We start from the raw sequence: 144179 nt of genomic DNA, 5'->3' as shown, positions 1-144179 counted from the left end.
CGAGGGCTCGGTTGCTACAGAGGTATTGCACCTCACCCAGAGGTGTGATATCTCACTCTCAGGTAAGGATGGAGTGTGGATCAGGACCCCGATACCTGCATGCATTACACCACATTGCCGTGGGGCAGGGCGACCAATATGCCCCTGAGATGGGCACGACAGTCCCTGTCCCTGGCTGGAGTGGGGGGAGAGAACACCGAGGAAGGGGAACCCTGTAGTGCAGGAGCAGGGAAAAAGCAGTTCCTGGGTGCATTGAGAAGGGAGTATGAAAGGTGGGCACCATCTTAGTTCAGTGCAGAGAAGTCTGAGCAGAAGTGACAGGGAGCAGGGGCTTTGCATGAGCTCTGCTCCGGAGGCGGGCCTAGTAACAGAGGCCCAGGCCTGGAAGAGGGAGAAGGAAGGAAGAGGAGCGGAGAAGGCTCCAGGAACGAGGAACGAAGGGATCCCAGGGGTGCGGACGGGCGAGTCGCCACCGCACGCCTGAATCCACCTGCGTGGAGGGGTCAGGCCAAAGGGGGAGACCGGTCCCCAAAACTAGTGGAGGCGGGAAACGACCCTCAGCTAGAAACCGGAGGCTGTGACATTTTATGTGGCGCAGCCCCTCGCTACACCCGCTAGGAAGGCACCACATAGAGGCCCGAGGCAGCTGGACAGAAGCGTTGGTAAGAAAGGCCAGACAAAGGACACACAAAGGGGGTCCTGTGAAGGGCTCCAAAGTTATCTGGGAGCCCCTCAGCTGGTGAGCACAGTACGATGTGGGCAGCCGTTACCTGCAGAAGTGGTCTAGATAATAATAACTGTGAGTAAAGGTCCTGGACTGCATCACTGACTCCATGTTGTTACTGCTGCTGCCCTGCACCATCACCCCCATCCTCCGCATACACTGCCCTGAGGCTATACTCCTCCCGTGGGGAGTTATACTACGCTCTGCTGCACCCACAACACCAGCCTCAGCGGTCTGCCCTGCAGCGGCGGTTCACTCTGACTGCAATCCACGGGTGGCGTAGTTGGACGTTTAAACATCAAAACCACATAAATAGTTCTGCCACTGGTTTGACCGCCCTGAGCCACGGAACTGGGTCACCGCCACGGAGACTACAACCACCAGCATCCACCAAAAAGGGTCGGGCTCCGGGTGTCCCAAGGCCCAGGGGGCGCGTCAGAACATTTTCATCACCTTTCATAATCACCAATGGGACAAGGCAGGGATGTCCTCTGTCCCCTCTCTTATACATCCTAGTGACGGAGCACCTGCTCTCATCAATTCGCCATAACCCCAATATTAGGTGGATTGAGGTGGGAGGCACCGAGTACAAGTGCTCTCTATTTGCTGATGATGTCCTAGTATATATCACTCAATCACATATATTCATCCCTGCTGTTATGGCTGAAATAGATCACTTTGTTACATGGTCAAATTTAAAATCAATGCAGCGAAGTCTGAGGCCCTCGATGTCTCCCTCCCCAAATCCATACAGGATTCCATCCAGTCCAACTTTCCCTTTGCCTGGCCCTCACAGGGTATCAAATACTTAGGAATTCGTATTCATAGAGACCTCTCCCGTCTATGTTATCTTAATTTTGGGCCCTTTATTGAACAACTCCATACAGACCACGGTTGGCAAGCTAGAACTGTAAGATTCACTACGTGAACCACTGGTGTTTTGTGGAAAAGCACATGTACACTGTGTTCCAAATTATTATGCAAAAAGTGTTTAGGAGTGATAAGGGAAGAATTTGTTTGTTTGTCAGTTAAACTCATTGATGGTGATGTGTGTCAGGGCTCTTTATATCACTGTAAGCAATTGCAGACACCTGTGCTAATTAGTTTGGCAGGTGTGTCCAATGAAAGACAAGACTACTTAAGAAGGCTGTCCCACATTATTAAGCAGCCTACATTTTCTGCCAAAATGGGAAAGAAAAAGGATGTGTCGGCTGCTGAGAAGCAACAAATTGTGGAGTGTTTAGGTCAAGGCATGACTACAATCAACATTGCCAAGACACTTCATCCTGATCATTGCACAATCAAGAAGTATGTAGCTGATTCACAGTACACACGTGTGCGTGCTGATAAGGGCAAATTGAGGACTCTTTCCTACAGGCAATTACGTCAGGTTAAGAGAGCAGCTGCAAAAAAGCCTTGTCATAGCAGCAGACAAGTTTTTGAAGCGGCTGGTGCCTCCAACGTCCCCCGAACAACAAGATGCAGGGTCCTTCTGAGGTTTGCAGCTGTGCGTAAGCCATCCTGTCGACCTCCTCTATCCACTGCACACAAGCAGAAACGGCTCCAGTGGGCCAAACAATACATGAAGACTGACTTCAAAACTGTTTTGTTCACGGATGAGTGCCGTGCAACGCTCGATGGTCCAGATGGATGGAGTGGAGGATGGCTGGTTGATGAACACCCCACGCAAACACGGCTACAGCGCCAACAAGGAGGAGGTGGAGTAATGTTTTGGGCTGGAATCATGGGGAGAGAGATTGTTGGCCCCTTTAGGATCCCTGAAGGGGTAAAGATGAACTCCATAATGTATGTGGAGTTTCTCAAACAGCACTTCCTGCCATGGTTCAAGAAGAAGAACCGTGTATTCCACAGCAAGATCATTTTCATGCATGATAATGCACCGTCTCATGCTGCACATAACACATCTGCATCTCTGGCTGATATGGGCATAAAAAGGGACAAACTTATGGTGTGACCCCCATGCTCCCCTGACCTCAACCCCATTCAGAACCTCTGGAGCATCATCAAAAGGAGTGTCTATGATGGCGGGAGGCAGTTCACATCTAAGCAACAGCTCTGGTAGGGTATTCTGTCCTCATGCAAAACAATTGAAGCAGAAACCATCCAAAACCTGACAAATTCAATGGACGAGAGAGTTCAGAAGCTCCTTTCGAACAAGGGGTCCTATGTGCAAATGTAACATCACCTAGAATAAAGTTTTGAGTTGAAAACTGTTTGATTTCAGTTTCTAATAACCTGCTAATGCTTATAATTTCAAAAATGACCATTTTTTGTTCTTTATTAAAATGAAAAGGTTGATCGAAGAGTGTTGGGGATCTAAGAGTGTGGCAACCCAGTAGTCAGGATTACTTCGAATTCTGACAATCTGAGGGTCATGTTGCAGGTAGTGCAGCAAGAAGGCACTCATGTGTCTTGCGCATCTAGGAGCCCCAAAATTATTTTCCGGGCTAGATGCAGCTAAAAATTATTATTAATTTTAAATCTGGTGGAGCTTAGTATAGATGGCCTAATAGAATCAGTACTGCACACTGCTACAAAGCCCAAATTATTTTCCAGCCAAGATACAGATAAACATGATTAGTAATTTTAAATCTGGTGGAGCTTAGTATAGATGGCCTAATAGAATCAGTACTGCACACTGCTACAAAGCCCAAATAATTTTCCAGCCAAGATACAGATAAACATGATTAGTAATTTTAAAACTGGTGGAGCTTAGTATAGATGGCCTAATAGAATCATTACTGCACACTGCTACAAAGCCCAAATTATTTTCCAGCCAAGATACAGATAAACATGATTAGTAATTTTAAATCTGGTGGAGCTTAGTATAGATGGCCTAATAGAATCAGTACTGCACACTGCTACAAAGCCCAAATAATTTTCCAGCCAAGATACAGATAAACATGATTAGTAATTTGAAAGCTTAAAACGGTTGGTGAGGTGATTTTAACCAATCATCAAACTTTTACTCTCCCCAGGATGACACAGGGGTAGAAAAGTCGTTTTGGATCCATGATTTGTTCATCTTTATGAACGTGAGTCTGTCTACATTATCAGTGGAGAGCCGCGTGCGCTTATCTGTCAGCACACCACCAGCAGCGCTGAACACACGTTCAAACAGAACGCTGGCTGCGGGGCATGACAAGATCTCCAAGGCGTAAGTGGCGAGCTCCGGCCATTTATCCAGATTGGAAGCCCAAAAAGAGCAAGGGTCCAGTGACACAGTCATGGCTTCAATGTTTACTTGGAGATACTCCTGTACCATCGTCTCTAGGCGTTGACTATGTGTCAGACTTCTTGTCTCCTGTGGCCTTGCAAAGGATGGGCTAAAAAAGTGGTGAAATGATTCCGCAAAATTGATGTTACCAGCAGATACTGTGTTTCTGTTACGGTTTGAGTGCTGAACACTCGACGGTCCCACGGTTGGCAAGTTGGAACTGTGAGAAAAGCACATGTAAGATTCTGCAACAGTCTCTGCTGATACTCCTGCATGCGTGCATCCCTTTCTATGGCAGGAATAATTTCTGCAAATTTACTTTTGTATCGGGGATCTAACAGTGTGGCAACCCAGTAGTCAGGATTATTTCTAATTCTCACAATTCGAGGGTCATGTTGCAGGTAGTGCAGCAAGAAGGCACTCATGTGTCTTGCACATCCAGGAGCACCAAGTCCCTGTTGTGTTGGTGGCGAGGTAACAATCATGCTTCCTTCCTCTGTCCTCTCCCCCCAACCTCGCACAACAGAAATGTGATCAAGGTCTCCCTCATCTGATGAGTCTTCCATCAGTTCGTCCTCCACTTCTTCCTGGGCTCCTGCACCTTCCTAGTTTGGCTGCTACCATGCGCCCTGGTAAAACCATCTCCCCCACCCTCACATGCCTGCCGCCTTGGTGCTGCCGACCGTCTGGACCTTGCAGATGTTAGCCCTTCCGCATACATCTCCTCCTCCTCTACTTCCTCCACCTCCTCTTGTGCCACCACCTGACTCTGAATTGTGTTTAACATGTGCTCCAGCATGTAAATCACCGGAATAGTCATGCTGATAATGGCATCGCCAGCACTAAACATCTTCGTCGCCATTTCAAAACTGTGCAGAAGGGTGCATAGGTCCCTGATCTGAGACCACTCCTCCAGCGTGATTTGCCCCACCTCTGGATCTCGTTGGCCCAGGCTATACGTCAGAACGTATTGCACCAGAGCTTGTCGGTGCTGCCACAGTTGCTGCAACATGTGCAGAGTTGAATTCCACCGGGTAGGCATATCGCATTTTAGCCGGTGAAGTGGCAGGCCCAACGACTTCTGTAGAGATGTAAGTCGCTGAGCTACGGGATGCGAACGGCGGAAGTGAGCACACAGCGACCATGCCCTCTGCAAAAGGCCATCTAGTCCGGGATAGTGGGCTAAAAATTGCTGGACAACCAGGTTCAACACGTGAGCCATACAAGGCACGTGTGTGACATTGCCCCGGCGAAGGGCCGCACCCAGGTTTGCAGCATTGTCGCACACGGCCTTCCCTGGTTTCAGGTCCAGTGGAGACAACCATTCATGAAATTGGTTCTCCAGAGCTGACCACAACTCCTCAGCTGTGTGACTCACATTTCCCAGACATTTCAAAGTAAAAACCGCCTGATGACGTTGAGCCCTACTGCCAGCATAGTAAGGAGGTGTGCAGGATCCCTTCTGCGCAGTTAGAAAGCTTGTGGCATGACCAGAAAGGCTTTGAGTGCAGGTGGAGGAGCGAGAGGAGGTTGAGGAGGCAGAAGCAGTGGAAGAACTTTAAGATAAAGAGGATTGACGCACAACTTGTGGGGACGGCAAGACTTGGACAGCAGCCCCTTGTCCTGCTGTCACCATAGTTACCCAGTGCCCAGTCAGCGACATGTAACGCCCCTGTCCATGCCTACTCGTCCAAGTGTCTGTGGTGAAATGCACCCTGTCACACACAGAGTTTCTCAAAGAAGCGGTGATGCTGTGTGCGACATGCTGGTGGAGCGCAGGCACACCTTTCTTTGAGAAGTAGTGCCGACTGGGCATCTGGTACTGGGGCACTGCGACGGACATAAGGTCTCGAAAATCCTCTGTGTCCACCAGGTGGAAAGGCAGCATTTCTGTAGCCAAAAGCTTGCAGATGGTGAATTTCAACCTCTTAGCTTTCTCATGGCTAGGAGGAAATGGTCTTTTACTTGTCCACATCTGAGGGACCGAGGGCTGGCTGTTGTGCTTAGACGGGGTTGATAAGGGTGTCCCCGGCAAACTGCCGGTCTGTGAGGAAGATGCAGGCGGACATGTTAGGTTGCCTTGATCCAAAGGTGGTGCTATCGATGTCAGACAGCGCTCAACACCAGCTGGTGTTACCACCTCCAAAGAAAATGATGACCTGCCAATCACGCTGGCTGTTGCGGGTAAAGAGGTGGCAGGTCTGCGTCCCAAAACAGGTGTGACTGCTGTCCCCCCAGTCACAGAGGATGAAGAGGCCGCGGATGCACAAGATGTGGCAGACGGTGGTTGGCCCGGCCGGCTAGGCCGCATTGTAGCACAGTGAGCTTCCCACTGCAACTTATGCTTCATGTCCATGTGCCGGTTCATGCATGAAGTACTCATACTATGTATTTTTTGGCCTCTACTTAGCTTTTGCTGACAAATGTTACAGATAACACGAGTTGGGTCATCTTTATCGATCTGAAAAAATGCCCAGGCTATGCAAGGCTTAGCACCCATGCGACCTGAAGAGCCACCACGACTTGTGGTCAGAGGCAGAGTTGTGTTTGAGGATGCAGTTGATGATGTGCTTCCAGTACTACGTCTCTGTCCAGGAAGGCGCAACCTGACCTCGTCGTCACTAGCATCCTCCTCCACCTCCTCTGCTGACCTCATCTCTTGGCTGACTGTGGGTTGACAGCAAGTGGGATCTCCAACCTAATCATCATCACCCTGTGTGTTATCACACCCGTGTCGTCCTCAGAGCCAACCTGTTCCTGCCCTGACAAAAAACTAAAGTTGTCGCTCCAATCAGGTATTTGAGTCTCATCATCGTCTTCCTCATTGTCTCCACCAACAGGAGTTACAGTTTGGGAATGAGGGTCTACATTATGGTCAGAACCTTCTGCGTCTGGTCCTGGATCCGACTCATAAAGATTCCGGGCATCAGTGCAGATCATTTCCTCGTCTGGATTCACAGAAGCTCTGGAGCCGACCTCAGATTCCCAGGCTATAGTATGAGTAAACAGCTCTGCAGACTCAACCATCTGTTCTACCCCATACTCAGATGGGCAGCTGGAGATTTGGGAGCTGTGAGGAAGCAAGTGCGATTGGGGTGACACCTCTGAGGACTGGAGTATTTGTGATGTTGAAGTTGAGGTGGAGGAGAGCCCACTTAAAGGAGCACTTGATATCCGTTGAAGCACCTGCTGTTTTTGTGCCTCATTTGGAATTTGTAGCGATTGGCGTGGCCGTAAGAAAGGGATCTTATCGCATTGTCCGCTAAAAGAAGTAGACATTTTAGTTTGGCTGGAAGATGGTCTTTCTTCTGCATATGTTACTGTTGCTTTAACACCTACCCCACGGAAACAACCTTTTTTCCCCTTCCCAACACGCCTATTCCCCTTTCCACCAGCAGCAGGCCTTTTTCCACTCATTTTGGTGGTTAACTAATTCACAACTCTGGAGTTGTTTGCACAAAGAAACAATGGATGGGAACCGAGCAGAGCTGAGTGGCCAAACTGTGGTATTAGGCCAAAAGTATCGGCTGGGTTAGATGCAGATAAAAATGATATTGAATTTGCAACCTGATGGAGGTCAGTATAGATGGACTAATAGAACAAATCCCACACACTGCTAGAAGCCCAAATATTTTTTCAGAGCTAGATGCAGAAAAAAATGATATTGAATTTGCAACCTGATGGAGGTCAGTATAGATGGACTAATAGAACAAGTCCCACATACTGCTAGAAGCCCAAATATTTTTTCAGAGCTAGATGCAGAAAAAAATTATATTCAATTTGCAACCTGATGGAGATCAGTATAGATGGACTAATAGAACAAGTCCAACACACTGCTAGAAGCCCAAATATTTTTTCAGAGCTAGATGCAGAAAAAAATTATATTCAATTTGCAACCTGATGGAGGTCAGTAGAGATGGACTAATAGACCAAGTCCCACACACTGCTAGAAGCCCAAATATTTTTTCAGAGCTAGATGCAGAAAAAAATTATATTCAATTTGCAACCTGATGGAGGTCAGTATAGATGGACTAATAGAACAAGTCCCACACACTGTTAGAAGCCCAAATATTTTTTCAGAGCTAGATGCAGAAAAAAATTATATTCAATTAGCAACCTGATGGAGGTCAGTATAGATGGACTAATAGAACAAGTCCCACACACTGCTAGAAGCCCAAATATTTTTTCAGAGCTAGATGCAGAAAAAAAATTATATTAAATTTGCAACCTGATGGAGGTCAGTATAGATGGACTAATAGAACAAGTCCCACACACTGCTAGAAGCCCAAATATTTTTTCAGAGCTAGATGCAGAAAAAAATATATTCAATTTGCAACCTGATGGAGGTCAGTATAGATGGACTAATAGAACAAGTCCCACACACTGCTAGAAGCCCAAATATTTTTTCAGAGCTAGATGCAGAAAAAAATTATATTCAATTTGCAACCTGGTGGAGGTTAGTATAGATGGACTAATAGAATGATGCTATGCCCAAAAGGTTTTACTTCACTAGGTACAGTAAAAAAATTGGTATTCTATACACAGATGGTGTAGCTTGCAACATAGATAGGCTACTCCACTGACTAACACACTCTGCAATAGGCCAAAAAGGATTAGCTTTGCTAGATTTAGCCAAATGCTGTGAAAAAAACTTGCACAGCACTGGCACAGACCTGCCTGTCAAAAACTGATAGGAACTGATGTAACTTAGTCCTGAAAAGGACTGCAATTACAATTAGTCTTTACTCCCAACCTATCTATTTAAGAGCACAGACCTGCCTGATAAAAGTCGTAGGAAATGCTGTAACCTAGTCCTTAAAAGGACTGCAATCACAACTCTTCCCTACTCCCAAGCTATCTGTAGATTTGTGCGAAAATTGGCTTGAAATTAACAAGGTATAGCGCACACAGCAACAGCGGTGCCGTCTAACACGCAGCTGCAGCAGTGAGAAAATGGTGGCGACGGGGAAAATGGCTGGGTCTTATAGGGCAAGGACATGTGACATACACTGCCAATGACACATGCCCTTGCTTGTGTGAAAAAAAGCACTTCGCTCCGTGTGTGCGCTGCTGATAGGCTGACAGATTGCACCTCCCCACTGTAAATGCGGGAAAGAGAAAAAAAAATGGAGATCTTCATTATTCCTGCAGAGATCCATCCCCTGCCCCTCCCTACGCCCCGCTGTACACTCAAACTGCGTATTAACATTAATTTTCATCATTACTGAGAAAAAATCCAGTTATGATTTTGGTGCACGAACAGTTATCGAACATAACCTCGAACAGCCGAATTTTTTTCAAATCATTCGTGTTCGCCGAACGGCTCGAACACCGCCCAAAACAGCTCGAATTTGAGATTGGCGAACAGTTCGAGTCGAACAACGCTCATCTCTAGCCAGGATCTCATCCCCCGTGAGGGCCATCTTCAGCTGGCGGAAGGACTCCTCATCCGGCTTGTCCCACTTGAAGGGTGGCTTTTGGCTTTTGGTCTTAGATTGTCCTATAAGGAGGTCCTGCATAGGGGCTGCCATCTTGGTGAACCCGGGGATGAACCTTCAGTAGTAGCCTACCAACCCGAGGAATTGCCTCACTTCTTTGATGTTAGAGGGGCTTGGCCAGCTCTTGATGGCTGTAACCTTGTCGGGGTCGGGGGCTACTCCCTCTGCACTCACCACGTGTCCTAGGTACTGTACCTTCGGTTTCAACAGGTGACACTTTGAGGGCTTCACCTTCAGGCCATAGCCTTCCAGGGCTTCGAACACCTCTGCCAGGTGTTTTAGATGGTCCTCGTAGGTCTTCGAATATACAATCACGTCGTCTAAGTAAAGTAGGACCGTCTCAAAGTTTTGGTGCCCTAGACAGCATTCCATCAGCCTCTGGAAGGTCCCGGGTGCGTTGCAGAGCCCGAATGGCATACAGTTAAATTCACTTAATCCCATCGGGGTGGTGAAGGCGGTCTTGTCCTTGTCAGCCTCTGCCACAGGAACCTACCAGTACCCGCTAGTAAGGGCCAAAGTAGAGAAGAGATTAGCTGATTTCAGTGCAGCCAAAGACTCCTCTATTCTAGGCAGTGGGTATGCGTCTTTATGGGTGATACGATTGACTTGTCTATAGTCCACGCACATTCTCATAGTACCGTCTTTCTTTTTTACCAGAACCAAGGGGGCTGCCCAGGGGCTACAGCTGTCTCTAATGACCCCGGCTTCTTTCATTTCTCTCAGCATGCCCTTTGCTTTCTGATAGTGTGCAGGGGGTACCGGTCTGTATCTCACTTTTATTGGTGGGTGGCTCCCCGTGGGAATGTGGTGTTCTACCCCTTTCACCCTGCCGAAGTCTAGCGGGTGCTTACTAAAGATTCTCTCGTACTCCTGAACCACCCGGTAGACTCCTTGTTTTTGGTGCAAGGGAGTGGAGTCAGCACCCACGTGGAGTTTCTGGCACCAGTCCTCCTTGGGTTTCTGGGAGCCATTACCCTCCGCCTGGGGAGATGGAGGCAAGGGTTCCACGGCCCTGACAGCATTGTGTTCAACAGTATACAATTTGGCTAGTGTAGCGTACCGGGGCAAGTGTACTTCCCTTTCCCCAATGTTTAAGATCCGGACGGGCACCCTTCCATGGTGGACATCAACCACCCCCCGGGCTGTCAAAATGGTGGGCCTGTTGTCTGAGTACACGGGTCCTACCATGTCTTGGTAGTCTCTCCCTCTTAACCCGATTGCAGTCCGACACCAGATCATCATTTCACTTTTGGGAGGCATGGCAATGGGGAACGGGTCGCTCATCCTCACGCTACCGATCTCACCACCAGACAGTTCTACCTGTTGCCGTCTCATCAGGGCTCTTATCTCTTTCTGGAGGACCCTCTGTTGGCTGGAGCTCGCATTCATCGTCACCTGCTGCAAAATTACAATTACTTCTGAAAGACAATTTTCAATCACGTTAGTTCCCAAGGTTATTTTAGGGTGACTTTCTCGACGGTCAATGTCCACAATGATCACTCCCTGTGCCGCAGTTCAACCTTACCAATCTTGATGGTCATCTCTCTGAACCCCACCTGCGGCACGGGTTGACCATTGCTGGCGATGATGCTCAAGTCATCGTCTGGATAACAGGTTATATCAGTGTCACTCCAGTACTGCTTGAAAAGTACATAGGGGATGGTAGTCACTGGGGACCCAGTGTCCAGCAGTGCACTCATGGGGATACGGCCCAGCACTACGGGTAAAACCGGGAGTCCCCCTACGTACTTATCATGCCAATTAGACGGGCCTGATGACCTTATGCCTGGGGGTTGGCCCTCTGCCCCAGGTCGGACCCATTTAAAGTACAGTACCTGGCTACGTGTCCCGGCTGGCTGCAACGGCGGCAAATCGGCTGTCCATCCTCAGTGTAACGGTCGGCGGTCCTCCCTCTGAACGACGGGATCCTCCTCCGTCGACGCCACGGGACATCCTCCGGACTGGAAGCCAGCTTGATTGGTCCTGTGTCACGCTGTCTCTGTATACTGGAGGTAGGGGTCCTAAGCTGACCCTAAGCTGGGGCCCTGACTAATCCCTCAACCTGGAGGTACTGTCAAAGGTACAGAGGTCCAGGCCGCCAGCGTAACCCCTACCTCCTGAGGATCCCTGCACCTAAGTAATCTAGTCCTGAGAAGGACCCCGATCACAACAAAAGTGGACAAGTAATAATATGCCCACACACAGTACTTAGACGAACGAGACAGTACAAGGGAAAAACCAAAACCACCTTGCATACAAAAACTACACAACTACAACAGAGGGAACACCAACGGGAAAGGAGATAAATGATAAAGCGAGGAAGGGAAAAAACACTCCAAATACACTTATCTCTGAAACTCCAAATACCACGATCCGCTCTGTTAGTCTGCATGAAATGCTTTCACCGACACTTCCCTAACAGACCGGCAGGCATATGAAGGAGTCCCACTACAGCAGCATTGATTGCAGCTGGGCGAGGCTGGACCTCGTCTAGCACAGAGAGAGAGAGAATTAACTCCCTCACTGCCGAAAAACACAAAGCACCAAAAAGTCAGCTGCGAGAAGTCAGGCTGTGTAATCGTGACGATCTTCGTGGCGACACACCCGTGACAGTACCCCCCCTTCTACGAGGGGCCTCCGGACCCTCAGGGCCAGGTTTATCGGGTGAGTCGTGTGGAAGGCCCGAACTAATCGGTCTGCGTTAATATCCGACGCAGGAACCCACATCCTCTCCTCAGAACCATACCCTTTCCAATGAACCAGGTACTGAAGGGACCGGCGATTAAAGCGTGAATCGATGACCCTCGATACCTGGAACTCCAAGTTACCCTTGACCACCACTGGAGGGGGAGGTAAAGGTGACGGTACCACCGGCGCCACATACCTCTTAAGCAACGATCTGTGGAACACGTTGTGAATTTTAAACGTAGGGGGGAGGTCAAGACGGAATGCCACCGGATTAATTATAGAACTGATCCTGTACGGCCCGATGAACCTGGGACCCAGTTTCCAGGAGGGAACCTTAAGTTTTATATTCCTGGTAGACAACCATACCCGATCGTTCACACTTAGGTCCGGACCATACACTCTCCTCCTATCAGCCATACGTTTGTATCGGTTCCCCATAGTATTCAGATTCTTCAGCACCCCTCTCCATACTGAAGCGAGTGATGAGGAAAATCGTTCCTCCTCAGGAACCCCCGAAGAGCCCACCCTACTGAAAGTACAAAACTGGGGGTGAAAACCATATGCCCCAAAAAACGGGGACTTACCAGTGGACTCGCTCCGCCTATTATTAAGAGCAAACTCTGCCAGAGGTAAGAAAGAAGCCCAGTCCTCCTGGTTCTCTGACACAAAACACCGGAGATATGTCTCCAAGCTCTGGTTCATACGTTCCGTCTGACCATTGGTCTGAGGATGAAAAGCCGATGAGAACGACAAATGCATCCCCCGCCGTGCACAAAACGCCTTCCAGAACTTGGACACAAACTGAGACCCCCGATCAGACACCACCTCGGAGGGTACCCCGTGAAGCCTCACAATCTCCCCAATGAACACCTGCGCAAGAGTTTTAGCATTAGGGAGAGCCGGAAGAGCGATAAAATGTGCCATCTTGCTGAACCTGTCCACTACAACGAGTATGACCGTTTTACCCGAAGACGGAGGGAGGTCCGTAATAAAGTCCATAGACAGATGAGTCCAAGGACGCTCCGGGATCTTCAAAGGTAAGAGGGCCCCAGACGGACGGGTATGTGAGGTCTTAGAGCGCGCACAAACCCCACAGGACGCGACAAAAGTTACCACCTCCTTATGTAAGTTAGGCCACCAAAACCGACGCGAGAGGAGATCCACAGTTGCTCTACTCCCCGGGTGTCCTGCAAAAACTGAGTTATGGTGTGCCTCGATCACCTTTTGTCGCAACTGATCTGGAACAAACAGTCTCCCCGGAGGTCCAACAGGGGCATCCCCCTGAGCCTCCAATACCTCCTCCTCCAGCTCAGAGCATACTGCCGAAACCACCACCCCCTCCTGAAGGATAGGAATCGGGTCGTCCGTATTCCCGGCCCCAGGGAAACTACGAGATAAGGCATCCGCCTTTACATTTTTTGACCCAGGACGATATGTAACAACAAAATTAAACCTGGTAAAAAACAATGACCACCTAGCTTGTCTGGGATTCAGACGTTTCGCGGACTCCAGATATAGCAGGTTCTTGTGATCGGTGATGACGGTGACCGGATGGACTGCCCCCTCCAAAAAATGGCGCCACTCCTCAAAAGCTAACTTAATGGCCAAGAGTTCCCTATTGCCGACATCGTAATTCCTCTCAGCGGACGACAATTTTTTAGAGAAAAAGGCGCACGGATGCCACTTACCAGGGGACGAACCTTGTGACAATACTGCTCCCACCCCTACCTCGGAAGCGTCTACCTCTACAATGAATGGCTGTGACGCATCAGGTTGAATGAGTATGGGTGCCGAGGCAAAACATTTTTTCAAGGAGGAGAATGCTTGACAAGCCTTGTCAGACCACCTAGAAAAATCCGTCCCCTTTTTAGTCATGTCTGTGAGAGGCTTAACCATGGACGAGAAATTACGAATTAACTTCCGGTAATAATTAGCAAACCCCAGGAAACGTTGTAGTGCCTTAAGATTCTCAGGCCGATCCCACTCAAGAACTGCCCGCACTTTCCCAGGGTCCATACGAAAACCGGACGCTGAAACCAGGAAGTCTAAAAACTGGAGTTCCTGTATGGCGAACACACACTTTTCCCATTTGGCATACAGTTTATTATCCCGCAAGATCTGTAACACCTGCCTAACGTGCTCCTGATGAGACACCAGATCCGGCGAGTAAATTAAGATATCATCCAGATATATGACAACAAACTGTCCCACCAGGCGGCGAAAAATGTCATTAACAAAGTGTTGGAACACCGCCGGGGCATTAGTCAGACCGAATGGCATGACAAGGTTCTCATAATGCCCCTCCGGAGTGTTAAACGCCGTCTTCCACTCATCCCCCTCCTTCATCCTAATCAGATTGTACGCCCCCCTGAGATCCAACTTAGAGAACCATTTGGCGCCCACGATCTGATTAAAGAGATCGGGAATAAGTGGGAGCGGATACGGATCTCGGACCGTAATCCGATTAAGTTCACGGAAATCCAGGCAAGGGCGTAGGCCTCCATCTTTCTTCTTAACAAAGAAGAACCCCGCAGCCACCGGTGAAGATGAAGGTCTAATATGCCCCTTAGCCAGACTTTCTGAAATATAATCCTTCATGGCCTGCCTCTCAGGACCAGAAAGGTTATACAACCTAGCTTTAGGTAACTTGGCCTCAGGGAGCAGTTTTACAGAACAGTCATACTCGCGATGAGGAGGTAGTTCCTGGCACCCTTTCTCCGAGAATACATCCTCAAAGTCCGCCAGAAATGGAGGTAAGACCCAAGGAGTAACCGCACCGATGACCGTGTTCATGCAGTTTTTATTACAGAATTTACTCCATTGGCTTATCTCTCTGGTTTGCCAATTAATAACCGGGTTATGCTTAGTTAACCAAGGAAGGCCCAACACTATAGGAGTGGGAAGACCCTCCAACACGTAGCAAGACAACAGTTCTTTATGTATCGCCCCCACTTGAAGTTTTACGTCATGCACAGCTTGCAAAAAACTTCCCTGACCAAGAGGCCTGGCATCGATCGAGAATATGGGGATGGGTTTAGCCAACTCACTCAATCGCATACCTTGAACCCGGGCAAACCGAGCGTCCACCAGATTAGCCCCGGCCCCACTATCCAGAAGAACAGATATCCTCTCAGTTCTCGTACCCACCACCACCTCCGCCGGTACGAGAAACTGAGACGAACCTAGGGACGAAATACCTACTCCCAGATTGCCGTCCACCACACAACCTGGGATCAACAGTTTTCCGACGACTCTTCACTCTGCAAGGGACGGGATGGACACCCCCCAATAAAATGTCCCTTTCTCCCGCAGAAGAAACACCTTCCTGTCTTATGGCGCACCACCGGTCCCCTCCCCCGAAATGATGTCCCTCCTAATTGCATAGGCTCCTCTGGACTGACCAGGGGAACCACCATATGAGGGGACCTTGTAGGAGGTGGAGTCATCACAGGGGGTAGAGTTATCCCGCACCTCTCCCGAAGCCGTCTGTCAACGCGAATAGCAAGGGCCATAGCGGCTTCCAGTGACGCGGGAGAGTCATACTGTGCCAACACATCCTGTAATTTGTCAGATAAACCTTGACAAAACTGGCTCCTAAGAGCCGGGTCATTCCACTGGGTGTCCGTGGCCCACCTACGGAACTCCGAACAGAATTCCTCCGCCGGACGATCTCCCTGCTGGATCCTACGTAACTTAGACTCAGCAAGGGAGATCCGATCTGGGTCATCATATACGAGTCCCAGAGCAGCAAAAAACCTATCCACTGACTGGAGAGCCGGGGAGCCCGGGGGAAGAGAGAACGCCCAAGATTGTGGGTCCCCTTGTAGGAGCGAGATGACAATTCCCACCCTTTGTTCTTCACTCCCCGATGACCGAGGCCGCAGCCGAAAGTACAACTTGCATGCCTCCCGGAAAACAAAAAACTTGTCCCGCCCCCCAGTGAACCTGTCAGGGAGAGCTACTTTAGGTTCTGGTCCGGCTTGCTCCTGAGGATACAAAACCTTGGACCTAACGTCCGCCAGCTCCATGGACAAACTCTGCAACTGCCGAGCTAGACCGGCTACTGGATCCATGGTAGCTGGAGAAAAACTAAGTGGTCGGTGAAAATGTCACGCTGTCTCTGTATACTGGAGGTAGGGGGCCTAAGCTGACCCTAAGCTGGGGCCCTGACTAATCCCTCAACCTGGAGGTACTGTCAAAGGTACAGAGGTCCAGGCCGCCAGCGTAACCCCTACCTCCTGAGGATCCCTGCACCTAAGTAATCTAGTCCTGAGAAGGACCCCGATCACAACAAAAGGGGACAAGTAATAATATGCCCACACACAGTACTTAGACGAACGAGACAGTACAAGGGAAAAAACCAAAACCACCTTGCATACAAAAACTACACAACTACAACAGAGGGAACACCAACGGGAAAGGAGATAAATGATAAAGCGAGGAAGGGAAAAAACACTCCAAATACACTTATCTCTGAAACTCCAAATACCACGATCCGCTCTGTTAGTCTGCATGAAATGCTTTCACCGACACTTCCCTAACAGACCGGCAGGCATATGAAGGAGTCCCACTACAGCAGCATTGATTGCAGCTGGGCGAGGCTGGACCTTGTCTAGCACAGAGAGAGAGAGAATTAACTCCCTCACTGCCGAAAAACACAAAGCACCAAAAAGTCAGCTGCGAGAAGTCAGGCTGTGTAATCGTGACGATCTTCGTGGCGACACACCCGTGACATCCTGACTGTTAGAACCTTGCTCTTAGGTTTTTTCCTTTGCTGGTCACATGACCTTGTTGGCCTATTTAATCCTGCTCCGCCCTTCTGGCTTTGCTGGACTTCATTGTATAACTACTTTCTAGCTAGCCTGTGCTCTGTATCTTACTCTGTTAGTTTGCTTGGTCTACGGACCTCTGTGTTCTATATATTTTGTTTGTTTGTCTGTCTGCTACTATTTCTGTTAGGAGGTGTCCCATTTTCCTCCCAGTCCTTAGTACTTGTAGGGATTCCTTCCCCACATCTATAGGTCTCCGTACAGACTAGCTTAGGACTTTAGCAGGTCTGATCGCAGGATCAGGTCCCCTGTTACATCGTAGGGATTCAGCTGAGTTCTATCGTAGGGACAGATCTCCTCTCTTTCCTTAGCTCTGGTAGCAGAACATAACAGTAAGTCCAGCCTGCAAATTCTCTAAGGAAAGATTTTTCTGTTCCATCATGGTGTCGGTTCAGGATTTTTCTCATCGCCTGCAGGGACTCTCTCTGGAGGTGGCCGAGCTCCGTCAGCACGTGAGTAACTGTCCTGGAGCACATTTCTTGGAGCCTAAGGTATGTTTGCCAGATTTATTTTTTGGTGAACACCGAGAATTTTTTTCATTTAAAAATGCTTGCTTATTGTATTTTCGTTTGAGACCCAAGTCCTCTGGGGATGAATCCCAGCGCATAGGGTTCATAATGTCACTTTTGCGCAAAGAGCCTCAGGAGTGGGCCTTTTCTTTGCAACCTAGTGATACATGCTTCAGATCAGTGGATAGTTTTTTTTCTGCTTTGGGACTATTATATGATGATCCTGACCGTGTCGCATCAGCTGAGACTGAGTTGAGACGTTTGAAACAGGGATCAGGTAATGTGGAAAAATATTGTACTCATTTCCGTCGTTGGTCTACTCAAACAGGGTGGAACGATTCTGCTCTGAAAAGTCTATTTCTTGCTGGGCTCAATGAAAGGGTTAAAGACCTGCTACTTGCTTATCCTACACCTGAAGATTTGCAACAGGCTATGCAATTAGCTATACGGGTGGATAGGAGACTGCGTGCAAGGGTTAATGAGACCAAATCCTCTGCTATGTCAGTTTCTGGTTATGAGAATGTGTGTACTAACAGTGGTGAACCGATGGAGATTGGATCGGTGGCACCTCGCTCTCAAGGAAAAGACTGTAGATTTTCTGAAGGCTTGTGTTTCTATTGCGGAAAATCTGGTCATTTGATTAAAGGCTGTGAGCTTCGTATGAAGAAAGAAAAAAAAATGGTCAGTCATGCCCGTATTGCCTGTTTAAATTCCAAGGGTGTATTTTTAGCTGCTTCCACGATTGCTCAGGAAAAATTAATGGAATTTCGGGTGTTTGTTGATTGTGGGTCTACTCTGAATGTAATTGATGGGGGATTCTTGGAAAGACTCAATTTAAAACCCGAACCTTTATCATCCCCCGTTGCTGTGGTTTCTGTGGATGGTTCCCCTTTGAAGAATATTACTCTCAAGGTCTGTGAATTTCCTCTCACTATTAATGGTGTTCACCATGAGAAATTGGATTTGGTAGTTTTGAATAACTTGCCTTCTCCAGTAATATTGGGATTGCCCTGGTTAAAATTTCACAATCCTGTACTGGATTGGTCTACCAGTGAAATTAAATCCTGAAGCCATAAATGTTATGACAAGTGTTGTAACGGGCGTATTGCAGCTTTGGATAGGGGAGAATTGCCTGTTCCTATTCAGGATTTTTGGAGAGTTTTTTCTGAGAAGGAATCGCAGGTTTTGCCTCCCCATAGAGACTATGATTGTTCTATTGAATTTGTCCCTGGAGCGACTCTTCCTAAAAGTCGTTTATTTAACCTTACTATTCCTGAGAGGAAGGCTTTGGAGGAATACATACAGACAAGTTTGGCCGCCGGTCACATTAGGCCCTCTAAGTCTCCTGTGGCGGTAGGATTTTTTTTTGTAAAAAAAAAAGACGGCGGTTTACGTCCTTGTCTGGATTTTCGTGAGATTAACAAAATTACTGTATGCAATCCTTACCCACTGCCATTGATTCCTGATCTGTTTAACCAGTTAATGGGGGCCAAGTGGTTCTCTAAAATTGACCTTAAGGGGGCATACAATCTGTTGCGCATGAAGGAGGGTGACGAATGGAAGACTGCTTTTAACACTCCTGTGGGTCATTTTGAGAATCTGGTTATGCCTTTTGGTCTTACTAATGCTCCTGCATTTTTCCAGAATCTTATTAATGACATCCTTAGACCTTTGATCGGCAAAAATGTGGTTGTGTATTTGGATGACATTTTGATTTATTCGCCGGATCTGGAGTCTCATTGGCGGAGCGTACGTGAGGTATTACAGTTATTAATGGACAATTCGCTTTTTGCTAAGCTGGAGAAATGTGAGTTCGCTGCACAGAGAATTAGTTTTTTGGGTTACATTATCTCCAGCGAAGGTTTTGAGATGGACCCGGTTAAAGTTCAAGCTGTACAGGAATGGCCTAGGCCTATTGGTTTGAAATCGATACAGAGGTTTTTAGGTTTCGCCAATTAATACAGAAAATTCATAAAAAATTTTTCTAGTATTGTCAAACCTCTGACCGATCTCACCAGGAAAGGTGCTGATGCGGTTCAGTGGTCTTCTGAGGCCATTGAAGCTTTTGTGTATCTCAAGGAGAGGTTCACCTCTGCTCCCATCCTTATGCAGCCTGATGTGACTAAGCCGTTTTTGGTTGAGGTTGATGCTTCCTCTGTGGGGGTTGGCGCAGTATTGTCTCAGGATAACGGGGATGGATTACATCCCTGTGCCTTTTTTTCAAAAAAATTTTCGGAGACTGAACTGAATTACGATATTGGTAATCAGGAATTATTGGCTATTAGACTCGCATTTGAACACTGGCGCCACTTCTTGGAAGGTGCGAAATTTCCCGTTCAGGTTCTTACGGATCATAAAAATCTGATATATCTTGATGCTGCCAAGCGCCTGAATGCCCGTCAGGCTAGGTGGGCACTGTTTTTCTCGCGGTTTAATTTCTCCGTTACTTACATCCCTGGTACTAAGAATGTTAAGGCGGATGCCTTGTCTCGCAGTTTTTCTCCCATAGTCGGTGCTGAGAAAGAGGAGAACATTTTACAAGAAGGTGTTGTGATAGCTGCTTTGGACTCCGTTTTGGAAGATGAGATTCTTAAAGCACAGGAGAATGCCCCATCTAACACTCCTCATGGGAGGTTGTTTGTGCCTGGGACCTTTAGGAGAGATTTGTTTGTTGAGTGTCACGAATCTCGGTTGGCAGGTCATCCCGGAATCTCTGAGACCAAGAGACTGGTGGGTCGCAGTTTTTGGTGGCCTGGATGGCAGAAGGAAGTCATTAAGTGGGTGCGTCAATGTACTATATGTGCTAGATCTAAGTCCTCACATACTCCTGCTGCGGGGTTGCTTTGTCCTTTGGAGGTTCCCAGTGCTCCTTGGACACATTTGGCTATGGACTTTATAACTGACCTTCCCCCCTCTGAGGGTTTTACTGTCATCTGGGTGGTCGTGGACCGTTTTAGCAAGATGTGTCACTTGGTTCCCTTCGTCAAACTGCCCTGCGCTAAAACTCTCGCTAACGCCTTTGTCAAGGAAATTGTCAGACTTCATGGCGTTCCTACTGACATTGTTTCTGATAGGGGTCCTCAGTTCGTGGCTCGTTTTTGGCGTGCCTTTTGTGACAGGTTGGGAGTTCATTTGTCGTTCTCGTCCGGATATCATCCTGAATCTAATGGCCAGACAGAAAGGAAAAACCAGGATGTTGAGCAGTTCTTGCGTTGTTTTGTGGCAGACAATCAAGAGGGGTGGTCTGAGTTTCTGCCACTTGCTGAATTTGCTCTGAACAATCATACATCTTCTTCTGCTGGTTGTTCGCCTTTTTTTTGTTGTTCTGGGAGACATCCGTCGTTTGGGTCGTTCTCCAAGTTGGGATCTGCCGTGCCTGAGGAGGAGAATTTTTCCGGTGATTTGGAGAGAGTTTGGACGGATGTGCGTGGTAATCTTCAGGAGGCCAACAGAAAATCTAAAGACTACTTTGATAGGAAACGACAGGAGGTTTTGTTCGCTGTTGGTGACATGGTTTGGTTGTCCTCTAGGAATCTGCGGTTGAGGATTCCTTCTAAGAAATTGGGTCCCAAGTTTGTAGGGCCCTTTAAGGTGCTTCAGGTTGTCAACCAATCTGCTGTTAGGTTGGAGGTTCCTACCTCCTGGAGAATTAATCCGGTATTTCATGTCTCTCTGTTAAAAAAAGCTGTTGTGTCGGATGGTGACGCCTCTGCCTCTGTTCCTCCGGTGGTGGAGGACGGGGAATATGAAATTTCTCGCATCCTTAACTCTAGACGGTATAGAGGTAGTTTGCAGTATCTTGTGGCCTGGAAAGGTTTCGGACCCGAGGATAACTCTTGGGTGAGGTCAGATGATGTTTCCGCGTCCAGACTTATCAGAGCGTTTCACAGGAGATTTCCTGATAAGCCTGGTCCTAGGGGATCCGGAGGATCCTCTTAGAAGGGTGGGTACTGTTAGAACCTTGCTCTTAGGTTTTTTCCTTTGCTGGTCACATGACCTTGTTGGCCTATTTAATCCTGCTTCGCCCTTCTGGCTTTGCAGGACTTCATTGTATAACTACTTTCTAGCTAGCCTGTGCTCTGTATCTTACTCTGTTAGTTTGCTTGGTCTACGGACCTCTGTGTTCTATATATTTTGTTTGTTTGTCTGTCTGCTACTATTTCTGTTAGGAGGTGTCCCATTTTCCTCCCAGTCCTTAGTACTTGTAGGGATTCCTTCCCCACATCTATAGGTCTCCGTACAGACTAGTTTAGGACTTTAGCAGGTCTGATCGCAGGATCAGGTCCCCTGTTACATCGTAGGGATTCAGCTGAGTTCTATCGTAGGGACAGACCTCCTCTCTTTCCTTAGCTCTGGTAGCAGAACATAACACTGACGGGTCCATCTGTAACGACTGTACGGTTCTGGTCAATGCAGCAACACTCTTTGTTAGCTCTTGGACCTGATGGTGCAGGTTTGCAGGCGGGGATGGATTTAGGGCCTGCGCATCAGCCCCCACAAGGTCTGCAGGGTAGGGCACCGCCCCCTGGTGGTAAGTTATGGCAGGGCGCCGGGAATCTACAGCGCCACCTGGTGCGGGTTCTCGGAGCACCCGGATGGCCCTATCTTTGAACTGTGCAAAAGTCAAATCGGGGTTCTGTAGGGCCATCAGGCGCAGCTGGGTTCTGTGGGTGCTGGACAGCAGACCTTCTATGAACTGGTCAGTCAACAGTTTATCTGTATCCTGCACGCTGCCAGGGTCAGCTTGCTTAATTGCTCCCAAGGCTTCCTGTAAATTTAGGGCATAATCTCTGATGCTATCTTGAGCTCGCTGCTTACATCCATAGAACCGCATTTTGATTTCTGCTGAGGTACGGGTATCAAAGGTGTCCCGTACACGGGTCAGAACCCCCCTTACAGTCCTTTTCTCCTCAGCTGTCCAAGACTTTACCTCCCGCTGGGCTGCACCAGTTAACTGCCCTATCAGTATGCTTACTTTCTGTTCTTCTGTCAGGGGATAAACTTTGAACAGGCTATACAGCCTTTCTTTAAAGTCGCCCAGGGTATGCGACTCGCCGGCATACTGTGGCAGCCAGGCCGCTCTGGGGATATAGGGCATGGAAAACGGCATCACAGCTGCAGCGGCTACGCTGGTAGTAGAGGGTCCCTCCGCGTCCGACATCTTCCTCCCCCCTAGTTAACCATGGCCTACCTTCCGGCGATCCTCTTCTGTAGGCCGCGGCTCCGCTCGCAATGCTCTAGGCGAGGACCTTGCGTCGCTCGGTGATGACGTCGGCGTCCGCTGAATCTCCTTCCAGGACCTTGTGCAGCGTCTCAGCGTAGGGCGGAGCTTCAGGTCTCGCGCGTTTTTGACGTCCACGCCCCTCTTCTTCCCGCGCGGCGTCCCGAAGATGGCGCCCGATGGCGGGAAACGGCTCCGATTGGCGGGAAATGGCCCCGAATGGCGGGAAACTTCACTCAGGTAAGTATAAAGTCTTTTTCAGGCACGCAATACCCGTTTGTGGCGGGTTGGTCACAATCCTGCCGACTACGCCAAAGCTGACTCGCCCCCTGGGCCGTGGGGTACCCGGAACCGGGCTTCTATATGATGCTGGAGGTAGTAGTGGCAACCCGATCCCGTGGCTCAGGGTGGTCAGAAAATTGTGGCAGTATTTATCAGTGTTTTGAATGTCCGACTACGCCACCCGTGGATTGCGGTCAGGGATAACCGCCGCTGCAAGGCAGACCACTGAGGCTGGTGTTGGTGTGCAGCACAGGGGTAGGATAACTCCCCACGGGAAGAGTGTAGCCTCAGGGCAGTGTAGGTGGATGCTGGGGGTGATAGTGCAGGCCGCAATAGTAAGAGTTCAGAGTCCACTTCAAACAGTCCAGGGTCTTTATTGTAGGTATTATTAATGACCCAACAGTGGTACTGGTTAGGAATGGGCCTGGGTGTCTGAGAGCATTTGGGCGAGCCCCACTGGTCAGGGTGAGTGTGTAGGCCTACCGTTCTCTCTATGCTCTTTCTGACTATTCCCCTCTTCGTGGTGTAATAGCTCACGTCCCTGAGCTGGCCGTGTACTTCTAGCCCGTATGGCTGGCAACTTGGGTTCCTTTTACCTTTGGCCTCTCTTGGCCTTGCTGGTCCCTTCTGTTGTGGCGGAGCCTCCGGGCTTCTTAGGCCAAAGGACATGAAATCCCTTGCGGATTGGTTCTCTGCTGCTGGGCTTATAACCCTGGCAGCCTCAGACCCCAATGTCCGGTAGATTGGTTCTCTGCCAGGACCGGCTCTCGTCGCCTCTGTCCCTGGCTTGCAGTTTCTCCTCTGCCTCACGGACTCCTCAGCTACAGCTGAACTGTCCCTCCTTCTCTGGGACTAGTCTCAGTCCTGAGCTAGGTCGCCCAGTTCTCCCTAACCCTGCCCCCAGTTCCAGCTTTTATAGGGGCAGCCAGCTCCCCCTACTGGTCTGGGACAGGAGGTGTTGTATGCTAATTGTGCTCGCTCCTCCACAGCCTCAACCCGCTCCTCCGCCGCCGCAACCTCCCTCCCCCCCATACTCACCTATCCTCCTGGTTCCCACGCTGTTTGGGGCCCTCCCGGCTCACGGGCCCCCTTCCGGTCACGGGCCCCATAGCAGTGGCGTGGCCTGCCGCCATTGGCGGTACGCCACTGGACCTAGGTCTTTTTTCAACCTATGTGACAAATGAGACAGCCATACAAGAATAGTTCTTATTTTTATTTCAGCGCGGTTCATCATACAGTGAAAGTGATAAGACAACTTTGTTCTTCTGGTCGTTGCGATTACAGTGATGCCAGGTTTATATAGTTTTTTTTTTTATGTTTTGCTGCTATCACACAGTAAAAATGTTTTTTTTATGAAAAATTGTTTTTCTGTCACCATATTCTGTGAGCTGTAACTTTTTTATTTTTTGGTGAACAGAGCTATTTGGGGGCTTATTTTTTCCGCGATGAGTGGGAAGATTTTTTTCGTCCCATTTAGGGGTATACAGAACTTTTTGATCGCTTTTTATTCAGATTTTTCGGATACGGAATGAACAAAAAACAGAAATTCAGTTATTGCTATTATTTTTTGCATGGTTCACCATGGAATAAAAGTGATAACACTGATTTGTTCTTCAGGTCAGTATGATTATAGCGGCCCCCCGAGGCATAGCTCTTAGCGCTGTGCGGCCCCCTGAGAGCGCCCAGCGCTGTGCAGGCTGATCAGGGGTGGCGCTCAGCGCTGCAGTCCTGACACAGGAAAGAAGGACTCACCACAGTCTGCAGTCAGCAGCGGAGACAGAAGCCGAGCAGCTGCCCCCTCCCGACAGTCTCACAGTTATCAGCCTTGTGGAGTCACATGGTGGGGGTGGTGTTAAATGGAGGGGCGCAGCCAGAGTCAACCAGGAAGAAAAAAAGAGCGGAAGAGGAAAGAAAGAAATTACGAGAGACAGAAGACGAGAGACAGGAGGTAAGAGAGCAGAGGTGTATCTAAGTTTTCCAGCACTCTGCAAGAATTCAGTTTGGAGCCCCCCTCCCTCAAGCACATATGTGATTTGCACACTTAGGGCTCGCTCCCACTTGTGATGGAATCGCACAAGTGCAATCTAATACAAAATCGGATTGTACTCGCCCCAATGTTACCCTATGGTGCATCTCACATCTGATTTTACTTTTTCATGCCAATTTGACATGCGAAAACAATCACAGCATGCTCTGATTGCATCCGGAAATCATCTTTCACGAACCCTTATAAGTCTATGGGTGTGTGTGACGCGCCCCCTGGGCCAGTGTTGTTGGGGATACCCGGAGCCGGATCAGATGGGGGTTGTAGTCTCCGAGTGGCTGTGACCCGGTCCGTGCCCAGGGTGTCAAGCTCAGTGTGTGGCAGTCCTTACTGATGTTACTAAAGTTCTTTATGTCGACTACGCCACCCGTTGAATTGCGGTCACTACGGCCGCCGCTGCAGCAGGGTCCGCTGAGGCTGATGGTGTTTGTGCAGCTTAGGTGGTATAACCCCCAACGGGAAGGGTATAGCCTCAGGGGGTCAGGTGCAGAGGATGGTGGTTGTGGAAGTGCAGGGAAGATGGTAATGAGAGTCAGAGTCGGGTTGTGCAGTTCAGGGTTCTTTACTTACTGCTGCTTTTGTACCGGTCACTCCGGCCTTAAGTGACCACCCGAGCCGTGCTGCGTCCACCAGGTCCTGGACTCGGCCAACCCCCAGGTGATTCTGGAGCGTGGTCCTGAGCTCCCTTTCTGTCCTGTCCTCGTCTCTGGCCTTCCCCACCAGGGATCCACCTATGTCCGGCTCCCTCGGGCCTCTTGTTGGCGAACCCTTGCCTCTGGGTTCCCTGACCCTATGCGTGGTCTGCCTTCCGGGTGGATTTGGTGGGTGGCCGTGGCAGATGCTGCCCACGGCCTCCGGTCTCTGGCTGAGGTATGCTGTAGCCCCCACCAGTTTGGGATCCGGTACCCTGTTGCCAACTCTTCACCCTGTGATTGTATTTGGGCTCTCAGAGTTCCTTCTTTCTCCCCCTCTGGGTCTTTCGTTCTCTCCTCTCTCACTCTGGGCCTGGGGCTGCTCTGCTCCTCTGCTTTCTTCCACTGCTCTGCAAAGTCTTCACTACAACAGGCTGACTTCTCACAGACTGACCCTGATCTTAGATGGTTCCCACCTTTTATACTCCCTCTATGTGTGAGCTCAGGTGACCAGCACCCAATGAGCTCCTAGCACTACCCAGACTGCTCCCCCTATCTGCCCCTACACTACTGGGATGGTCCACCCCCCTCCCACTCCAGCCAAGGACAGACTCGATCGTACCTGCACATTTCTAAGTGGGAGTACCGTTGGTCTGCCCTCCGGAAATGGGATGTGTGTAGTGCATGCAGCCTTCTGAGCTCAGCTCCACACTCCATCCTTACCCGGGAGTGGAATATCACACCTCTGGGTTGAGGTGCAATACCCCTGTAGCAGCCGAATCCTCAGGGTGCTACATGTGTAAAACATCACCCGAGTGCAGCGCGATTCCCGTTGACACCAGCAACAGAAGAAATGGAGAAATTACTTTCTCTGTCTCTTCTGCAGCTGTGCTGTGATTCTCTCATGCGAGAGGATCGGGGCACAGAGCACTGACACTTGCCTCCAGCTCACTCTCGCTTCGGATGTGATACGCTAGTGGGACCCCGGTCTTACAATCACATGCCGAAGAGCTGCTCTTCCTAATTCTCTCAATGTTCAGTGAAAACCTGAGGGAGGCAGGAAGAAAAGCTCATTGTCACGTGACCGTAGGTATGAAAATCGCATATGAGTGAAGTGGCTGGAACCAGCAAGTAGATCTGAACCCTGACAGTGAGTATATTACACGCTGTTGTGATTGGCTACAGGACTTCATTTTATAATTAAAGGGCTTGTCAAGGCTTGTGATGAAAGTCTGCAGTCACTCTAGGTGACTGCGGGCTTCTGAATTCTCACAGCGCGTGCACTGCACACTTTTAGGATTCTACCTTACTGGTGGCCAGAGTGGACAGTAATGTGAGCACAAGTATGCAATTTGTATACTTTTAGTCACATTACAACTAGACGTGTTTGGCTGCGCCAAATTCATTTTCATTCAGCGAGGCCATACATATCTAGTCGGTATGTGACCGGATATATGCAAATCGCATACTTGCGGTTTCGCGACCGCCCGCTCTCATCACCAGCAGTGCGCGCTGTGAAAATTAGAAGCCTGCAGTACAGTACTGGAATACATCACCAGGACCACCATCAGTACATGAATACATTACTAGTACCATCATCAGTACATGGATAAATGACTAGGACCACCATCAGTACATGGTACATCAATTGCAATGTCAGGTCAGACCCATATACATTTGTTTCTCATGAACCTACAACTCCCAGTACGTCCCTATGAATGGTAAAGAGATATTGGGAGTTGTTGCCATCAGTCATCATCAGACTGCGGACCATACAGGAACCACTGTACTGATGAGAATTAGTCAGTATCACAAAAAAACATTTACATCCAGGCAGAGGTGTTAGCACCACGCCGTATCCCTGCTCTGTCACTTCACTCACCCGCGCAGCGGTCTGTGCTTCCCTTCCCCATGCTCTACCTGCTTCCAGCACGGCCTTCAGCCAAGTCCTTAAGGCACGTGCACGCTCCTGCCCTCTTAAAGGGTCAGTGCGTGCACTTGCTATTACCTCCCCAGCCAGTGGCTATGGGACATTATGGATGACATATATATATTGCTTCCTCCCCACTGAGGAGGTGCCTGAGCAACCTTCCTGTTCTGCAGTCTAAGTTGTGTAAGGTTGCGTACCAGTCCTTGCTGCACTCTGGTGCAGAGCCTGCCTGCCTGCTGCACTCTGGTGCAGATCCTGCCTGCTGCACTCTGGTACAGATCCTGCCTGCTGCACTGTGGTGCAGATCCTGCCTGCTGCACTCTGGTGCAGATCTTGCTTGCTGCACTCTGGTGAAGATTCTGCCTGCTGCACTTTGGTGCAGATCCTGCCTGCTGCACTCTGTTACAAACTCTGCCTGCTGCACTCTGATACAAACTCTGCCTGCTGCACCATCCAGTCTGTCCTACAGGGTCCAGCTCCTGCATGTCCGTTGGTCTGTCCTGGAGTGGCACCTGGCGTTCATCGGGAGCCAAGTCTAACCTCACCATCAGAGGCTCTAGTGAACAGTCTGGTGCTAGCTTAGTCACGCCCATCCAGGCTCTCCGCGGTCTGTGGCACAGTGGTTCCACAAACCACGTCCGTGAGAGTTTGCTTAGGCCATGGACCCCGCTGGATCCCTTCTGATCAGACCATGTACCAAGAGCTCTGCCGACAGAAAAGCATGCAGGAGAAGTTGTCGATGAAGTTGCAGTCCCTGACTACCAAGTTGGAGGCCTTAAACATCTCTCCAGAGTCTCCTCACGTTCAAGCAGCCGTGTCTTCTCCATAAACTTCTCAGTCTGTTCACTTAGTTTGAGCTTCAGGTTACCTACTCGCAGCTCCACCACGCTTTGACGGCAATTAGTGTTGAGCGAGCATCACGCTACTCGAGATGTTCGGCGAGCACCGAGCATTTCCGGGTTACTCGGGCGGGAGCTTGGGTCTCCGCCCTGCATGTTTGGCGCTCTTTACAGAGCCAATGAACATGCAGGGATTGCCAGCCAGTCACTGTAATGCCACAGCCATGTTGTTTGTGGGCATTACAGTGATTGGCTGGCCGCACAGCATCACCTCAAGTATTTAAAACCGGGCGCCGCCATCTTGGACACAGTCGCTCCGGATTAGACAGTGTAGGGATAGCGCTGCTGAGCTAGAGAGAGATTTATCCTGAGAAATAGTTAGTGTAGGGTCTGTAAAGGCTGCCAGATCAAACAAACAGTCCTTCTCAGGACTAATATCCATCCCAGATATCAGGCAGGCAGGCAGGCTGTATAGGAGACGCAGTGGTTATGTAGCACCCTGAGGATTCGGCTGCTACAGGGGTATTACACCTCAAGTCAGAGGTGTGATATTCCACTCCCGGGTAAGGATGGAGTGTGGAACTGAGCTCAGTAGGCTGCATACACTACATACATCCCATTTCCGGGGGACAGACCAATGGTACTCCCACTAGAGAAATGTGCAGGTATGACAGCGTCTGTCCCTGGCTGGAGTGGGAGGGGGGTGGAACATCCCAGTAGTGTAGGGGCAGATAGGGGGAGCAGTCTGGGTAATGCTAGGAGCTCATTGGGTGCTGGTCACCTGAGCTCACACATAGAGGGAGTATATAAGGTGGGAACCATCTTAGAACAGGGTCTTTGTGCAGAGTCAGAGGAAGAGAGCAGAGGAGAAGAGCAGCTCCAAGGCCAAGAGAGAGAGAGAGGAGAAAGAAGGACCCAGAGGGGGAGAAGAGAGAACTCCAAGAACCCAAGATTAGATCAGCGGGTGAAGAGTTGGCACAAGGGTACCGGATCCCAAGCTGGTGGAGGGCATTAATCCTTAGCCAGAGACCGGAGGTCGTGGGCAGGATCTGCCACGACCACCCACTAAATCCACCCGGAAGGCAAACCAAGAATAGGGTCAGGGAACCCAGAGACAAGGGTTTACCAACAAGAGGCCCGAGGGAGCCGGACTTAGGTGGATCCCTGGTGGGGAAGGCCAGCGAGAAGGACAAGTCAGAAAGGGAGCTCAGGATCACGCTCCAGAATTACTTGGGAGTTGGCCGAGTCCAGGACCTGGTGGACGCAGCACGGCTCGGGTGGTCACTCAAGGCCGGAGTGACCAGAACAACAGCAGTAAGTAAAAACCCTGAACTGCACAGCCCAACTCTGAGTCTCATTACCATCCTCACTGCACCTCCACAACCACCATCCTCTGCAACTGACCCCCTGAGGCTATACCCCTCCCGTTGGGGGTGATACTACCCGAAGCTGCACACACACCACCAGCCTCAGCGGACCCTGCTGCAGCGGCGGCCGTAGTGACCGCAAATCAACGGGTGGCGTAGTCGACATAAAAGAACATCTAGTAACATCTATAAGGACTGCCACACACTGAGCTTGACACCCTGGGCACGGACCGGGTCACCGCCACTCGGCGACTACAACCCCCATCTGATCCGGCTCCGGGTATCCCCCAAACAACACTGGCCCAGGGGGCGCGTCAACTTTGGCGTAGTCGGCAGGATAACGTGCCCGCAACAACCGGGTACTGCGTGCCTGAAGAAAAGTTCACCGTTACCTTAAAAAGAAGTCTCCCGCCGGTTCCGGAGGGTCCCCGCCAACGGACCCCATCACAGGTCGTTTCCCGCCGGTTGTCCGCCATTTGCAGCTTTTTCCCACCATTTCCAAAGATTTCCCGCCTTGGAAGAGCGGACGCCATTATGGGCGTGCCAGAGGGTGGCAAGAGGTCACCTCCCATCGTGGGCCAGGTCGAAGAATGGCGCCAAAAGCGGAAACCGCGCCCACCAACAGAGACTGTGATGCTGGAAGTGTCCATCAGCGTGAGAGAACTGCCCCTGGAACTGACAATCACTAAGTTGCCCCGGGACCACCCTCAATGTGGGCGGAGACAGAACAAGAGAGCAAAGATGGGTGTCGCCTGGAGCAGTCTGGAGAGAGCGCACCCGGAGACAAGAAGTCTGGAGAGGAGTCCAGAGAAAGCCTACCCGGAGATGGAGGGAGAGTCAGGCAGCACCGACCCAGTGGTCAGGAGCCTGCTACAAGCCACAACCCCACTAGGCCTAGTGGAGGTCCTGGCACAGCTCCCCCGAGACCGGGAGTGTGCACAGACTGCGCTGGAGGGCCTCGCACGGAGGATGGCCCGGGTGCAGCGAGAGACGTTGGCGGAGTGGAGCCGAGAGATGGCCCAGCGGACCGAAACCCGTCAGCGGAGCACGCCACCCGAGACGAGGAGACAGACCGCCTCTGAGGATGGTGCAGGAGGACTCAAGGTCGGAGACGGCGCCGAGAAGGGAGCTGAACGAATGGAGGCAGGTAAAGGGGACGTCTCTACCCCGAGCCGGGAAACCGCGTGCCTGCCCCAGCTCCCCGTCGCAGAGCCCGAAATTCCCCCTGCCGTGCCCGTCGCTGCATCGTCACCGCCGCAGACTAGGCCTCAACCGGAAACCGCGGCCGCGACCCCTGTGACGTCACGCGCTTCGACCCTGAGCGCGGCAAAGCAGGAAATATCATCGGCCTGGTCGCAAGGCCTAGTACACCCGGGCGCCGCCATTCCAACAGCGCCCCCTACCTCCGCGGAGCCACCAGCCTGGTCGCAGGGCCGAGTAACCACGGGCGCCGCCGTTCTTACGGTGCCCTTTTCCTTTAGCGTGCCCCAAGCCTGGTCGCAAGGCCTGGTCAACCCGGGCGCCGCTACCACCACAGCGCCCATAACACCTAAAGTACCGCACCTGGGTGAGGACCTGTTCGCCCAGCATACGTGCCCGGATGGGCAGCCCTTCATATGGCCCCAGGAGTACTACCAACTGGAACTCCAAAGGGCGAGGCCCCTGTGTGAGCCCCTGATTCCGGCTCCGAAGCCCGTCAGGAGGACCCAGCCCCCGCTAGAGGAGGCACAGTTTGAGTGGGACCCCACTGGAGGAGACCTCATGGGGTTCACTCAGGAGACTCGGGCGGCCGCAGCGGTGCGTGCAGAGTGCTGCCGCCAGCAGCTCGAGGTCTTCGAGAAGGAGCGGAGAGAGAGGCGGGTCCGGGAACAGCAAGCACAGATAAGGAGCGCGGAGCAGAAGAGCCGGACCAGGAGGAACCCCCGTGCAGCTCATGGTCCCCGTACCACCGGGACTGTGATTAAATTCAACCTGCAGCATGGGTGTGGCTTCATAAAAGACCATCATACCCCCGGCGACGTCTTTGTCACACGCAGAGACGTAGAAAGCCATCTGCCGGAGGGACACAGAGGTCGTGACCTGTATGTAGGGGACGAGGTCACCTTCACCCGGCACAAGTGTGCCAAAGGACCCTACGCCCTCCATGTACATCGCCTGACGGAGGAGGAGCTGCGGTGTGAGGAGGAGCAGGAGGACCCGGACGGGTCTGAATCCAAAGAAGGAGCAGGAGGACGCCGTCGTTAAAGTACGGTAAAGAGACTGTAAATAGTTACCCATCGGGGTACAGTGAACTGTTGCTGCTTTAAATATGTCCCCGTTGGGACAAGAGTGAACTGTTAACCCGTGTGTCCCTATTCCCATTACCTGGCCGAGGACTGAGAGCGGCCATGTCCCCTTGTATATAGTTGCGCTTCCTAAGGCGCCCCCTACAGGTTTTATAGGAAAACCGTGTTTCTAAAGGAGACTGTCGCACTTTTCCCGGTCACAAGTTGCACCGTGGCCGGAGGAGCAAGAGTGTTTACAAGGATGTTATTTATGAAAAGTTTTATATGAAAAGTTTTATTGCTGATAATATATGTGATGTTTTATATGTTTATGTTTATGAAAAAAAAATTGTATGTTTTGGATGTTTTTTATATCTTACAGCCCGAGGACGTGCTGTGATTTACCAGGGGGGAATGTAGCACCCTGAGGATTCGGCTGCTACAGGGGTATTACACCTCAAGCCAGAGGTGTGATATTCCACTCCCGGGTAAGGATGGAGTGTGGAACTGAGCTCAGTAGGCTGCATGTGTGACACCCCAGGGGTCTGGTTGCCACAGTGATAGAGATGTTATGTCTGAGAGCAGGTGGGAGGTCCTTTGGTCAGGGATCCTGTGCATGCCACACCTCCTGCCCAGTCTTGGGAGGGGAAGAACTTCCCCTATATAAACCCGGGGCTGAAGCAGGGTTAGCAGTCAAGGAGAGTAGAGACAAGAAACAGCAGAAGCAATACTACTACGAGTCAGGGGCTGGCAGCTGCAGAGCTCGCCCTGACTGAGAAGCTTTCTTACCGGACCCGGCGTCCGAGGCTGTGGGGACTAACTCTTACCCAGCAGCAGAAGCCGACCGGCAGGGGATTTCAGGTCCTCAGGCCCAGAAACCCGAAGGCACGGTCACACGCGTGGGACCAGCACCGCCATCGTGGAGTGGAAGCCATTAGAAGGCCCCGAGTCACCGGCCATACGGGTGAGCACCACACGGTACACTCAGGGATGTGGGCTACTTATATCCGCTTCTAGCAAGGTAGCCAGAAGAGTACAGTCAGTTTGGGAGGCCTACAACTCCGCCTGGCCAGGGGAGATCCCATCTGCTCAAGGACTGACCAGGCCCCGTTCACTAGCAAGTACTCCGGGAGGGTCTATCGTTGTTACCAGTAAAGACCCTGAATTACACCGCACCGTCTCTGAGTGGTTCCTGCTACCCCCATCATCCACATCTGCTGCCCTGAGGCCATACCCCTCCCGTTGGGGGTTATACCATCTACGCTGCACCATCCATCCACCGGCCTCAGCGGACTGTCCTGCAGCGGCAGCTCCATAGCTGCATTCAACGGGTGGCGTAGTCGTCCTGCATCTACCGCTGTTACATCGCCGCTCAGTTTGACTCCCTGGGCACGGACCGGGTCACCGCCACGAGACTACAACCCTCAAGAGATCCGGCTCCGGGTAAGCTCCCGCGTGCGCAACGCAGCGCGACACAGGCCCAGGGGCGCGTCACATGCACTACATACATCCCATTTCCGGGGGACAGACCAATGGTACTCCCACTAGAGAAATGTGCACGTACGACAGCGTCTGTCCCTGGCTGGAGTGGGAGGGAGGTGGAACATCCCAGTAGTGTAGGGGCAGATAGGGGGAGCAGTCTGGGTAATGCTAGGAGCTCATTGGGTGCTGGTCACCTGAGCTCACACATAGAGGGAGTATATAAGGTGGGAACCATCTTAGAACAGGGTCTTTGTGCAGAGTCAGAGGAAGAGAGCAGAGGAGAAGAGCAGCTCCAAGGCCAAGAGAGAGAGAGAGGAGAAAGAAGGACCCAGAGGGGGAGAAGAGAGAACTCCAAGAACCCAAGATTAGATCAGCGGGTGAAGAGTTGGCACAAGGGTACCGGATCCCAGGCTGGTGGAGGGCATTAATCCTTAGCCAGAGACCGGAGGTCGTGGGCAGGTTCTGCCACGACCACCCACTAAATCCACCCGGAAGGCAAACCAAGAATAGGGTCAGGGAACCCAGAGACAAGGGTTTACCAACAAGAGGCCCGAGGGAGCCGGACTTAGGTGGATCCCTGGTGGGGAAGGCCAGCGAGAAGGACAAGTCAGAAAGGGAGCTCAGGATCACGCTCCAGAATTACTTGGGAGTTGGCCGAGTCCAGGACCTGGTGGACGCAGCACGGCTCGGGTGGTCACTCAAGGCCGGAGTGACCAGAACAACAGCAGTAAGTAAAAACCCTGAACTGCACAGCCCGACTCTGAGTCTCATTACCATCCTCACTGCACCTCCACAACCACCATCCTCTGCAACTGACCCCCTGAGGCTATACCCCTCCCGTTGGGGGTTATACTACCCGAAGCTGCACACACACCACCAGCCTCAGCGGACCCTGCTGCAGCGGCGGCCGTAGTGACCGCAAATCAACGGGTGGCGTAGTCGACATAAAAGAACATCTAGTAACATCTATAAGGACTGCCACACACTGAGCTTGACACCCTGGGCACGGACCGGGTCACCGCCACTCGGAGACTACAACCCCCATCTGATCCGGCTCCGGGTATCCCCCAAACAACACTGGCCCAGGGGGCGCGTCAGTTATACCAGCAAACGCTGCATTACAGTCCTGTGTGCTCCTGTTTCTGAAATTGCTGGACTTAGCTCCAGGTCTCGGGGGCCAGGAAAAATCCTTTTTTTTCATCTAAATCCTCTTTTTTTTTCCTTCTTCACACTGTACAAATACCCGTCTTATTAACCTATTGGTGTCCCCCCTCCCCCCCCAAAAAAAGTGTGTCTCTGATTTTTCAGACACAAATATCTGTTGAAAAGAGTCTGGTATAGGCCACAGAAACAGAAGTGTGGTTTTGCAGTTCCACGGGTGAAATCTCTGTATTATCCAGTTTTGTGCCTTTTGTATCTAAAAAAAAACCAGTTTGAGTGTGTCGTTCACTGTTCAGCCGCAAATATATCTGTTGAAAATAGTCTGGTATACACCAGTAAATTATAACTGTGGTTTTGCTGTTCCACGGTAAAAAATCTCTATTATCCTGCTTTTGGCATTTTTTGCCGTAAAAAATAAATAGTGTCTCTTGATTGTTCAGACACAAATATATCTGTTGAAAATAGTCTGGTATACACCAGTAAATTATAACTGTGGTTTTGCTGTTCCACGGTAAAAAATCTCTCTTATCCTGCTTTTGGCATTTTTTGCCGTAAAAAATAAATAGTGTCTCCTGATTGTTCAGACACAAATATATTGTTGAAAATAGTCTGGTGTAGGCCCGAGAAATACAAGTGTGGTTTTGCAGTTCCACTGGTCAAATCTCTGTATTATCCACTTTTGGGCCATTTGTATCTAAATAAAACAATTTGAGTGTGTCGCTCACTGTTCATCCGCAAATATATATATATTTAAAAAAAGTCTGGTATACACCAGTAAATTATAACTGTGGTTTTGCTGTTCCATGGTAAAAAATCTCTATTATTCAGCTTTTGGTATTTTTTCCGTAAAGAAAAACAGTAATATTTTCTCCCTGATTGTTCAGATTGTTTAAAAGAGTCGGGTGTAGGCCAGAGAAATAGAACTGTGGTTTTCCTCTTCCACGGTTCAAATCTACTTTTTATTACCCTTTTTCCATTGATAGTGCGAGTGTAAGCTATTTTACTTACTTTACAATGGGCAAGGCGCGTGTATTTTACTTACTTTACAATGGGCAAGGCGCGTGGCAAGGGACGTGGAAGTGGACGTTCTGGTGATGGTGCGTGCAGAGGACGGGGCCGTGGCCAAGGTGAAAATGTGCCACAACCAACAGCCACATCTTCTCGCTCCCACTTCTTGACCGAATTACTAGGGAAGCACAGAACAACACCAGTATTGCAAACTGATCAGTGTGAACAGGTTATTAATTGGATAGCAGATAGTACTTCCAGTTACCTGGGCACCACCACCTCCGGCCTGTCTTCCACACGGTCGACTCTTAGTAGCCATGAGTCTCGACCGCATACTCCTCCTCACCCTGATGCTCCTTCCTCCCACCATGCCGAGTGTCGTCAGACAGCAACTGATCCCACACTTGGACACTCTGAAGAGCTGTTCACTGGTCCATTTCCAGATTTGTGCCCCTCGCCTGCTCCGCTTGAAGTGGTGGAAGAGGAGATCCCATGTAGCGATGCCCAAATATTTGAACAGCCACGGCCACAGGAAGTTGACGCTGGCAATTTGTCACAAGAGGTGGACGATGACGAGACACAATTGCCAGGAAGTGATGAGGAGGATCGTGGTGCGCAAGTGGAAGAGGAGGAGGTGGTGGATGATCTAGTAACTGACTCAACGTGGCAGGAGGACATGCAGAGTGAGGCCAGCAGCACACAGGGGGAGAGAGGCAGAATACCCCAACAGGCAGGAAGAAGCAGTGTGGTGGCCACAGACAGAAGGCGGGCAACCGTTCCCCGTAACACCAACACGAGGGACGGTGCCAGTACAACCGGTAGGTCTTCCAGAGTCTGGAATTTTTTTAAAGACTGATAACCCCAAAAAGGCCATTTGTACCACCTGCCATGCCAGTGTAATAGTGGGGAAGGACGTAGCCTTCCCTTGGCACTGAAGTAGGTAAAGGAAGTGTCCCTGTAGTTAAGTGATTAAGCGGGACTATCTGCCCGACCGTCTCCACAACCTGCGTGTGGGGGACATCGTACACTTTATAAAATGTCAATGCTCTAGAGGGTGGTATGCGGCTGCACTCACCCGACCGTATAAGTGGGAAGATGACCTTGAGAAGGACGAGGAGGTCTTTCGGCGAAGGGCCAAGAGAGAGGCCCTGCAGCGCTGGGCTAGAGAAGCCCCTAAAGGATTCTTTCCCCCTCCCAAGGCCGGCGTCCTGCAGGAGGATGAATCCAGGAAACAGCAGTGGGGAGACATTGTAAGTGAAGAGGAGGAAGACTTCACGAGCAGCAGTAGAGCCGACTCTCCCAGTGAGACGCCTGATGCTGATTCAGCAACTAAATACCCAGAAGGGGCTGAGGCAGTTGAGCAGGGAGCTGCTGGAAGATTTCAGGCTGGCACCAGTAATGTGGTGCAAAATTTTACAGTTACCAGCTATGGCCCTACTCAGGTTGGCTGCGGCAGTACCACGTCCTCGGATGAGGACCCTGGGCCCAGTAGGTACCCTGATCAGCCCTGGAAGTGGAGAAATCCACCTTCATCTACAGCATGGGCCGCCTTTATGAAGGAGCGGAACGAGGCCCGGAAGAAGTGAACTAATTGGCTAAAAGGTCCGTTGACCTTTCACCTCTTCCTTTGCTAGGACCCACCAGCTGTGGTCCTACTTCTGGGACTGTTTCCCAATGGGGGCGGAGTGCCCCATGTTGAATTAAGTTGAGAAAAAGAAAAAGAAATTGGAGGACTGTTCCCTTACCTCCCAGGCCAGGAAGGCCTTGAGCAGCACTAAAGTTGTGTGCCCAAGGGAGCTGCTCTTTTTGTTTTTACTTCTATTTTTATTTTTGTTGCGCTTGTTGCGCCTTTTTCTGATGGAATTTGAAACACTGAGGCACACTGTGAGGATGACTGTCCTCTAAATCTAAGAGACTTGCGGCCTAGCGGGAAGAACCGGTAACCCCCGCTAGGGCCAAGAAGAAAGTGACTCATGGGGTGCTCCCTGTGACCGTGTGCCTCAGAATGCAGCCTTCAAAGGAGATTGAGGGCTATTGGTGTGTGACCTGTCTTAAAAATATGTACATGGACATTGTATCTCCAGGGCCCTTACCAAGAAGGACCGGTACTTCTGAGAAGTTCTGAGAGTTGATAATGAACTGTCCTGAATTGCTGTTCCGGGGCCCTTAACCGAGAAGGGCCGGCTCCCATCCAAGAAGACGACTTCAGGACCAGTCGTGTACTAAAATGTTTTAGTAAATGTAGTAATGTGATATGATGTCATAGCTGCTGATCCGTATTGATTGTTTAGTATGGTCGGGGACGACCAACATTAAAGTGTGGGGGAATGTAATAGTGGGGAAGGATGTAGCCTTCCCTTGGCACTGAAGTAGGTAAAGGAAGTGTACCTGTAGTTAGACCTCTCTGAACTGTTGGTAGGTCAAACTAAGGGGTTAGCTTCAGTGGTCCAGTCAGTAGAGTAGAGGGGGAACTTAGTGCCCTGATCAAGCCTTGAGAGTTATAGAGCTTGTTCATGGCATAATTCCTTGTGGGCTGCAGTACTTGTAATCAGCCACAAGATGCCACTGTCCTGGGTGCAGATGTCAGGTTGAGTCTGCTAGCAGTGTTACAGACAGTGATGGGGTTAATGCTGTGTGATGACAGTCCACAGAGGGTGGGCACTTTAGGAAAATCCCTGCTTAGTTTCCAGAAGCAGGAAGTGATGATCAGTAAGAGATAGGACAGTGAACTGTACGGGCAGCCTGACTATATGGTGGCTGCTAGGGTAGACGGGAGTTCCATACCCTCAGACAGTGGGATCACCAGTGTAAAAGTCTCCCTACGCAAGAGTCCTGTTAGCCGGCCGGAGAAACTCAACAGAGGTATTGAGGACCCGGGGCACTTCTAGTCTGCAGGAAGCAGAGGAAGATAAATAGGACTCCAGGCTAAGACGTGGGGGAGATTTTGAATCCGGAACACTGATGCTATTGCAGAAGAGTCTCTTGGGCTAGAGATTAGAGGCACAGAGATGCTTCACTTAAAGAGGGAACCAGGGCTGAAGATGTTGCCAGCGCCTGTGAGAGAGATAATAATAACCTGTCAGGCCTTATCCATTATATCTGCCTGTAAATACTGTACATATTCCTCATCCCCAAGTAAAGTCCAAGTTATGGTTAAGAACCTCGTGTCCCCTGAATTTATTGCTGCCCTGGTCCCAGAAGAGAAATGCCTGGAGACAGCCGCGATCGGATGGTTTGAAGTAAGTGGAGAACACCACATACACAGCCACACATCAGAGAGAGGACACGTATTGTCTGTAGGGTGCCGGAGCGAGCAGGGGCTACAGCTCGCCCACGACTACCTCGCTGAGGCACCTAACACCAGCATCAGCAGGGGTGACAAAACTACCAGCCTGACCACCACCAGCATGATCAGGCACATGGCAGCAAAGCACCCGACTTTGTGGGGCGAACCCCAGGGTCCACGACCAGTGTCAGCGGGTGTCACCACTGCTTCTTCCACTGTTGTGCGTGCAATAGAACCCCCTGTTGTGTGTGCAAGGCAATCCCCTGTCCATACTGCATGCAAAGATGCCCCCTCCTCTCAGTCTTCACTTGTTATTGCAGTTTCTCAAGAAACAGCATCAACATCCACGTCCGACCGCAGCGTTCAATTGTCCATATCAGACCTTTGAACGAAAGCGGAAATTCGCAGCTAACGCCCCACAGGCCACAGTCCTAAATTCGCACATTTCACGACTGCTTGCGTTGGAAATGCTGCCTTTTAGGCTGGTGGAGACGGAATCTTTCCGCAACCTTATGGCGGTGGCCGTCCCTCGGTACTCGGTCCACAGCCGACACTATTTTGCCTGGTGTGCCATCCCCACAAGCATGTGTCCCAAAACATCTGCCGTGCCCTCAACAACGAAGTTACTGGGAGAGTCCACCTGACAACGGACACGTGGACAAGTGCTTGTGGCCAGGGACGGTACATCTCCCTGACGGCACACTGGGTAAACATAGTGGAAGCCGGGACCCAGTCGGACCTTGGGATGGAACACATCCTCCCCACACCGAGGATTGCGGGCCCTATGTCAGTCAGAGTTGCCCCCACAGTGTACAGCTCCTGCGCATGATCCTCCTCCTCCTCCTCATGTTCAGCCTCCATCTCAGATATCACCACATCAGTTACAAGCTGGAAGCACTGCAGTACTGCCTCCGCCAAGAGGCAACAGGCTGTGCTGAAACTCCTAAGCTTAGGTGAGAAACCTCACACTGCTTGTGAGTTGTGGACAGCTGTGAAAGAGCAGGCAGATCTGTGGCTGAGACCGCTGAACCTACATCCAGGCATGGTCGTGTGTGACAATGGCCGTAACCTGGTGGCGGCTCTGAGGCGAGGCGAGATCACAAACATACCATGCCTGGCTCAAGTGCTTAACCTCGTGGTTCAGCGGTTTCTTAAATCGTACCCCGAGTTGCCAGATCTGCTTGTGAAAGTACGCCGCCTGTCAGCTCATTTTCGCAAGTCGGCTACAGCTTCCGCCGCCCTTGCTGTGTTGCAGCAGCGTTTGCAGCTTCCGGCACACCGACTGGTGTGTGATGTCCCCACACGTTGGAACTCTACCCTCCACATGTTGCAAAGGATTTGTGAGTAGAAGAGAGCAGTTGTGGAGTACCAGCTGCAACAAGGCCGTTGATATTCAGGTCAGACTCCACACATAAGACCTCAGGAGTGGACCTAGATGTCTGACATATGTACCATCCTGACAAACTTTGAGGAGGCCACCAAGATGGTGAGTGGCGATGACGCCATCATTAGTGTCAGCATCCCACTTGTCTGTCTTTTGCAACACTCTCTGTAGAGAATTAAATAGGAGTCATTGCAGCCAGAGTATGATGAGATGGATCAAGAAGCCGTAGCGGGCGATTACACACAGCCCAGCCTCATCTCATCCCAACGTGCTTTGGGGGACAATGAGGGAGAGGAGGAGGAGGAAGAGGAAGAACAGGAGCTGGTATCATGCGCTGTAGACGGTAGTACCTGTACAACTGTCATACCGTCGGTTCGGCGTAGGTGGCCTGAGGACAGGGGGGAGGAGGAGGAGGAGAGCATGGTCAGTTGGTCAGTCGTCATCTTGGTGAGGACACGAAAATCTTGCCCGTTACCAGTCTGGCACGCATGGCTGACTTTATGTTACGCTGCCTTAACCGTGACCCTCGCATTGTCAAAATGTTGGATGACAGTCATTACTGGTTGGTGACACTTGTAGACCCCCGCTACAAGGAGAACTTTCACTCTCTTATTCCTGAGGTGGAGAGGTCTACAAAAATGGACCAGTATCAGAAGGCCCTTGCTGCAGAACTGTTAAAAAAATTCCCATCTGAACACGCTAGCGGCAGAGGTCACAGTTCGTTGACCAACCAAAGCGTACAAGCGAGAGAGAGGCAACTCCAATCCAGCAGAGGTAGGGGAACACTGTCAACGTTCTGGGACAGTTTTCTCAGACCCTCCCTTCGGACAGACCCTGAGGCGCGGGGTACTCTCAAAAGGAGTGGAAAGTTTCAAAAGATGGTGAAGGAGTACCTTGCCGACCGTACTAGCGTCCTCCGTGATTCCTCTGTGCCTTTTAATTATTGGGTATCCAAGCTGGACACTTGGAATGAACTCGCTCTGTATGCCTTGGAGGTCCTGGCCTGCCCGGGCGCTAGCATGTTATCGGAGCGTGTTTTTAGTGCCGCTGGGGGAATTATAACTGATAAGCGCACTCGCCTGTCAACTGACAATGCTGACAAGCTGACCCTTATCAAAATGAACAAGGGCTGCATTGAGCCAGACTTCTCATCACCACCAAATGACAGCAGAGTAACATAAAGTCAAATCCACTTTGTTATTTCGGGAGGTGTATTCACATGCACCGCTTCAAACCCACACATGGGTATACGCTTCCTCATTTCGGCTGTTTTATGTTCTTCTCCTTATCCTCAGCCTCCACCACCACTATACCACCAGGGTGACCGTGGTCCGTGTTGCCATTATTGAAAGTTCCTCCATCCTGATTTTTGTCAGCTTTTGCTTGGAAGGCATAAGCAAAGACTGTGGGAGACCCACTCCCCAATAATGGGAATAATATTTTTAAGATGCTGTACTGTATGGCTCTTGTAAGGGGCATTAAAAGCATCTTATTAAGCTACTGGGACCACCATGTCTCTTCTGAGGGGCATTAAAAGCGTCTTGTTAAGCTACTGGGACCTCCACGTCTCTTCTGAGGGGCATTAAAAGCGTCTTGTTAAGCTACTGGGACCTCCACATCTCTTCTGAGGGGCATTAAAAGTGTGTTGTTATACCAATCTGACCTCCACGTCTCTTCCAAGGGGCATTAAAACCATCTTGTTAAGCTACTGCGACCTCCACGTCTTTCCAATGGGCATTAAAACCGTCTTGTTAAGCTACTGTGACCTCCACGTCTCTTCCGAGGGGCATTAAAACCGTCTTGTTAAGCTACTGCGACCTCCACCACTTTTTCAAGGGGCATTAAAACCGTCTTGTAAAGCTACTGTGACCTCCACGTCTCTTCCGAGGGGCATTAAAACCGTCTTGTTAAGCTACTGCGACCTCCACCACTTTTTCAAGGGGCATTAAAACCGTCTTGTAAAGCTACTGTGACCTCCACGTCTCTTCTAAGGGGCATTAAAACCGTCTTGTTAAGCTACTGTGACCTCCACGTCTCTTCCGAGGGGCATTGAAATGCTGTTTTTAATTACCTCTAACCTCCACGACTCTTCCAACGGGCATTGCATTTCCTCCTAATTTTAGTCAGCTTTTGCTTTTCAATGCAAAGGCGAAAACTAACGGAGACCCACTCCCCAATAATGGGTAGAAGGTTTTTAGTACGCTGTAATCCACGTCTGTTTCAAGGGGCATTGCAGTTCCTCATAATTTTTGGAAAGCCTTCCATTCACTGCTTAGGCCAACAGTGTACAGGAGATCCAGTCGCTATAAATGTAAAAAACGGTTTAGTTAAGGCCCTCTGACCTCCATGTCACTTCCAAGGGGCATTGGAGTGCCTCGAAATGTTTGGTAGGCATTGCACTCACTGTATGCCCTATAACTATGTAGCAGAACCGCTCCTTTTGTTACAGAAACATATCCTACAAGACATGTGTGGTTGACTGGCCTGATATTGATGTGAATGGTCCCTGTTCCTCCTGCTCTTTCTCCTTTGCCACCACTTCATCCATCATTTATCAGCTTTGTTTTAACGGGAGTCATAGAACTGGGATAGTAGCAGGAAAACATCCAGCAATCCTCGGAGAAGGTAGGATATGCGCCAAAACGCTGACCACCTAAGGCCTAGCCGCTACTACATACATGCGCTTGCATTCCAAGAAAACAAAGCAGATGCTAACTTTTATCATCATCATGCTCCTCACCTTGGCACTCTCAACTCCCCTGATGGAGAAACCAGGGCCCACTGGAGGAGTCTGGTTCTCTGGTGGGCTCGTCCAATGCTGCCCTAAAGCAGGCCAGTCTAAGAAAAGTGTGTGGGTCGGTATCAGGAGAAATAGGGGCGGCTGGGGACCGTTTATGGACACCCGGCCGCCCCCATGCGGCTGGGGACCGTGTGAGGACACCCGGCCGCGGGGTGGCTGGGGACCGAGTATGGACACCCGGCCGCCCCCTGGCGGCTGGGGACCGAGCGTGGACAAAAGGGCCGCCGACGCAGCCATGACATGGTGGCCGGCGTCTGCCTCCACATGCCTAAAAGGCAAAATTTCAAGTGCAAGCAAGCTAGCAGTATGGTATTGCAGCCTGGGGGTGGATGGGTGGCAGGTTGCACACTTATGCTTGCATTCCAAGAAAACAAAGCAGATGCTAACTTCTATCATCATCATGCTCCTCACCTTGGCACTCTCAACTCCCCTGATGGAGAAGCCAGGGCCCACCGGAGGAGTCTGGTTCTCTGGTGCGCTCGTCCAATGCTGCCCTAAAGTAGGCCCGGCTAAGAAAAGTCTGTGTGGATGTTCCGCGAAGAAATCGAGGCGGCTGGGGACCGTTTATGGACACCCAGCCGCCCCCATGCGGCTGGGGACCGTGTGTGGACACCCGGCCGCGGGGCGGCTGGGGACCGAGTGTGGACACCCGGCCGCCCCCTGGCGGCTGGGGACCGAGTGTGGACACCCGGCCGCCGGGCGGCTGGGGACTGAGTATGGATACCTCGCTGCCGAAGCAGCCATGAGGTAGTGGCCACCTTCGGCCTCCTCAAAACTAAGAGGCCCAATTTCAAGTGCAAGCTAGCAGTATGGTATTGCAGCCTGCGGGTGGGTGGGTGGTTGGCTGCATATTTGCGCTTGCATTGCAAGGAATGGAGGAGGTACAATTGAACACTGCCCTGGGACAAGGACTTGCACAGGGATAGTTGCAAGTCTGCATCTTCTGATGCGGCAAGGATCACTTCTGATGGGCACACTTTAAGGCAGTGACCTGGGAGTCAGAGATGCTTCCAGGGGTCTTCCCCATGCTGTCTCCATGTCTTTTCAGCACTGTATGCATGTGTCACACAGCACATGGCCAGATAAGGTTGTAAAATGTTAAAATGACATTTCCCGGTGAATGCATTTGTCACAGTTGAAAGCAATACAAAAGTGCAAAAACGCATAAAAAAATGCTACTTGTGAACATAGCCCAAGGTGTGGAGGAGTATTTTTGTTTTTGGTTATTTATTTTACCTTATACACAAGTCTTTACCCTGGAAAATAAATTCCTTAACATATTTCACAGGAAAAAAGTTTCACTTTCGTTTTTGAACATTTTATTATGAGCCTGTAAAAGTGGCTTAATACCTCTGAACACATTGTTGACAACAATGACCGGGGGGTCAGAAATGCTTCCTGGGGCGATCCCCATGCTATCCCCATGTCATTTGAGCACTGTCACTATCGTTTTGGGCACTTTTTAGGCTTTCTACAGACTGCCGGGGGTGCCGCCGCAAAAATGCTCGGGTCTCCCATAGACTAACATTGGACTCGTTGCTCGGGTTGAGCACCCCAGTATCACGGCGAGCTCTGCCCGAGCTTCGAGCACCCGAGCATTTTAGTGCTCGCTCAACACTAACGGCAATCCGAAGCTCTGCCGCGGGTTCATCAATCAGTGCCAGCTACATTTTGAACTTCTTCCTCATCACTTCCCGTCAGACCGAACAACGGTAGCAGTCCTTAAGTCGCACCTTGGAGGTGAGGCCCTGGCATGGTTGAACCCATTATGGGAGAGAGAGGACCCGATCATCTCCAATTTGCCGGTATTCTTGGAGGCTTTTTGCAAAGTTTTCGATGAACCTGGGCGAACCACCTCTTCAGCTTCCTCTCTTCTCCGTTTACGTCAGTCCAACTCATCTGGGGTAAGCTTCCGTTTTCTGGCGTCCGAACTCGGATGGAATAATGAAGCTTTGGCGGCGACATTCTGGGACGGGCTTTCCGGAAACATTAAGGATGAGCTAGCTGGTCGAGACCTACCAACGACCTTCGACAACCTGTTCTCCCTCGCCATCCGTATAGACCTTCATTTCCAAGAGCGTGCCCGTGAGGTGGCAGGTGAAAGAGGATCGTGGTGCCTGGCTCCATCCTTTCAAAGACCGCTTGTTCCTCTGCCCTCCCCTGTCGAGGACTCACCGAAACCCATGCAGGTCGACCACTTTACCTTCCCCAGTCAGCGACAGAGGGATCGCCGCTCTAAAGGCCAGTGCCTGTATTGTGGAGACATGGGCCACTTCATTCGCGCCTGTCCGGTGAAGCCGGAAAACTCCAGCATCTAGGGTCGGTAAGAGAGGCCTCCCTAGACGGAAAAGACACCTCTCTACCCCTGACTCTTACTGTGGCCGTGACAACTGGTGAATCCCAGTTTATTTAGACAGCATATTTGGATTCTGGGGCAGCAGGAAATTTTATCCTCCAGGTTGTAGTGAATCGCTTCCAAATCCCAGTTTGTCCTCTCCAAAACCCTCTGGCTATAATATCTGTCAATGGGAGAACTCTTCGGAAGACGGTTCGTCTGGCTACTGAGCCACTTGAGGTCCGTATGCTTCATACTGAGAAGATAGTCTTCTATGTTCTTTCCCACATGTCTCACTCCTTTCTCTTAGGCCTACCATGGCTACGACAGCACAAACCTGTTTTGGACTGGAGGGCTGGAGAGATACTCCGCTGGGGACATTCCTGTCATGAGAATTGTCTGGCTCCAGTACGTCCGGCTAAGGCCCCGTCTTCTCCAGCATCGCTGCACAGTTTGCTGCCTGCCTATTGGTCCTTTGCCGATGTAATAGACAAAAAGGAAGCAAAGACTTTGCCGCCTCACAAGCCGTATGACTGCCCTATCAACTTGATTCCCGGATCTACACCCCCCAGAGGCCGAATTTACCCTCTATCCCCAACTGAAACTCAAGCTATGTCAGACTACATTCAGGAGAATTTGGCCAGGGGGTTCATTCAGAAGTCCTCCTCCCCTGCTGGAGCCGGGTTTTTCTTCGTTAAAAAGAAAGACGGATTGCTCCGACCCTGTATAGACTATCGGGGTCTCAACCAGATCACAATGAAAAATAAATACCCTATCCCACTGATGCCTGAGTTGTTTGACCGATTAAGAGGTGCCAGGATCTTCACCAAATTAGATTTAAGAGGCACCTACAATCTAATCCGCATTTGCCGGGGAGATGAGTGGAAGACGGCCTTCAACACCAGGGACGGACATTATGAATACCGAGTGATGCCCTTCGGTCTCAGTAATGCATCGGCAGTTTTTCAAGAGTTTGTCAACGATATCTTCCGGGATCTGCTTTATTCCTGCGTTGTTGTTTATCTGGACAATATTTTGGTATTTTCCCCGGATCTGGCCTCCCACAGACGAGCAGTTTGGCAAGTTCTTCAGTGTCTTAGGGAGAATCGATTCTACGCCAAGTATGAGAAATGCATTTTAGAACAGTCCGCCCTTCCCTTCTTGGGTTACATTATCTCAGATATCAGACTTAGGATGGATCCTGAGAAAGTCTCTTCCATCCTTAAATGGCCGCTGCCTGTTGGAGTCAATGCAATACAGAGATTCCTTGGCTTTGCTAACTATTATCGACAATTCATTCCTCACTTCTCCACTCTGACCGCTCCTATCTCTGCCATGACCCGAAAAGGAGCTGATCCAAAGAACTGGTCCTCTGAGGCTGAAGAAGTCTTCCGCTCTCTTAAACGGTCCTTCTCCACCGCTACTGTTCTGCACCGTCCGGATTTGAACAAACAGTTCTTTCTAGAGGTGGATGTATCCTCGTTAGGGGCTGGAGCTGTGCTCCGAGTGTCCTGCGGTTTCTTCTCTAAGGCCTTCTTCGCTCCAGAGCATAACTACTCCATCAGTGATCGGGAGTTACTTGCCATAAAGATGGTGTTGGAAGAGTGGCGATACCTGCTTATGAGGGCTCAGTCTATCCAGTGGTCATCTACATGGACCATAAGAACCTGGCGTACCTCCAGTCTGCCCAGAGACTTAATCCACGCCAGGCCAGGTGGTCTTTGTTTTTGTCCGCTTTAACTTTTTATTATATTTCAGGTCCAGTGACAAGAATGTCAGAGCTGATGCCCTCTCTCGCTCATTTCTGTCCGGGGACCAAGAGGAGGATCCTCAATTTATCATCGAACTGTCCAAGATGGTTACTGTCGCTCCAGTTAGCCTGTCGCGAATTCCCCCAGGAAAAACCCTTGTGGCTGCGTCCGAGAAGGAGCGAGTTTTGTCATGGGGCCACTCGTCCAAGGTGGCTGGTCACGCGGGACAAAGGAAGACGCTATAATTGATTTCTCACCACTACTGGTGGCCATCCATGAGGAGGGAGATCTATGCTTACTTTGCTGCCTGTCCGATTTGTGCCCGCAATAAAGTCCCCAGACGACTTCCTACCGGTTCTCTCCTGCCGTTACCCATTCCATCTGGTCCATGGCAGCACATAGCAACTTCATTACAGATTTGCCAGTATCCGAGGATTGCACCGTCATCTGGGTAGTCGTGGATTGCTTCTCCAAAATGACGCGTTTTACCCCGTTGTCTGCTCTTCCGTCTGCTCCTGAACTGGCTGACAGCTTCATCAAACATATTTTCCGCCTGCATCGATTTCCTCGTCACATTGTGTCCGATCAAGGTTCGCAGTTCACTTCCAGATTCTGGCGAGCTCTCTGTAAACATCTGGATATCATCTTGGACTCCTCCTCGGCCTATCACCCTCAGTCCAATGGGCAAGTGGAGCGTGTCAACCAGGTCCTGGGCAACTACCTGCGACACTTCGTCAATGCCCACCACAATGACTGGGTGAAATTACTTCCCTGGGCTGAGTTCTCGTACAACAATCACGTTGGTGAAGCCTCGGGAGAGTCTCCTTTCTACATTGTGTTTGGTCGGCAACCCGAGGTTCACCTCACAGTGACGGTTCCTTCTGATGTTCCTGCGGCAGATGTCCTCCCCAAGAATTTTGTAAAGTTGTGGGAGGACACCAAAGTCACTCTAGAAGCTTCCTCCGCCCGTATGAAGAGACATGCAGACAAGAGGCGCATGGACCTTCCGTGCTTCCGCCCTGGCGACAAAGTATGGCTCTCGTCCAGGTACGTTCGGCTGAAGGTTCCCTCTTACAAGTTGGGTCCTCGTTTTATCGGGCCTTTCAAAGTGCTGAAGTGGATCGACGAGGTCTCCTATAAACTGAAGTTGCCTCCTTCATTACGGATTCCGAATTCCTTCCATATATCTCTGCTGAAGCCGGTCATCCTGAGCCCCTTCTTCAAGGATCCCAGTACCACGCCCGTGCCAACCGCCTCAGATGATGAGGTGGAGAACATCTTGGCCATGAAGAAGGTGAGAGGCAAGACCTTTCATTCTCCGATTCTCCTCCGGAACTTCCTCGATGGCCTGAAGAGGAGGGGACGTAAAGGGGGGCGGGTACTGTTAGCACCACGCCGGATCCCTGCTCTGACAGTCAGGGTCTCCAGCAGGTCACTTCACTCACCTGCGCTAAGGTCGGTGCTTCCCTTCCCCATGCTCTGTCTGCTTCCAGCAGGGCCTCCAGCCAAGCCATTAAGGCACGCGCTCCCGCCCTCTTAAAGGGTCAGTGTGTGCACTTGCTATTACCTCCCCAGCCAATGGCTATGGGACATTACGTATATATTGCTTCCTCCCCACTGGGGAGGTGCCTGAGCAACCTTCCTGTTCTGAAGTCTAAGTTGTGTAAGGTTGCGTACCAGTCCTTGCTGCACTCTGGTGCAGAGCCTGCCTGCCTGCTGTACTCTGGTGCAGATCCTGCCTGCTGTACTCTGGTGCAGATCCTGCCTGCTGCACTCTGGTGCAGATCCTGCCTGCTGCAGATAGAAGTATCATTATAATGCTCCTGAATAAAAATATCTGCCCTACGCTGATCCCCATAATAAATAATTGCCCCTCACTATATTCCCTGCACAAAATATGACCTCCACGCTGTCCCTCTTATGGTACATGCCCTCCACCGTGCCTTTCCTTTCCATATTGGGGCCCCTCTTCACACTGTATCCCCCCTATAGGGCCCAGTCTATACTGTGCCCCTCATCACACTCCCCCTCCTTGGCTTACTGTTCCCTCCTGGCTGTGCCCTTACACTGTAGCCACATTCTACCCCCTCCATACTGCTCAGTCTCTATTCTGTGCCCACTCACACTTTTCTCCCCCCCATACTGTCTCCTCGCAAATTTTCCCCTCAATAGCCTCCTCACACACGTTTCCCCTTCCCTTCTCATACTGTCTCCTTTTACACCCCCCCAGCTAACCATACTGTCTCCTTACATATTTACCCCCTTGCTTTCCATACTGCCTCCTCACACATCCCCCCGACTCCCCATACTTTGTCTGCACCCATCCCATCACCCTCGCTCCTTATTCTGTGTTTGCATACATTTTTCCCCTCTCCTCATACTGTGTCCGCATACATTTCCCGCTCGCTATTCTTACTGTGTCTGCACTCATACCCCAACTCGTCATACTTTTTCTGCACCCATCCCCCCACTCACCATACTGTGTTTGGACCCATCCCCCTACTCACCATACTGTGTCTGGATCCATCTCCCCACCCACCCGCCATACTGTGTCTGCACTCATCCCCTCCCTCACACTGTGTCTACACCCATCCCCCCACTTACCATACTGTGTGTACACCCATCCCCCCCACTCACCATACTATGTCTGCACCCTTCCTCCCACTCGCCATAGTGTGTCTGCACCCATCCCCTCATTCGCTCCTCATACTGTGTCTGCACCTATCCCCCAAAGTTCCATACTGTCTGCACCCATCCCCCCACTCACCATACAGTGTCTGCACCCATCCTCCCACTCACCATACTATGTCTGCACCCATCCCCCAATCACTATATCATGTCTTCATCCATCCCCCCACTTACCATACAGTGTTTTCACCCATCACCCTATTCACCATACCGTGTCTGCACCCATCCCCCCAATCGCCATACTGTGTCTGCACCCTTCCCCTCCCTCGCTCCTCATACTGTGTCTGCACCCATTCCCCACTCACCATACAATGTCTGCACCCATGCCCCCTCATACTGTTTCCTCATACATGGCCCTCATCTCCACCCTTGCTCCACATACTGTGTTCCCAAATTTCTCCCTCTTCTCCTTCCTAAATTGTGTCCGCACCCATCCTTTCCTCGTTCCCCAAACTGTGTTCTCAAATTTTATTCCCCCCTTATTCCATCACCGTTACACTTAAATCTTCAGTGTCTTCAGCTTCACTGGAGCACTTACCACCAATGTCAAAGTGTCGTCAGCAGCACAATAACATGACCTGATCACAGTGCTGACGTCACCCTGGTGAGCGGTCAGGGCTTCAATTGAGTTTGCATCTGAAAGAGAGCGACAGCAGGTAAGAGAGACCTGAATTTGATGCGGGGCATAACTATCTATGTAATGGATGTGTGAGATCAGTGACCAAAGTCATTTAACCTCTTAAAAACATCAGTTACTTACAGTATTTACATTTGTGAAAATCAACTGTCTGCCCTCTTTGATGCCAGTTCTGATGCCCAGAACCCGATTGGGCCAGGCTGGAATGAGTTGAATTTGATGCGGGGCATCACTATTTATGTAATGGTGGTGAGAGATCTGTGGCCCAAAGTAATTTAAACCTTTCATTAACTGCCTTTGGTGCCCACTTTGATGCCCATTTTTGTGCCAGTTTTATAATTTTTGTAGATGCTTTTAAGTGTATCAGGGCAGCTCGCTGATTGCATTTTATCATTGTGAATTTTTGTCATTATACCTGTAAAAAAGCAAAAAAAAAAATTGCCGAATTAGAAACCAACTTCAGCATCTTGAGAGATACGAGGTAAGAGAGAGAGACAGGAGGCAAGAGAGAGAGACAGGAGGCAAGAGAGACAGGAGGTAAGAGAGAGAGACAGGAGGCAAGAGAGACAGGAGGCAAGAGAGAGACAGGAGGGAAGAGAGAGACAGGAGGGAAGAGAGACAGGAGGCAAGAGAGAGACAGGAGGTAAGAGAGAGAGACAGGAGGCAAGAGAGAGAGACAGGAGGCAAGAGAGACAGGAGGTAAGAGAGAGAGACAGGAGGCAAGAGAGACAGGAGGCAAGAGAGAGACAGGAGGGAAGAGAGAGACAGGAGGGAAGAGAGACAGGAGGCAAGAGAGAGACAGGAGGGAAGAGAGACAGGAGGGAAGAGAGACAGGAGGGAAGAGAGACAGGAGGGAAGAGAGAGACAGGAGGTAAGAGAGAGAGACAGGAGGGAAGAGAGAGAGAGAGTCAGGAGGTAAGAGAGAGAGAGACAGGAGGTCAGAGAGAGAGACATGAGGTAAGTGATAAAGAGAGAGGTAAGAGAGAGACAGGAGGTAAGAGAGAGAGACAGGAGGCAAGAGAGAGCGAGAGACAGGAGGTCAGAGATAGACAGGAGGTAAGAGAGAGAGACAAGAGGTAAGAGAGAGACAGGAGGCAACAGAGAGAGAGACAGGAGGCAAGAGAGAGCGAGAGACAGGAGGTCAGAGAGAGACAGGAGGTAAGAGAGAGACAGAGACAGGAGGTAAGAGAGAGAGACAGGAGGTAAGAGAGAGAGTCAGGAGGTAAGAGAGAGACAGGAGGCAAGAGAGAGCGAGAGACAGGAGGTCAGAGAGACAGGAGGTAAGAGAGAGAGACAGGAGGCAACAGAGAGAGAGACAGGAGGTAAGAGAGAGACAGAGACAGGAGGTAAGAGAGAGAGACAGGAGGTACGAGAGAGAGTCAGGAGGTAAGAGAGAGACAGGAGGTAAGAGAGAGAGAGACAAGAGGTAAGAGAGAGAGAGACAGGAGGTCAGAGAGAGACAGGAGGTAAGAGAGAGAGACAGGAGGCAAGAGAGAGAGAGAGATAGGAGGTCAGAGAGAGACAGGAGGTAAGAGAGAGACAGGAGGTAAGAGAGAGACAGGAGGCAAGAGAGAGAGAGACAGGAGGTCAGAGAGAGACAGGAGGTAAGAGAGAGAGAGACAGGAGGTAAGAGAGAGAGACAGGAGGCAAGAGAGAGCGAGAGACAGGAGGTCAGAGAGAGACAGGAGGTAAGAGAGAGAGACAGGAGGTAAGAGAGAGAGAGAGACAGGAGGCAAGAGAGAGAGAGACAGGAGGTCAGAGAGAGACATGAGGTAGAGAGAGAGACAGGAGGTAAGAGAGAGAGACAGGAGGCAAGAGAGAGCGAGAGACAGGAGGTGAGAGAGAGACAGGAAGTAAGAGAGAGAGACAGGAGGTAAGAGAGAGAGAGACAGGAGGCAAGAGAGAGAGAGACAGGAGGTCAGAGAGAGACAGGAGGTCAGAGAGAGAGACAGGAGGTAAGAGAGAGAGACAGGAGGTCAGAGAGAGAGACATGAGGTAAGTGATAAAGAGAGAGGTAAGAGAGAGACAGGAGGGAAGAGAGAGACAGGAGGGAAGAGAGAGAGAGAGACAGGAGGCAAGAGAGAGCGAGAGACAGGAGGTCAGAGATAGACAGGAGGCAAGAGAGAGAGACAGGAGGTAAGAGAGAGACAGGAGGCAACAGAGAGAGAGACAGGAGGCAAGAGAGAGCGAGAGACAGGAGGTCAGAGATAGACAGGAGGTAAAAGAGAGAAACAGGAGGTAAGAGAGAGACAGGAGGTAAGGGAGAGAGTCAGGAGGTAAGAGAGAGAGACACGAGGCAAGAGAGAGCGAGAGACAAGAGGTCAGAGATAGACAGGAGGTCAGAGAGAGAGACAGGAGGTAAGAGAGAGAGACAGGAGGTTAGAGAGAGACAGGAGGTTAGAGAGACAGGAGGTAAGAGAGAGACAGGAGGTAAGAGAGAGAGAGACAGGAGGTAAGAGAGAGAGAGACAGGAGGTAAGAGAGAGAGACAGGAGGTCAGAGAGAGACAGGAGGTAAGAGAGAGAGAGACAGGAGGTAAGAGAGAGACAGGAGGCAAGAGAGAGAGACAGGAGGTCAGAGAGAGACAGGAGGTAAGAGAGAGAGACAGGAGGTAAGAGAGAGAGACAGGAGGCAAGAGAGAGAGATAGGAGGTCAGAGAGAGACAGGAGGTAAGAGAGAGAGAGAGACAGGAGGTCAGAGAGAGACAGGAGGTCAGAGAGAGACAGGAGGCAAGAGAGAGCGAGAGACAGGAGGTCAGAGAGAGACAGGAGGTAAGAGAGAGAGACAGGAGGCAAGAGAGAGCGAGAGACAGGAGGTGAGAGAGAGACAGGAGGTAAGAGAGAGAGACAGGAGATAAGAGAGAGAGAGACAGGAGGCAAGAGAGAGAGTCAGGAGGTCAGAGAGAGAGAGATGAGGAAAGAGAGAGAGAGACATGAGGTAAGAGAGAGAGAGACAGGAGGTAAGAGAGAGAGACAGGAGGTAAGAGAGAGACAGGAGGTAAAAGAGAGACAGGAGGTAAGAGAGAGAGACCGGAGGTAAGTGATAAAGAGAGAGGTAAGAGAGAAAGATAAGGGAGGTAAGAGAGAGACAGGAGACAAGAGAGAGAGACAGGAGGTAAGAGAGACAGGAGACAAGAGAGAGAGACAGGAGGTAAGAGAGAAAGAGACAGGAGGTAAGAGAGAGAGACAGGAGGCAAGAGAGAAAGAGACAGGAGGTAAGAGAGACAGGAGGTAAGAGAAAGTGAGACAGGAGGTAAGAGAGAGAGACAGGAGGTAAGAGAGAGAGACAGGAGGTAAGAGAGAGACAGGAGGTGAGAGAGAGACAGGAGGGGAGAGAGAGAGACAAGAGGCAAGAGAGAGAGACAGGAGACAAGAGAGAGAGACAGGAGGGAAAAGAGAGACAAGAGGTAAGAGAGAGAGACAGGAGGGAAGAGAGAGAGACAGGAGGTAAGAGAGAAAGAGACAGGAGGTAAGAGAGAAAGAGACAGGAGGTAAGAGAGAAAGAGACAGGAGGTAAGAGAGAGAGACAGGAGGGAAAAGAGAGACAAGAGGTAAGAGAGAGAGACAGGAGGGAAGAGAGTGAGACAGGAGGGGAGAAAGATAGGAGGTAAGAGAGAGACAGGAGGAAAGAGAGACAGGAGGTAAGAGAGAGAGACAGGAGGAAAGAGAGACAGGAGGAAAGAGAGAGAGAGAGACAAGAGGTGAGAGTTATCACTGTGTTATCTGTGACATTACAAAGGGGTGCAAGTAACATTTACTACTACTTTTACTAACTCCCCTCTACCACTCTCTGACGACAACCTTCTTTCCTTCTCTATCAAGGACTATCGCCTCACCTGGGACACCCCCACTTACCATACACACAGAAATCTACGTGCCATCAATATCCAGCAGCTTATGAACAATCTACAGTCATCCTTGGCTCCCATCCTCTCCCTCCTCTGTCCAGACTCAGCATTGTCACACTATAACAACACATTGCAGAGTGCCCTGGATGAAGTAGCGCTTGCTACACGCAGAATGACCCGGCATCGACGACAACCCTGGCACACGACGCAAACATGTTTTCTCCAGTGCTGCTCAAGGTGTGCAGAGCGTCTGTGGAGAAAGTCACTTTCAGCAGAAGACTTCATCCATTATAAGTTCATGCTCAAAACTAATAACCTGCTCTCCATCTGGCTAAACAAGTCTACTTTACCACTCTCATCATATTTCTAGCCAACAATCCTAAACGACTCTTTGAAACCTTCCACTCCCTCCTGAGCTCTAAAGTTCAGACCCCCATCACCAACCTAAGCGCTGACTATCTGGTCACTTACTTCCTGCAAAAAATCAATTGTATCCGTCAAGACATTTTTGTACAATCCCCTCAGAGTCTAGATCCCCTTCCCTCCTGCACCTCAAGTGCTCCTTCCATCTTCAAGCCGATCACAGAAGAAGAAGTGACCAGACTCCTCACTTCTTCTTGCCATACAACCTGCAACAGTGACCGTATTCCCTCACATCTCCTTCAGTCCCTTCCCCAGCTGTCACTACCCACCTAACTAAAATATTTAACCTCTCTCTTCAGGTATCTTTCCCTCTTCATTCAAACCTGCCATCAAACCCCTTTACTCAAAAAAACATCTCTGGACCAGAATTGCGCTGCTAACTACAGACCGGTCTCAACTCTTCCCTTCATCTCTAAACTCCTGAAACGAATAGTCCACTCCCGTCTAATCCGCTATCTCTCAGATAGCTCTCTTCTCGACCTTTTACAATCCGGTTTCCGCTCCTCACATTCTACCGAAACTGCCCTCACTAATGTCTCTAATTGTGAAGAAACAGCACCAGGGGGGCCCCACAGAATCCCACTGTCGTCGCTTCTTCCGGCGGATCCACACTCCGCCATCCACCTGACGTCACACTATGCCAGACGGAGCACGTGATACGGATCTATCCTTTGCACCAACGTGACATTCCGCACCCCCTAAGGACGCGTAAGGTCAGATCGACACAGTTCTACACCGTCAACTCCTGTCCACATGGGTACATAGAGGCACCAGGGAGTAGGACGAGGTGGTCCACTCAGACGCTGACGTGGCCCCACACTCTACCACACTTCTGACAGGCTGAGAGGCTCTTTCACTACTCCAGTGAAGCAGAGCCTTGTCTGCCTGGATAGAACTGCCACCAGTTTGTATTTGAAATAACAGACTTATATCGGGCTAGAAACCAGCCTGGTAGCGTGTTAGTTGGACCGAACAACAGACGTAGGGTTCGTGGATCGAGGTACCAGAACAGCCCAAGATTAAATTATATATTTAATCGCCATAAGGGCTCACTAAACAATCTACTATATACACAAGGGTTATACATATACGAATACAAAAGCATGGTACATCAAGCATAACAGATCTTAAAGTCAGTTACCAGTAGATGGAAAGCATGGCTCGGGGGATGGGCGGCCACATGGGGAAGGTATGTGGGCCCTGCTTGGTTGTTGGACTTCTCCCAGACGTCTTAATGTCACCAGCTTCCCTGGGAAAAGGCAATAGGTTTTAGCTACATAGACCTTCAAACTCTCTGGGAACTCCCACTACCTGCCCCCTGTTCAGCCCAAGTCTCCACCCCCTGTTCCTTCCTGGCTAAGAGACTCTCAGAACTAACGTGGCCCATACCTCCTTACTGGATGGTCCCAGGGAACCGGTTCTGGTGTCAACGGACTTGGTGGGGCACCTGGTACTTGTGAGTATCAAACACAGCAGTTGTAGGAAGTTCCAAAAGGCTGGGACATGTATCTCTTCATCCCTACATGCTAGAGTGGGCTAGGATGCTTTCTGGCATTCGCTATCTTGCCCTGAGGTAGAAAATCCATTTTGTGAAGAGCTGGTATATATAGTCCCTCCACAGCTTGGTATTGAAGTATAGTACCCACAACATAGCACATGTTGAGAACAAAGAGAGGATCTCAGCAGGGGTCTTGCCAGTCAGCTCAGCTCACCCTGCAGAGGGACACTCACACTGAAGCCCCCCTCCCTTCTCTCTTACAGCTGGGAGTCGGGTTACGCTGTGCTTGGAGACCTGACAACCAAGTAACGTGATTATTCTAGAATATCCTTCACACTAATGATCTACTAACAGCTAAATCTAATGGTCACTACTCCCTGCTGTTTCTTCTAGATCTCTTTGCCACTTTTGACACTATGGATCACTAGCTCCTTCTCACTATGCTCTGCTCCATAGGCCTCAAGGACACTGTTCTCTCCTGATTCTCCTCCTATCTCTCTGACTGCTTCTTCACAATATCTTTTGCTGGCTCTTCTTCCTCTAACCTTCCCCTTACTATCAGGGTTCCATGAGGCTCAGTCCTAGGCCCCCTCCTCTTCTCTTTGTATACTGCCCCTATTGGAGAAACCATCAGCAGATTTGGTTTCCAGTATCATCTCTATGCTGATGATACCCAACTATACACCTCTTCACCTGACATCACCCCACTCTAATACAAAATACCAAGGATTGTGTTTCTGCTGTCTCTAAAGCCCCCGTCTCACATAGCGAGATCGCTAGCGAGATCGCTGCTGAGTCACGGTTTTGGTGACTCACCAGCGACCTCACCAGCGATGTCGCTATGTGTGACACTTTGCAACGATCAGGCCCCTGCTGTGAGGTCGCTGATCGCTGCAAAGTGTCCTGGACCATTTTTTGGTCGTTGGCCTCCCGCTGGCCAGCACACATCGCTGTGTGTGACCAGCGGGACCAACGATCTGGCTAGTAACTATGGTAAACATCGCGTTACTAGGGGCACGCGCGCACTTAGTAACCCGCTGTTTACCATGGATACCACACTGCTACGGTGCGCGGAGGCTCCCGCGCACCGTAGCAGAGTGGTATCCATGGTAAACAGCGGGTTACTAGGGGCACACGCGCACTTAGTAACCCGATGTTTACCATAGTTACCAGCCTGCTCCTGCTTGCAGCAGGCTGGTAGCGGGAGCAGGACATCGTGGAATGATTCTTTCCACGATATCGCTGCTCCCCTGATCGCTGGTGAGCCTGCCTGTTTGACAGCTCACCAGCGACCACATAGCGATGCAGCAACGATCCCTGACAGGTCGTATCATTGTCGGGATCGCTGCTGCATCGCTTATTGTGACGGGGCCTTAACATCATGTCCTCCCTCTATCTGAAACTGAATCTCTCCAAAACTGAACTCCTTGTTTTTCCTCCCTCTACTAACCTGCCTTTACCTGACTTTGCAATTTTCTTTGGGTGGTGCCACCATAACTCCCAAGCAGCAATCTCGCTGTCTTGGAGTCATATTTGACACACAACTTTCCTTTATTCCCCATATACAATCACTCACTCGTGTCCCCTCCACCTTAAAAACAACTTTAGAATCCAACCTTTTCTCACCTTTGATACTGCAAAAACGCTTACTGTCTCTCTTATTCACTCTTGTCTGGGCTACTGCAACTCTCTTCTAATCGGTCTCCTTCTAAACAAACTCTCTCCTCTCCAGTCCATTCTGAATGCAGCAACCAGGGTCGTATTTCTATCAGGCCGCTTCACCGACGCCTCTACCCTGTGCCAGTCATTGCACTGGTTACTCATTTACTACAGAATACAATACAAACTCATCTCTCTCAACCACAAAGCTCTCCACAGTTCTGCACCGCATTATATCTCTTCCCTCATTTCTATCTACCACCCTTCCCGTGCCCTCCATTCTGCAACTGACCTAAGATTAACATCCTCCTTAATCTGAACCTTACACCTCCGTCTCCAAGACTTATCTCATGCTGCGCCAGTTTTCTGGAATGCACTACCTCAAACGATTCGACTAATATCTAGCCCCCATGTCTTCAAACGTGCTTTGAAAACACATCTGTTTAGACAAGCCTATTATTATTATTATTATTTATTATTATAGCGCCATTTATTCCATGGCGCTTTTGACGCGCCCCTGGGCCTGTGTCGCGCTGCGGTGCGCACGCGGGAGCTTACCCGGAGCCGGATCCGTGGAGGGTTGTAATCTCGTGGCGGTGACCCGGTCCGTGCCCAGGGAGTCAAACTAGACGGCAGTCTATTAGTAGTAAATAGTTGATGACTACGCCACCCGTTGAGTGCAGCCAGGAAGCTGCTGCTGCAAGGCAGACCGCTGAGGCCGGTGGTAGGATTGTGCAGCGTGATAGTATAACCCCCAACGGGAGGGGCATGGCCTCAGGGCAGCCGACGTGGATGATGGGGGTAGCAGGAACCACTCAGAGACGGTACGGTGTAGTTCAGGGTCTTTACTGGTAACAACGACAGACCCTCCCGGAGTACTTGCTAGCAAACGGGGCCTGGTCAGTCTTTGAGCAGATGGGATCTCCCCTGGCCAGGCGTAGTTGTAGGCCTCCCAAACTGACTGTACTCTTCTGGCTACCTTGCTAGAAGCTGATGTAAGTAGCCCACGTCCCTGAGTGTACCGTGTGGTGCTCACCCGTATGGCCGGTGACTCGGGGCCTTCTAATGGCTTCCGCTCCACGATGGCGGTGCTGGTCCCACGCGTGTGACCGTGCCTTCGGGCTTCTGGGCCAGAGGACCTGAAATCCCCTGCCCGACGGATTCTGCTGCTGGGTAGGAGTTAGTCCCCACAGCCTCGGACTCCGGGTCCGGTAAAGAATCTTCTTAGTCAGGGCGAGCTCTGTAGCTGCCAGCCCCTGACTCCTTGTAACTCTGCTGTTTCCTATGCTGCTTCTCTTCTCCACTCTCCTTGTCTGACTCTCCCTGCCTCAGCCCCGGGTTTATACAGGGGAAGTTCTTCCCCTCCCAAGACTGGGCAGGAGGTGTGGCATGCACAGGATCCCTGACCAAAGGACCTCCCACCTGCTCTCAGACATAATATCTCTATCACTGTGGCAACCAGACCCCTGGGGTGTCACATTCCCCCCTAGTGAAATTTAGTACTCCGGGACTAAACACATTTAGAAAAACATAACAAAGTATAACAATAACAATACTATAAGAAAAACACATAAGATGGTTACGGCGTGTCCGCAACCGGATGCAGTCTTTGAAGAAAAGCAAAGGTGTCCATTTCACCAACACAGGGAGACGTAACCAGGTAGGGGTCTGTCCTACCCCGAGTCCTTAACAGTCTCTAGTCCATCCTGGGTTACGCTCCAACTATATACAAGGATTCCCGGTAAATCCACCAAGGTTTCCTAAAAATAACTAGAAACACAAAATTATACACAAGCAACAAGACACAGAAAAACATAAATAAAACAATTTATACACTTTAAATTCTCCAGCGTGCGGGTAACTGGCCTCTAGTGGCCCGAGTGGACCTACGGAGCTGACTGTCTGGCCCTGAACTACAGGGTGTAGGAGCTGTCAAGGGTAAACTGGGCAGCTGTCTACCGGCTCTTTGTCTCACTAGGGGTACGGCAGGCTCACTATAAGCAGAGGGTTGATTCTCCTGTTCTGCTTGTGTGGAGTCTTCTGCCTCCTGGACCGGCTGTTCTTCCAGCTCTACCCGTTGCTCCGTAGGTTCTTGGGATGATGGTTGGAGGAAGGTGAGTACGGGTACCACAACTGCACCATTGACTTGAGTCCAAGACTGAGGAAAGTCCCCGAGCACGGTACTAACCATATCTTCCCTTTCTTCCACGGGTCGATGGTCTTCTTGTTCCTCTTCAGGGTTCCTCAGTTGTTCGGGACACTTCTTCAGGTGGTCCCGGGATACAATGGCTGTGGTTTCCCCTCCGTCTTTACTGATGGTACAGACCTTCGGGTTCTCGTGGCTTGAGGGCAGTACGGTGTACGGGTCCTTCTCCCACTGGTCGTCCAACTTGTGGAGCCGTCTCTTCCTCTTCAAGACCTGCTCTCCGGGTACCAGGGGAACAGCGGGAGCATACTGGTTGTAAGTTTTCTCTTGTCTTTCCCTAGCCTGACAGAGACTTCGCTCCACGCTCTCCTGTACTCTCCGGTACTGCTGCTGCCTCTCTGTGTCCCAGTCTGTTTCTGGTGAAGTGTCCTCGGGGGTCAGGACTCCCATTTCCAGGTCAACAGGTAACTTACCAGGTCTTGCCCTCATTAGGTAAGCCGGGGTACAGTTGGTGGAACCTACCGGGATGTGGTTGTATAGGTCCACCAGATCGGGCAACTTTTCAGGCCACAGACTGCGTTCTTCCAGGGGCAACGTTTTTAGAAGATCCATTACCACCTGGTTCATTTTTTCACAAAGTCCATTAGTCTGCGGATGGTAGGGTGTCGTCCTTATCTTCCGGCAGCCATACAGATTGCAGAATTCCTGAAAGACCTCCGCTTCAAAGGCAGGTCCCTGGTCCGTCAGCACTTGGTCCGGGTACCCGTGTGGACGGCAGAAGTGCTGCTGGAAGGCTCTAGCTGCTGTTTGAGCCGTTAAGTCCTTGACGGGGACGACAACCAAGAACCGGGAGTAATGATCCACGATGGTTAACGCGTAGACGTAGCCACTTCTGCTTGGGGTCAGTTTTACATGATCCAAGGCTACCAGTTCCAACGGTTGCCGGGTGACGATGGACTGCAGGGGAGTCTTCTGGCTGGCTCGGTCCTTCCTTCTCAGGTTGCACGGGCCACAATCTCTGCACCACTTCTCGATGGTTCCCCTCATGCCTACCCAGTGGAACCGCTCGCGCAGCAGGAACTCCAGCTTTTTCCACCCAAAGTGTCCAGCTCCGTCGTGGTATGCCTCCATCACCATGGCTGCGTCTCTTCGTGGCACCACTACTTGCCAGAGTAATTCATGCGTCCGGGAGTTAACCATTCTGCGGCACAACTTCCCTTTGTAAAGGAACAGTCGACTCTTCTCTGCCCATAGTTGTTTGGCTTCCTCCGGAGCGTCTGGTTCAAGGCGAGCCTCCGGCCGAGTCAGCATCTCCTTCACCAGTCGGACGGCAGGGTCGCTGTCTTGCGTTTCCGCCCAGTTGTAGTGGGGTAAGGGGTTCAACGTAGCAGCCTGCTTACTCCTTACCCGGTGGGAATACTGAATAGTCCCATGACGGTGGAACGCAGGGAGTTCAACTTCTTCCAGTCCCTCCGGATCTTCTCCTCCGTCCGGCAGATTGGGCATCCTGGACAGGGAGTCCGCGTTGGTATTGGAGCGTCCTGCCCGGTATTTAATTGTGAACTCGTAGTTGGACAGACGGGCCATCCACCTCTGCTCCAGGGCACCGAGTCTTGCCGTGTCCAGGTGTGTCAGCGGGTTGTTATCCGTGTACACGGTGAACCGGGAAGAAGCGAGGTAATGCTTAAAGCGCTCAGTGATTGCCCATACTACGGCCAGGAACTCTAACTTAAATGAGCTGTAATTCTCGGGGTTCCTTTCGGTGGGTCGCAGTTTTCGGCTGGCGTAGGCGATTACTCGTTCCTTCCCCTGCTGGATCTGGGACAGTACGGCTCCTAGCCCGATGTTACTGGCGTCGGTGTAGAGGATAAAGGGCTGGCTATAATCCGGGTACGCCAGGATTTCGTCCCCCGTGAGGGCCATCTTCAGCTGGCGGAAGGACTCTTCTTCCAGCTCTTCCCATTTGAAGGGCGGCTTCTGGTTCTTGGCCTTCCGGGACTGGCCTATCAGGAGGTCCTGCATAGGTGCTGCCTTTTTGGTGAAACCGGGAATAAACCTTCGGTAGTAGCCTACCAACCCGAGGAACTGCCGCACTTCTTTTACGCTGGAGGGGCTTGGCCATCCCTTAATTGCGGTGATCTTATCGGGGTCGGGAGCCACTCCGTCAGCGCTCACCACGTGTCCCAGGTACTGCACCTTTGGTTTCAGGAGGTGACACTTGGAGGGTTTCACCTTTAGGCCGTAACTCGCCAGAGCCTCGAACACTTCCGCCAGGTGTTTCAGGTGGTCCTCATACGTCTTGGAATATACGATGACATCGTCCAGGTACAACAGGACCGTCTCGAAGTTTCTGTGGCCCAGACAACACTCCATTAGGCGTTGGAAGGTTCCTGGTGCGTTGCAGAGTCCGAACGGCATGCAGGTGAACTCGCTAAGTCCCATCGGGGTGGTGAATGCGGTCTTCTCCCGGTCCGCCTCTGCTACAGGAACCTGCCAGTACCCGCTAGTGAGATCCAAGGTAGAGAAGAAGTTAGCAGATCTTAAAGCAGCCAATGACTCCTCTATCCTTGGTAAGGGGTACGCATCCTTGTGTGTGATACGGTTGATTTTCCGGTAATCTACACACATCCTCATGGTGTTGTCTTTCTTTTTGACTAAAACTAATGGGGCTGCCCAGGGGCTACAACTATCCCGGATTACCCCAGCCTCCTTCATATCTCTAAGCATCCCCTTGGCGTGTTGGTAATGTGCAGGGGGTACGGGTCGATACCTCTCTTTTATGGGAGGATGATCTCCCGTGGGGATGCGATGTTCTACCCCCTTGACTCGCCCGAAGTCTAACGGGTGTTTACTAAACACTCTCTCATACTCTTGAACCACCCGATAGACTCCTTGTTTCTGATGTGAGGGAGTGGAGTCAGTACCCAAATGTAGTTGCTGACACCAGTCCTCCATGTCTTTCTTAGAGCCGTTACCTTCCTCCGGGTGAGATGGAGGCAAGGGTTCCACAGATTGTATAGAACTTTGATTAGTGGTATATAATTTGGCTAGCGTGGCATACCGGGGCAGGTACACTTCCCTCTCCCCGATATTTATTATGCGAATGGGCACCCTCCCATGGCGTACATTGACCACCCCCCGTGCTGTCAAAATGGTGGGCCTACTGTCTGAGTAAACTGGTTCTACCATTGCCTGGTAATCTCTACCTCTCAGACCAATAGCTGCCCGGCACCAAATCATCATTTCACTTTTTGGGGGCATGGCAATAGGAAAAGGGTCACACATTCTTACGCTACCAATCTCACCGCCGGAGAGTTCCACTTGTTGCCGTTGCATCAGTGCCCGGATCTCTTTCTGGAGCACCCGCTGCTCGCCGGAGCTGGCATTCTTGGCAACCTGCTGTAAAAGGAAAATCACCTCTGCAAGACAATTTTCAATTACATTAGTTCCTAGAGTTATTTTTGGGTGACTCTCATGTTTATCGATATCTACAATGATCAGTCCCTGTGCGGCCAGTTCGACTCTACCAATTTTGATGGTCACCTCTTTAAATCCGATCTGTGGCACGGGCTGACCATTGCTGGCGATGATACTCAAGTCGTCGTCGGGGTAGCGGGTAATATCCGAGTCATTCCAGTACTGCTTGAAGAGCACGTACGGGATGGTGGTGACCTGTGACCCGGTGTCCAGTAGGGCACTCATGGGAATGCCATCCAGTACCACAGGCAAGACTGGACGTCCTCCCACATATCTGTCGCGCCAGTTCGATGGGCCTGGTGATCTTTTTCCTGGGGGTTGGCCCTCTACCCCAGGTTGTGCCCGTTTAAAGAACAGTACCTTGCCATATGTCCGGGTTGATTGCAGCGGCGGCAGATGGGTCGTCCGTCCTCACTGTATCGGTCACTGGGTCTTCCTCTGGCCGGTGGGGTCCTCCTTGGTCGACGCCACGGGATGTCCTCCGGTCCGGATGCCAGCTGGATCTTCCCTGGGGTGGAAACCTGTAAAGACTGCACAGTTCGGGTTAGCGCAGCAACGCTCTTAGCTAGCTCTTGGACCTGATGGTGTAGGTCTGGAGCCGGGTCATTGTCCAAAGCCTGCGCATCAGCTCCCACAGGCCCTGCTGACAAGGGCGCCGCCTCCTGGTAGTAAGTGGTAGTGGGGCGTCTGTGGGTCACAACGCCACCTGGTGCCGGTTCTCGGAGCACCCGGATGGCTCTGTCCTTGAACTGTGCAAAGTCCAGATGGGGATCCTGTAAGGCCATTGCCCGCAACTGGGTTCGGTGGGCATTGCAATATAAACCCTCTATAAATTGTTCAGTCAACAGCCTGTCCTCGTTTCCCACCCCATCAGGGTCGGTCTGCTTTATGGCCCTCAGGGCCTCTTGTAGGTTTAGTGCATAGTCCCTTATACTCTCATGCGCTCGCTGCTTGCACCCGTAGAATCTAAGCTTAATCTCGGCTGAGGTGCGGGTATCAAAGGTGTCCTTCAGCCGGGTTAGTATCCCTGCGACAGTCTTCCTCCCAGGTGGCCAGGATTTTACTTCCCTTTTGGCTGCCCCGGTTAGTTGGGCCACCAGGATGCTCACTTTTTGCTCTTCTGTGAGGGGGTACACCTGGAAGAGGCTATCCAGCTTTTCTCTAAAGTCATGCAGGGTATGTGACTCCCCTGAGTACTGGGGTAGCCAAGCTGCTCCCGGGATATAGGGCATGGTGAAGGGCATAACTGCAGCAGCGGTAGCGCTGGCGGGGGTTGAGGCAGTGAAGCTCTCCTCCGTATCCGACATCTTCCTCCCCCCTAGTGGACCGTGGCCTACCTTGCGATGATCCTCTTCCGTAGGCCGCGGCTCCGCAGTGGATCGTCAGGGTTGAGGACCTTCCGTCGCGCTCCTGTGACGTCGGCGTCTGCTGGGCTCCTTCCAGGACCTTACGCAACGTCCGGACGTGAGGCGGGGCTTCAGTTCTCGCGCGCTTTCGGAGTCCACGCCCCTCTTCTTCCCGCGCGGCGTCCTCAAGATGGCGTCCAATGGCGGGAAAACTCCACGGATGGCGGGAAGAAGGTCGAAGATGGCGCCGGATGGCGGGAAAAACTTCGCGGATGGCGGGAAGAAGGTAGAAGATGGCGCCGGATGGCGGGAAACCTTCACCACTGGTAAGTTTGAACAGTCTTTGCTTTTCAGGCACGCAGTACCCGGTGGTTGCGGGCACGAAATCCTGCCGACTACGCCAAAGTTGACGCGCCCCTGGGCCTGTGTCGCGCTGCGGTGCGCACGCGGGAGCTTACCCGGAGCCGGATCCGTGGAGGGTTGTAATCTCGTGGCGGTGACCCGGTCCGTGCCCAGGGAGTCAAACTAGACGGCAGTCTATTAGTAGTAAATAGTTGATGACTACGCCACCCGTTGAGTGCAGCCAGGAAGCTGCTGCTGCAAGGCAGACCGCTGAGGCCGGTGGTAGGATTGTGCAGCGTGATAATATAACCCCCAACGGGAGGGGCATGGCCTCAGGGCAGCCGACGTGGATGATGGGGGTAGCAGGAACCACTCAGAGACGGTACGGTGTAGTTCAGGGTCTTTACTGGTAACAACGACAGACCCTCCCGGAGTACTTGCTAGCAAACGGGGCCTGGTCAGTCTTTGAGCAGATGGGATCTCCCCTGGCCAGGCGTAGTTGTAGGCCTCCCAAACTGACTGTACTCTTCTGGCTACCTTGCTAGAAGCTGATGTAAGTAGCCCACGTCCCTGAGTGTACCGTGTGGTGCTCACCCGTATGGCCGGTGACTCGGGGCCTTCTAATGGCTTCCGCTCCACGATGGCGGTGCTGGTCCCACGCGTGTGACCGTGCCTTCGGGCTTCTGGGCCAGAGGACCTGAAATCCCCTGCCCGACGGATTCTGCTGCTGGGTAGGAGTTAGTCCCCACAGCCTCGGACTCCGGGTCCGGTAAAGAATCTTCTTAGTCAGGGCGAGCTCTGTAGCTGCCAGCCCCTGACTCCTTGTAACTCTGCTGTTTCCTATGCTGCTTCTCTTCTCCACTCTCCTTGTCTGACTCTCCCTGCCTCAGCCCCGGGTTTATACAGGGGAAGTTCTTCCCCTCCCAAGACTGGGCAGGAGGTGTGGCATGCACAGGATCCCTGACCAAAGGACCTCCCACCTGCTCTCAGACATAATATCTCTATCACTGTGGCAACCAGACCCCTGGGGTGTCACACTTTACATGTAAAAAAATGGGTATACATACATGAACAATTACAATGATCTTTAACAAAATGTGACGGCGACTGTTACATAAGGAGCGAGGACCCTGCCCGCGAGGGCTCACAATCTACAGGGGATGGGTGAGGATACATTAGGTGAGAGTAGAGCAGGAGATCTTGCGAGGATCGGAGGTCGCGTGCAGGTATGTACCGGGAGACTAGGTCACAGATATAAGGAGGAGACAGGTTGTGGATGGCTTTGTATGCCATGGTTAGGGTTTTGAACTGGAGTCTCTGTGCAATGGGGAGCCAGTGAAGGGATTGACAGAGAGGAGAGTCCGGGGAATACCGTGGGGACTAGTGAACTAGTCGTGCAGCAGAGTTTAGGATAGCTTGGAGGGGTGTGAGAGTGTTAGAGGGGAGGCCACAGAGCAGGAGGTTGCAGTAGTCAAGGCGGGAGATGATGAGGGCGTGCACTAATGTTTTTGCATATTCATGGATGAGGAATGTGCGGATCCAGGAGATATTTTTGAGTTGGAGTAGGCAGGAAGTAGAAAGGGCTTGGATATGTGGTTTGAAGGAGAGGTCAGAGTCCAGGGTTACACCGAGGCAGCGAGCTTGTGGGACTGGGGAGAGTGAACAGCCATTGACATTGATAGATAGGTCAGGCGGGGGGGATGAATGAGATGGTGGAAAGACGATGAGTTCTGTTTTATCTATGTTAAGTTTTAGAAATCTGTCAGAGAGGAAGGATGAGATAGCGAACAGACATTGTGGGATTTTGGTTAGTAGGGAGGAGAAATCGGGTCCAGAGAGGTAGATCTGTGTGTCGTCAGCATAGAGGTGGTACTGAAAGCTGTGAGACTCTATAAGGTGTCCTAGGCCAAAGGTGTAGATGGAGAAGAGCAGGGTCCTTGGACTGAACCTTGGGGGACACCAACAGATAGGGGGCGAGCTGAGGAGATGGTGTGTGAGTGGGAGACACTCAATGTCCTGTCTATTAAATACGAGGAGATCCAAGATAGGCCAAGTCTTTGATGCCAAGAGATGAGAGAATCTGTAGTAAGAGGGAATGGTCCACTGTGTCGAAGGCAGATGACAGGTCTGGGAGGAGGAGGACAGAGCAGTGTCGCTTGGATTTGGAGGTTAGTAGGTCGTTGGTGACTTTAGTCAGGGCAGTTTCAGTAGAATGGTGCGGTCGGAAGCCAGATTGGAGGCGGTCAAAGAGAGAGCAGGAAGAGAGGTGGGAGGACAGTTCAAAGTGGATATGTTGTTCCAGATGTTTTGAGGCAAAGGGGAGGAGTGATATGGGACGATAGCTAAACAGAGAGGATGGGTCGAGGTCACCTCAACTCACTAACCTAACTCATCCCCGGTTCCCTCCTAAATGTTAATCTTAATCTGCTCCTGCCTATTCATCTGTCTCCACATCCTCCATGCACCAAATAGCACACGGTAACTGCTCTAACACAGATATTGGCTGATGACCATGTTCTACCTATTGTGTCCCCCCATTTCCATATAGATTGTAAGCTTGCGAGCAGGGCCCTCACTCTTCCTGTAACTGTTGAAATGTGATACATTGTATTGTTTTTATTGTCGGTATTTGTCCTTATTTAATTGTAAAGAGCTGCGGAATATGTTGGCGCTATATAAGTATAAATTATTATTATTATATTATACTTAGTGATGAGCGAGCACTAAAATGCTCAGGTGCTCGTTGCTCGGGTTGAGCAAATTGGAATACTCAGGTGCTAGACCCGAGTAACGAGCCCAATGTAAGTCTATGGGAAACTCGAGCATTTTTTTTCAGGCGGCTCCCCCCGGCGGGCTGCTGTGGGCCTAAAAATTGCCCAAATCGATGGGAACAGTGCTCAAATGACATATGACCAGCATGGGGAAGACCCCTGGAAGCATCTCTGACTCCCAGGTCACTGCTGCCAACAATGTTGTCAGAGGTATTACTCCACTTTTACGGACTCACAATTAAACATACAAAAACGAAACCAAAATGGATTTTCCTGGGAAATATGTTAAGGAACATCCTTTCCAGGGTAATGACTTGTATATAAGGCAAAATAAATAATCAAAAAAAATACTCGTCAACACCTTGGGGTATGTTCACAAGTAGCGTTTTTTATGCGTTTTTGCACTTTTGTATTGCTTTCAACCATGACAAATGCATTCACCAGGAAATGTCATTTTAACATTTTACAACCTTATCTGGCCATGTGGTGCGTGAGACATGATCAGACATATCCTGTTTCATTTATGAAGGAGGAACTCTGAAAGTCACAAAGCCTATTTTTAAAGGGCCGTCAGGCGGCCTTTACTATTCTTATTCTTAAAGAGCCATCAATCGGCCCTCACTATTCTTAGAGAGCCATCAGCCGGCTAAGCTTTGTTGTTCCCATTACTAAAGAGTGGGTCTCCTATACTGTTATTGCGTATGCAGTGAGTGGCAGGGCTGCCCAAAATTTGGACGCACCCCAATACCCCTTTGAAAATTTGGACACACCCCAATACCCCTTTGAAGAGACTTAGAGGAGGGCCTCCTGAAAACAATGTTCCCATTATTAGGAAGTGGGTCTTCCATACTGTTTGCCTATGCAGTGAATTCAAGGATTGCCAATAATTTGGACCTACTCCAATGCCCCTTGGAAGAGACGTAGAGAGCCTCATGAAAAAATATTCCCATTAGAAAGGAGCGGGCCTCCTATGCTTGTAATGCCCATGCACTAAGTGTATGGTCTGAAAAACATTTACCGCTAGGGGGTATACATGACCATACTGTATAACATTTTTTTTATGGGCATCATAAACACCCTTTAAAAAAATTATGCGGGTGTTGCATCACGGACCACGGTCACCCTGGTGATATGGTGGTGGAGGATGAGGATGAGGAGAAGGAGGAAGACAAGAGCAAATAGCCAAAATCAGGAAGCGTATACCCATGTGTGGGTGTGAAAAGGTGCATGGGAATACACCTCCCATGAAAAGACACTGGACTTGAGTTTATGTTACGCTGCTATCATTCGGTGGTGTTGAGAAGTCTGGCCCAATCCAGCCGTTGTTCATTTTTAGAAGGGTCAGCCTGTTAGTATTGTCAGTTGACAGACGGATGCGATTATCAGTTACAATTTCACCAGCGGCACTAAAAACTGGCTCTGATAAAACGCTAGCGGCAGGGCAGGGCAGGCCAGGACCTCCAAGGCATAGAGTGCCAGTTCATTCCACGTATCCAGATTGGATACCAAATAATTATAAGGCACAGAGGAATTACGAAGGATGTTAGTACGGTCGGCAAGGTACTCCCTCAGCATCTTCCCAAACTTTGCACTCCTTGTGAGAGTACCCGGTGCCTCAGGGCCTGTGCGATGGGAAGGGCTGAGAAAATTCTCCCAGAACTTGGACAGTGTTCCCCTGCCTCTGCTGGATTGGAGTTGTGTCTCTCTTGCCTGTAGTTCTTGGTTGTCCAACGAACTGTGACCTCTGCCGCCAGCGTTTTCAGATGGGAATCTATATATATAATCGTCTTATCCCGTCTGTCTGTCTGTCTGTCTGTCTGTGTGTCTGTCTGTCCAGGAAATCCCGCGTCACTCATTGGTCCGCCAGCGGCCAATCAGCGCCGGGGGATTTCTAAAAAAAGATGGCGGCCGTTAGCGGCTCATCTACTGGACGGAGCTGAGCGGCGATGCAGCCGGGAGATGAGTGCCGTGAGGCGCTCATCTCCCGGCCGGTAGCAGCGGAAGGACCGCCGGCGCCGCTGACCTCCATGCGGAAGGGAGGACCGGGGAGCGGCGCTGCGGGTCGGGATACTTCTGCTGCCAGCGCCCGCTATGTCCCGGGTTCTCGCAGCGGAAGTACCCGCACAGGCAGCGCCGCTCCCCGGTCCTCACCAAGACGATTCGATGATTGGTCGCGGTCTTCGGACCCGACCAATCACTCATCTTAGCGCAAAACTTAAACACCGCTGTGCTGATTGGTCGCCGACGCTGCCCGGGACCAATCACCGATTTGGGTGCCAAATTTAAATATCGGCCGCGACCAATCACCACAGCGGTGTTTAAATGTGGAGCCAAGATCGGTGATTGGTCGCGGCCGATATTTAAATTTGGCGCCCAAATCGGTGATTGGTCGCGGCCGATATTTAAATTTGGCGCCCAAATCGGTGATTTGTCACGGTCAGCGTCCGCGACCAATCAGCACAACAATGTTTAACTTTGGCGCCAACATCAGTGATTGGTCGCGGGCCAAGACAGCGACCAATCACCGATTTGTGCGGCAGATTTAAATAGCGGCCGCGACCAATTGGATGTCAGCGCCGCTCCCCGGTCCCCCCTTTACACCCTAGCCGCATGGATGTCAGCGGCGCTGCCTGTGCGGATACTTCCGCTCCGAGAACCCGGGACATGAGCGGGCGCTGGCAGCCGAAGTATCCGGACCCGCAGCGCCGCTCCCCGGTCCTCCCTTCACACCCTAGCCGCTGATGTCCCCACAGTATCCGCATGGTGTTACAAAGGTCCGGACATTTGTGTTAAAAATCGCTGATTGGTCGCTGGCGCTGCCCACGACCAATCACCGATTTGGGCGCCAAATTTAAATATCGGCCGCGACCAATCAGCACAGCGGTGTTTAAATGTGGAGCCAAGATCGTTGATTGGTCGCGGCCGATATTTAAATTTGGCGCCCAAATCGGTGATTGGTCGCGGGCAGCGCCAGCGACCAATCAGCGATTTTTAACACAAATGTCCGGACCTTTGTAACACCATGCGGATACTGTGGGGACATCAGCGGCTAGGGTGTGAAGCGAGGACAGGGGAGCGGCGCTGCGGGTCGGGATACTTCTGCTCCGAGCGCCCGCTTATGTCCCCGGTCCTCACTAATACGATTCCGCGCCCCGCTCCTCACCAATACGATTCGCTGATTGGTCGCGGGCCAAGACAGCGACCAATCACCGATTTGTGCGGCAGATTTAAATAGCGTCCGCGACCAATTGGATGTTGCGCCGCTCACCGGTCCTCCCTTCACACCCTAGCCGCCTGGATGTCAGCGGCGCTGCCTGTGCGGATACTTCCGCTCCGAGAACCCGGGACATGAGTGGGCGCTCGGAGCTGAAGTATCCCTACCCCCAGCACCGCTCCCCGGTCCTCCCTTCACACCCTAGCCGCTGATGTCCCCACATTATCCGCATGGTGTTACAAAGGTCCGGACATTTGTGTTAAAAATCGCTGATTGGTCGCTGGCGCTGCCCGCGACCAATCACCGATTTGGGCGCCAAATTTAAATATCGGCCGCGACCAATCAGCACAGCGGTGTTTAAATGTGGAGCCAAAATCGTTGATTGGTCGCGGCCCGCTTATGTCCCCGGTCCTCACTAATACAATTCCGCTCCCCGCTCCTCACCAATACGATTCGCTGATTGGTCGCGTGCGTAGAGAGCGACCAATCAGTGATCTGGCGCTAAATTTAAACCCCGCTCTGCTGATTGGTTGAGGCCGCGACCAATCAGCCATTTTGGTGCCAAATTTAAACAACGCTCTGCTGATTGGTCGCGGCCGTCAGCCGCGACTAATCAGCGATTTTGGCGCCAAATTTAAACCCCGCTCTGCATCGCTCTGCTGATTGGTTGCGGTCGCCGGCCGCGACCAATCAGCAGTATTGTCGCCAAATTTAAACACCTCTTTGCTGATTGGTCGCGGTCGCGACTAATCAGCGATTTTGGTGCCAAATTTAATCACGCTCTCCAGTCCTCACTAACACGGTTCGCTGATTGGTCGCGGCCGCCGCCCGCGACCAATCAGCGATTTTGGCGCAAAATTTAAACACTGCTTTGCTGATTGGTTGCGGCCGCCAGCCGCGACCAATCAGCGAGATTGGTGCCGAATTTAAACACCGCTCTGCATCGCTCTGCTGATTGGTCGCGTCCGCCGGCCGCGACCAATCAGCAGTATTGGCGCCAAATTTAAACACCGCTCTGCTGATTGGTCGCGACTAATCAGCGATTTTGTTGCCAAATTTAAACACGCTCTCCAGTCCTCACTAACACGGCTCGCTGATTGGTCGCGGACGCCGCCCGCGACCAATCACCGATATTGCCGCCAAATTTAAACACTGCTTTGCTGATTGGTCACGGTTGCCGACCTTGACCAATCAGCGATTTTGGCCCAAAATTTAAACACAGCTCTGCTGATTGCTCCCGGTCGGCCGCATACAAATTCTAGAATACCTGATGCATTAGAATCGGGCCACCATCTAGTCTATATATATAATCTTCTTATCCCGTCTGTCTGTCTGTCTGCCTGTCCAGGAAATCCCGCATCGCTCATTGGTCCGGCAGCGGCCAATCAGCGCCGCGGGATTTCTGAAAAAAGATGGCGGCCGTTTGCGGCTCATCTGCGGGACGGAGCTCAGCGGCGATGCAGCCGGGAGATGACCGGCGCGAGGCGCTCATCTCCCGACCGCCAGCGACGCTGACCTCCATGCGGCTAGGGTGTCAAGGGAGGCCCGGGGAGCGGCGCTGCGGGACGGGATACTTCTGCTGCGAGCGCCCGCTCATGTCCCGGGTTCTCGCAGCGGAAGTAGCCGTACAGGCAGTGGCGCTGACATCCATGCGGCTAGGGTGTTAAGGGAGGACCGGGAAGCGGCACTGCGGGACATGAGCGGGCGCTCGTGTAGCACCCTGAGGATTCGGCTGCTACAGGGGTATTGCACCTCAACCCAGAGGTGTGATATTCCACTCCCGGGTAAGGATGGAGTGTGGACCTGAGCTCGGTAGGCTGCATGCACTACACACATCCCATTTCCGAGGAACAGGCCGACGGTACTCCCACTTAGAAATGTGCAGGTACGACCGAGTCTGTTCCTGGCTGGAGTGGGAGGGGGGTGGAACATCCCAAGTAGTGTAGGGGCAGATAGGGGGAGCAGCCTGGGTAAAGATAGGAGCTCATTGGGTGCTGGTCGCCTGAGCTCACACATAGAGGGTTTATATAAGGTGGGCACCATCAGAGAACAGGGTCAGTCTGTCAGAGTAAGAAGAAGAGGAGCAGAGAAGCCCCAGAGAGAGAGAGAGAGTGGAGCAGAGAAGGAAAGACCCAGAGGAGACAAAGAGAGGACTCTGAGAACCCAAATTCAATCCCCGGGTGAAGAGTCGGCAATAGGGTACCGGATCCCAAACTGGTGGGGGCAAAAGCACACCCTAGCCAGAGACCGGAGGCCGTGGGCAGTGTCTGCCACGGCCACCCACCACATCCACCCCGAAGGCATACCACGTGGAGGGTCAGGGAACCCAAGGCCAAGGGTCTCCCAACAGAAGGCCCGAGGGAGCTGGACCTAGGTGGATCACTAGTGGGGACGGCCAGAGGAAAGGACAGAAGGAGAGCTCAGGGTCACGCTCCGGACTTGTTTGGGGGTTTGCTGAATCCAGGACCTGGTGGACGCAGCACGGCTCGAGTGGTCACTTGAAGCTGGAGTGACCGGAACATCAGCAGTGAGTAAATACCCTAAACTGCACAACCCGACTCTGTCTTCATTTAACATCTATGCTGCACCACCACAATCCCCATCCTCTGCACCTGACCCCCTGAGGCTATACCCCACCCGTTGGGGGTTATACTACCAAAAGCTGCACCAACACCATCAGCCTCAGCGGACCCTGCTGCAGCGGCGGCCATAGTGACCGCAATACAACGGGTGGCGTAGTCGACATTAAGAACTTAATAACATCTGTAGGACTGCCACATACAACTGAGTTTGACACCCTGGGCACGGACCGGGTCACAGCCACTCGGAAGACTACAACCCCCATCTGATCCGGCTCCGGGTATTCCCCTAAAGAATATGGCCCAGGGGGCGCGTCAACTTTGGCGTAGTCGGCAGGATTACGTGCCCACAACAACCGGGTACTGCGTGCCTGAAGAAAAGAACGAGTTTACCTCAAAAAGAAGTCTCCTGCCGGTTCCGGAGGGTCCCCGCCATCGGACTCCGTCACAGATCGATTCCCGCCGGTTGTCCGCCATTAACAGCTTTTTCCCGCCATCTGCAGAGTTTCCCGCCACTGGGAGACGATTCCCGCCATTTCCAAAGGTTTCCCGCCTTGGGGGAGCGGACGCCATTATGGGCGTGCCAGAGGGTGGCAAGAGGCCACCTCCCATCGTGGGCCAGGACCGAAAATGGCGCCAAAAGTGGAAACCGCCCCCACCAACAGAGACTGTGATGCTAGAGGTGTCTGTCAGCGTGAAAGAACAGCCCCTGGAGCTGACAATCACCAAGTGGCCCCGGGACCGCCCTCGAAGTGGGAGGAGACGAAAGAAGAGAACAAAGATGGGTGTCGCTTGGAGCAGTCTGGAGAGAGCGCACCCGGAGACAAGACGTCTGGAGGGAGAGCCAGGCAGCACCGACCCAGTGGTCAGGAGCCTGATGCGGGCCGCCACTCCAGGCAGCACCGACCCAGTGGTCAGGAGCCTGTTGCCGGTCGCCACTCCAGAAGGCCTGCTGGAGACAACTGAAGGAGAGCAGAGCAGCACCGACCCGTTGGTCAGGAGCCTGCTGGAAGCAACGACCCCACTAGGCCTAGTGGAGGTCCTAGCACAGCTCCCCCGAGACCGGGAGTGTGCACAGACCGCTCTGGAGGGCCTCGCAAGGAGGATGGCCCGGGTGCAGCGAGAGACGTTGGCGGAGTGGAGCCGTGAGATGGCCCAGCAGACCGAGACCTGTCAGCGGAGCACGCCACCCGAGACGAGGAGACAGACCGCCTCTGAGGATGGCGCGGGAGGACTGAAGGCCGGAGACGGCGCCGAGAAGGGAGCCGAACGAGTGGAGGCAGGTAAAGGGGACGTCTATACCCCAAACCGGGAAACCGCGTACCTGCCCCAGCTCCCCGTCGCAGAGCCCGAAGTCTATCCTGCCGTGCCCGTCGCTGCAACGTCACCGCCGCAGACTAGGCCTAAAACGGGAGCCGCGACCCCTGTGACGTCACACGCCTCGACCCCGAGCGTGACCAAGCAGGAAGTACCACCAGCCTGGTCGCAAGGCCTAGTACCCCCGGGCGCCGCAATACCAACAGCGCCCCCTACCTCCGCGGAGCCCCAGGCCTGGCCGCAAGGCCCGGGCAACCCGGGCGCTAACACCACCGCGCCCATAAGACCAAAAGTGCCGCATCTGGGAGAGGACCTGTTTGCCCAGCATACGTGCCCGAACGGGTCTGAAGCCAAAGGTAACCATAAAGAAAGAGCAGGAGGACGCCGTCGTTAAGTACAGCAGAGTACAAGCTGTATATAGTTGCCCGTCGGGGCACCGTGAACTGTAACTGTTCTAATATAGTCCCCGTTGGGACCAGAGAATTGAACTGTTACCCGTATTTCCCTTAATCCCACTGACCGAGGACTGAGAGCGGTCATTCCTCCCTATTCCCATTACCTGGCCGAGGACTGAGAGTGGCCACTACCCCTTTTGTATATAGTTGCGCGTCCTAAAGCGCCCCCTACCGGTTTTATAGGAAAACCATTTTTCTAGAGAGACTGTCGCACTTTACCCGGTCACACGTTGCACAGTGACCGGAGGAGGAGCCAGAGGCGACGAGAATGTTTTAATATATGTTGTTTTATATGTTTTATATGTTTATGCAAAAATTTGTATGTTTTGTGGTGTTTTGTTCTTACAGCCCGAGGACGTGCTGTGATTTACCAGGGGGGAATGTAGCACCCTGAGGATTCAGCTGCTACAGGGGTATTGCACCTCAACCCAGAGGTGTGATATTCCACTCCCGGGTAAGGATGGAGTGTGGACCTGAGCTCGGTAGGCTGCATGCACTACACACATCCCATTTCCGAGGAACAGGCCGACGGTACTCCCACTTAGAAATGTGCAGGTACGACCGAGTCTGTTCCTGGCTGGAGTGGGAGGGGGGTGGAACATCCCAAGTAGTGTAGGGGCAGATAGGGGGAGCAGCCTGGGTAAAGATAGGAGCTCATTGGGTGCTGGTCGCCTGAGCTCACACATAGAGGGTGTATATAAGGTGGGCACCATCAGAGAACAGGGTCAGTCTGTCAGAGTAAGAAGAAGAGGAGCAGAGAAGCCCCAGAGAGAGAGAGAGAGTGGAGCAGAGAAGGAAAGACCCAGAGGAGACAAAGAGAGGACTCTGAGAACCCAAATTCAATCCCCGGGTGAAGAGTCGGCAATAGGGTACCGGATCCCAAACTGGTGGGGGCAAAAGCACACCCTAGCCGGAGACCGGAGGCCGTGGGCAGTGTCTGCCACGGCCACCCACCACATCCACCCCGAAGGCATACCACGTGGAGGGTCAGGGAACCCAAGGCCAAGGGTCTCCCAACAGAAGGCCCGAGGGAGCTGGACCTAGGTGGATCACTAGTGGGGACGGCCAGAGGAAAGGACAGAAGGAGAGCTCAGGGTCACGCTCCGGACTTGTTTGGGGGTTTGCTGAATCCAGGACCTGGTGGACGCAGCACGGCTCGGGTGGTCACTTGAAGCTGGAGTGACCGGAACATCAGCAGTGAGTAAATACCCTAAACTGCACAACCCGACTCTGTCTTCATTTAACATCTATGCTGCACCACCACAATCCCCATCCTCTGCACCTGACCCCCTGAGGCTATACCCCACCCGTTGGGGGTTATACTACCAAAAGCTGCACCAACACCATCAGCCTCAGCGGACCCTGCTGCAGCGGCGGCCATAGTGACCGCAATACAACGGGTGGCGTAGTCGACATTAAGAACTTAATAACATTTGTAGGACTGCCACATACAACTGAGTTTGACACCCTGGGCACGGACCGGGTCACAGCCACTCGGAAGACTACAACCCCCATCTGATCCGGCTCCGGGTATTCCCCTAAAGAATATGGCCCAGGGGGCGCGTCACTCGCAGCAGAAGTAGCCGCACAGGCAGCGGCGCTCCCCGGTCCTCAGCAATACGATTCGATGATTGGTCGCGACCTTTCACCGCGACCAATCACTGATCTTGGACCAAAAGTTAAACACCGCTGTGCTGATTGGTTGCGGCCTCTGCCCGCGACCAATCACCGATTTGGGCGCCACATTTAAACACTGCTGTGATGATTGGTCGCGGACACTGCCCGCGACCAATCACCGATTTGGCCACCACATTTAAACACCGCTGTGCTGATTGGTCGCGGACGCTATTTAAATGTGGCACCCAAATCGGTGATTGGTCGCGGGCAGCATCCCCGACCAGCGGGGGCGCCATTGACATCTGACATAGGATGCCAACCTCCGCGCCTAGGCAGGGCTGCCATAAGGGCTATGCAGAGAAAGGCATTGGTTTGTCAGCATAATGCATAGTGAATATCCGGTGTTTAAATGTGTCTGCAAGATCGGTGATTGGTCGCGGCCGATATTTAAATGTGGCGCCCAAATCGGTGATTGGTTGCGGGCAGCGCCCACGACCAATCAGCGATTTTGAACACAAATGTCAGGACCTTAGTAACACCATGCGGCTACTGTCGGGAGATCAGCGGCTAGGGTGTCAAGGGAGGACCGGAGAGCGGCGCTGCGGGTCGGGATACTTCTGCTGCGAGCGCCCGCTCATGTCCCGGGTTCTCGCCGCAGAAGTAGCGGTACAGGCAGCGGCGCTCCCCGGTCCTCACCAATACGATTCGCTGATTGGTCGCGGTCTCCGCACCCGACCAATCAGTGATCTTGGCGCTAAAGTTAAACACCGCTGTGCTGCTTGGTCGCAGCCGCTGCCCGCGACCAATCAGCGATTTTGGCGCCACAATTAAACACTGCTGTGCTGATTGGTCGCGGATGCCAGCCGCGACCCATCAGCGAGCTTGGCGCCAAATTTAAACAACGCTCTGCTGATTGGCCGCGGACGCCAGACGCGACCAATCAGCGAGATTGCCGCCAAATTTAAACAACGCTCTGCTGATTGGTCGTGGACTCCAGCCGCGACCAATCAGCGAGATTGGCGCCAAATTTAAACAGCGCTTTGCTGATTGCTCGCGGTTGCCAGCCGCGACCAATCAGCGAGATTGGCGCCAAATTTAAACAACGCTCTGCTGATTGCTCGCGGCTGCTAGCCGCGACCAATCAGTGAGATTGGCGCCAAATTTAAACAGCGCTCTGCTGATTGGTTGCGGCCGCCAGCCGACCACGACCAATCAGCGAGATTGGCGCCTAATTTAAACAATGCTATGATCTCCCGACGGCAAGTGTGAACGGAGGACCGAGGAGCGGCGCCGCCGGTCGGGATGCTTCTGCTGCGAGCAGCCGCTCATCTCCCAGCTCCTCGCAGCGGAAGTACCCGCACAGGCAGCGCCGCTCCCCGGTCCTCACTAATACGACGCTGATTGGTTGTGGCCACCGGCCGTGACCAATCATCGATATGGGCGGCAAATTTAAACCCCACTCTGCTGATTGGTCGCGGTGGCCGGCCCCGACCAATCAGCGATTTTGGTGGCAAATTGAAACACCGCTCTGCTGATTGGTCGCAGTCGCCGGCCGCGACCAATCAGCGAGATTGGCGCCAAATTTAAACCACGCTCTGCTGATTGGTCGCGACTGCTAGCCGCGACCAATCAGCAATTTTGGTGCCAAATTTAAACAACGTTCTGCTGATTGGTCGCGGTCGCCGGCCGCGAACAATCAGCAGTATTGGCGCAAAATTTAAACCCCGCTCTGCTGATTAGTCGCAACCACCGGCCGTGACCAATCAGCGATATTGGCGCCAAATTTAAACACCGCTTCGCTGATTGGTCGCGGTGGCCGAACGCGACCAATCAGCGATATTGGCGCCGTATTTAAACACCGCTCTGCTCATTGGTCGCGGTTACCGGTCACGAATAACCAGCATTATTGGCGACAGATTTAAACACCGCTCTGCTGATTGGTCGCGGCCGTGACCAATCACCATTATTGGCGCCAAATTTAAATACCGCTCTGCTGATTATTCGCGACCGCCGGCCGCAAACAATCAGCATTATTGGCGCCAAATTTAAACCCCGCTCTGCTGATTGGTCGCGTTCGCTGGCCGCGACCAATCAGCATTATTGGCGCCAAATTTAAACCCCGCTCTGCTGATTAGTCGCGACGGCCGGCCGTGACCAATCTGCGATATAGGCGCCAAATTTTAACACCGCTTTGCTGATTGGTCGCGGTTGCCGGCCTCGACCAATCAGCGATTTTGGCGCCAAATTTAAACACCGCTCTGCTGATTGCGCCCGGTTGGCCGCATACCTATTCTAGAATACCCGATGCGTTAGAATCGGGCCACCATCTAGTTTTTTTAATTGTTCCGCAAAAAGGGCCTTCTGGTACTGCCCCATTTTTGTAGACCTGTCCGCCTCAGGAATAAGAGATATAAAGTTCTCCTTGTACTGTGGGTCTAGAAGTGTTACCAACCAGTAATGACTGTCACTCAAAATTTGGAGAACGCGATGGTCATGGGAAAGGCAGCGTAACATAAACTCAGCCATGCGTGCCAGACTGCTAACAGGCAAGACTTCTCTGTCTCTTCACGAAGAGGACAACTGACCATGCTCTCCTCCTCCTCCTCTCTGTCCTCTGGCCATCCACGCTGAACAGACGGTATGACAGTTGTGTAGGTAGTACCGTCTATAGCACATGAAACTAACTCCTGTTCTTCCTCCTCTTCTTCATTGTCACCCAATCCACGTTGGGATGAGATGAGGCTGGGCTGTGTGTAATCACCCTGTATGGTTCCTTGCTCCATCTCATCGTGCTCTGCCTGCAATGCATCCTCTTTGATTGTGAGCAGAGAGCATTTCAGAAGACAGAGAAGCGGGATGGTGACGCTAATTATGGCGTCATCACCGCTCACCATCTTGGTGGAGTCCTCAAAGTTTTGGAGGATGGTACATATGTCTGACATCCATGTCCACTCCTGAGGTTTTATGTATGGAGTCTGAACTGAATACCGACGGCCTTGTTGATACTGGTACTCAACAACTGCCCTCTTCTGCTCACAAATCCTTCCCAACATCTGCAGTGTAGAGTTCCAATGCGTAGGGACATCACACACCAGTCTGTGATCCGGAAGCTGCAAATGCTGCTGAAACACGGCAAGGGCGGCGGAAGCTGTAGGTGACTTTCTAAAATGGGCACACAGGTGGCGTACCTTAACAAGCAGATCCGGCAGCTCTGGGTAGAATTTGAGAAACCGCTGAACCAGAAGGTTTAGCACATGGGCCAGGCATGGTACGTGTGTGAGCTCGCCTCACCTCAGAGCCGCAACCAGGTTCCGGCCATTGTCACACACGACCATGCCTGGCTGTAGGTTCAGCGGTGTGAGCCACAGATCTGCCTGCTCTTTTAGAGCTGTCCACAAATCTTCAGCATTGTACGGTTTGTCACCTAAGCATATTAACTTCAGCACAGCCTGTTGCTGCTTGGCCGAGGCAGTGCTGCAGTGCTTCCAGCTTGTGACTGATGTGGTAATTTCAGAGATGGAGGCTGAAGAAGAGGAGGAGGCTGAGGTGCAGGAGCTGCAGACTGTGGGGGCAACCCTGATTGACCTAGGGCCCGCAATCCTTGGAGTTGGGAGGACGTGTTCCGTCCCAAGATCCGACTGGGTCCTGGCTCCCACTATGTTAACCCAATGTGCCGTCAGCGAGATGTACCATCCCTGCCCACAAGCACTTGTCCACGTGTCCAAGGTTAGGTGGACTTTCCCGTTAACTGCGTTGTTGAGGGCATGGCTAATGTTTTGGGACACGTACTTGTGTAATGTTGGGACGGCACACGGGGAGAAATAGTGGCAGCTGGGGACCGAGTACCAAGGGATGGCCTCCGCCATCAGGTTGCAGAATGCTTCCATCTCACGAATCTAAAAGGCAACATTTCGAGCGCAAGAAATGTGGGAATTTAGTAGTGTGGCCTGTGGGGTGTTGGCTGCGTATTTGCGCTTGCGTTCCAAAGACTGGGGTATGGACAACTGAATTCTGTGCTGGGACAAGGATGTGGACGGACTTCCTGATGCTGCTACTTGAGAGTGTGCAACGACAGGTGCAGGGCAGGAGGCATCTTCGCATACACCATGGACAGGGAATTGGCTTGCATGGACAACAGCGGAAGAAGCAGTGGTGCCACCCTCTGACACTGTTCCTGGACCCTGGGGTTCGGCCCACAAAGTTGGGTGCTTTGCTTCCATGTGCCTGATCATGCTGGTAGTGGTTAGGCTGTTAGTTTTGTTACCCCTGCTGATGCTGGCCTGGCAGGTGGTGCAAATGGCATTTTTGGGGTGATCGGCAGAGTCTTTAAAAAACAACCAGACTCGGAGAGACCTAACAGTTGTACAAGCAACTTCCTTCGTGTTGGTGTTACAGGGAATGGTTGCCTGTCTTCTGTATGCGGCAACCACACTGCTTCTTCCTGCCTGTTGTGGTGCTACGCCTCCCTCCCCCTGTGTACTGCTGTCCTTGCTCTGCATGTCCAGAGGCCCAAATCTATAAATGGAAAAGTGAACAGCTCTTCAGCGTGTCCAAGTGTGGGATCAGTTGTCTCTGGGCACTCGGCATGGTGGGAGGAAGGAGGTTCAGTGTGAGGAATATGCGGTCCAGACTCACAGCTACTGAGACTTGACCATGTGGAAGACAGGGTGGTGGTGGTGGCTAAGTGACTGGAAGCATTATCCGCTATCCAACCAACAACCTTTTCACACTGCTCTGTGTTCAATAGTGGTGTTCTGCGGTCCCCTATTAATTGGGAAAGGAAGGTCGAGCAAGAAGATGTGCGTGTTTGTTGTGGCACAATTTCAGCTTGCCCACCGCCTCTGCATGCACCATCACGTCCAGTTCCCTGTGCCTTGCCACGTGCCTTGCCAATTTTAAATGGAGGACAATATCTTCCACGCTCACTACAAATGGCTGAATTTGGAGCAAACTTATATGTGATCCGTGTGATGGAGAAAACACAGTTTTAAATACCTGGCCTGCAGGTAACTATTGTGAACAGCAAACTGGTCTCAATAGCTTCACTGACACAATGAAATTTTTTTTTAATGGAGACCAGAAATGGCAGTATTTTCAGTGCACTTATATGTGATCCGTGTGATGGACAAATCACAGTTTTAAATAGCTGGATTTTTAGAGCAGTAATATGGAAAGGACCTGGCTGTATTCTGCAGTGCCAACAAGCAAATAGCGCAGAAAAACGGTGTTCTCTGGATTGCTTTTTAAGGAAATAATGAGAATTAAGATCCCCAAAAAATTATTCCTGTCCCCTGAGACCTGGGCCTATGTCTAGAAATATCAGCATTTTTCTAGATAGCGGCAGCAGAAAAAACTGGAATGGAGCCTCTTGTGCTATATGCACTGCAGTCTGCTATATACCCTGCCTGCCTATATACACTGCCTGCCTGATATCTCTGCAGATGGATTAGTCCTTAGAAGGACTGTCTGTTGAGATGGATATGTGTCTCTAATATAGTCTGGTATACCTACACTAACTGGAAACAACCAAATCTCTCCCTAGCTCAGCAGCACCTCTCCCTACACTGATTCCGGAGTGACTGTGACGAGCATGGCGGCGCAGGGTCTGATATAGACCTGATGACGCTGTGCGGCCAGCCAATCACTGTAATGCCACAACCAACATGGCTGCGGCATTACAGTGAGTGGCAGACAATCCCTGTATGTTCATTGGCGCTCTAAAGAGCGCCAAACATGCAGGGAGGGGAACCGAGCTCCCGCTGAGCAACCCCGGAAATACTCGGTGAGCGCCGAGCATCTCGAGCAGTGAGATGCACGGGCGAGCACCTAGCAGTAGCGAGAATGCTCGCTCATCACTAATTATACTACATTATCTGCACTGAAAAAGTTATCCCAGTGTTACCTCTCACAGGTAACTTGAGACTGTCTTATCATCCTGGAGCTGATCATTGGTTGAGCCTTTGCCATTCTGGCTATTCTTCGATCCATTTGAATGGTAGTCTTCCGTTTTCTTCCACGTCTCTCTGGTTTTGCTTTCCATTTTAAAGCATTACAGATCATTTTAGCTGAATAGCCGATCATTGTCTGCACTTCTTTATAAGTTTTACCCTCTCCAATCAACTATTTAATCAACGTACGCTGTTCTTCTGAACAATGACCCATATTTCTCAGGCTTTCAAGGAGAAATGCATGTCTAACATGTGCTGGCTTCACCCTTAAATAAGAGCCACCTGTTTCACACCTATTTCTTCACAGAATGATTGACGTCACTAATTGAACTCCACACTGCTATTATTTTTAACACATCCCCGTACAATTAATTATTCAAATACACAGACTTAAAAACATGCAGATCATGAATGTTGAGTCTGTTGGTTTTCTTAGAATCTACTGCACCAACTGGTAAATTGTTTGACATGTGGTAATATAATTTATACCAAAAACAGTGATTAATCAGGTTAGTCATATTGGACGGCTATTATTTTTAACACTACTGTAGAACATTCCACTCGAGTTTTCCTTCTGTCTGTGACTTTTAAATTATTATTTTCACAGTTTTGAAATCCAGGCAAAATCTGCTGATTAATCATCCTGCAGCCGTAATGGAGAAAGGAGAAAGTGATGTGCAAGGAGATGAGTGGCGGTGCAAAGAGGAAGTTCATACAGGTAACTGTGGGAAGTCATCACATAATAAATAGAGATGAGCGAACTTGTTCAGAAAACATTCACCAATCTCAAATTTGGCATGAACATTGCACATTCGGATTCGTGTTTGGACCCCTCAGCATTTTTACTAAAAATTGGAAAAATTCGGCCAACGTTTGTTAGGTCTTTGGCTAGGATAGTGGTGCTGTATGATGAGCGAGGAAGGGAGGACGTGTTTGATGAGAGGATTGGTGGTTGGTAAAGGTTAGAGGAGCTGCAGAGTGTTATTCTTAATTTTTCTTAACTTAATGTGTGGAGATTCCGGCAGCCAGTCAGGGTGCAGAAACCATCCTCAACGTCCAGATACAAGGGCTTGTGTCATTGGCTGCCGAAGTCACATGTCCCTCTCTAAATAAAGAGCGGACATGTTGGTTTAGCTCCATTTTGTCAATGTAACAGCGCAGAGAGGCTGCTCCTACTGGATAGTCAGATCGTTAGCTAGGCGGTTGATTGTCAGTCAACAAGTTGAGATAGCTAGGATCCTATGTGGCTGTGAAATCGACCTTTCAGCAGATCAATCGTTTTTGCAAACTGTGCGGTCCAGAGACACCAGGGCACATTTCAGCATATAACTGTTAATATAATGCTTCAGGCAGGAGGCCAAATTTGAGAATCTAAATTTTTGGTGCTAATAGCGTGCTGCAGAAAGCAGGCCACATTTCAGCATATAACTGTTTTGTGCTGTTAATATTGTGTTCCAGAAAGGAGGCCACATTTAAGCATAACAATATTTACTGCTGGTCATATTTTTGTCCAGGTAGCAGTCTACATTTGAAAATACAAATTATTTGTGCTAATACCGTGGTCCAGCCACACTATCTCAGCAAATAAATACTGATTGGTAATTTAGTGACAGGTGACTGACAGGTCTGGGCCTAGGGTGTGAAACATCAGGTTAAAAGAGGGGAAGGGTACATCCAACATGAATGGGAGAAAACGAGATCATGGTGGAAGAAGGAATAGGCTTGATGTTCAAGGTGTACGTGGGGTAGGTGGTACTGTTACTAAAAGCTCTACTGAACAAACACCATCTCGTCCTATAGAAAGACAACTGACAACTTCTGTTACTGGACGGGCTACTCCACTCCCTTTCTTTGGCAGCCGCACAGCGGTATGCTTTGTAGATGAGGGCCAGAAACAGCATGTGCTCCAGTGGATGGCAAGCACTGCTTTAAGTGGCCTCTCCTCCTCTTCCTCCACCTCAACATCACACACAGTACAGTCCTCAGAGGTGGCACCCCAAATAGCCTGATTTCCACCGGTATTACAACTCTCCAACCGCCCAACTGACTGTGGGGAAGAACAGATGGGCGAGTCTGCAGAGCTGTTCACATATTTTATTCCATGGCCATCACAGGTCTGCTCCAAAGATTCACGGACTCAAGAGGAGGAAAGAATCTGCATCGATGCCCAAAATTTTTGTCAGTTGGATCCGGGGCAGGATGAAGTAGGGTCCAAGCAGAATCCAGAACCTCATCACCAGACGTTAACCCCCGGGGGTGGAGGTGATCTTGATGACACTCGGAAACCTGAGGTGCACGCGGACTGTCAGGGCAGGAAGAGGAGGAGGGTGACTCTCAAGGCGAGGAATGGGAGAACAGAGAAGATGATGATGAGGTTGTAGATCTTACTTGGTGTGAACCCAGAGGCAAGCAGCTGAGTAGTTCAGCAGAGAAGGTGGAGGAGGAGGAAGATGAGGAGGTTACATTGCGGCCTCACGCACAGACATGGAGTCATGCAACCACGACAAGCACTGCATCCTCAGCCACAAATCTGACTGTGAACAGCAGTGGTCGCAGGTCTGCAGATCGCAGGTGCTGCAAGGGTTGTCTAGCCTGGGCCTTTTTTGAGACAGCAAAGGATGACCCAACTCACTGCCAGCTTTGTAAAAAACGACCCAGTAGAGGGAAAAATTGCAATTATTTGACTACTACATGAATGAACTGGCACATGCGCGATCAACATGCGTTAGTCTGGGAATCTAAATTCGCCAAAAATATGGACTAGCCGGCCTCGCCAACCACAGGCACCCCATCAACCGCATCTGCTGCTTCTTCCTCTTCCGTCACCGTGGCAAGTGTTCTCACACAGGTCTCCAGCCACAGGACCTCCACTTGTTTACCCGTACAACGGGGTCAGTGAAATCCCATCAGCTGTTACGGAGGTTGACATGACTGCTGTTTTTGTTTCACCAAGCACACCACATCTTTCTCAATCCACCATAACATCTCCGCTTGCACCTCACTCACAATCCAGCAGTTTATCGTGTTCACCCTACTCCACCCTCTCTCAGCACAGCAGCCAGCCCATGGTCCCGCAGTTGTGGTCACGTAAAAGATTGTTTCCTCCAACGCTTGCCAAAGCAAAGAGCTTGAACTCCACTATCTCCAATATTTTGGCCATAAAAATGCTGCTTTTTCACCTAGTGGATACAGATGCTTTCTGAAAGCTGATGGTCGTTGCACTCCTCCAGTACCAGTTGAACAGTCGCCATTACTTCCCTAAGCAAGCTGTGCCTGCGCTACACCAGTATGTCACAGACAACATCACCCATTCCTTGAAAAAATCTATGTCTCACATGGGTGCATTTCATCAGACATCTGGACGAGCAAGCATGGCCAGGGGCGTTACATCTCACTGACTGGGCACTGGATAACTCTGGTGGCAGGTGGTGAAGGGGCTGCTCCACAAGTCTTGGAATCCCCATGGCTTGCAGGACAGACCTCTGTATTGAACACTTCCTCCACTGCTTCTGCCTCCTTCAGCTCCTCCCTCAACCTATGTCTTAATAAGACACGCATTCCAACAGTGCAGAGAGAATCACCCCCACCTTCATACTAACTACGTAACCAGGGCTCACTGCAATCAGACAGTGTTGAAATTACCATGCCTTGGAGATCGCAGTCACACAGCTCAAAAGTTGTAGACCGCTATCCAGGCCGAGTTTGAGCAATGGCTGTCTCCACTGAACCTGCAGCCAAGGAAGGCCATGTGCGATAATGGTGTGAACCTGGTAGTGGCCCTACACCAGGGCAATCTCACACACGTGCCTTGCATTGCTCACGTCCTCAACTTGATTGTCATGAAAGTCAGCAGCCATCTTAGGTATGATACGTCATACCTGAAGATATTCCCTATTGTCACACAGCTTCTACCATGTCACATTATTGCAGGCCCTGGCATTTCTTTATGGAAAATGGCCACCAAAAGCTACAAGATACACTATCAATTCCTAACCACACGATACAAGTTAGGGAACCCAAATAAAATGTATCATGTGAGGAAGGTGCCCGCGGACACAATGATGGGACTTATAAATCCATGAGTGGCCTGGAAAGCTGGATAGTTAGAAGAACCATATACAAGGTCCCAGGGGAGGCATGTTTAGAGTCAATGGCTTCCCCACAAGAGGAGGATCACAACGAGACCTCTGGTGATACGATGAGATCACCCCAGGGAAAGTTATGGGTACTTTTCTGAAATAAAGCTAAAATGAGTATTGGTAGGGGGGCAGGTTATATCTTTTAATCTGGCCAAATATCGCTGTTTAGTTAATTGTTGAGCCTTGTAATCTAGTGTATTCTTATAATCGATTAAATCATAAATTAATCGTGGGCTGTATTCTTTACTCTGCATATATGAATCCATTAGTCCGGAAACGCTTGGCTGAAACGTTACTGGGTTGGTTCCTGACCCGATACAAGTCTATTAACGGACCGGGCTAGTATCAAACGAGAACTGGTGGCAGCATACCATCTGGGGGATTTGAGGAAGGCTGGCAGTAATGGTCGGAGGTGTGGATATATATTACTGGCGCAGCCAGGGGAATATATATACCGCCCTCACTGCAAATACCTCAAATACCCAGAGGGCTACAGGATGGCCTCTCCGGCGACCACTCACTCTAGGTGCAGTACCTTGACTGACCTGAGAGGCAAGGGGGCGCCAGAGAGTTGTGCCTGTATCGTGGCGTCACGTATTGGTGACGTGTAAGGGACAACACACCACCGTGTTTTTCCTCGCTGGTAGCAGCTTCCTGGCACCACTTACTCTAGGTGCAGTATCTTGACTCACCTGAGAGGTAAGGGGGCGCCAGAGAGCTGCACCGGCCGGCTTTCATCACATTGGTGGCAGAGCGGTGGGATTGCAGAGTATAGTGTACGTGGGATCCCTACTCACAGACACTAAAGACTGCCAGTGGTAATTTCCACTGCTGGACTAGACGGTCAGAGTAAAATTATAACAAGGTGTGTGCAAACTCAGGGTTGCAGCGGTGTCAGTGACCCAAGGTTATCAAGATGGCGGAAGGCACCAGGAACAAGGTGAAGGAGAAGACCAATGCTTTGGTCGATGAGCAGGTGGGGGAGGACAATGTTACTCATGGTGGGGAGGAGCTCAGCTCGGGCACCTCAAGGAGCCAGACCCCAGTATCCAGTCCCGCAGTGGACTGCCCACCACCTGCCCACCACAGCCTGTCCAGCATGGATGCCCTCCTGCAATCGGCCCTGGCCAGTCAGCGGTCTGGGGACACCGCCACTTTTCGGCTCCTCATGGATGAACGGCGGCGAATAGAAGAGGCGAAGCGTGCTGAACGAGCTGCGGAGCGTGCAGAACGAGATGCGGAGCGCAAGCATCAACTGGACCTGGCTCAGGGTGGATTCCTTCCAGCACCTCCAGCACAGCAGGAGGCGAAGACCTGTAAAGTCTGAGCCGAGGACTTCCCCCTGCTTGAGAAAGATGGAGACCTGGACTCCTTTCTGGTGGCATTCGAAAGGACCTGCCTTCAGCATCATCTAGCCCGGGATCAGTGGGCAAGATACCTGACACCCCGTTTGAGGGGTAAGTCCCTGGATGCCTTGGGGGACTTACCTGCCGGGGAGGTACAGGACTACGACAGCATCTAGCGGGCCCTGATCCTGCAGTACAACCTCACTCCGGAGTCGTACCGCCAGAAGTTCCGGAGCCTGCTGCGTGGCCCCAAGGACACCTGGACCGATCATATGCGGGCGCTGTTGAGAGCCGCAGAGCACTGGACCTCGGGTCTAGTGCTTACTACCTGCCAGGAGGTCCAGGAACTATTTGTCACGGAGCAGTTCTTGTGGAACTGCCTAGAGGACCTCCGACAGTTCCTCCGTGACCGCAAACCAATGGGGGCTTCTGCTACAGCCGCCCTGGCAGATGAGTATGCCAATAACAGGGCGCCTGAGCCGAAGAAGTCTGCCAGCAGCACCTGGAGAGGGGGTAAGCCCAATCCTGTCCCTGTTTCCCCAGCCCCCAGAACACAAGGGGTGTATCCCCCTGTTGCCCTCTCCAGGCAAGGAACAGACATAAGACATTGTCATCATTGCAACAAGCCAGGACACTTTAGGGCTGAGTGTCCCCAGCGCCAAAAGGCCCCATCCCAGTCCCAGAGAGCGCCCAATGTTCTGTGTGTGGGAGGGGGTGGTGGTAGGTCCCTGGACAATATCCAACCCGTCACCATAGGCCGTTCTGCGGTCATGGGACTGCGGGACACTGGCGCTGAACGAACCCTGGTATGGCCTGAGGTGGTGTCCCCTCAAGACTTTGTACCGGGAAAGACCCTTTCCGTCTCCGGGATTGGAGGCGTGAAGCCTGCACTTCCCGTTGCCATGGTGTATTTGGATTGGGGTGCCGGGAGGGGGATGCGGGAGGTGGGAGTAACACCAAATATTCCCGCAAAATGTTTTATTAGGGACCGACTTGGGGCGGCTAGTGTCGCAGTATGTACCCACTGAACCCCCAAGTTCGGCCCCCCCAAAATGTCTTGATTTATCTGCTTCTAACACCAATAATGTTGTATGGAGTGTGTCTCCTGCGGACGAGGAGGGAGTGGAACCTGAGAGTAACCCACACACAGGCACAACACAAACAGGGTTGTTAGTGAGAGCAGGTGAGGAAGGTGAGGATGCCCCCAGAGGTGCTCAGCCAGCGCACAGGGACCTCTTGTTCTCCGGTGAGGGAGGAGGGGGGCAGGATCCTGTAGAGGGAGGCTCAGGGATGGAGAGGAAGGTTGCTACCGGCAGTGTAGGGCTTCCAGGAGAATCCAGGCCGCTGAGTCTAGGGCCTCTGCAGGGGGGGGGGAGCGAGCCATGGGGGGTGGGGTGTCCCAGGAGAGGAACCGCCAGGTAAGACCCCAGAGCAGGAGTTCCCCACGTCCGGGATGTCGACGGGCCTAGGAAGCCTGCCTGATATGGCGGCTTGGTCAGAAACCGAGGGGAAGCGGGCGCTACCCACGGTCACAGCGGTCATAGCCGCTGTCACCAGGAGTGGGAGCGCCGGAGCCCAAGGAGCCTCGCAAAGGTCCGAAGGCTTCCCCATTTCTGACCAAGTGGCAGCTGGGTCAGACAGCAGCCAGGAGACATGTCCGGAGGTACTGACGGAAGATGTGGCAGTTTCTTCGATTCTTGCCCCATCGAGTCAGGAGTTTCGGGCTGCGTTGGAAGCCGACGACAGCCTGAAAGCGCTCAAGGAGCGGGCGGCACAGCCTCCCCAGGACTCAGACGGCGAGCATGTGGTCTGGGACCAGGGACGGCTGTACCGGATGACGGTCCAGCAGGGTTCACCAGAGGCGTGGCCCAGGGACCGACAGTTAGTGGTACCCTATCCGTTCAGGGCGGAATTGTTGCGGCTCGTGCACGAGATTCCGATGGCCGGACACCTGGGGATCGCTAAAACCAAGGCCAGGATAGCTCAGCATTTCTACTGGCCTGGGATGGGAGCCGAGGCGACGGCCTACTGCAAGTCGAGTGTCACCTGTCAGAGGGTGGGGAAGTCGGGGTGGCGCTCCAAAGCCCCACTGATACCTCTGCCAATCATTGGAGAGCCTTTCTCAAGGGTGGCTGTGGATCTCGTGGGACCCCTGCCTACTGGCCCCCGCGGGAAACGCTTCATACTGACGGTAGTAGATTACGCCACCCGGTACCCGGAAGCGGTAGTTTTGTCGTCCACTAAGGCCGACAAAGTGGCAACCGCCTTATTGGAGATTTTCTCCAGAGTAGGAATTCCCCAGGAAATGCTCACCGATCAGGGGACCCAGTTCATGTCGGAGCTGATGGAGTCCCTATGTAAGCAAATACAGGTTCAACACCTGGTGGCCAGCCCGTATCACCCACAGACTAATGGCCTGTGTGAGCGGTTTAATGGCACCTTGAAACAGATGCTTAAGATGTTCGCCGACTCCTACGGGAGCGACTGGGAACGTCTTCTCCCGCACCTGCTATTTGCTTACCGGGAGGCTCCGCAGGCCTCAACGGGGTTCTCCCCCTTTGAGCTCCTGTACGGGCGACGTGTACCGGGACCCCTGGCTCTGATGAAGGAAGCATGGGAAGGGGATTTAGCCACCTCGGAGGTGTCGGTCATCAAGTATGTCGTGCGCTACCGGGACAGGATGATGGCCTTGGCAAAGCTGGTGTAGGACAATATGGCCCAGGCCCAGGCCGACCAGAAGCGGTGGTACGACCAGAATGCTTGTGAGAGGACCTACCAGGTGGGTCAAAAAGTGTGGGTACTGGTCCCCTTACCACAGAACAAGCTTCAGACAGCCTGGGAAGGTCCATACCTCGTGCACCAGAAACTCAACGCCATCACCTATCTGGTCACCCTGGACCACGCCCGTGGAAGGAGGAAGGCCTTCCATGTGAACATGATGAAGGCTCATCATGAGTGGGAAGCGTATGCCCACCCAGTGTGCAACCTTCCCAAGGAGGGAGAAATAGAAACCCTCCTGGATCTGATCGCCCAAGCCAAGGCGGGTGGATCCATCGAGGATGTGAGGACCAACGGTCCCAGCTGGAGGCCACCCTGCACTCCTTCCGGGAGCTGTTCAGCAGCCTGCCCGGAAGGATTGAGATGGCTGTCCACGACGTGGTCACCGGCGATCACCCCCCTATCCGGCGTTCAGCATATCGGGTCTCTTTCGAGGTGCAGGAAAACCTGCGCCGAGAGATAGACGAGATGCTGAAGCTGGGTGTGATCCAGGCATCCAACAGTGCGTGGGCCTCACCTGTAGTCCTCTTTCCTAAAAAGGACCGAACTACGCGGTTCTGCGTGGACTACCGGGGGCTCATCGCGGTGACGGTCCCTGATGCGTTTCCCATACCACGCATCGATGACCTGCTCGATCGTATGGCCGGGGCCAAGTACCTGACCATCATGGATCTGAGCCGGGGATACTGGCAGATTCCCCTGACCCCCGCGGCAAGGGAACGCTCTGCCTTTATCACCCCTTTTGGACTATACGAGTCCACGGTGATGCCATTTGGCATGAGGAATGCCCCTGCCACTTTTCAGCGGATGGTCAATACGCTGCTTGAGGGACTTGGAGAGTACGCGGCTGCGTACTTGGACGATATTGCAGTCTTCAGTCCCACCTGGGAGGATCACCTAGAGCACCTGCGGCAGGTGCTCGATCAGATCCACCGGGCAGGCTTGACCATCAAGCCGGAAAAGTGCCAGCTGGGCATGAGTGAGGTCCTCTACCTGGGTCACCGGGTAGGCGGGGGTGTTCTGAAGCCAGAACCTGGAAAAGTGGATGCCATCGCATCCTGGCCCACCCCCAGGACCAAAAAGCATGTGCTGTCCTTCTTGGGGACTGCCGGGTACTACAGGAGGTTCGTTCCACACTATAGCACCTTGGCCAAGCCCCTGACGGACCTCACCAAGAAGAAGCTCCCTGTCGCAGTCGACTGGACTGTCGCCTGCGAGACAGCCTTCAGGGCACTCAAGACCGCCCTAAGTAGCTCCCCCTGTACTTCAAGCTGCCGACTTCGACCGGCCGTTTGTGGTACAGACCGACACCAGCGACTTTGGCCTCAGTGCTGTGCCAAGTCAGGTCAACACGACAGGCCAGGAACATCCTGTCTTGTACCTGAGCAGGAAGCTACTGCCACGGGAGGTGGCCTGCTCCACGGTGGAATAGGAATGCCTGGCAATTGTATGGGCCCTGCAGCGTCTGCAGCCCTACTTGTACGGGAGCCATTTCACCGTGGAGACGGACCACAACCCCCTTAGCTGGTTACACACGGTCTCTGGATCGAATGGAAGGTTGCTACGCTGGAGCCTCGCTCTCCAGCAGTATCACTTCTCCATTCGCCACAGAAGAGGCCATGACCACAGTAACGCTGACGGATTATCCCGGCAAGGGGAGGGTGCAGAAGGACGCATGGGAGAACACAGGAGTGTGTTACCCCCTCGTGCCATCTTATAGGGGGAGGAATGTGATGAAAGCCGGCTGGTGGGTGCAGCTCTCTGGCGCCCCCTTACCTCTCAGGTGAGTCAAGGTACTGCACCTAGAGTAAGTGGTGCCAGGAAGCTGCTACCAGCGGGGGAAAACACGGTAGTGTGTTGTCCCTTACACGTCACCAATCCGTGATGCCACAATACAGGCACAACTCTCTGGCGCCCCCTTGCCTCTCAGGTCAGTCATGGTACTGCACCTAGAGTGAGTGGTCGCCGGAGAGGCCGTCCTGTAGCCCTCTGGGTATTTGAGGCCCTCTGCAGTGAGAGCGGTATATATATTCCCCTGGCTGCGCCAGTAATATATATCCACACCTCCAACCATCACTGCCAGCCTTCCTCAAATCCCCCAGATGGTATGCTGCCACCAGTTCTCGTTTGATACAAGCCCGGTCCGTTGATAGACTTGTATCGGGTCAGGAACCAACCCAGTAGTGTTTCAGCCATGCGTTTCCGGACCAATGGATTCGTATATGCAGAGTAAAGGATACAGCCCACGAATAATTTATGATTTAATCGATTATAAGAATACACTAGATTACAAGGCTATACAATTAACTATACAACGGTATTTGGCCAGATTAAAAGATATAACAATTAGACATACAAAATACAGGCATAACAACGATAAATCAGTTACCGTTCTTGTGGTGCAAGGGAGGATTACGATCCCACAGGTTCAAGCTTAGTTGCAGTCGTCCAAGCCTCAGTAGCACATGGCAAGGGTGCTCCTCCCACTCCGAGACCGGGACCCAACGTCAGGAGGTGTTCACAGCATCTCCTGTGTCAAACTGAGGGGGTTTCTCGCTGTCGGCTATACTAAAGTCCTGTCACGCCCACTCTTGGTGATGTCAGTTTACTAAGCCCTGCCCCCCTAGCAATACTCATTTTAGCTTTATTTCAGAAAAGTACCCATAACTTTCCCTGGGGTGATCTCATCGTATCACCAGAGGTCTCGTCGTGATCCTCCTCTTGTGGGGAAGCTATTGACTCTAAACATGCCTCCCCTGGGACCTTGTATATGGTTCTTCTAACTATCCAGCTTTCCAGGCCACTCATGGATTTATAAGTCCCATCATTGTGTCCGCGGGCACCTTCCTCACATGATACATTTTATTTGGGTTCCCTAACTTGTATCATGTGGTTAGGAATTGATAGTGTATCTTGTAGCTTTTGGTGGCCATTTTCCATAAAGAAAGCACATGGTTTTCAGGCTTGCACACATGGTTTGCAGTGACATCAAGGTGTTAATTACCCCCCTGGGGCCTAGCTGACTCTGTCCTACAACAAAACTGGCCCATCTGTTTACCATATCAAAGAAGTTTCTGGACACTGATCTCCAGAGGTGGGGGCAAATTGCTCTGTTTGCCAGGGCCTGCAAAAATGTGACATGGTAGAAGCTGTGTGACAATAGGGAATATCTTCAGGTATGACGTATCATACCTAAGATGGCGGCTGACTTTCATGACACAGATGGTACAGAAATTTCACCACCACTATCCAGGCCGGGATGCACTGCTGAAGAAAGCACAGTCGCTGTTTGCTCACTTCTGCAGTTTGCACCCCGAGTCGCTACAGAGGTCTTTTGACTTACCGGTTACCCGGTTGCTATGAGGTGTGCTGACACAGTGGAATTCAACTCTGCTCATGTTTCAGCAACTGTGGCAGCAGCAACAAGCCCTGGCACAGTATCTCATTTTGTATAGCCTGGGCCAACACAGTATGGACGTGGTGCAAATCACGCTTGTGGCAGAAGCAACTTCTGTGAGTCGTTTCACACATTTTTTAGATCAGCCTATGCACCAGCAGAACAGAGTACAAGTCTGACACTTCGTGAATGACTGGAGAGGATGGTGCAGTAGTTTCTCGCAATCAATATCAATGCCATCAGGGGGATTTAGAGCCATTTGCATTTTGGTCTTCAAAAATGAAAGAGTGGCCTGAGCTTGCCTGTCACGCTTTGGAGGTTTTGTCATGCGCAGCAGCCAGCATTCTCTCAGAAAGGGTCTTCAGCACTGCTGGTGGTCCCTTGAAAGTGTAAACTGCCTAACTTTCATCAAGATGAACAAGTCATGGATATCCAATGACTATAGCACCCAAGTCGCAGACTGTGAAGATTAGGTGATGGTGTATTTTTATTGTGCTGCATTGATCTCACGTTATTGCAGTCTGTGACACCTTTGTCGTGGCTTCTGTGTCTGCTGTTGATCTTACTAATGACGCGCCCCCTGGGCCATATTCTTTAGGGGGAATATCCGGAGCCGGATCAGATGGGAGTTGTAGTCTTCCGAGTGGCTGTGACCCGGTCCGTGCCCAGGGTGTCAAACTCAGTTGTATGTGGCAGTCCTACAGATGTTATTAAGTTCTTTATTGTCGACTACGCCACCCGTTGTATTGCGGTCACTATGGCCGCCGCTGCAGCAGGGTCCGCTGAGGCTGATGGTGTAGGTGCAGCTTTTGATGGTATAACCCCCAACGGGTGGGGTATAGCCTCAGGGGGTCAGGTGCAGAGGATGGGGGTTGCGGTGGTGCAGCATAGGTGTTAAATGAAGACAGAGTCGGGTTGTGCAGTTTAGGGTATTTACTCACTGCTGATGTTCCGGTCACTCCAGCTTCAAGTGACCTCCCGAGCCGTGCTGCATCCACCAGGTCCTGGATCCAGCCAACCCCCAAGCGAGTCCGGAGCGTGACCCTGAGCTCTCCTTCTGTCCTTTCTCTGGCCGTCCCCACTAGTGATTCACCCAGGTCCAGCTCCCTCGGGCCTTCTGTTGGGAGACCCTTGGCCTTGGGTTCCCTGACCCTCCACGTGGTATGCCTTCGGGGTGGATGTGGTGGGTGGCCGTGGCAGACGCTGCCCACGGCCTCCGGTCTCTGGCTAGGGTGTGCTTTTGCCCCCACCAGCTTGGGTTCCAGTACCCTGATGCCGACTCTTCACCCGGGGATTGAATTTGGGTTCTCAGAGTCCTCTCTTCTGTTTCCCCCTCTGGGTCTCTCTTGCTTTCTCCTCTCTCTCTCTCTGGGGCTGCTCTGCTCCTCTTCCTCTGACTTCTCTGCAAAGACTCACAGACTGACCCTGTTCTCTGATGGTGCCCACCTTATATACACCCTCTATGTGTGAGCTCAGGTGACCAGCACCCAATGAGCTCCTATCTTTACCCAGGCTGCTCCCCCTATCTGCCCCTACACTACTTGGGATGTTCCACCCCCCTCCCACTCCAGCCAGGAACAGACTCGGTCGTACCTGCACATTTCTAAGTGGGAGTACCGTCGGTCTGCTCCTCGGAAATGGGATGTGTGTAGTGCATGCAGCCTACCGAGCTCAGGTCCACACTCCATCCTTACCCGGGAGTGGAATATCACACCTCTGGTTTGAGGTGCAATACCCCTGTAGCAGCCGAATCCTCAGGGTGCTACATTCCCCCCTGGTAAATCACAGCACGTTCTCGGGCTGTAAGACATAACACCAAAAACATACAAATTTTTGCATAAACATATAAAACATATAAAACAACATATATTAGCATAAAACTTTTCATATAAAACATTCTCGTCGCCTCTGGCTCCTCCTCCGGTCACTGTGCAACGTGTGACCGGGTAAAGTGCGACAGTCTCTCTAGACAAATGGTTTTCCTATAAAACCGGTAGGGGGCGCTTTAGGACGCGCAACTATATACAAAAGGTAGTGGCCGCTCTCAGTCCTCGGCCAGGTATTAGGGAGGAATGACCGCTCTCAGTCCTCGGTCAGTGGAATTAAGGGAAAAACGGGTAACAGTTCACACTTGCTGGTCCCAACGGGGACTATATTATCAACAGTTACAGTTTCAGTTCACGGTGCCCCGACGGGCAACTATATACAGCTTCTGCTTCGCTGTACTTAGCGACGGCGTCCTCCTGCTCTTTCTTTATGGTTACCTCTAACTCTAGTTTCAGACCCGTCCGGGTCCTCTTGTTCTTCCTCCTCACACCGCAGCTCTTCCTCCGTCAGGCGATGCACATGGAGGGCGTAGGGACCTTTGGCACACTTGTGCCGGGTGAAGGTGACCTCATCCCCGATGTAAAGGTCACGACCTCTGTGTCCCTCCGGTAGGTGGGACTCAACGTCTCTCCTGGTCACGAAGACGTCGCCTAGGGTGCGGTGGTCTCGGATGAAGCCCCATCCATGCTGCATGTTAAACTTTATCACAGTCCCGGTGGTGCGGGGACTATGCGCTGCACGGGGGTCTCTCCTGGCCCAGCTCTTCTGCTCCGCGCTCCTTACTTGAGCTTGCTGTTCCCGGACCCGCCTCTCTCTCCGCTCCCTCTCGAAGTCCTAGCTGTTGGCGGCAGCACTCAGCACGCTCCGCTGCAGCTGCCCGAGTCTCTTGAGTGAACCCCATAAGATCTTCTCCGGTGGGGTCCCACTCAAACTGCGCTTCCGCTAGCGGGGGCGAGATCCTCTTTACGGGCTTTGGAGCCGGGATCAGGGGTTCATCCAGGGGTCTCTCTCTCCGGAGTCGGGGATGGTGAAACTCCGGTGGCCATATAAATGGCTGCCCATCCGGGCACGTATGCTGGGCGTACAGGTCCTCTCCCAGATGCGGCACTCTTGGTCTTATGGGCGCGGTGGTGTTAGCGCCCGGGTTGCCCGGGCCTTGCGGCCAGGCCTGGGGTATCTGGAAGGTAAAGGGCACCGTAAGGACGGCGGCGCCCTGGGCTACTTGGCCCTGCGACCAGGCCGGGGGCTCCGCGGAGGTAGGGGGCGTTGTTGGTATTGCGGCGCCCGGGGGTACTAGGCCTTGCGACCAGGCTGGTGGTACTTCCTGCTTGGTCACGCTCGGGGTCGAGGCGTGTGACGTCACAGGGGTCGCGGCTCCCGTTTGAGGCCTAGTCTGCGGCGGTGACGTTGCAGCGACGGGCACGGCAGGACAGACTTCGGGCTCTGCGACGGGGAGCTGGGGCAGGTACGCGGTTTCCCGGTTTGGGGTATAGACGTCCCCTTTACCTGCCTCCACTCGTTCGGCTCCCTTCTCGGCGCCGTCTCCGGCCTTCAACCCTCCCGCGCCATCCTCAGAGGCGGTCTGTTTCCTCGTCTCGGGTGGCGTGCTCCGCTGACAGGTCTCGGTCTGCTGGGCCATCTCACGGCTCCACTCCGCCAACGTCTCTCGCTGCACCCGGGCCATCCTCCTTGCGAGGCCCTCCAGAGCGGTCTGTGCACACTCCCGGTCTCGGGGGAGCTGTGCTAGGACCTCCACTAGGCCTAGTGGGGTCGTTGTTTCCAGCAGGCTCCTGACCAACGGGTCGGTGCTGCTCTGCTCTCCTACAGTCGTCTCCAGCAGGCTCCTGGCCAGCGGGCCGGTGCTGCTCTGCTCTCCCTCCTCTGTTTCTAGCAGGCTCCTGGCCAACGGGCCGGTGCTGCTCTGCTTTCTCGCCATCTCCGGGTAAGCTCCTCCGATATTCTTCTCCAGGCTTCTTGCCTCCGGGTGCGCTCGCTCCAGACTGCTCCAAGCGACACCCATCTTTGTTCTCTCCTTTCGTCTCCTCCCACCTCGAGGGCGGTCCCGGGGCCACTTGGTGACTGTCAGCTCCAGGGGCTGTTCTTTCACGCTGACAGACACCTCTAGCATCACAGTCTCTGTTGGTGGGGGCGGTTTCCACTTTTGGCGCCATTTTCGGTCCTGGCCCACGATGGGAGGTGGCCTCTCACCACCCTCTGGCACGCCCATAATGGCGTCCGCTCTTCCAAGGCGGGAAACCTTTGGAAATGGCGGGAATCGCTTCCCAGTGGCGGGAAACTCTGCAGATGGCGGGAAAACGCTGTTAATGGCGGACAACCGGCTGGAATCGACTGGTGATGGGGTCCGATGGCGGGGACCCTCCGGAACCGGCAGGAGACTTCTTTTTGAGGTAAACTCATTCTTTTCTTCAGGCACGCAGTACCCGGGTGTTGCGGGCACGTAATCCTGCCGACTACGCCAAAGTTGACGCGCCCCCTGGGCCATATTCTTTAGGGGGAATATCCGGAGCCGGATCAGATGGGAGTTGTAGTCTTCCGAGTGGCTGTGACCCGGTCCGTGCCCAGGGTGTCAAACTCAGTTGTATGTGGCAGTCCTACAGATGTTATTAAGTTCTTTATTGTCGACTACGCCACCCGTTGTATTGCGGTCACTATGGCCGCCGCTGCAGCAGGGTCCGCTGAGGCTGATGGTGTAGGTGCAGCTTTTGATGGTATAACCCCCAACGGGTGGGGTATAGCCTCAGGGGGTCAGGTGCAGAGGATGGGGGTTGTGGTGGTGCAGCATAGGTGTTAAATGAAGACAGAGTCGGGTTGTGCAGTTTAGGGTATTTACTCACTGCTGATGTTCCGGTCACTCCAGCTTCAAGTGACCTCCCGAGCCGTGCTGCATCCACCAGGTCCTGGATCCAGCCAACCCCCAAGCGAGTCCGGAGCGTGACCCTGAGCTCTCCTTCTGTCCTTTCTCTGGCCGTCCCCACTAGTGATCCACCCAGGTCCAGCTCCCTCGGGCCTTCTGTTGGGAGACCCTTGGCCTTGGGTTCCCTGACCCTCCACGTGGTATGCCTTCGGGGTGGATGTGGTGGGTGGCCGTGGCAGACGCTGCCCACGGCCTCCGGTCTCTGGCTAGGGTGTGCTTTTGCCCCCACCAGCTTGGGTTCCGGTACCCTGATGCCGACTCTTCACCCGGGGATTGAATTTGGGTTCTCAGAGTCCTCTCTTCTGTTTCCCCCTCTGGGTCTCTCTTGCTTTCTCCTCTCTCTCTCTCTGGGGCTGCTCTGCTCCTCTTCCTCTGACTTCTCTGCAAAGACTCACAGACTGACCCTGTTCTCTGATGGTGCCCACCTTATATACACCCTCTATGTGTGAGCTCAGGTGACCAGCACCCAATGAGCTCCTATCTTTACCCAGGCTGCTCCCCCTATCTGCCCCTACACTACTTGGGATGTTCCACCCCCCTCCCACTCCAGCCAGGAACAGACTCGGTCGTACCTGCACATTTCTAAGTGGGAGTACCGTCGGTCTGCTCCTCGGAAATGGGATGTGTGTAGTGCATGCAGCCTACCGAGCTCAGGTCCACACTCCATCCTTACCCGGGAGTGGAATATCACACCTCTGGTTTGAGGTGCAATACCCCTGTAGCAGCCGAATCCTCAGGGTGCTACACTAACAATTTTTAAAAATGTGGAGACTCCATGTTGGGTCTCCATCTGGTGGGTTGCCTGTAATGGAAGGGGTGTCAGAGCCCTATGTAAGGCAGCGCTAGTCATCATACTGGGGGATACTTTGCCAGGCGACTTTTGAGCTTGAAAACTTCTTGCTCTAGCTCAGCTACTCGCCTCTCAGCAGCCCATCTCTGAAGCTCTTCCTGCTTCAGCTGCTCCTTTAACAGTAGAGTTCTCTCAGACCTCTCTGTCTCCATGCGCCCACTCGGCTCTCAACAGCCAGTCTCTCAAGCTCCCCTTGCTTCAAATGGGCTTGTAGCGACTCCTTGAGCTCCTTGATCTCGGCTCCTACATCCACCGAATCACCCGAGCTCGTATTATTCGAGGAGGTATCTGTTTCATATCTCCCATCTCCAGTGGCCAACTCCTGGCCCTGGTCTGTGGCTTCTCCGAAAGACTCCTCCATCTGTTTCCGCTCAGCTTCCATCTTGCTGATTCTTTCTTTAAGGCACGTTTCTGCCCTCTGGAGATTATCACAGAACATCTGCAGCTCCTTCACTTGAGCTTCCAGACCTAGGGTCTTTTTGCGGAGATCACCATTTTCATCACGGGTGTCCTGCAGAGTGGTCTCAACCACTTGGCGCATGTGCTCTGCACCCGCCTTATCATCCTCTAGTTTTTCTTTAACCCTGAGGAGATCCTCATAGTCTCTTTTAATTTGTAGCAGTTCCCCACTGCGTTCACCATATTCCTTCTTGGATTCACACAGCTCCCGGTTGAACTGTTCGCGCAGTCTTCTAGGTTTTGTTCACGCCCAGAAACTTCATCCTGCAGCGCGTCCATGAGGGCAGACAGCTCTAACTGTACCAGAGAGAAGCGACCTTTCACCTCACACAACTCATCTTCACACTCTGCTTTGTCAATCTCCAATTGAAAAACCTCCTCCTTGATTTTGCGGCGGTCCTCCTCTATTTCGTAGAACGCTTCCTTCCATTGGTTGTTTCCCTCCAGGTCTCGCTGCCAGTTCCTCACAGCCTGGTATATTTTCTGCTGTTCAGACTCCAGGTTCAGCTGGTCTAAGGACACGTTCTCCAGGTTTTTCCTTAGTTGCTGCACGTCACTCTGACACTGCTGCCTGATAGGCTCCAGCTCTTGGCCATGACTGGCCGTCTCCTCTTTCAGGGCTGTCAGATCCTTCTGACTCAGTACTGTACCGGAGGTTGCTACTGGCAACGTCACCTCCTCTTCTGCCTCTAAAGGAGGATCCACACTTGAAACAAAAGCACACAGTACTAATTTTCTTTATTTTCACTTTCAGCAAAGACTACAGGAGCAACCTTTTTGTGGCCCTTGCGCCGTCGACGATGAGAGGGGGACTCTCTCCCCTCATCTAGCCCCTCCTGACTGAACTCTCATTCTACTTTTATAGTGGCACCGTCAGTTGTGGGGTCTGCGTCACTCCCTATGGTGTCGTGGACCAACAAGTCACCTCCCACCTTGACGTCACCCCCTTCTACTGGAGCTACTCCATTATCAACGGTCACATTGTCATTTTTAGGCGGTACCAACCCACCACCAGTACATTTTTTTTGATTTTCTATACTCCACGCTGTTTTGAACAACCGCCCCTTTTTAGACTCCACCCCCTTTTTAACAACCACACCGGTAGGGGAATTTTTACAAGAAAAATCAACAACAGCTCTTACCACCTCCCCGGGCACTCTGGGACAACAATGGCGCCCCCGGAGAGTTCACAGAATTGTCCACTGCCGCCATTCTATACGGTGCCCACCGCTCCTGCAGTTCCTGCACCATGTTCCACAGACATTGCTTAAATACCTGCTGTGAGTTCTGTTGCTGTTTCTCAAATGCCTGTTGCTGTTTCTCAAATGCCTGCTGCTGCGACTCCATCAGGCATTTCAATCGCTCAACAGCTTCAGACTCATCTGCTGCTCCCTTCACAGCCATCTTTATCTGCTCCTGCATTTCCTCAGGACACTCTATTTTTCTGCAGGACGTTAGCAGCCGCTCATCTAACCCCTTCTCCATTCCGTCTGGAGATACTGCGCCAGTCATGGCCATCTCGGTACACTACTCACACACACCGCTCTCCCCAGAAAATTTTCATGGCCCCACCGAGCCACAGCAAACCAGGTTTGAGTGCGACGACAATTTTCGTAACCCCTGCCGAGTTACAGCAAGATGCTTTAATCTTCGTGACCCCGCCGAGTCACAGCAAGATGCTTTAATCTTTGTGACCCCGCCGAGTCACAGCAAAACCGGGTTTGAGTGCGATGACAATCTTCGCAACCCCACCGAGTTGCAGCCAGATGCTTTAATCTTCGTGACCCCGCCGAGTTGCAGCCAGATGCTTTAATCTTCGTGACCCCGCCGAGCCACAGCAAGATGCTTGCATCCACACTCGTCGTTACCTCTAGCAACAAGGCTGCGTTGCCCCTAGCAACCGGGCTGCAGCTGCCCCTAATAACCGGGCTGCAATTGCCCGCATTCTCGAACCACATGTAAGGCAGCGCTAGTCATCATACTGGGGGATACTCGCTGCACCGGGTCAATTAAAGCACACATGCAATGTCTTTCCGGTTTTTCACAATGCAGCAGTTTATTATTTATCATAAACCGCTTATCACACTTATAACGTCCATGAGCCTTTCCAGTGGCAGCTATGCCCACTTGGCTTCAGTTACAGCCTTCAGCAAAGTAACTATAACAATGTCCATATAACGTACCGCTTTTACCTTTTGCCGGGTCTTAACCTTTTCGTTCTGCCACCGCTGTGGCTTTTAGGCTTCCCAGGTGAGGGTCTCCAGCCCTCGTACCTTCGAAGGCTACTGGTATGTCTTCACACTTAACATCCAGCTTCTGCCTTTCAGGACTCTTGTCTTTCCAGTCTCTGCCCTCCAAGGCTACTGGCATCGCTTATACCTAAGGATCCAGCCTCGACCTTTCAGGCTTCACCAGGCTTCACACTAACGGTGTCCCACACGGGAACAGGCCTCACGCCTTACACCCCCTGTCTCAAGACTACCATGGTTTATATATCCTGTAGTACACACACACACAGGACCTGTGCTGATGTCACAGTCATGTGATCAGACATTCTGTGTGCATAGGACCTGTGCTATGTCACAGTCATGTGACCAGTCACCTGAGGGGGAGGTACATGGTCAGCCAAAACACATCCTGGACCATTACCATAATGCCCAAGTCGCTGTATTACACCTATTATACTATTTCTACTCTGAGGAAATTGATGCCACTTTAGTGGTGTCTGCCCCTAATTTTTATAAATGTTTGGACTCCAAGTTGGGTCTCCTTCATGTGTGTTGCCTGTAGGAGTAGGGCTCCCAGACCGGTAGGCTTGCACTTACTTTCAGTCAACTACCTGTGTTACTATCCTTAAATTTTTCTAACAATAATAGTCAAATAAGCTGATATTTGTGCCACCTGAGTGTTTTTGAGCAGAAAAGCAGTTTAAGCTGTTGCATGAGGTATCAGGGCTCCCAGCACAGCGGGCCTACACCAATTCCTCACCAACCTCTTCTTAAATTGAACTTCACTTGAAAGCTGTAAATGCTGGCCCAGACCGTGATACCTCATGTATGGCCCATGCATGACTGCTGCTGTGCCATTACAAAATTTCTACTCTGGGTCAATTTATACCACTTTTCCTGGTGTCTGCCCCATATCTGAGCTGTTTTGCCAGCTTTTGAGACCCCCCGAAGGTGTTGTCTATGCGTTTGGTTTTGCCTCCTATTGAATTCAGTGGCGCTTGGACACGTTCGTCGAAACGTTTGACGAATTAATCGACGAACATCGGAACGTTATAATATAATTTTTTATATTATTGCAGAACATTTTCTATTTATACAAGGGATGTGAAAATTTTAATGCTCATATAAAATATGCTATCAATGACAAATGTTTTATTTGCTAACATCTGATGTTTGCACTTGGCAATGATCTGGAATGAACATTAGTAAAATTGATTCTTTGTGCAATCATCACATCATGTAAAAGACAATTTATTAAGTTATTAACAGAACATTGTTGCATACCTTACAATTTTTATGGAATTTTATACTTTTACTTTTTAGTACATTTTTAATTTTCATATTTGGATGAATATAATTTTTACGTTTATTTTGTTCAAAAATACATCTGTATTATTCTTAGCAGATGATTGGACCAGCAGCTTTGGAGGACATCTGCTATCTCTAGATTTTAAAGCAGAGGATTGTAGCATCACACAAGATGCATCTGAAGAGCATGGCAGTATCTCAGATATACCCTCAGCCCTTCATATCAAAAAACTATCATCTGATCCGTTTAAAGTACTATCTTATAATTCATCACAGACTTTTAAGCAAAATAAAAGTCACAGAAGTGTGGAAAATAAAAGAGGGCCCATAAGGAATAAGACATTTTCATGCTCAGAATGTGAGAAATGTTTTACAGATAAAGGGAATCTTGCTACGCATAGGAAAATTCACACAGGAGTGAAGCCATTTTCTTGCTCAGAATGTGGGAAATCTTTTGTTAAGAAAGCAAATCTTGTTGTACATGAGAGAATACACTCTGGAGAGAAGCCATTTTCATGTTCCGATTGTGGGAAATGTTTTAGAGATCAATCACAAATTATTAGACATAAGAAAATTCACACAGGAGTGAAGCCATATTCATGTTTGGAATGTGGGAAATGTTTTACTAATAAATCTTATCTTATTATACATGAGAGAATTCACACAGGAGAGAAGCCATTCTCCTGCTCGGTATGTGGGAAACGTTTTACAGATAAATCAGTTCTTGTTATACATCAGAGAAATCACACAGGAGAGAAGCCATTTTCATGTTCAGAATGTGGGAAATGTTTTACTATGAAATCACAACTTGTTAGACATCAGAAAATTCACACAGGAGAGAAGTCATTTTCATGTTCAGAATGTGGGAAATGTTTTACATATAAATCAAATCTTGTTAGACATGAGGGAATTCACACAGGAGTTTCATGCTCAGAATGTGGGAAATGTTTTACTATGAAATCACAACTTGTTAGACATCAGAAAATTCACACAGGAGAGAAGCCATTTTCATGTTCAGAATGTGGGAAATGTTTTACATATAAATCAACTCTTGTTATACATGAGAGAATTCACACAGGAGAGAAGCCATTTTCATGTTCAGAATGTGGGAAATGTTTTACATATAAATCAACTCTTGTTATACATGAGAGAATTCACATCGGAGAGAAGCCATTCTCATGCTTAGAATGTGGAAAGTATTTTAATTTCAAATGTCATCTTGAAATACATGAGAGAATTCACACAGGAGTGAGGCCATTTTCATGTTCAGAATATGGGAAATGTTTTACTAAGAAATCTCATCTTGTTGGACATGAGAGATCCCACACTGAAAAGAAGCCATTTTCATGTTCAGAAAGCAGGAAATGTTTTGCTAAAAAAATGGCTCTTGTTAGACACGAGATAACTCACAAAGGAAAGAAGACATTTGCTTGTTCCGAATGTGGAAAGTGTTTTAATTTCAAATGTCATCTTGAAATACATGAGAGAATTCACACAGGAGTGAGTCCATTTTCATGCTCAGAATGTGGGAAATGTTTTACTAAGAAATTTCATCTTGTTGTACATGAGAGAATTCACACTGGAGAGAAGCCATTTTCATGTTCAGAATGTGGAAAATCTTTTGCATATAAATCAGTTCTTGTTGCACATCAGGGAAATCACGCAGTAGAGAAGCCATTTTCATGTTCAAAATGTGGAAAAAAAAGTACTTTAAAATCAGCTCTTCTTAGACATGAGATAATTCACACCGTAGAGAAGCCATTTTCATGCTCAGAATGTGGGAAATGTTTTAATAAGAAATCTCATCTTGTTATACATGAGAGAATTCACACAGGAGAGAAGCCATATTCATGCTCAGAATGTGGGAAATGTTTTAATAAGAAATCTCATCTTGTTATACATGAGAAAATTCACACAGGAGAGAAGCCATTTTCATGCTCAGAATGTGGGAAATGTTTTACATATAAATCAATTCTTTTTGCACATCAGAGAATTCACACAGGAGAGAAGCCATTTTCATGTTCAGAATGTGGGAAATGTTTTACTAAGAAATCTTATCTTATTGTACATGAGAGAATTCACACAGGAGTGAAGCCATTTTCATGCTCAGAATGTGGGAAATGTTTTACAGATAAATCATCTCTTGTTACACATGAGAGAATTCACAGAGGAGAGAAGCCATTTTCATGTTCAGAATGTGGGAAATGTTTTATTAAGAAATCTTATCTTATTATACATAAGAGAATTCACGCAGGAGAGAAACCATTTTCATGCTTAGAATGTGGAAAATATTTTTCTATGAAACGTAATCTTATTATACATGAGAGAATTCACACAGGAGAGAAGCCATTTTCATGTTTAGAATGTGGGAAATGTTTTTCTCAGAAAATAAATCTTGTTGTACATGAGAGATGTCACACTGGAGAGAAGCCATTTTCATGTTCAGAATGTGGGAAATGTTTTACAGAGAAATCAACTCTTGTTGCACATCTGAGATGTCACACGGGAGAGAAGCCATTTTCATGTTCAGAATGTGGGAAATGTTTTACAGAGAAATCAACTCTTGTTGCACATCTGAGATGTCACACGGGAGAGAAGCCATTTTCATGTTCAGAATGTGGGAAATGTTTTACTAAGAAATCACAACTGGTAAGACATGAGATAATTCACACAGGAGAGAAGCCATTTTCATGTTCAGAATGTGGGAAAAGTTTTTCTTACAAATCAGTTCTTGTTAAACATGAGAGCATTCACACCAGAGAGAAGCCATTTTCATGTTCAGAATGTGGGAAATGTTTTAGTAACAAACCATATCTTGTTAGCCATCAGAGAACTCACAGTCGGAAGAAGCCATTTTCACCCCTTAGTGACCAAGCACAAATATGACATGTATCACTTTATTTGGTACAAACTATGTTTTCAACATATTCCAGTTATCTCAGAATGTTTTTTTTCTGACACATTGTACTTTGTTATTAATAAATGTAAAGATAAAACAGATACCAAACATACGTGTTAGGACCAAAGTAAATACAAATAATAAAAAATATTTCTTATTAAACAGATTAAAAGGACAAGTATATAGCCAACATAACAGAGACAGAGATACATAGTGGATGAACAACAAGGGAAAACTCCCCCAATAGTCAAGGGGCAACATACAATGATGTACAATCACAGCAAATACCAATCTCTGTACAAATGATATATGTGCATGCATGTGTATAATATGATAGGTAGGTAAAAAAAAATTAATTCAGATATATAGATAATTCACATTCATGTGACATAAGAAATAGGTAAAAAAGATTAATTCAAGCACAAAGATAATATCATATCATTGATTGGAGTGCCAACAAAGATAACTCCCCAGAAATATCACATAAAGTGAAAATAGTTCATACAGCAGTATGAATAGACATGATGAGAGTCACCCACAAAACACCCGACGTGGACATGATGAGAGTCACCCACAAAACACCCGACGTGCGTTTCACCAATGCTTTGTCATCGGTGGCTGGTGGGGATATTAGGCTGAGTATACAAAGGATAAGTGGCCAATTAGGGATAGGTCAATCAGAAAGTATGACATGACAGTCACACGAGTTTTATAGTCATTTTTGAAAATTTTAGCGATTTTTTTTTTTTTATAAAAGTGATGTTTTATGGTAATTATATGATGTGGTGCCAAAGAAGGTGAATTGATCACATGACCGGACCCAAATACTGAGTTATGGCGCAGAAACAACTGAAATACGCATACGCGTCTCAGAGTCAACAGGATTGGTCAGTACGGCGGTCATGTGACCATCACATCATTTTGGGCTGTATGTACCAAATGGCAAAGGAGGGGCTGGTAAGAGGCAGAGAGTTTATGGGAGCATATGAAAGTGGACAGCAAATACAGATGAGAAGAAAGAGAAAAAAGAAACAGAAAAGAGAAAAAGAATGCATGTGTCATGTAGAAGGAAAATGATAACACCAAAATAAATGGAAAATGATGCAAACAATTAATTATGTATATAAAGCACAAATAGAAAAAAAAGACAAGTACATATATATAATACTGTCTGCAATATAAGAATCACTTAGAGTATGTGAAAGAAATACATTTATTTGAAATATATGTGCATATATAAAAATACATGAATAAAAATAATGTGAAAGACAGATGACGTGAAGGAGTGTTATTTTGTGCATAAATAATGAGTAATAAAAGTGCATAGATACGTGTACATGTAATTTATTTGAGTGTATGTTTATACAAACAGGTGTACATAAAGGTAAGGATGTGAGTGCAAAAATGTGTGCAGAGGAAAAAAATTAGAGGGTAAAACATAAACAATAAAAACATAATGCAAAAAAAAAATTATAGAAATAAAAAAAATCAATAATACACAAAAATTAAGAATGCAATAAATACAATTAATGAAGAAAAAATATTTGAAAATAAAAATGGACAAAAGAAGGTATATAAATATGTGTGCCACGGGAGGAAAGTGGCAGAGTGCCAATAATTTTATGCTCAACGTTAAACTAATGAAGAGGAAGAATGGAGGGGGGAGGGGGGATATTATAAATGGGGAGGAGGGAAAGGGAAAAAGGATGAGGGGGAAGGAAATATGGGAGTGGTGTGTAGGACAAATTAAAAATACACAAATAAAAAAATGTGAAATACTAAATATGACAAAACGTAACAGTGCAAAGGAGAAGAAGAAAAGAAAAGGTGGTGGTGGGAAATACCAAGAGGGAAATATACTGTCACGATTCTGCCTATCCGCGTGTCTGGAAGCAGTAACAGGTAAGCCGTCCAATATAGGGCAGGGGCTTACTCCATGTGTCTGCTACTCGAGTCATTACCTAGCTAATTAGCTGGCTCCAATTAGTGCCATTTCTAGTTTAGCTCCAGTGGCGTGTGCTTGCTCTGTACTGTGCTCCTGTATTTGATCTTTGATGCCCACTTGAAAGTATCTGAGTGAACGTATCTTTGAGTGAATATAATTCCTCAAAAACAAAGTGAGTGGTGTCTCTTGATTTCATGAGTGTAGTTTTCCTGCTGAACATTGCTTCCGGTCCTTGAAGGTGTGATAACTTGTGAGCTGTGCTAAAGTCAGAGGTGCCTGCAGTACTTTACTCTCATCAAGACTTTGGAATCTTATCTCATGAGTTACTAAAGAAAATAAAGGGGTGACTGTAGATGGAACTGTATTTTCTTGGTAATTTTCTAGAGAAGAGTCATTAAAAGGCAACTGTTTGTGTTGAAGGATATCTCTTTGCAGTCTGCAAGAGCCAGTATAACAGTGTAATCAGATTTATTATCCAAAAGAGTGTCCAACATCTTAGAGCCATTAATATGTCGTGACCTTCTGGGTATGCTTCAAGCTCGGGAAAGTTACCTAATATCTGCTCTTTCAGTCTATTTGAGTGAATATTGGCTTTCATTTCTCCAAGTCGTTCCAATCTTCTGTTATAAAAATGCTTCAATTCAGTGAGTTTAAAAACTATAGTCCAATCTTCACTCGCTAAACTTGATTCAATAAAGGCCATGAGCTCTTATCTTATGTATTCCTGTCTGCCAATCAAACTAGGAATAAGAACTTTGCAACTTTGCATTTCTCTTGTATAAGCTAGTGAGGCACTAAGCAAGATATACAGCATCCATAGCAATCATGTCCCCTCGAGTCAACTTTGCTATAAGAGCATCCTCCTTCAGGTTAGCAGCACACATCCTTACTTGACTGTCAACTTTAAAAGTTGTGACTCGTGAAAGAGGCTTCATCCTCATCTCGGTACTGTCATTATTACAAAAACAGCATACTTTTTCCTTTGTGGTTTGGCTACATGGGAATCCGCGAGTGCAACGACTTGTTGAAGGCTGACTATCAACATCCACTTCTAACTGGTTTGAACTGTCTCCTTCTGATGAACAAACCAAGTTATTTCTCTTCTCCCAACGTTGGGTTGTGCGATCAACCTGCCATTGATTGTAATGCAAGTTACATTTTCTGTGAAACTTTGCTTTTTTTCTTTAAGAGTTTCTTTTAAGCCACTACCATCATCCAATCTTTGCAGTGATCCAATTTCTGAAGGAAGACTCTCTACAGCTTGAAGATCTAAAAGATTCATCTCAACAGACTCAGATCATACCCAGCTGCCGCATCCTGTGTTTCCCACTCAGAAGGACAAGAGAGTTTCTCACTGTTCATTGTCTGGCAAAAGATGCACTGCTTGCAGTTTGTTTCATAGTCACGGGATGAGCACTTCAACCAACTTAAATCTTCTTTTCATCTTGAAAGCCCTGTGAATTCTTAAGGGGAATCTGTCACCACTTTGGAGTTATCAGACCTCTACTATGGCCATACAGGGTATAGAAAAGTAAATCTATACATACCTGTATGGCCCATAGTAGAGGTTTGATTGCAGAGAAATCTGTTTTTATAAACTCCGTTTTTCATAGGCTTGGCGTCCGGGGGACGCCAAGAAATCCCCGCCTATGTGCTTATTATTCCCCCAAATCCCCACCTATATGCTTAATTATCATATTTCCCCCCTCTCCTGCACGTCACAGAGCCCTGTGACATGCACTGTGCTCCCTGATTTACCGGGCATGCGCAAAGCGTCGCTCACATAGAGCGCGCTTTGCTTCATCTCGGCCCCGTCTCTCCGTGCACTGCGCCGCAGGGTTCTATTGCACAGGCACCGGGGAGTTACTGTCACTTCCCGGCGCCTGCGCAATAGAACCATGCAGCGCAGTGCTCAGGAAGACGGGGTCGGGATAAAGCAAAGCGCGCTCTATGTGAACGGCACTTTGCGCATGCCCGGCACAAGAGGGAGCAAAGGGCACGTCACAGGGCCCTGTGACGTGCAGGGGAGGGGGGGGATATGATAATTAATCAAATAGGCAGGGATTTGGGGGAATAATAAACACATAGGTGGGGATTTCTTGGAGTCCCCCGGAAGCCAAGCCTGTGAAAAACGGAGTTTATAAAAACAGATTTCTCTGCAATCAGACCTCTACTATGGGCCATCTAGATATGTATAGATTTACTTTTCTATACCCTGTATGCCCATAGTAGAGGTCTGATAACTCCAAAGTGGTGACAGATTCCTTTTAAATACTTGATATATCAAAGTTTAGGAACATGTCACAATCTGGAAAAGAAGGATTCATTTTAGTATAAACTTTTAAATAAATCAGAAAACAATCAACAGTTTAAAGGTCATTCAAAAACAGCATTAAAATATTATATGGCAATCTGTGAGAAAAACACTGAGTTTAGGGAAAAAAAAGTACAATGTAAAAAAAATTTCAGTTTGAAGAGATCTTTGCAATAAAAAATCGGTTCATCCGTTCAAAAGCAACGGGTAAAAAAATCGCATTCTGCCGCCATTTTCCAATATGACCACTCAGAGTGGGTTTCAGTGATGCCTACAATGCTCAAAATCATCAGTCCCCTTCAAAGAGCATGCATGCAAAGTTTTTTACTTTTACCCCAAAAATGCACAATTCCTTACAACAGCCTACGAACTATAAGATTGCTTTATGTTGAAGGGGATGGAGAGTTTTCATCTGGGTTTCAAGAGATTATCACCTTACTTCACAATTCTCATCAGGTAAGGTGGATTCTCTAAGCCCCTGGTGGGCACACGGGCAATGGGTGTCATTATAGCAAACAGGTGTTGCAGCATAGTGGATGGGATTTCTAGAAATCTTATGTCCACTATGCGTGCATTTGAGGCTGTGGATCACTCGCGGACACTGACGTCTTTCAGGACCGCAGCATATCAAATTCTTTTACGGAGTCGCTAGTCTCTGCAACATAAATTTGACCACTAGAAAGTATTGAATGCGATAAATCTGGAAGGTTCAGTAAACACATGTGGATGTACCAGCGTTCAATAAAACGCAGCGTTTTGGATGCAGCAAAAACATGCCGTGTTCAAAGCACTGCTACGTCCGGATCGTTAGCACATACAGTACAGACCAAAAGTTTGGACACACCTTCTCATTTAAAGATTTTCTGTATTTTCATGACTATGAAAATTGTACATTCACACTGAAGGCATCAAAACTATGAATTAACACATGTGGAATTATATACTTAACAAAAAGTGTGAAACAACTGAAAATATGTCTTATATTCTAAGTTCTTCAAAGTAGCCACCTTTTGCTTTGATGACTGCTTTGCAAACTCTTGGCATTCTCTTTATGAGCTTCAAGAGGTAGTCACCGGAAATGGTCTTCCAACAATCTTAAAGGAGTTCCCAGAGATGCTTAGCACTTGTTGGCCCTTTTGCCTTCACTCTGCGGTCCAGCTCACCCCAAACCATCTCGATTGGATTCAAGTCTGGTGACTGTGGAGGCCAGGTCATCTAGCGTAGCACCCCATCACTCTCTTTATTGGTCACATAGCCCTTACACAGCCTGGAGGTGTGTTTGGGGTCATTGTCCTGTTGAAAAATAAATGATGGTCCAACTAAACGCAAACCGGATGGAATAGCATGCCGCTGCAAGATGCTGTGGTAGCCATGCTGGTTCAGTATGCCTTCAATTTTGAATAAATCCCCAAGTATCACCAGCAAAGCACCCCCACACCATCATACCTCCTCCTCCATGCTTCACGGTGGGAACCAGGCATGTAGAGTCCATCCGTTCACCTTTTCTGCGTCACACAAAGACACGGTGGTTGGAACCAAAGATCTCAAATTTGGACTCATCAGACCAAAGCACAGCTTTCCACTGGTCTAATGTCCATTCCTTGTGTTCTTTAGCCCAAACAAGTCTCTTCTGCTTGTTGCCTGTCCTTAGCAGTGGTTTTCTAGCAGCTATTTTACCATGAAGACCTGCTGCACAAAGTCTCCTCTTAACAGTTGTTGAAGAGATGTGTCTGCTGCTAGAACTCTGTGTGGCATTGACCTGGTCTCTAATCTGAGCTGCTGTTAACCTGCAATTTCTGAGGCTGGTGACTCGGATAAACTTATCCTCAGAAGCAGAGGTGACTCTTGGTCTTCCTTTCCTGGGGCGGTCCTCATGTGAGCCAGTTTCTTTGTAGAGCTTGATGGTTTTTGCAACTGCACTTGGGGACACTTTCAAAGTTTGCCCTATTTTTCACACTGACTGACCTTCATTTCTTAAAGTAATGATGGCCACTCGTTTTTCTTTACTTAGCTGCTTTTTTCTTGCCATAATACAAATTCTAACAGTCTATTCAGTAGGACTATCAGCTGTGTATCCACCAGACTTCTGCACAACACAACTGATGGTCCCAACCCCATTTATAAGGCAAGAAATCCCACTTATTAAACCTGACAGGGCACACCTGTGAAGTGAAAACCATTTCTGGTGACTACCTCTTGAAGCTCATCAAGAGAATGGCAAGAGTGTGCAAAGCAGTCATCAAAGCAAAATGTGGCTACTTTGAAGAACCTAGAATATAAGACATATTTTCAGTTGTTTCACACTTTTTTATTAAGCATATAATTCCACATGTGTTAATTCATAGTTTTGATGCCTTCAGTGTGAATGTACAATTTTCATACTAATGAAAATACAGAAAAATCTTTAAATGAGAAGGTGTGTCCAAACTTTTGGTCTGTACTGTAGTCTAATTTTTTTTTTTAAAAATGGAGTGGGCTCCCGCCTCATTTTTATACCCAGCAGAGGGAAAGCTGACCGCTGGGAGCTGATATTAGTAGCCGGGGAAGGGGCCATTAGCCAATAATGTTCCCTGGCTATTGATAACAGCCCACAGCTGTTTGCTTAGCCTTTACTGACTAGATTACAGGAGGACCCAGAAAAAAATTGACATAGGATCCTCCTATAAAATCTAACCAGAAAAGGCTAAACAGACACCTGCGGGCTGATATTAATAGCCAGGCAAGGGGCCATTGATACTAGCCCCCTCCTCGGCTAATAATATCACCCCTCAGCAGTCCCAGAAATGGCGCATCCATAACATGCACAAAATCTGGCACTTAGCCTCCGCTCTTCCCACTGCCCTGTAGGGGTGGTGAGTGGGGTAATGGGGTTCATCTCAGCCCTGCATTGGCCGCTGACATGAAGCCCAGGTTAGTAATAGAGAGGTGTCTATAAGACGCCCCCTTTACTAACGGTGTAGTAAAATTTTCAATGCTTTTTCAATAAAAGACACCGCCAGAATAAAGTATTTTATTGAAATAAAATTACACACGGTTTTAATATTTTTTTTTTACATGCCCAGTCCCCGAATCCCTCGATCTTCTGTAAAAAACAAAAATAAAAAACAACCATATCCTTCACCTGTCCGCCGTCACGATGTAATCCAGATTTTCCCACGGCGATCCAGGTCACTTCTACAGCAGCCACAGCAATCACTGATGTGACTGCTATAGAAGACAGCACTGTACACTGTGTAATCACTCCTGTCAGTGTACATTGCTCTGCTGCAGGAGTGAGGTCGCTTGAGTTCATCAGCTGAAGATCAGCTGATCAGTCCCGGTGAACTCAGCATCAGTGGTATGTGGGAACATTCTCACGAATGTTCCCACGCAGCACCGGTGCCGTAAAGTGAGGTCCTGAGCTCATCAGCTGATTTCCAGCTGTGAACTCGCGTGACCTCAGCCGGCACCGCAGCGATGTACACTGATGGGAACGAGTGCCCTCCCGTCAGTGTATTGCCGGCCGCAGAGGGACCAGGACATCGGGGGACATCGCGAGGACACCGGGGGATGCCAGACAGATGAGGATAGGTGTTTTTTTTTCACTCCCCATGCACACATCGGCTCGGCTGAGGAGACAACTGCTTCCCTCAGCTGCGCCGCTCTCGCTGTTATCAGCCGGAGCGGCGGTTGGATGATGGGAGAAGTAGTCTTCTCCAGCTGACCCGGGTACCAACCTATGTGCGTTTTTGCAGCGTATTTGACCCATTGACTAGTCAAATACGCAGCAACCAACCACAGCAAATCCTCAAATATATTTATACCTGCGGGTTTGCTGCAGTTCAATTAAAGTTGATGGGTGGGAAACACTGCAGAAACGCTACATAGAATGGACAAGCTGTATTTAAACGCAATGACAATCCTGAGCAGAAAATTCGGCATCATGTGCACAGGAAATCAGGATTGTCATTGCATTAGCTGGCAGACAGATTACATAGAGTTTTTGATGCATTGCCGCGCTGAAAAAACGCAGCAAAAACGCATAAAAAATGCACAGTGTGCACTTAACCTTAGAAGCACTGAAGTATTAATATCATGTCACAGGTCTTTGTGAGCCTTACATAAGTCCAGATACTCACAAGGGATCCTCCAGGCCATCTGCAAAGCCTGACGTGGAGCACAACTGAGTCTAGAGGATTAAAGTGAGAGAAGCAAAGCACGGATCCGGGAGAGGTACATAACAGGAAGAGTATCATGTGAAATTTGAAGGGAAAGCCAAACTACTTGAGGGATATTGTTGGGGTGAGGTGTGACAGTTAAAAAGAATGGCTAAGCACATAGTGTTGAGCAGCAGCGTGTAATAACGCTGAGGGTTCATTGGGGTTTGTGAGGAACAACACAAATAATACAAAAGATGAGTATAAGGGAATTAGGGGTTTTAGTGTTAATTTTGATTGGATAATTAAACAAAAGAACAATTGACCTAACTTGCAATTTCACAACATGGATGGTAATTATCTATTACAAGTAAGATTATTTAGTAGAGTTAAGCAAAAGTCTATTAGTTTTGTTTGTCATAGATTGGAAAGAAGGAGGAGAAAAAGAAAGGGGCAGAGGGAGAAACAACTTGTTTATGTCAAAAGACAAACATACCTATAGTCAAGTGAATAAATGATGGTTAGTAATATTGCTGGTTTGGAGTGGTTTTCTATTATGTTCCGGGATTCAGATGGTTGAGCTTAAAGGATGATGTGTCCAGCGATCGCTTTAATGGTTGAACTTGGAAGGCAAAGTAGCTCGTAAACTTCTTACAGTCTCTGGGAGACATAGTCTAGAACATGCATCTCAAACTCCGGCCCGTGGGCCAAATCTGACCTGCAAGGTGGTTATATTTGGCCCACGACATCAGAACCACCACCCCTATGTGGGGCCATTATTCTGTATGGAGGACTATGTGGGGCCCATTATTCTGTATGGAGGACTATCTGAGGCCCATTATACTGTATGGAGGACTATGTGAGGTCCATTATACTGTATGGAGGACTATGTGGGACCCATAATTCTGTATGGAGGACTATGTAGGACCCATAATTCTGTATGGAGGACTATGTGGGGCCCATTATACTGTATGGAAGACTATGCGGGGCCCATTATTCTGTATGGAGGACTATGTAAGGCCCATTATACTGTATGGAGGACTATGTGGGACCCATAATTATGCATGGAGGATTATGTGGGACCCATTATTCTGTATGGAAGACTATGTGGGGCCCATTATACTGTATACTGGTTGGCCCGCGACTTTGTCCAAGTTTTTCATTTTGGCCCTCATTTTGTGTGTTTGAGTTTGACATGCCTGGTCTAGAACAAAGGGTAAGTGATAAACAGTTCACACATAGTAGAAGACTTATAGACTGCTACAGGGGGATCGTTCTTATTTCAAGATGGATTATGAGAGGTCTTGGATCTTGATAGACGGCCACCAGTATGTTGTGAAGATGGAGTGGTTGACGAGGAGTGGGGCTGTTCCAACAGGCGTAGTCTGGCGAGGCAGCATTTGGCTCGTTCTGGGGATAAGACAGTGAGGACAGCATCCAGGTATGTGAAGTCTGAGTGGAAACCCCCAACAATACTAGCAATACTTGATGTTTTTGGTGCATAGAATCTCCAGATAAGGTTTCATGTTCATCTCTTTGCGATGATAGTAGGAGCCTGGTCCGGGAACAGTTTGTATAGCTGGCCTTGAAATGTCAGAGGTGAAGAGTTTTGGGCCGTTGTGAAGAGCTGTCCTTCGGTTCAGTAGACATTTGAGCTTAAGAATGATGTCGCATGAAGGGCCATCAGGTTTGTGTTTACTTAAAGCCCAGTGAACGCGGTCCATCTCTAGGTGCTGTAATGCAGCGGCTTGCGGCATTACTGTAATGGTCCAGGGTGTGTTTTGGCCGACCATGTACCTCCACCAGGTGACTGGTCACATGATTGTGACATCACACAAGTCCTGTGCACACAGAAGGTCTGATCACATGACTGTGACATCAGCACAGGTCCTGTGTGTGCACTAGAAGATATATAAACCCTGGTAGATTTGAGACAGGTGTGTAAGGCGTGAGGCCAGTTCCCCGTGTGGGACACCGTTAGAGTGTGAGGCCTAGTGAGGCCTAGTGAAGCCTGGTGAAGCCTGAAAGGCAGAGGCCGGATCCTTATGTGTAAGCGATGCCAGTAGCCTTGGAGGGCCAGAGGCTTGGAAGGCAAGAGTCCTGGAAGGCAAGAGTCCTGGAAGGCAGAGGCTGGATGTTAGGTGAGACAACATACCAGTAGCCTTTGAAGGAACGAGGGCTGGAGACCCCCATCTGGGAAGCCGTAAAGCCACAGTGGTGGCAGAACAAAACTGACTGAAGCAGCTAAAACCCGGCAAAGGTAAAAACACTGCATTATATGGACGTTGATATAAGTGACTTTGCTGAAGGCTGTAACTGGAGCCAAGTGGGCCTGTCTGCCACTTGAAAGGCTCCTGGACATTATATGTGTATGTCGGCGAGCCACTGAGTTGGACTCGGTGATAAGCAGTAGTGAAGTGTAATAAACTGCTGGATTGTGAAATACTGGAAAACGTCGCTGGTGTGCTTTAACTGACCCGGTGCTATGGGTGTCCCCACCAACATGATGACTAGCGCTGCCTTACATGTGGTTGGAGAATGCGGGCAACTGCAGCCCGGTTGCTAGGGGCAACTGCAGCCCGGTTGCTAGGGGCAACGGCACAGGACGACAAGTGTGGATACAAGCATCTTGCTGTGGCTCAGCGGGATCACGAAGATTAAAGCATCTTGCTGTAACTCGGCGGGGTTAGGAAAATTGTCCTCGCACTCAAACCTGGTTTGCTGTGGCTCGACGGGGTCACGAAGATGAAAGCATCTGGCTGTAACTCGGCGGGGTTGCAAAAATTGTCTTCGCACTCAAACCTGGTTTGCTGTGGCTCGGCGGGGCCACGAAAATTTTTCCGGGGAGAGCGGTGTGAAGTGTCTAGTGTGAATAGTATACCATGATGGCTGTGAATGGAGCAGCAAATGAAACTGAAGCTATTGGGCGATTAAAGTGCCGGTTAAAACCGCAGCAGGTATTTAAGAAATGTCCCAGAGTGCCCGGAGAGGTGGTACGAGATGCTGTGAACTGGGTCCTAAGACTATTGCTGATTTTTTTTGTAAAATTTCCCATACATGTGTGGGTGTCCAAAAGGGGGTGGAGTCTAAAAAGGGGCGGATTTTCAAAAGAGCATGGAGTGTAGAAAACCAAAATTTGTTACTGGTTGTGGGTTGGTACCGCCTAAAAATGACAATTTGACCATTGATAACAGGGTAGCTCCAGTAGAAGGGGTTGACGTCAAAGTGGGAGGTGACCTGTTAGTCCACAAAACCATTGGGAGTGACACAGACCCCGTAGCTGACTGTGACACTACGAAAGTAGAAGGAGAGTTCAGTCAGGAGGAGCTAGACGAGGAGAGAAAGTCCCCCTCTCGTCGTCGACAGCGCAAGGGCCACAAAAAGGTTGCTCCTGTAGTCTTTGCTGCAAGCGAAAATAAAGAAAATGTAGTACTGTGTGCCTTTGTTTCAAGTGTGGATTCTCCTTTAGAGGCAGAAGAGGAGGTGACGTTGCCAGTAGCAACCTCCGGTACAGTACTGAGACAGAAGGATCAGGATCTGACAGCCCTGAAAGAGGAGGCGGCCAGTCATGACCAAGAGCTGGAGCCTATCAGGCAGCAGTGTCAGAGTGACGTACAGCAACTATGGGAAAACCTGGGGAACGTGTCCTCAGACCAGCGGAGCCTGGAGTCTGAACAGCAGAAAATATTCCAGGTTGTGAGGAACTTACAGCAAGACCTGGAGGGAAGCAACGAGGAAATTAACCAATGTAAGGAAATGTTTCAGGAAATTAAGGAGGACCGCCGCAAAACCAAGGAGGAGGTTTTGCAGTTGAAGCTTGAGAAGGAGGCGCTGCAGGATGAAGTTTCTGGGCGTGAACAAAACCTAGAACGACTGCGCGAACAGTTCAACCGAGAGCTGTGTGAATCCAAGAAGGAATATGGTGAACGCAGTGGGGAACTGCAACAAATTAAGAGAGACTATGAGGATCTCCTCAGGGTTAAAGAAAAACTAGAGGATGATAAGGCGGATGCAGAGCACATGCGCCAAGTGGTTGAGACCACTCTGCAGGATACCCGTGATGAAAATGATGATCTCCGCAGAAAGACCCTAGGACTGGAAACTCAGGTGAAGGAGCTGCAGACATTCTGTGATAATCTCCAGGGGGCAGAGACGTGCCTTAAGGAAAGAATCAGCAAGATGGAAGCTGAGCGGACAAAGATGGAGGAGTCTATCGGAGAAGCTACAGACCAGGGCCAGGAGTTGGCCACTGGAGATGGGAGGTATGAAACAAATACCTACTCGAATAATGCGAGCTCGGATGATTCGGTGGATGTAGGAGCCGAGATCAAGGAGCTCAAGGAGTCGCTACAAGCCCATTTGAAGCAAGAGAAGCTTGAGAGACTGGCTGTTGAGAGCCGAGTGAGCGCATTGGAGACAGAGGTCTGAGAGAACTCTACTGTTAAGGGAGCAGTTGAAGCAGGAAGAGCTTCAGAGATGGGCTGCTGAGAGGTGAGTAGCTGAGCTAGAGGAAGAAGTTTTCGAGAACAAAGGTTGCCTAGCAAAGTATCAATCAGTGAAAGAGGCCTCCTTGGAGAAGGAAAAGGGCAAACAAGTTGCACTCACTCCCTTATACCATGAGAAGGTGGACCTGAGGAGAGCTAAGAGAGTGTTAACAGAAGATAAATATGAAATGGAAGTGGTCAAGATGAAAATTTGTGAATTTGTAGCTGTGAGTCAGCTCACGGGAAGCATACAGGGTGAAGAAGCTGAAAGTCAGCTGCCCCTGAAACCTGAGCTAGATGATCTTTTGGAGACCACTGGTGAGACAGAAACCTCTCAGTACAAGTGCCTCATAGATGTACCCGAGGATTTGAGAGAAGAATGCACCAGTGAGTCCTTGCATGAAGAGTTTAAGAAGGCCATGGGAGCCTGTAAGGTGTACTCGACCTCAGAAGCTAAACAGCTGGTGGTCCTGTCCACGACCGAAGTCACAGTGAAGAGGGTGGCGATCCTAAGTGACATGCACTGGTGATGTATTCGCACGAAGCGGTTTCTCCGGTTGAAGACGGAACAAGCTGTTAGACAACTGGAGCTTATGAGAAAAGCTCACAGTCTGCGGGAAGAGGTCATCTGGGTGCCTCATGTTCTGGTGAGAAAGCTCATTGGGAGAAATGGCCGAGCCATGCAGGTGATGGTAAAGAAGTCTGGTGTGATGAGAGTAAGCAGTCCACATGATCGACAGGACTGGATGCCAGATGAAGACGGCATGGTGTCATTCTCTGCTGTAGGAAAGGAAGAAAGTCTTGCATATATATGCATGCTGGTGGAGTACCGAGTGACCTACCTGCGAGAGGTAGAACAGTTGAATCTCGCTAGACTGCGAGTAGACAGACAGAATCGCCTGAGCGACAGGAGGTGGCAGCCGTCTAGAAATTGTGAGACCAGACAGAGAAAGGGCCCCCTAAATAACAGAACAGCTACAGCTGAAGTTAGGGACCTTTCAAGATGTCCTGAGAGTAGTGGGCGTGGATTTAGAGGTAGTGAGACCTCCAGTAACTCAGGTTTGAGAGGCCCATACAAACGACCCAATAGGACGGGACAGTACGGAGTCGAACCGAACCTTAGATACCAGGGCATGTGAGTCACACTGCTGTATTGACCGCTGGGAGCAGGGGAGGTCTGACAAGGTTATGACTGACCGCTGGGAGCGGGGGAGGTATGACAAGGTTACGACCCGGAAATGTGACTTGACGAAGTCAGTGACAATGACGGATGGTAGGTCCCTAAGGAATGGGCTAATGTCGATGACTAATGTTCCAGGGGCTGGGCAGCGCAATTGTCAAGTACATCGTCTCGGTGTGAGCTGTGGGTTATAAGGTGATTGTGTATATTATGTGTTCAACCCCACAAGTTTGAACAGAGGGGGGGGATATGTAATACAGCAGCTTGCGGCATTTCTGTAATGGTCCAGGGTGTGTTTTGGCCGACCATATACCTCCCCCAGGTGACTGGTCACATGACTGTGACATCGCACAGGTCCTGTGCAACCAGAAGGTCTGATCACATAACTTTGAAATCAGCACAGGTCCTGTGTGTGCACTGGAAGATATATAAACCCTGGTAGTTTTGAGACGGGGGGTGTAAGGCGTGAGGCCTGTTCCCCGTGTGGGACACCGTTAGAGTGTGAGGCCTAGTGAAGCCTGAAAGGCAGAGGCTGGATCCTTATGTGTAAGCGATGCCAGTAGCCTTGGAGGGCCAGAGGCTTGGTAGGCAAGAGTCCTGGAAGGCAGAGGCTGGATGTTAGGTGAGACAACATACCAGTAGCCTTTGAAGGAACGAGGGCTGGATCTGGGAAGCCATAAAGCCACAGTGGTGGCAGAACAAAACTGACTGAAGCAGCTAAAACCCGGCAAAGGTAAAGCACTGCATAATATGGACGTTGATATAAGTGACTTTGCTGAAGGCTGTAACTGGAGCCAAGTGGGCCTGTCTGCCACTTGAAAGGCTCCTGGACATTATATGTGTATGTCGGCGAGTCACTGAGTTGGACTCGGTGATAAGCAGTAGTGAAATGTAATAAACTGCTGGATTGTGAAATACTGGAAAACGTGGCTGGTGTGCTTTAATTGACCCGGTGCAGCGAGTGTCCCCCGGCATGATGACTAGCGCTGCCTTACAGTGCTCAATGGGTATCCCTGGTACCAGCTCTTGGAACAGGGTTGTCACTGTAGATTATAGGTCTGTGATTGTTTCCGGGAGGCCCCTGATGCAGATGTTACTGCTGCATGCTCGGTTTTTGAAGTCTTTATTATTATTTATTATTATAGCGCCATTTATTCCATGGCGCTTTACATGTGAAAAAGGGGTATAATACAAGAACAATTACAATAATCTTGAACACAATGTGACAGCGACTGGTACAGGAGGAGCGAGGACCCTGCCCGCGAGGGCTCACAATCTAAAAGGGATGGGTGAGGATACAGTAGGTGAGGGTAGAGCTGGTCATGCAGCGGTATGGTGGAACGGTGGTTACTGCAGGTTGCAGGCTTGTCAGAAAAGGTGGGTCTTCAGGTTCCTTTTGAAGGTTTCCACGGTAGACGAGAGTCTGATATGTTGGGGTACAGAGTTCCAGAGTAGGGGGGAAGTACGGGAGAAATCTTGTATGCGATTGTGGGAGGAGGAGATAAGAGGGGAGTAGAGAAGGAGATCTTGTGAGGATCGGAGGTTACGTGTGGGTATGTAACGGGAGACTAGGTCAGAGATATATGGAGGAGACAGGTTGTGAATGACTTTGTATGTCATGGTTAGGGTTTTGAACTGGAGTCTCTGAGCAATGGTAAGCCAGTGAAGAGATTGACAGAGAGGAGAGGCCGGGGAATAGCCGGGGGACAGGTTGATTAGTCGAGCAGCAGAGTTTAGGATAGATTGGAGGGGTGCGAGAGTGTTAGAGGGGAGGCCACAGAGCAGGAGGTTGCAGTAGTCAAGGCGGGAGATGATGAGGGCGTGCACTAGTGTTTTTGCAGATTCGTGGCTGAGGAATATGCGGATCCGGGAGATATTTTTGAGTTGGAGTCGGCAGGAAGTGGAAAGGGCTTGGATATGTGGTTTGAAGGAGAGTTCAGAGTCCAGGGTTACCCCAAGGCAGCGAGCTTGAGGGACTGGGGAGAGTGGGCAGCCATTGACGTTGATAGATAGGTCAGTTGGGGGGGTTGAATGAGATGGAGGAAAGATGATGAATTCTGTTTTGTCCATGTTAAGTTTTAGAAATCTGGCAGAGAAGGATGAAATAGCAGACAGACATTGTGGAATTTTGGTTAGTAAGGAGGAGATATCGGGTCCAGAGAGGTAGATCTGTGTGTCATCAGCATAGAGGTGATAATGAAAGCCGTGAGACTCTATGAGCTGTCCCAGGCCGAAGGTGTAGATGGAGAAGAGCAGCGGTCTTCCAGTTTGTTGTTTAGAGCGTGAATTTCCACTTGTAGCACCTCCTTTTCTATTTCATGAGAAATGAGGGCAGAGGTGGCATTTTCCATTCTGTCCTCCAGAATGGCGTTGCGAATATCCAGCTCTCTTATTTTCTTGGAAAGGCTTTTGATCAATTTTTCTGACATTTTAGACAGCTTAGTGTGTAGGATGGCTTGGAACTGAGCTAACAAAGCTGGTTTGGTCAAGCTTACAGCTTAGAGGAATCTTGGTTGTAGATGTCGGAATAAGTTCAGAGCCCATCCAGTCTGGAGAGGAGGAGCAGGATTATTCGGCAGGGGAGCGAGGTCTGGAGGACATGCTGTTGCTGTGCTTTGTTAGCAATCTGTTCTTGTAGGTAGATTTTGTTGAAGCAGAATGGCAAGGCATGGAGGTTGATAGCAACAGTTTAGGGAGTGATTTAAGTAGTTCAGCCCAATGGTGACAAATAGGGTTAAGAGGGAAGCAGATTGTGTGTTGTGCTCAGCAGGAGTGTTTTGGGTCAAGGCATTGTGGAGAGAACAGAAGTCCATATGCCAATAATATGGTCTGGCAGGTTAGATCCAAAAGGTTAGTACAGTGAGGCAATTTTATTGTTTTGTATGTTGCAGGTCAATGTGATTTAATACCAGTCTAGCAGTTAGCCTGAGAACAGATGTGAGCAATGATTAATTCAAACCAGTGTAGTTAAAAGTGTGCAGTGTAGTTATAGGAAACACCACTAAGTGGCAGCAGAGCACAGCCAGTTTTAGATTGTATTGCTTTCAATGAAACTTATGATTTTAAAGCCAGTGCAGTGTCAGTCAGCGCTGTTTCCGCATGGCGCAGTTCAGAGGGAACCTGCCGCAAAATGGAGGTGGGGGGGATAACAGGCAAAAGCCATGTGAGTGCCACTATGCATGTGAGTGCCACTATGTATAAAAGTAGCAAAACATAAAAAGGCTATATGAATGTGGTATCGCTATAATTTTACTGACTCAAACAATAAATCTGTCTTATCACTATTTAACCACACAAAAAAAATACATATAAAACTAAGAGGGTGAGCAGTGCTCAGGAAGACGCCGGGTCAAGAAAGAGTTAAATGCTATAACAGTATATTATTGTTGTCTGTTTTATATATATAAATCAGCATTTTATCCTTATGGCCGGTTTGTGTCTCGGTTTCCTGGAGGTTTTACCTCAAGGCCGTCCCCAGGGAGTGGGGGAGGGCTGTCCATAGGGGAATCAGTGGTAGGCATAGGGATACATTTAGCAGCATTCAGGGTAAGATATAGTTAAAAGCTTGGGAATAGCCCACATACTGGAAGGGGTTAGATCAGATAAAAAGGGGAAGCACTTCCTTGTAAGGAGGAAGTCTCAGGCAGTGTTAGTAGTGAAAGGTCCAAGGTCAGTGAAAGCATAAGCAGCTAAAGGTCCTATCAGTTTCAAGTCTCCCAAACAGCATGAGGACACATCTGAAGTTTCACACAGATCCGGGGGCGATCCTTGGGCCTAGGGCCCAGAAGAGGCATCGGATTCCATGGTTCATTCTCCCCTGAGTGGTAGAGGCCAGTTAGTTGACAGATAGAGGGAAAGGTGGTGGGCCTCAGGGAGGCTTTAATGCCGGATACAAAACCCTTGGTACCAACAGAAGCTGTTGAGATGGGGCAGTTCGGACAGAATGGAAGCAAGATCTGGTAGCGTACTGGGCAATGGGAATAACAAATGGAGGAGACTCTGTCTCAATCTGTACACCGTAGCCGTATGTATCTGGATTGCACAGTAAAGCTGAACCGGACCCAATGTCTCCTGTTTTGTGTGCAGCTGTATCCGGTCCCAAGGACGACGGGGAGGTAACCAGGATTCTCGAACGACAAGTGAGTACAGAACGAATCCCACACACAACACAGGTTCTGTCTAGAAGAGGCGTTTAAGAGTGAAGAGAAGGCAGAATGGGCCCAAAGCACCGGCCCTGACCCTCCCCCCTCCTTCAAAACAATAACTGAATTTCTGTATTTGTTCGTTCTGCAAAAGTGTTATGTACACCATAATGATACCAACACAGGGCAGCGGGGCCCGGAGACTCTGATGAGCTGTAACGTTACTGATGTCACCGCTGTTCAGTGCCACCGGGTCTCGTGCAGCATAATCCGGCAGCGGCTGTTTGCAAAGACTATGGAGCATCAGAACGAGGCTCCATAATCTGTGTACGAAGGATTCGATGGACTTCACTGGATTTGCTTGGACTACGTCGGATTCAGTGGACTACATTGGACCTGTGTGGGAACTGTTTTTTTTTCATAAAGTGTTCAATGAGGGAAAATGGCTTTGTTTATTGCGTATGTTCTTTTCAGGTTTCCATTTGCTGGACTATGTCGATTCCCTGGATTACGTCGGACCTGCGTGGGATTTTCTTTAATAAAATGGTGAACCAGGGATAATGGTTCACCACTGAATGTTTAACCCTAGAACGCATGACCATAAAAATCTATACTTTCACATACCTGGGACCTTTTAGGCCCGTGTGCAAATAACATGGAATAACTCAAACTCAAATGACAAACAACTATATACCTGAGGAATACCTAGAGTTTCAAAATTCTAACTAAAGTAATCTTGCAGAAAATAGAAAACAATTAACAGGGCGGGCCTGCGAGGCCCCAGGTATGCATTCTAGGGTTAAATAAAGTATTTTTTTGTGCTTTTTTTTTTTTTTATTACTGGGTTAGTAATGGGGGTGTCTGATTGATACCGCTCCATTACTAAAACCAAGGCTTGATGCCAGCTGTGTTTTTGGACAATTCGCAGCTGACATCAACCCCAAGCCCCATTATCCCATTTGCCAACGCACCTGGGCATTCTGGAAGAGGGAAGGCAAAGCACCAGAATTGGCACATCTAATATGATGCGCCACTTTGGGGCGGCTGTGGGCTGGTACTTTTAGGCTGGGAAGTGCCCAATAAACATGGACCTTTCTAGCCTGATAATATCAGCCCTCAGCTGTCTGCTTTACCTTTGCAGGTTATCAAAAATGTAGGGGGAAACTATGTACAGTAATTTTATTTTTCATTTATTTATTAGGTTAACCCATGTATAATGCAGGTAAACAGTATGCAACAGCGGAGATACAGGTGGATCAACATTATATTTCTTTTATTTAACAACTAATATTAATTGTAAAATATGTATTATATGGTATTGACAGTAAAATAAGTAGTAAATCACATAACAGAATAAATGATTAGAATACACTAGAATTCAGGGGCTGGTAGTTTAAAATGATCTACTAGAGGGAAAGGGAGTTAGATTGTCATTAACTATACTTGGCGCGGGGCAGTCTTTTAAAGCTTTGTTAATACTCTGTTCCCATCACAACTCGCTGCCCGTTTCCCCCATAACTCTCTATCCACTTTTGCGATGTCGCTCTGGCTTCTGCTGGTCCCCATCTGACTACTGTCTTTCCCTCTATCCGTGCCCTGTACCATATGTCTTTGTCAGAGGTAACGGCCCATCTCGAGCATCCTTCCTGGTCGCTGACCCGACCGTGAATCTCCGATCTGACACCTCCGGAGCTTCTGCAACATCCTGGCACTGGCGCACACGTCTGAGAACCGTGCCGCCATAACCTGTTTCCGTTCTGTCGACCGACGTCACCCGGGTGAGGAACCTTGACTGGCGTCGCTCGGGTCTTGACCGTCGACGTCTGGGTGGGAAACCTTGACTGGCGTCACTTGGGTATTCGGGGCTTGACCGCCAACTTCTGGGCTGGGAACCTGGACTGGCATCGCTCGGATCTCCGGGCTTGACCGTCGACGTCTGGGCTGGGAACCTTGACTGGCGTCGCTCGGGTCTTCGGGGCTTGCCCATCGACGTCTGGGCTGGGAACCTTGACTGGGGTCCCTCGGGTCTTCGGGGCTTGACCGTTGACTTCTGGGCTGGGAACCTGTACTGGCGTCGCTCGGGTCTTCGGGCCTTGACCATCGATGTCTGCGCTGGGAACCTTGACTGGGGTCGCTTGGGTCTTCAGGGCTTGACCGTCGACTTCTGGGCTGGGAACCTGGACTGGCGGTGCTTGGATCTTCGGGGATTGACCTTCGATGTCTGGGCTGGAAACCTTGACTGGGGTCGCTCGGATCTTCGGGGCTTGACCGTCGACGTCTGGGCTGGGAACCTTGACTGGCGTCGCTCGGGTCTTTGGTGCTTAACCGTCGACGTCTGGACTGGCGTTGCTTGGGTCTTTGGGGCTTGACCGTCGACGTCTGGGCTGGGAACCTTGACTGGGGTCGCTCGGATCTTTGGGGCTTGACCGTCAACGTCTGGGCTGGGAACCTTGACTGGCGTCGCTCGGGTCTTCAGTGCTTAACCGTCGACGTCTGGGCTGGGAACCTGGATTGGCGTCGCTCGGGTCTTTGGGCCTTGACCATCGACGTCTGGGCTGGGAACCTTGACTGGGGTCGCTCGGATCTTCGGGGCTTGACCGTCGACGTCTGGGCTGGGAACCTTGACTGGCGTCGCTCGGGTCTTCGGTGCTTAACGTCGACGTATTGGCTGGGAACCTTAACTGGCGTTGCTCAGGTCATCGGGGCTTGATCATCGACGTCTGGGCTGGGCGGATACGCGGCACCGTCGTTCTACCTGACAGGAGCTCCATTCGCTGCTGTTACTCCTCTCGCCTCTCTCTTCAGCGTCAAAATCATCTCAGAACTTGCACACGCTGTTTTTCTCCTCAGCTCGTTTCCCTGACAATGCTGTTCCCAGAGTCCTGATCACACTCCTCCTCTCTGTCATGCCGCCACGCTGCTCTGCTCCCACAGTGTCTTGTCTCCCTACACATGTACAGAAAGCTACACACGCAAGGCACTAATTATATATCTCACGGATATCTATATCTTTGCACATTTTAACTCACAAACATCTGTCGTTCCTATTCTGCTTTCTATTCTGGTACGTGTCACACAGCTGACACATGTACACACAGACAGCCAACGGGAACCACACAGATAGTAAAAACGGACCATCTCACACGTAGGTTTTTTTTACGTGAACGTGTGAAGGGTGTAACGGGTCTGGGAGGTGGAACCTCTGGGCAACTATACAAGGGGGCAGTCCTTGTAAGGAAGCGGGTGACTCCCAGGGAAGGCAGGCAGGTAGTCACGGCTAGTGACCGGGACAGTCTCTGGGTAAACGGGCAGGAGGTCACAGCTAGTGACCGGGGCAGTCTCTGGGTGAACGGGCAGGAGGTCACAGCAAGTGACCGGGACAGTCTCTGGGTAAACGGGCAGGAGGTCACAGCAAGTGACCGGGACAGTCTCTGGGTAGGGTAGGTACGACCTGTGACGGCTGAGACTCCAGGTAGGCTAGCAGGCGGATGCAGATGAGTGCTCCCAGGTGAGCAGGCGAGAGTCTCTGGATAAGCAGGTGGTCACAGCATGTGATGGCGGAGCTTCCAGGTAGGTTAACAGGCGGATGCAGGTGAGTGCTCCCAGGTGAGCAGGCGAGAGTCTCTGGATAGCAGGTGGTCACAGCATATGACGGCGGAGCCTCCAGGTAGGCTAACAGACAGGTAGCAGGTGAGCGCTCCCAGGTGAGCGGGCAAGCTGGTCCATAGACAGACTGACAGGTGTCGGAAGGCAGACCGTCGGACCTCAGGCTAGCAAGCAGGTAAGCGGATGACAGGCAGGAATCAGGCAGCAAACTGGCAGGAAACTGGCAGGTAACAGGCAATGGGACCTGAGGGCTGAAGCAGAGTAGTGAACAGTGCAACAACATTGCTCGGGCACCTCCATTTAGGAGGAGGTGCCTAATATATGGGAGGTCCTCCGGCAATTGGCCGGGGACTCCTTAGGACGGCGCGCGCGGTCCCTTCAAGAGAGGGGGAGCGCGCGTGCGCGCGCCCTAAGCACACTGCCGGGGAAGGAGCGCGTGCCGGAAGCAGCGGGGAGAGAAGCGCTGGAGGACGCCGCGGCAGGAGCGGGGAGGTGAGAGGGACGGCGTCTCTGCCTAGTACGGGGCAGAGACGCCGATGCTACAGTACCCCCCCCTTTAGGCCCCCTCTTTTTTTGGCCAGAAAATTTTTTTTCAAGGAGAAGCGGGGCGTTGATGTTCTCCCTGGGTTCCCAAGTTCTCTCCTCAGGACCAAACCCCTTCCAATCTACCAGAAAAAAGGTTTTTCCTCTTACCCTCTTGGAGGCCAGAATACTCTCTACCTCAAAGACGTCATCAGCGGAAACCGGAGCAGGAGGGGCACCTGTATTATTGGAAAAAGAGTTAAAGACAACGGGTTTGAGGAGAGATACGTGGAAGGAGTTGGGGATCCGTAGGGTGGCCGGGAGTTTTAATTTGTAGGCCACAGGGTTAATTTGCCTGAGGACTTCGAAGGGACCGATGAATCGAGGGCCCAACTTGAAGGAGGGTACTTTGAGCCGCACATGTTTGGACGAGAGCCAAACCTTGTCTCCCGGACGGAATTGAGGCGGATCCAGACGTCTCTTATCAGCATATCTCTTCATCCGCTCAGAGGACAGAAGAAGAGCGGACCTGATATACTCCCAAATAGTAGAAAATTCGCTGACAAGAGACTCCGCAGCAGGGTTGTCCACAGAAACGGAGACAGGAAGTGGAATCCGGGGATGTTGGCCACTGACTATAAAGAAAGGGGATTTGGAAGAGGATTCGCTCTCATGGTTGTTGTAAGAGAACTCGGCCCATGGTAGGAGATCCACCCAGTCCGAGTGGTGAGCATCAACGAAGTGCCGGAGGTAACTGGTCAGGATCTGATTGATCCGCTCCACTTGACCATTGGACTGAGGGTGGTAAGCGGAGGAGAAGTCCAGGGTAATGTCCAGCAGCTTACATGTGGCTCTCCAGAAGCGTGAGGTGAACTGAACCCCACGATCCGACACGATGTGGAGGGGCAGGCCATGGAGACGGAAGATGTGGCGGATAAAGTCTTTAGCCAGCTCGGGTGCAGACGGGAGACCAGGCAGGGGAATGAAGTGGGCCATCTTAGAAAAGCGGTCAGCGACAACCCAAATGACAGTACAACCGGCAGAAACTGGAAGATCGGTGATAAAGTCCATAGCGATGTGTTGCCAAGGAGCAGCAGGTACGGGAAGGGGCAGGAGATGGCCGGCTGGTAGATGTCTGGGAACTTTGTTACGAGCACAGGATGAGCAGGCCGCGACGAAGTCTACCACGTCCTTACGCAGGGTAGGCCACCAGTAATGCCGGGTAATGAGTTGGAAAGTCTTCTTTTGGCCAGCATGGCCAGCTAGTTTAGAAGAATGTCCCCAGCGAAGAACCCTCTCCCGATCTGGTACAGCTACAAACGTCTTACCGGGTGGGAGACGAGTCAGATCCAAGGGGGCCACATTCATCACTTTGGAGGAGTCGATGATGTGCGTAGGCTCCTCCTCTTGATCGGAGGACAGGAAGGACCGGGACAAGGCATCAGCTTTGACGTTCTTGTCTGCCGGACGGAAATGAAGAATGAAGTCGAAGCGGGCAAAAAACAACGACCACCGGGCCTGGCGAGGATTGAGTCTCTGGGCATTTTGGAGATATGCCAGGTTTTTGTGATCTGTGTAGATAATTACCGGGTAGAGAGCCCCTTCAAGCAGATAGCGCCACTCCCCCAGTGCCAATTTGATGGCTAGCAATTCACGGTCTCCAATGGAGTAGTTGCGCTCCGACGAGGAGAAGATTTTGGAGAAAAAGCCGCATGTTACCATTCTCCCGGTAGAAGATTTTTGGGTGAGCACCGCTCCGGCTCCGGAGGAGGAGGCATCAACCTCCAGGTAGAATTGTTTATTACAGTCCGGACGGTGCAGGACGGGAGCAGAGGCGAAGGCTTTCTTTAAGGAAAGGAAGGCCTCCTCGGCTTCAGGCGACCATGTCCTGGGGTTAGCCCCCTTACGGGTAAGTGCAGATATGGGAGCAGTCCGAGACGAGAAGTGTGGGATGAAAAGACGATAGTAATTAGCGAAGCCCAGGAATCGCTGTATCGCCTTCAAACCTTCAGGACGAGGCCATTTTAGAACGGAAGAGAGCTTCTCGGGATCCATTTGCAGACCTGTCTGGGAGATGACATAGCCCAAGAACGGTAAGGAGGTCTGATCGAAGAGGCACTTCTCGTATTTGGCATAGAGGTGGTTCTGCCGAAGCCTAAGCAGGACCTGACGAACATCCCTCCGGTGTGTGGGGAAATCCGGAGAGAAGACCAAGATATCGTCCAGGTATACCACTACGCAGGAGTACAGGAGGTCACGGAAGATGTCGTTGACTAGTTCCTGAAAGACAGCGGGAGCATTACAGAGACCGAAGGGCATCACAAGGTACTCATAGTGACCGTCCCGGGTATTGAATGCCGTCTTCCACTCGTCTCCTTGACGGATACGGACCAGGTTATATGCTCCGCGTAGATCCAGCTTGGAGAAGATCCTGGCGCCCTTGAGACGGTCAAACAATTCGGAGATGAGCGGCAGGGGGTATTTGTTTTTGACTGTGATGAGATTGAGTCCTCTGTAGTCAATACAGGGACGTAGCGAGCCGTCTTTCTTTTTGACAAAGAAGAATCCGGCTCCAGCCGGGGAGGTAGATTTTCGGATAAATCCCCTAGCCAGATTCTCCTCAATGTACTCAGACATGGCCCGGGTCTCGGCTGCAGACAATGGGTAGATACGCCCACGGGGAGGAGTGGTGCCAGGTACCAGGTCGATCGGGCAGTCGTATGGCCTATGGGGTGGCAACGTCTCAGCTTCCTTCTTACCGAAGACGTCCGCATAGGGCCAGTAAGGAGCCGGGAGACCAGGTAAATTAGCTGGAGTAGGCGGAGGGCGAAGTGGGCGGACCGGAACCAGGCAGGTCCTATGGCAGTCAGGACCCCATCGGAGTACTTCACCGGATCGCCAGTTCAATACGGGTTCATGTGTCTGGAGCCAAGGTAGACCTAGCAACAGGGAGTGAGAAAGTCCGGACAGCACATGGAATGAGATCTCCTCAGAGTGCAGCATTCCCACCTGCAGGGTTATGGGTTCAGTGACGAGCAGGATGGTCTCCGAGAGAAGTCTTCCATCCACGGAGGCGACTGACAATGGTTCAGCCAGGGACTTGGTGGGAATATGGTATCTCTCTACCAGAGACTGGGAGATGAGGTTTCCAGCAGCTCCAGAATCCAGATGGGCGAGTTCAAAGAGACGGTTCTCTCCCCAAGCAATAGAGACCGGTAAAGTCAGAGACGGAGAGGGCTTACTTTTGTCTAGGACGACCTCTCCGAGTGGTCCTAGACACTGGCGTTTCCCGGCTTCTCCGGGCAGGAACGGATGAAGTGCTTCATACTGCCACAATAGAAACAGCTTCCCTCGGCTCGGCTAGATTCTTGGCGAGATCTGACCATCTTGGTCTGGTCGATCTGCATAGATTCAGGCGAGAGCGCCCGCGGAGTGACTGGTTGAGAGGCAGGTCTCAGGGAAGTAGGGGCAGAGCAAGAAGAGTCTTTCTCCCAGGCAGTCTCTTTGGCACGCTCTTGGAACCGGATGCCAATCCGGGTAGCTAGTGACACCAGGTCATCCAGAGTGGAAGGAATGTCCCGGCCAGCTAACTCATCCTTAATCTGACCGGAAAGACCCTCCCAGAAGACGGACACCAGAGCCTCATTCTCCCAGGAAAGCTCAGAAGCCAGGGTGCGGAACCGTATGGCATATTGGCCCACGGTGAGACTCCCTTGGCGGAGACGTAGCAGAGAGGAGGCAGAAGAGATTTTCCGTCCAGGTTCATCGAAGACTCTCCGGAAAGCAGCGAGGAAGGACGGCAGGTCGGACACCAGGGGATCCCCTCTCTCCCATAGGGGATTTAGCCATGCCAGTGCCTCCACAGTGAGATGGGACATGATGAAGGCCACCTTGGCCCGGTCGGAGATGAACTGGTATGCCAATAGCTCAAAGTGCAGGGTGCACTGGTTTATGAAACCCCGAGCTAAGGTGGGTTCGCCGGCAAAGCGTGGAGGTGCCAGAAGCCGAGGTCCATAGTCAGGTACCATGAAGGGACTGGATTGCGGTACTGCAGGAATGGGCACGGCTGGACCAGAGGTAGACAAAGACGGGTCACACAATGCGCCTAGACGAGAGTTAACGGACCGTAGATAGAACAGTACCAGCTCCTGCTGAGTTTTCTGTCGTAAGACTTCCTGGTGCAGATCGGAGATCTGGGGACCACCGGGTTCCATGGCCCGAGCAAACTGTAACGGGTCTGGGAGGTGGAACCTCTGGGCAACTATACAAGGGGGCAGTCCTTGTAAGGAAGCGGGTGGCTCCCAGGGAAGGCAGGCAGGTAGTCACGGCTAGTGACCGGGACAGTCTCTGGGAAAACGGGCAGGAGGTCACAGCAAGTGACCGGGGCAGTCTCTGGGTGAACGGGCAGGAGGTCACAGCAAGTGACCGGGACAGTCTCTGGGTAAATGGGCAGAAGGTCACAGCAAGTGACCGGGACAGTCTCTGGGTAGGGTAGGTACGACCTGTGACGGCTGAGCCTCCAGGTAGGCTAGCAGGCGGATGCAGATGAGTGCTCCCAGGTGAGCAGGCGAGAGTCTCTGGATAAGCAGGTGGTCACAGCATGTGACGGCGGAGCCTCCAGGTAGGTTAACAGGCGGATGCAGGTGAGTGCTTCCAGGTGAGCAGGCGAGAGTCTCTGGATAGCAGGTGGTCACAGCATGTGACGGCGGAGCCTCCAGGTAGGCTAACAGACAGGTAGCAGGTGAGCGCTCCCAGGTGAGCGGGCAAGCTGGTCCATAGACAGACTGACAGGTGTCGGAAGGCAGACCGTCGGACCTCAGGCTAGCAAGCAGGTAAGCGGATGACAGGCAGGAATCAGGCAGCACACTGGCAGGAAACTGGCAGGTAACTGGCAGGTAACAGGCAACGGGACCTGAGGGCTGAAGCAGAGTAGTGAACAGTGCAACAACATTGCTCGGGCACCTCCATTTAGGAGGAGGTGCCTAATATATGGGAGGTCCTCCGGCAATTGGCCGGGGACTCCTTAGGACGGCGCGCGCGGTCCCTTCAAGAGAGGGGGAGCGCGCGCGCACGCCCTAAGCACACTGCCGGGGAAGGAGCGTGTGCCAGAAGCGGCGGGGAGAGAAGCGCTGGAGGACGCCGCGGCAGGAGCGGGGAGGTGAGAGGGACGGCGTCTCTGCCTAGTACGGGGCAGAGACGCCGATGCTACAAAGGGGCCTAAAATGAAGCACAATGTGTCATGAAAAACAATCTCAGCATCATTGGGATATACAGAAGCTTTCCAGAGTTATTGCCACACAAAGTCACTGGTCAAATGTGGAAAATGGGGCTTGGTCACACTGCCGTAACTATAAACTTCGGGGCCCCGGGGCAAAACTTCATAATGGGGCACCTCAACATTTCAATCACTAGAGGTTGTGCGGAACGTGGTGAAGCCTGCTACGCATTGTTGTATACAACACACAGGCTTCACCACGTTCCGCAAGACCATTAATAGATTTTGTTGTTTATGATTAGTGTTGAGCGATACCTTCCGATTTCGGGAAATATCGGATCGGATTGGATCGGACCGATACCGAAAAAGTATCGGATATCGCCGATTCCGATACTGGAACCCAATGCAAGTCAATGGGACAGAAATATCGGCATAAAAATAAACCCTTTCTATCCTTGTAGGTTAATTCTACATGAAGGAAAACAACTAAGAATAATGTAGAATGTATTGGGGGAGGTGGGGGAGACAATAAAGGCATAGAGGTTTAGCCCAATCAAATGGAATAGCAGGAATTAATATATTTTTTAAGACGTTCTGAGTTACGGAAATATTAACTATGTTAAGTTTTTTTATATTTTGTCAGATATTTATGTTTCACTACTTCCATGCTCTTCACTTTCTTTTTTACTTCTCCCACACTTTCTCCTTCATCATCCTCAGCATCAGCATCTTTTTCATCAACTTCTTCTTCACCTTCATCTTCTTCTTCTTCTTCGTATTATTCTTTTTTTTTACATTCTTCATATTCTTCTTATTCAACTATTATTCTTCTTCATATTCTACTTTTTCATCTTCTTCATATTCTTCTTATTCATCATATGCTTATTTGTGACAGGCATTCCTGTAGTTGTTATCTATAAAAGTTTGAACATTACACCTTTCGTTCTGCCCGTCACAAAAGATTTACAACAGGATTTGTCCACGTTCAGTTTGGCCTGCAGCAGCAGGTCTTTTCCAGGGGCACCATGAGGAGGAACGGACTCACCCCCATACACTGCTTAGTCATCTTCTGCTTATAATTTAGATAATATCTTTTGCTCTGATTTTTAGTCTTATGCTTAATGTTCTTCCACTTTTTGTTCTGCAGCTTCTTGTACTTCTGGTTCTTGGTTTTCTGTCTCTTGTTCTTCTGTATCTTGGTGGTTGTCTTCTTGTTCTCTGTCTTCTTGGTCAACTTCTTCAGGGTCATCTTCTTGGTCTTCTTTGGGGTGGTCTTCAGGGTCGTCGTCTTCAGGGTCGTCGTCTTCGGGGTCCTCGTCTTCGGGGTCATCGTCTTAAGGGGCCTCGTCTTCGGGGTCCTCGTCTTCTTCAGGGTGGTCTTCAGGATCGTCGTCTTCAGGGTCCTCGTCTTCAGGGTCCTCATCTTCAGGGTCCTCGTCTTCTTTGGGGTGGTCTTCAGGGTCTTCGTCTTCAGGGTTGTCGTCTTCGGGGTCCACGTTTTCTTCGGGGTGGTCTTCAGGGTCCTCGTCTTCAGGGTCCTCGTCTTCGGGGTCCTCGTCTTCTTCGGGGTGGTCTTCAGGGTCCTTGTCTTCAGGGTCCTCGTCTTTTTCAGGGTGGTCTTCAGGGTCGTCGTCTTCGGGGTCCTCGTGTTCTTCGGGTTGGTCTTCAGGGTCCTCGTCTTCAGGGTCCTCGTCTTCTTTAGGGTGGTCTTCGGGGTCCTCGTCTTCAGGGTCCTTGTCAGGGAGATCCAGAGTGATTACCAAGAACCATTTCAAAAAGCTTGAACTTGGAAATGTAGCAGAAGGTACAAGAAGGCTGAGGAACTACCGAGGACCAGCTGACGGTACTGGAACCCGGATGGGTAGCAGAAGGTACAAGAGCCAATGGAACTACCGAGGACCAGCTGATGGTACTGGAACCCAGATGGGTAGCAGAAGGTACAAGAGCCAATGGAACTACCGAGAACCAGCTGACGGTACTGGAACTCGGTTACTAAGTAGGAGGTACCTGTGCCAGAAAGCACTACCAAGGACCAGCCGACGTTGGTAGAACTTGAATACCGAGAAGGAGGCACCTAAGCCAAAGGCACTGCCGAGTACCAGCTGACGGTACTGGAACTCGGATGGGTAGCAGAAGGTACCCATGAAAAAAAAAGTTGCAAGGCCGCGAGCCGGCCTGAGCTACCGAAACCCACAGTCCTACAGGGGGTGCTTGTCCTATTGGCACTATGGAACCAGCCTTCATTGCCAGATCCCGCAGCCCACATAGGAGTCACCTCAACTGCAGGCACAATAGAGTTGGCTAACCCGACCGCAACACGACAGAACAGCGCATTGGAGGCAAAGTGACGTTGACACTACCCGGAAACAGCTGGCATGCTGGAACCAGGCTGGGCAGGAGGGAGTACCCGTGCCAAAGACACTGCCGAGAACCAGCTGACGGTACTGGAACCCGGACGGGTAGTAGAAGGTACAAGAGCAAATGGAACTACCGAGGACCAGCTGACGGTACTGGAACCCGGATGGGTAGCAGAAGGTACAAGAGCCAATGGAACTACCGAGAACCAGCTTACGGTACTGGAACTCGGTTACTAAGCAGGAGGTACCTGTGCCAGAAATCACTACCAAGGACCAGCAGACGTTGGTGGAACTTGGATACCGAGAAGGAGGCACCTAAGCCAAAGGCACTGCCGAGAACCAGCTGACGGTACTGGAACCCGGATGGGTAGCAGAAGGTACAAGAGCCAATGGAACTACCGAGAACCAGCTGACGGTACTGGAATTCGGTTACTAAGCAGGAGGTACCTGTGCCAGAAAGCACTACCAAGGACCATCAGACGTTGGTGGAACTTGGATACCGAGAAGGAGGCACCTAAGCCAAAGGCACTGCCGAGAACCAGCTGACGGTACTGGAACCCGGATGGGTAGCAGAAGGTACAAGAGCCAATGGAACTACCGAGAACCAGCTGACGGTACTGGAACTCGGTTACTAAGCAGGAGGTACCTGTGTCAGAAAGCACTACCAAGGACCAGCAGACGTTGGTGGAACTTGGATACCGAGAAGGAGGCACCTAAGCCAAAGGCACTGCCGAGAGCCAGCTGACGGTACTGGAACCCGGATGGGTAGCAGAAGGTACAAGAGCCAATGGAACTACCGAGAACCAGCTGACGGTACTGGAACTCGGTTACTAAGCAGGAGGTACCTGTGCCAGAAAGCACTATCAAGGACCAGCAGACGTTGGTGGAACTTGGATACCGAGAAGGAGGCACATAAGCCAAAGGCACTGCCGAGAACCAGCTGACGGTACTGGAACTCGGATGGGTAGCAGAAGGTACCCATGAAAAAAAAAGTTGCAAGGCCGCGAGCCAGCCTGAGTTACCGAAACCCACAGTCCTACAGGGGGTGCTTGTCCTATTGGCACTATGTAACCAGCCTTCGTTGCCAGATCCCGCAGCCCACATAGGAGTCACCTAAACTGCAGGCACCATAGAGTCAGCTAACCTGACCGCAACACGACAGGACAACGCATTGGAGGCAAAGTGACGTTGACACTACCCGGAAACAGCTGGCATGCTGGAACCAGGCTGGGCAGGAGGGAGTACCCGTGCCAAAGACATTGCTGGAAAACAGCTGGCGGTGCTGGAACCCAGGGTAAATACTAAAAACAGAGTGGAGCCAGAGGCCTAATTGGAGCAACTTTAAAATCAGTAGTAGTGTGAATGTGGACAGAGCAGGAGAAATTGCCATACGCACAGCAGGGCAACAGCTGACGTTACTGAACCCCAATAACACGGCAGCAAGTGTTGACTGTGGAGACGGCACTTATGAGCGCCAACTGGCGGTGTTGGAGCTCAGGGATAATACTGAAAACAGAGGAGCCAGAGGTGTAATTGGAGCAACTTTAAAATCTGTAGTAGTGTGAATGTGGACAGAGCAGGAGAAATTGCCGTACGCACAGCAGGGGAATAGCTGACGTTACTGAACCCCAATAACACGGCAGCAAGCATTGACTGTGCAGACGGCACTTCTGAGCGCCAACTGGCGGTGTTGGAGCTCAGGGATAATACTGAAAACAGAGGAGCCAGAGGTGTAATTGGAGAAACTTTAAAATCTGTAGTAGTGTGAATGTGGACAGAGCAGGAGAAATTGCCGTACGCACAGCAGGGGAACAGCTGACGTTACTGAACCCCAATAACACTGGAGCAAGCGTTGACTGTGCAGACGGCACTTCTGAGCAGCAACTAGCGGTATTGGAGCCCAGGATAAATACTAACAACAGAGGAGCCAGAGGTGTAATTGGAGCAAGTTTTAAATCAGTAGTACAGTGGATGTGGACGGAGCAGGAGAATTTGCCGGACACACAGCTGGGGATCAGATGACGTTACTGAACCCCAATAACACTGGAGCAAGCGTTGACTGTGCAGACGGCACTTCTGAGCAGCAACTAGCAAGCGTTGACTGTGCAGACGGCATGTAGAAACATGAACACAACAGGAGACCTGGATACTGTTGCCAACAATTATTTATTCTGGAAGAGGACTGGCAAATTCATGCGAGATCCAGGCCTTGTTCATTTTGAGAAAAGTAAGCCGGTCAACGTTATCGGAGGATAGTCGCATGCGACGGTCTGTTAGTACACAACCTGCGGCACTAAAGACGCGTTCCGATAATACACTAGCAGCAGGGCAAGCTAGCACCTCCAATGCACACTGGCTAAGCTCTGGCAATGTATCCAGCTTACAGACCCAAAACTTGAAGGAGGAAGAGCCGTCTGGGAGTACACTGAGAGGGCAAGACATGTAGTCTGTCACCATCTGACGGAAACGTTGATGGTGTAGACATTTGTGGCAGCCGGGACACAAAACTTTGTCACATTTGGGCCATACTCGTCTTGCCTTGTGCTGAGGCGCTGCTTCTGCTCCCTCTTTGTGCAGAGCTTCCTCCAATGCCTCGACACACTGAGCTGCTTTGTAAAGCACTAGCAGCACTGCTCTCGGTTGGAATGGAGAACATGATGGAATGCACCAGTGCGTCTTGGTACTCCTGCATTTTACGCTCCCGGTTCAACGGTGTTATGAGGCTTTGTAAGTTGTCCCGGTAGCGAGGATCTAGGAGGGTGGACACCCAATAATCAGCCGTGTTGAGAATGTGGGCGATGCGGCGGTCGTTTCTCAGGCACTGCAGCATGAAATCAACCATGTGCTGCAGACTGCCAACTGGCCAAGAAACGCTGTCCCCTGCTTGAGGCGTGATCTCTACTTGCTCTGCATCACCCCACCCTCGCTCTAGATACTGACTACTAGAGCATTGTGTACCTCCCTCCTCTGGACAGATGTCTTCCTCCTCCATTGATTCCTCCTCATCCTCCTCACAAAGTGTCCCATGCCTAGGCCTTTGTGAGGAACCCCGTTACGCAGACTGTAGAGAAGCAGATGGCATTTGTGACTCCTCATCCTCCACCTCTTCCTAAACCTCGTCCCTTAGTGCTTGCAGTGTTTTTTCAAGCAGCCAGATAAGGGGGATAGTCATGCTGACTAGTGCATCATCTGCACTCGCTATCCGCGTGGAATAATCGAAGGCACCCAAAATGTGGCAAATATCCTTTATAGAGGCCCACTCAGTGGTGGTGAAGTGTGAACGGCGCGCACTGCGACTTGTTTGCGCCTGCTGCAGCTGGTACTCCATTACTGCTGCCTGCTGCTCACACAACCTCTCCAACATATGTAACGTTGAATTCCACCTGGTGGGTAGGTCACATATGATGCGATGTTCCGGAAGACGTAATCGGCGCTGCAGAGCTGCAATGCGCGATCTTGCGTTGCTGGAACGCCGCAAGTGAGCACACTCTATGCGGACCTTGTAAAGCAGTGCATCAAGATCCTGATAGTCCCTCAAAAAACTCTGCACGACCAAGTTGAGCACATGTGCCAGACATGGGATGTGAGTGAGGTTGCCTAGGCCCAAAGCTGCCACCAGATTTCGGCCATTGTCACACACTACCATGCCTGGCTGGAGATTTGCTGGCACAAACCACACGTCGCTCTGCTGCTTGATGGCATTCCAGAGCTCCTGCGCTGTGTGGCTTCGATTCCCCAAAGAAATTAATTTTAATACGGCCTGTTGACGTTTGGCCACGGCTGTGCTCATATCGGTCATCATAACAGGTAACCGTTCACGGGTCAATGTGGAGGTAGACCGTGACGGCTCCTGCAGCGCTGATTCAGAGGAACTGGAGTATGAGGAGGAGTCAATGTGTACAGACTGGATTCCTGCAATCCTTGGAGTTGTAAATCAATAGCCGAAACAGAAACTATCAAAAAGCCATAGGTATAGAAATATATCAAAGTTTATTAACGAATGATAGCATAAGGGGATAAAACACAGGTGCAATAAAATAAAGCCTCATCCACGTGCTGCATATAGCAATTTCTGTACTGGCAGATTTGCAAGATAGATAATTGCCAAACCGAACGCCCCATATATTAATTTCAATCAGTAAGTATATAACGAGAAATGTAAAGTGCCCTTAGACATATTAAGTCATAGTAATAGTACTCATGTACCTACACATATATAGCCACTAGAGGCCCTCAGTATACCTACCAGTAAATCAATTGCTGGAGAGACCTATGGGCAAACGGTCAGGGCACAGGGGCAGCGGTAGAGAAGCTACACACGTGGAGCAGGAGCCCCGACGCGCGTTTCGGATGTCCCTTCGTCAGGGGGCTTGAAGGTATGTCTGAAGGATCCACGTTATATCGGCGCCACAGGACGCCGAAAACCGGAGATGACCGGAAGTGACGCATGCGTCACCATGGAAGCCGCGACGCCAAGCGGCGTCCGCGTCACATGACAGCCGGCGGCAGGCCACACGTGACCTGACGTCAGGAGTCACCAAAGACGCGGAGAGCCGGTCAGCGTCTAGGAACCACAGTGCGCATGCGTGCAAGGTCAGTCCTGAATCGACATATAGAAAAAGGAGGGGGCTTGGAACACATATATGTTGTATATATTGGGACAGTATGCAACAAGATCAAATACAGAACCGCACCCCACATCACAATTAATGGAACCACACACAGCATATAATCACCATAATACTTCAAGATATGCACATTGACTATACCTAAATCGCAATATTACCCCATTAGGTCGCAGCATAGATATAGAGCTGCCAAATGGATAAATCAACATTTATGCATATAATTATATCGCCAAATAAACACATCCAGTGACTATAAACTATCCCCCCAATGACATAGGATGCTAACAGAGACCATACATACATACAGAGATCACGCAGGATCCTCATTTTTACAGTACAGAATCTCACATATATCAAATTGGTTTATATTAATAAGGAAAAATCCACATAAATCTAGAACAAGAATAGAGATCCCGCGGCTGTGGGTTGTTTTTTTTTGTTGTTTTTTTCCCTTTCTGCATATGTGTTGTCTGTTCAGTCCACTGAAACTGTTCCATATGTACATTGTAAAGGAGAAGATGTGCACCAAAAGTGAAAAGGATCCTAAATAACACAGAAGCGTAAATTGCCATTCACTGGATATTACTGACTGGTTGGAGACCAGCTCATTCCCACAGAAAAGTACCAGCAGCAAGCTAAGGAGATAGTGGCCTCTGTCATCATGAATATATATATATATGACTTCCATCTGGTATATATGCCCCTCATCATGGTCCCTTATCTTAGAGCCCCATACTGGTATATACGGTATATATCCCCCATTCTGGTGCTGTTCTTTACTGTATAGAAAAAAAAGCAAAGCATTACACTCCACAGGGGTGAACACAGAAGTCATAGTGCCCCATAGTCCCCCCTACAGTATTTTGCTCCTACTTATAGTATAACTAGATGGTGGCCCGATTCGAACGCATCGGGTATTCTAGAATAGGTATGCGGCCGACGGGGCGCAATTAGCAGAGTGGCGTTTAAATTTGGCGCCCAAATCGCTGATTGGTCGCGTTAGGAAACCGCGACCAATCAGCAAAGCGGTGTTTAAATTTGGCGGCAATATCAGTGATTGGTCGCGGGCGGCGGCCGCGACCAATCTGCGAACCGTGTTAGTGAGGACTGGAGAGCGTGTTTAAATTTGGCACCAAAATCGCTGATTAGTCGCGACCAATCAGCAGAGCGGTGTTTAAATTTGGCGCCAAAATCGCTGATTGGTCGAGGCCGCCGGCCGCGACCAATCAGCGATTTTGGCGCAAAATTTAAACAACGCTCTGCTGATTGGTCGCGGCCGTCAGACGCGACTAATCAGCGACTTTGGGGCCAAATTTAAACCCCGCTCTGCATCGCTCTGCTGATTGGTCGCGGTCGCCGGCCTCGACCAATCAGCAGAGCGTTGTTTAAATTTGGCGCCAATCTCGCTGATTGGTCGCGGATGGCGGCCGCGACCAATCAGCAGAGCGGTGTTTAAATTTGGCGCCAAAATCGCTAATTGGTCGCGGGCGGCGGCCGCGACCAATCAGCGAGCCGTGTTAGTGAGGAATGGAGAGCGACCGCGACCAATCAGCAAAGAGGTGATTAAATTTGGCGACAATACTGCTGATTGGTCGCGGCCGGAGCGATGCAGAGCGGGGTTTAAATTTTTGCAGCAGAGCGATGCAGAGCGGGGTTTAAATTTGGCGCCAAAATCGCTGATTGGTCGCCGGCCGCGACCAATCAGCAGAGCGTTGTTTAAATTTTGCGCCAATACTGCTGATTGATCTCGGCAAGCGACCGCGATCAATCAGCAGAGCGTTGTTTAAATTTGGCGCCAATCTCGCTGATTGGACGCGTCTGGCGTCCGTGACCAATCAGCAGAGCGTTGTTTAAATTTGGCGCCAAGCTCGCTGATTGGTCGCGGCTGGCGTCCGCTACCAATTAGCACAGCAGTGTTTAAATGTGGCGGCAAGATCGGTGATTGGTCGCGGCCGCTATTTAAATGTGGCGCCCAAATTGGTGATTGGTCGCGGGCAGCGGCCGCGACCAATCAGCAGAGCGGTGTTTAACTTTAGCGCCAAGATCACTGATTGGTCGCGTGCGGAGAGCGCGACCAATCAGCGAATCGTATTGGTGAGGAGCGGGGAGCGGAATCGTATTAGTGAGGACCGGGGAGCGCCGCTGCCTGTGTGGCTACTTCCGCTGCGAGAACCCCGGACATGAGCGACTGCTCGCAGTAGAAGTATCCCGACCTGCAGCGCCGCTCCCCGGTCTTCCCTTCACACCCT

At 50.5% G+C, this 144179-nt stretch overlaps 1 protein-coding gene across 2 annotated transcripts; it reads left to right on the top strand.

Annotated features, from left to right (window-relative positions):
- The first annotated feature begins 24830 nt into the window (after nucleotides 1-24830).
- LOC141162312 (uncharacterized) lies at nucleotides 24831-108986 on the top strand. Of its 2 annotated transcripts, none has more exons than XM_073648290.1 (3): nucleotides 24831-24937; nucleotides 83843-83953; nucleotides 104600-108986. In XM_073648290.1, the coding sequence occupies exons 2-3, from the start codon at nucleotides 83890-83892 to the stop codon at nucleotides 107386-107388; spliced, it is 2853 nt and encodes a 950-aa protein (XP_073504391.1). In that variant the 5' UTR covers nucleotides 24831-24937; nucleotides 83843-83889; the 3' UTR covers nucleotides 107389-108986. The 2 variants fall into 2 exon arrangements, with proteins under 2 accessions (XP_073504391.1, XP_073504390.1); XM_073648289.1 differs by having other exon boundaries at nucleotides 104597-108986.
- Nucleotides 108987-144179: the final 35193 nt, after the last annotated feature.

Source organism: Phyllobates terribilis, unplaced genomic scaffold (genome assembly GCF_046119375.1).
Source record: "Phyllobates terribilis strain yellow unplaced genomic scaffold, ASM4611937v1 Scaffold_9__5_contigs__length_417890890, whole genome shotgun sequence".
Classification (NCBI taxonomy): Eukaryota; Metazoa; Chordata; class Amphibia; order Anura; family Dendrobatidae; genus Phyllobates; species Phyllobates terribilis.
This window is presented reverse-complemented; position numbering and strand designations above follow the sequence as displayed.

Bases quoted from the DNA above. Each gene is read 5' to 3' on its own strand.
- LOC141162312 (XM_073648289.1), top strand. From the start codon at position 83,890: ATGGAGAAAGGAGAAAGTGATGTGCAAGGAGATGAGTGGCGGTGCAAA. The intron at 83,954-104,596 runs GTAACTGTGGGA...TATTATTCTTAG, and splicing joins CAAAGAGGAAGTTCATACAG to CAGATGATTGGACCAGCAGC.